Here is a 122681-nt window from a genome sequence, read left to right on the forward strand (position 1 = left end):
CTGTATTTCCATCAGGTTTCAGCATGGTGATTTGTCTGTTACTGTTCTTCAGAGCTTTTTAAAAATTGTTGAAAAGAGGTCACATAACTTTCTTTTTTGTGTTTAACCACAGGGTTATTGTGATATACATAACTCATTATCTAAGTGAGAAATCTTATGCAGTTTTTATTTAAATGTCTTTCTCGTTTTAGAGATTCTGACTCTATATCTGGATCCAAGGCTAGAAAATATTCAAGCTAACCATTTGGGACCTCCATCCCATTAGCAACAGTAATTATTTTATCACTAAATGTATGACCTATATCGGCCCAGAGTTGTTCTCATAATTCTTTACTGAAAGTCCAGGAATAGAAGCATTCTTTAAATGTTGTGAATGAAATAGAAGCATAAAGCTGTTGAAACAATTTTGATATCATAAGAAAAAAAATGACCTATGAATGAAACTCTAGTCCAAGAACAAGAAGACATACTTTAAAAGAAATAGCATTGAAAACCAAATAATATTTTGGTAAAATTTTACTTAAAGTCCATTAAACCATTGATTTTTCAACCATATGAATCAGTCATTTCTCATATTTCAAAAGTTTGTTTGTTTTTCTATATTTTGCAGTAAAAAATATCCTAACTTACATACATGCTGAAATGTCTCCTGAAATTGAAGAAAGAACACAGAGCCTAAGTGCCTGTGAAGGTAAATATTTGACTTCTACAATAGAAAGAAAAGCATCAATCTTTCTAAAATGTTCTAACAGAGATATCCAGAAAAGATCTCTTGATCAGCCTATATTTGGTTAATACTCTTTGAACCAGTCACTGCTTTGTCAGTACTTTCTGAACAGTAACTATGAGCAAATTTTATTTTTATTAGCCTCGTTGAATTTGTGGCTTAGCCTGGGCTCATTTTCCCCACAATTGTCATTATTCACTTCACTTTTCAGATCAGGAAATAGAGATCCAGAGAATTTAAGTAATTTACCCACAGTAACATGAATAACCTAGAATCTAAATTCATATTTACCTTCCTGATTTTTTAAAACCTCTTTTTAATTAAAAACAACTGGAAATAGGAGAACTCAATCAAGAAAGCTTAAATTTTACATTTTTCTCTAAAATCAGACTAGTCTTTGACCATAGGTTTGTTTGCCTTTGAAATTGTTTTCCCCTTTGGTCTAAGTTCTCTATGTTCTCACAATAAGATTTATTTTCAGTACTGTTCATCCCTTGGCTTGGCCTCCTTAAATGCTTACTATATAATGCATTCATATATTTGATTACTTTCTTCAAAGAGCCACCTCAATTGTACATTACTACTTCAGTTCACAGTCTATCTCCTTTTTTCTTTCTTGGGAGAAACCTGGTTTGAACTTTCTGTCTTGGGTCCTCTGTAAATCGGCTTTGGTTTTATCACATATAAGGAAGCATTTTATGAAACACTATTCATCCCAGAAGAAAAAGTATAGTAGATGTGATCAATCTAGATTGCAGCCACCCAAGTGAGAAATTTTAAATTTTTAGCAGCCAAAGGAAAATTCTGTCCTTTTTATTTGTAAATAGGGCTGTTACAATGGTAGCAGTAAAAAGTGTTTTCTAAATGTAAGGAGCTATTCTAATTGCACACGGGATGTGTCCTTATTTTCTGAAACCCAAAGGGATGTGCTATTTATGTCCCTGGTTGGCTGCAAATTGCAAGTCTGAGAATCACGTTTTAGCTTGGTACTGGTCCTTTGGGTTCGCAAAGTGCCTGTTGCCTGGTGGGCTTTGGGGGTAGATGGCTAGGCATCAAATTCGATTTGGCAATTGGAATACAATTGTGAAGAGTAAGCATATGTCAAAATCTCTATATCATACATTGATATCCTGGGTCTTAAGGTTATGAAGTTAGTAACAAGGTTGAAAAAACACAAAAACAAGGAATTAAGACAAACCTGTTTAGCAAAGAAGCAAATGAAACAAGGATTTAAGGGAAAGGTGTAAGGGAAAAGACAGGTAGAATGTTATTCTGACTATACCAAGTGTGGGCTGGTTAGAAATGGCAACAACTTCCAACAAATAAGGGATGAGAATGAGTTTGCTTGTTGCTTTGGAAAACTGACAATATCTAAAAGTTCTAGCTGGAAGACACCATCCTAACTCCTGGTGATAGCAAACATGATAGTTATTTCAGAGAGCCACATAGTCCTGGTTCAATGGTTATTATGAATAAGTGACATTGGAAATCAAAACCATGTATTCTCCATAACATTCCCCAAAAGTTGTGTTAACTCAATTGAAAAGAAAAAGTAAGGCAAACTAATTCTTTTATGTAGAAAAATTTGTTTCTTAACTATTATGACTTAATTTCCATGTCTCAGTGTGCATTCAATATGATTTGGGGCTGCATTCCTTTCAGGATGACATACACAAGTCGTTTTTAAGTTAAATATATACTCTTTGTTGTATTTGGGGAATAGAGTAAAATCCAACTGATCTAATTACGGAGTCAAGGAATTTATTTGACCTAAGATGTGTGTAATCTTTCCCCTATATTTAATAAAATCAGCATTAAATGAAATGACAGTAAAACCAAAATGAACTAGAATTAAAGAATAAGAAATGAATGAGTCCGGCTTATTTTTAAGAACATCAATTGTTTTCTACTCAGCTCCACTGCCTTGCAGAAGAAGACCTGTGCTGAATTTATCCTTTAGGCTCAACTGCTGATTCACTCTCAAAATCACCTTCAATTCAATGAAGAGTCATAATATCATTTCCTTTTATTGATCACATCTACATCTATGCTTTTTGTTTTCCATTATCAATAAATTGATACTCTCCAAGGAGTCTGTCTCTGTTTTACTTTTTTTCTTCTTAAGGAATCATTTTAGATAGCCTAAACAGTTAGTAAGCTATTCAGTGCTGTGTCTGTCCAGCAGCCCCTGGCCCAGTGATGGATGAAAGGCGTACTCAGACACAGGTATGCAGTGTAAGATTGGCTAGGGAACTGCTGAAGAGTGAGCAGCAGTCCGGATAAGCTGGAGCTGCTTGCTTTTATTTAGTATGGACATAATGCCAAAAGCCTGGAGCAAACACAATCTGCAGGTAATTAACATTATTGTTCCTCCTTACAGGGAGCAGTCACACAAATGGATGGTCAAAGGTCAGTTTCTGAACAACATGGTAAACAAGCCTATTTAGATAAACTTCCCTACATTCTCTTGTACCTATTCCTCACCCTTTGCTTCAGGGTAGGAAAACAGCTGCCTTCAGTTTATTCTCCCCTAAAGCTTTGCAAAACCTTCTGATATTTCAAGAAGGTTTGCATATTTCCCTATAGCTTCTCCCACCACCCTAACCAAGCTCCTACAACTCAGATTAACATTTATTTGCCAAGCATTACTACTGCTATAAGGTACGTCTTTTTTTCTCTCCTGAATTGATACTCTGTTTTTCTTTTACTCATTTCCAAAATAAATTATTGTTTGCTATTTTTGTTTTCTAATTTCTAGTCAAAATGAGTGTGTAATACATGAAAACTCTGTTCAAATAGATATGATAAAGAGACCTCACAGGAGGAAACACTCTGAGCAACTATTTGAATGCCACTAGAGCCTCCACATAGAAGCAGGGATGTTGTCCTGGGCAATAATCTGTATCTCATCTTTAATCTGCGAAAGTGCCTCACCTCTATGTAAACACATCACACATGCTAAACTGTGTTGCATTTACTGTAGTCTTTGCAACTCTGAGGGAAAAAGAATTCTGAAAACAGGAGCAGAGAATATGATCTGTCAAGGACAAGGCAGTATTTATTTGGTCCATTTATATTGTAAGAATACAACTATAAAATATGTGAATTTGCTAAATTAGCTCAATGATTTGCTCAGCCTTATTAAAGGAATGACTGGTCTGCAATAAGAGAATTTTTCTGGTGTGGTTTTTAACAGGCTCCAGCTAGTGAGACCTCAGTGAAGAAAATTTCGTACTAGGTGAGTGAAGGAATTGTTCTCAATTTTGAGCTTCACTGGGTGGGGTATGGTAATAGCCAACCCTGGGCTAGCATAACTGACTCCATGTTGGCTGCAAACTCCAACCTGGCTTCCCCCTCCTTACTGCAGCCCCTTTGGGTGCATAACTGGGTCATTCTGCACTTAGAGACATTGAAGCATACTGTTCTTAACACGTGTAACGTTCGTAACCACATCTTGCTTGGCATACCTCCCCCCTCCTACTGTAAGAAAAAAGTGTCCCTTTGATCATTGTGTAGAGGAGCCTGATCCTTACTCCCCTTCTTGGTAATTGTATGGAAACCACCTGTGCCTGCAGCCCCTTCCTCAAACCTACTTTTCTGCCTCTGTAAAATTCTGCTTCAGCTAGGTACTCCTCTCCCCTATCTAAATCAAGTTATAAAAGATAATCAGGCCCCTACCTCGGGGCTGAGAGAATTTTGAGCGGTAGCTGTCTCTTGGTCGCCAGCTAATTAACAAAGGGCTCTAATTTGGAATTCAGAGCATGGCGCATTCCTTCTAACTTGCTCAGTTACAACAGTATAACTTAATGAAAGTAACTGTCTGTCAGCTTCTAAAAACAACCTTAATCTAATTATGGATTTTCCCACCTGATGATTTGGCTGCCAGAGTGAGTGCCTCTGAAATATTTTGAACACTCAAACACAATCCCTAGAATCCAAACTTAAATGTCTGCCCTATATTTGGAAAACAAAGGTTTTTCTGAGTAACAACACAAAATAACTGGTAATTGACTGCAACATGGATGTTACTTTTTATGAGTATGGTATCAGTCACTGCAGTGTTCAGTATGCCATACTCTGCCCATAGCTGGTTCTATATTGCTGGTACTAGATGGCTATTAAATTGCCATATTTTGTATAGCAATTTTATATTTTGATATACAAACAGGTTTTTGCTACAAATGGAAAAAAATTTGTTTGGTTTCTGTTTTGGGGGAAAGAATAATCCTGATTTGCAATACTTCACACAATAACTACATTTCACTACTGTAATTGACATGTTGGATGCCATCTAGCTGTTTACATCTGTCTTCTGGCTTTCATCTTCCTATTGTTTATTTGTAATTCGATCATACCTATGACCTAATAGATTTGAGGTCACTTAATCAGTGGTTTACAATGTGAAATTAAACAGCTTAATGAAAGTTTGTTATATTCATATGTACATATGTATGTAAGTGTATAAATGTGTTTGTGTGTGTGTCTTTGTGTGCAAACATTAATATTCTTAAAATAAAATTGGTTTTCTCTGACTTTATAGGGAAGAGATTTAAATAGAAATATAAATGTGGTGAAAATAATTTAAATAATTAAATGCAATAAGATTGAGGGGAAATTTTTAACCTACTGTCAATATCCACCATTTAATAATTAAGTCAATATTATATTAATCACATAATAAACATACATTGGGTTGCTCTATTTACTTGGTGTAATGGGGCATACAGAGATGATAAAGATCAAAGCCTACAGTGCTAGTCATTCATGAAACCCCCTACTATTTTAATTATACCTGGGTATCACTATGTTTTTAATATGATTACATTCTTCTTTAGAAAGTAAGCTTAAAAACCAGTGTATTAAAAATAAAAGAAATTAGAGATGAAAAAAACTGAAGTCAACAATAGTCAACAAAATAATGCACCAATCATACAAAAAAATAACACACCAATCATCCAAAAAAGCTTGCATTTTTTGTACAGTGTTTTTTAAAGCCTTATCAATTACTTCATCTTATATTTACCGAAGATATTGTGACCTCTTTCAATGCTGGAAGAAAAACTGGCCAAATTAGATTTATTAATGAATGCCGTTCATTCTGGATGACTGAAAAGAATTTTCTAGGCTAATTTTGATATTACTTAATTTAATTCTTATAAACTGAATTTAGAACCTAGCTCCTGGAAAAAACAGACAAACAAAAAGCCCTTGCAGCTTTACTCTTTGGTCAAGTCCTGAACTCAATTCTTACCGGTTGACTCTCAGGCCTTCTATACTTTCATGGCAAACAGGGCCAATGAGACATTGACCAGTGCTGCCAGTGAATGCTGTGTGGCTAAAGGTCAATTATGAATCCACTCTACAGATCTGTTTGTTCAAAAAGAGCATGAAGAGGTCAGACTAGATTATACTTAAAACTCATCAAACTTAGAATTATATTGCATTAAAGTTGGGTACTCAGATACAGACTTCATTCCCGAATTAGAATGCATCTTTTCTATCTTGAAGACATTTTAAACTGACTTGGTAGTAACGTTCACTCCCATTATTCTTAGATTTTTTGATGTAGCCTTGGGCAAAGGATATGCGTATGCTCTGGTCTTCTAAACCTCAAACATCAGGAAAAATGCCATGAGTGAAAATTATGCTTGTTTCCTGTTTTCCAAGCCACATCACCAAACAGGATGACTTAAAACTCTGAAACATGAATGTAGCAGGGTACTCTTGAAAGTTCATTACTAAATTCTTTCATAAAATCTTTATCAGGAGAGTTTCACTCAAGAAAGTCCCCTCAGTTTCATATAATAATAATTATTAAAACATTTTCAAAAGTGCTTGTTGGCTGAGCATAGTGGCTTATATCTGTAAACACAGCACTTTGGGAGGCTAAGGTGGGAGAACTGCTTGAGCTAAAGAGTTTGACACTAGCCTGGGCAACATGACAAAACTCTGTCTTTACAAAAAAATTAACTGGGAGTGGTGGCACACACCTGTGGTCCCAGCTACCCAGGAGGCTGAGGTGGGAGGATTACTTGGGCCCTGGAGGTCAAGGCTGCTATGAACCATGATCATGCCACTGTACTCTATCCTGGGCAACAGAATAAGACCCTATCTCAAAAAAAGAAAAAAAAATTGCTTGATACTATTGGTGAAATGTAGATAATACAGGTTTTTTTTCCCATTATCTGATAGCTTTAGAATGTATGTATATATTCATGTTTCTGTGTATGCATGTGTGTGTGTGTGTATGTGAGTGTGTGTGTGTGTGTGTGTGTATGTGTGTTTTTGCAGTTTATCTTTATAAATGATTGGAATACAGTCAAAACTGATGAAAACATTTGGTTATTCTGGTATTTGGGAGTTTCCTAATACAAAATCTAGCAAGATTTGAATAAATAGGACTGTTTAACTATACTCAAAGATATATTTCAAAAAAGTATTTGAAAGTTTATTGTTGCAAAATTTCTTGACATTTATCCTTGTTTTTAATGTATTAAAATTTGTATAATATATAAAATAGTTGAGTAAATTTAATTATTAATTTAGCTGAGTTAAAGCCAAATTCTAGTATTATATAATTATGAAGTATCCTGTTGGTCCGCATAGAAAATCATTAAAGATTATATGGTTCTTCTCAGTTTTGAAACTCTCTCTGCCAACTGAAATATATATCAATACAAGATAAATTCTAATGATCAATGTTTTAATGCCTCACTATTGTAGGATTAAGTAAAATAATTCCTATTAAATTAGTCACTCATAACCTATTGACAAAGGGGAAAAATGCTCATGTTTATTGTGTTTGATCTTAGATCAATAGTTAAGTAGCTCATTCATGCATTCAGGAAACGTTCATATACATGTAACCTTGAATAAGTTACCTAGGCTCAGAGTATTAACCACGTTCAGAATTTTCAATTTGACCTCACTTTGAGTCTGTAGGCCTGGCCTTAAAATTCATCTGGTAATGTACAAGTGTATCCAGTTTGAGCTGGAGGCTGTTTGCATTCAAGTCTATTATATTCCCTAATTTTGCACTTAGGAGCTTTTGAAAGGATAAGATTTTGTCCTATTTCTCAGTAAAACTGACATAATTTTTCACTTACCGATCGTTTTTCTTCCATTAGCTAATATTACAATTGGCCCAGGACACTCACTAGAAACACCAAATTGTTTTGAAAAGAAAGATAACATTTCATGCAAAATTTTGTTTAAAGAATAAAATGTTGAAAATGATCTTTCTAAGCCTGCTGCCTCTTCCATGAGAAAGTTCTGTTATATCACTTCTCTCCACAATTTATAGGTGTAAAATGAAGCTTAAGGTATGAATACTCGGACTAGAAGTATGTTAGTGGCATCAAAATACTACCATGTTCACCAAAAGGAGGGAGACATGAAGGAAGGTGAAATATGAGATAGCAGGGAAGAGCAAAACAAGAAGCAATGGGAATGTTTAAAAATCACTCATTCTCTCTTCCACTTTAACTGAGTTTTGTGACTGATGAAGCCTGCCCAAACTGATGAATTTACTATCCACTAAAATTTCAACTTTTCTTTCCAATTTTTTTTCTTTTTTTTTAATTGCATTTTAGATTTTGGGGTACATGTGAAGAACATGCAAGATAGTTGCATATGTACACACGTGGCAGTGTGATTTGTTGCCTTCCTCCCCTTCACCTATATCTGGCATTTCTCCCCATGCTTTCTCTCCCCAACTCCCCACCCCCTGCTGTCCCTCCCCTATTCTCCCCAACAGACCACAATGTGTAGTGCTCCCCTCCCTGTGTCCATGTGTTCTCATTGTTCAACAGCCACCTATGAGTGAGAATATGTGGTATTTCATTTTCTGTTCTTGTGTCAATTTGCTGAGAATTTTTGTTGTATATTTTGTTTTATTTATTTTTCTTTAAAGTCCTTTAATATTAGACATTCTAAAACCTAGATTTTTAATTTTTCTGTTCTAGATCCTCTATAACAGTCATACTTAAAACAAATTGCACATGGTAAAATATTCAGGCATTAGTAAAGCAGACTGAAAATTCAAATAATAAGAGCACGTATTAGCTACAGAAAAATAAAACTATCCTTTACTTTAGGTAATGAATATTATATTCTAATAATTAACATGAAAATAATGATTTTTTATGCTTATAAGACAAAATAAATTTACTATCAACTCTTTTTATAATCCTCTGACTACATTTCTCTATTATCTGGGACTGTTCATCAAATTATTTATCAAGAAAATCAACCTTATGCTTTCTGATTTTACCTAGAGACAGTCTTCCCTGGATGGCACATCCTTCTCAGAGTGTTTCCATAAGAAATTAACATATTCCTTTCTCCTATCCTTCCCACTATAATAAATCCAGTGCTATGCAGTTCTGCTTCCACACACCTTCTTCCTTAGAGCTATTTATACCTTCATTTTGATGATTAGTTTCAAAGGTATTGATTTTCAAGAAATTTATAATAAAACTATATAATATTTTATAGTTAAGAAAAAAGTAATTCAGCAGCCTATTAAAATGTAGTTTATAATATCTATTTTACATCATTTTAGCAGATTATTTTCTCTATTTTCACATATGTCTGGATACATCTTTGTGGAGAATATATGGATTGGAAAATGTTCTAAGTATTGCAATAAATATGAGTCAGGAAAAATGTTTTCAGTTCATTTGGCCACTGGATCACTGCTATAATGTGAGTATTTATGTGTCCTTTCCAAAATTCACATTGAAACTAAATTCCCAACTCAACAAAATAAAAAGGTGAGGCCTTTTAGGAGGTAATAAGGCCATGAGGACTTCATCTGCATTGAGATTGATGTCTTATAAAAGGGCTTGAGGGGGTTTCCACTTGTGTCTATTCTTCCACGTAAGGAAGCAGCATTTGTTCCCTTTGGAGGACACAGCTATAGGGTGCTATCTTGGGAGCAGAGGCTAGGTCATCATCAACCTGTCAACCTGCAGTTCCCTTGATCTTGGAATTCCAGCCCCAGAACTGTAAGCAATGAATTTCTGTTGTTTATAAATTACCAAGTCTATAGTATTTTATCATAGCAACATGAAGGGTATAATACAATAATTTATGTTTTATGTCATTTATGTTATGGATTTATATGTGTGTGTATATTTATTTATATAATTACTTATTTACCAAAAGAGCCATATGGATTCAATAATTTTATTTCTAGGCACTTTCTTGAGCCAAGTACTAATATATTTGTTAAGATTTGCTTTTGTTTTAAAAAAAACTTTGTTGTTTTATTTTCTTTACTATTTCCTGTTGAAACAAAAAAAATGTTTGTTTACAGAACCATGAATTACCATTATATTCCTAGATATTTTAAAGACATAATAAATCACATAATAGAAAATTTTCAAAGTTTAAAAAAATTTTTTATTTGTATTTCTTAGCATTGACTATCAGTAAAAATCTAATTCAAATTTTTCTCAGCTTTACAATCTATTGTGGTTGATTGGTCTGCTTTTTCTTTCTTTCTATACTAGGTATTGCTCTGACATTGGCTTCCATTTGGCAGAAGCTAGAAACAAAGTGAAGGGAAGCTATTAAAAGAAAATCTAGATCTGAAATAAAATATCTCTGATGGTGAGAGGGGCACAGTGAAGATCAGAAAGCAGCAGGAATAAGATGCTCAGTTCATGACATCCAAAATAGATAGGTCTTTTTAGAGTACAGATATCTGGTTAAAAATAAAAGACCCTGTAAGACCTAATTCTTTGCTGTCTTGCAAACCTTCACAGCATACTACCTACTAAATATTATGACATTCATTCTCTTCAATTTTAATTGTTGACTATGTTATTGTTACCTTTCCCTGCCACCCAGCATTACCATAAAAGGAATTGGTACAAGAGGATTAGCAATCAGATCTCTAAGTAGTCAGTCTTCATTTATTCATCATTTATTCTTTAAAAGTTCTCTGGAGAGATCTATTTGAATAGTAAGTTTAATTCCAGAAATGGGAATAGAACCCAAAGCAAGTAGAAAGAAGAAAACAGTAAAAATCATAGCAGTAATAAATAAAATGAATATGAGAAAAACAATAAAGAAATTTGCAAACCTAAAAGTTAGTTTTTTTGAAAGTATCAATAAAATTGGTCAATTTTTGTTTTGAATAACCAAGAAGAAAAGGAGATATAACAAATTATTAATTTCTGCCTGCTTTCATAATATAAGAAAAACTAAAAAAGCTATAAATAGATATATCATCAATATGATAGAGGACATTTATGAAAGCCCACAGATTGTATTGTATTTAATAATGAAAGATTGACAGCTTTCTCCCTAAGCTCAGGAATAAGACAAAGATGTTCATTTTTAGAATTTCTATTCAAAATTGCAATGGAGACTTTAGCTAAGGGATTTAGGCAAGAAAAAGAAAGAAAAGCCAGACATGATAGAAAATAACAAGTAAAACGATTTCTCTTCTCAGATAACATGACTATATGTAGAAAATCTTAAGGAATCAACAAAAAATGATTATAGCTACTAAATGATTTCAATAAAGTTGCATGATGTGAAGTTAATATGTTAACTTTAATAAGGGTAAATTAATACTTAGTAAAATCTATTTTCTTTATACTAAAAAGAACACATACAAAGTTATGAAAAAAATCAAATAATAGTAAAGATAATAAAATGCTTATGAATAAATTCAGCAAAAAAAGTTGCAGGATTCCTATACTAAACACTACAAAACATATTGAAAGAAACTAAAGAAAACTTATTTAAAAAGGTTAAGCATCTTCTGAAAGAGAAAACTTAATATTGTTTAGAAGGCAATACTCCTAAAACTTGACTACAGGTTAAAAAACAATCTATTTCAAATTTTCCAGTGTATTTTCTTGCAGAAATAGACAAGTTAATTCTAAAATTCACATAGTATTGCAAAAGACCGAGAATAGCCAATAAACTTTTTAAAAAGGAACAAAATCAAAGTTGCAGGAATCATTCTTCCCAAATCAAAAACTATAAAGCTATAACAGTTAAGTAAGTGTGGTATTAGCAGAAAAACAGACGTATAAATAAATGGAACAGAATTGAGAGTACAGAAATAAACCCACACATTTTTGGCCAATGGACTTCAGAAAACAGTGTCTCATGGTCTTTTTTTTCTTAACTCTTATTTTAGTTTCAGGGCTACAGTTTTCAGGGTTTGTTAATATAGGTAAATTGCATGTAAGAGTGATGTGGTGTACAGATTGTTTTATTATCCAGGAAATAACATACTATGTAATAGTGTATTGATGATCATGCTTCTCCCACGCTCATCTGTCAAGTAGATCTCTGTGTCTATTTTTCCCTTCTCCATGTTCATGTCTAGTCAATGTTTAGCTCCCACTGCATGTGAGAACATGCAGTATTTGATTTTCCGTTCCTGTATTATTTCTCTTAGAATATTGGCCACTGGCTCCACCCATGGTGTTGCACAGGACATAATCTTATTTCTTTTTATTACTGTGTAGTATTTCATGCTATATATGTGCAACATTTTCTTTGTCCAGTGTACTGTTGATGGGCACTTAGATGATTTCATGTCTTTGCTGCTGTGAACAATGCTGTGATGAATATACATATGTATGTGTCTTTTTGGAACAATAATGGGATTGCTGGGTTAAAGGCAATTCTAAGTTATTTGAGAAATGGCGAACCTGCTTTCCATAATTCCTGAAGTAATTTACATTCCTATTTGCAGCATATAAGCATTCTGTTTTCTCTGCAACCTCACCAGCATTTGTTATATTTGTATTTTGACTTTTTTTTTTCTTTTTTTGAGACGGAGTTTCACTCTTGTTACCCAGGCTGGAGTACAATGGCGCGAACTCGGCTCACCGCAGCCTCCGCCTCCTGGGTTCAGGCAATTCTCCTGCCTCAGCCTCTGGAGCAGCGGGATTACAGGCACGTGCCACCGTGCCCCGCTAATTTTTTGCATCTTTAGTAGAGACGGGGTTTCACCATGTTGACCAGGATGGTCTTGATATCTTGACCTCGTGATCCACCCGCCTCGGCCTCCCAAAGGGCTGGGATTACCGGCGTGAGCCACCGCGCCTGGCCTGTATTTTGCCTTTTTAATTATAGCCATTCTGACTGGTATGAGATTGTATCTCATTGTGGTTTTCATTTGCAATTATCTAAAAATCGGTGATGGTGAGCATTTTTTATATGCTTGTTGGCTGCCTGTAAGACACTTTTGAAAAGTGCCTCTTCATGAACTTTGCCCACTTTTTAATTGGGTTGTTTGGTTTTTGCTTGCAAATTTGTTTAAGTTGCTTATAAATTCTAGAGATTAGACCTTTGTTGGATGCATAGTTTGCAAATATTTTCTCCCAAAATACAAAATTGGTGAACTTTTAGGACTTTCTGTAGGTTGCCTGTTTACTCTGTTGATAGTTACTTTTGCTGTGCAGAAGTTCTTTAGTTTAATTGGGTCCTGTTTCTCAACTTTTGTTTTTTGTGGCAGTTGCTTTTGGTGTCATCATCACAAAATCTTTACTAGGCCCTATATCCAGAATAGTATTGTCTAGATTTTCTTTAAGGGTTTTTAGTATAAGGTTTTATTTTTAAGGCCTTAATTCAACTTGAGTTGATTTTTTATATGGTGTCAGGAAGGCATCCAGTTTCAATCTTCTACATTTGGCTACCCTGTTATTCCAGCAATGTTCCTTGAGTAGAGAATTCTTTCTCTATTGCTTGTTTATGTCAACTTTGTCAGACTTGATGGTTACGGTTGTGCAGCTTTATTTCTGGGCTTTTTATTCTGTTTCATTCGTTTATATGTTTTTCTTTTCCCCCAGTATGCTTGTATTGATTACTGTAGTCTTGAGTATACGTTGAAATTAGGTGATGTGATGTCTCTAGCTTTGTTCCTTTTGTTTGGGATTGCTGTGGCTATTTAGGCTCTTTATTGGTTTCATATGAATTTTAGAATAGTTTTTCTAATTCTTTGAAGAATGCTGTTTGTAATTTGATAAGAATAATATTAAATCTGTAATTGTTTTGGGAAATATGGTCATTTTAACAATATCGATTCTTTGTATCCATGAGCATGGAATGTTTTTCCATTTGTTTGTGTCATCTCTGATTTCTTGTAGCATTCTCTTGTAATTATCATTATAGAGGCCTTTCACCTCTTGGTTAACCATATTTCTAGATGTCTTATCTTTCTGTGGCTATTGTGAATAGGATTGCATTCTTGATTTGGTTCTCAGCTTGGATGTGGTTGCTGTATAGAAATGCTACTGACTTTTGTACTTGATTTTGTATCTTGAAACTTTGCTGAAGTTGTTCATCATATCTAGGAGCTTTGGGTCAGAAAATCTGGGGTTTCCTAGGCAAAAATATATACATATATGATCTACAAACAGATAGTTAGACTTCCTCTCTTACTATTTGAATGCATTTTATTTCTCTCTCTTGCCTGATTACTCTGGTGAGGACCTCCAGTACTACATTGTATAGGAGTGGTGAGAGTGAGCATTCTTGCCTTTTTCTGATTTTCAAGGGAAATAGTTCCAGCTTTTGCCCACTCAGTATGATGTTGCCAGTGGGTTTGTCATAGACGGTTCTTATTATTTTGTGAAATGTTTCTTCAATTCCTACTTTGTTGAGAGTTTTTAAGATGAAGGAATGTTGTTTTATTAAAAGTCTTTCTTTACCTATTGAGGTAAATTATATTTTCGGTTTTTAGTTCTGTTTATGTGATGAATAATTTATTAATTTGTATATGTTGAACCAACCTTGCCATGAATAAAGCTACTTGATTGTGGTGGATTAGAGTTTTGATGTGCTGCTGGATTTGCTTTGCTGGCATTTTGTTGAGAAATTTCAAATCTATGTTCATCAAAGATATTGGCCTAAAATTTTATTTTTCTGTTGTGTTTCTGTCAGGTTTTAGTATCAGAATAGGGCTGGCTTCCTAGAATAAGTTAGAGAGGAGTTCCTCCTCCTCAATTTTTTTGATAGTTTCAGTAGGAATGCACTGTCTCTTCTTTTCACATATGGTGGAATTTAGCTGTGAATCCATCAGTCCTGGACTTTTTCAGGTTAGTAGAATTTGTTATGATTATTAATTCAATTTGGGGTCTCATTATTGGTCTAGTTCAGTTTCTTCCTGGCTCAGTCTTGAGAAGTTGTACATTTCTAATAATTTATCAATTTCTTGTAGCTTTTTAGTTTGGATGCATGGAGGTGTTCATAATAGTGTCTGAAGGTTTTTTTTATTTCAGTGGAGTTGGTAGTAATGTCCCCCTTGTCCTTTCTGATTGTTTTTATTTGGATCTTCTCTTTCTTTTATTAGTCTAGCTAGTGGTCTATAAAGCCCACATTTGGTTCTGTTTATTTTTTGCATGCTATTTTTCATCTCAATTTCTCTCAGTTAAGTTCTGATTTGATTGTTTCTTGTCTTTTGCTAGCTTCAGGGTTGATTTGCTCTTGTTTTTCTAGTTCCTCTAGGTGTAGTGTCAGGTTGGTAATTTGAGATTTTTCTAACTTTTCGATGTGGGCATGTAGCACCATAAACTTTCTTTTTTACTTGGCTATAACTGTGTCCCAGATATTCTGTATGTTGTATCTCTAAACATGGTCTTACTAACAAATAATGCTATACAACTAGACAGCCACATGAAAAGGAATGAGGTTATACTCCTCCTTTATATGGCAGACAAAAATTAATTCAAAAAAAATTGTAGACCTAACTGTAAGAGCTAATACTATATGAGTTTTAAAGCAAACATAGGAGTAAATCCTTATGACCTTGATTAAGGCAATGGTTTAGTTCATATGAATGCAAAATCATAGCAACAAAAGAAAAAAATTTACAAATTTGGCCCTATCAAAATTGAAACTTTTGTGTTTCAAAGCACACTGTCAGAAAAACAAATTGAAAAGAACACACAGGATGAGAGAAAACATTTGAAATCGTCTATATTATTATGTTCTATTATCAAGAAAATATAAATAGTTTCTACTACACAATGAGAAGACAAATATACAATTTAAAAAACACAATAATTTGAATAGATATTTCTTCAAAGAAGATAAACAAATGACAATAAGCACATGAAGAGATGCTTAAAATAATTAGTTATTAGGAAATATAAACTAAAACTACAATAAGATCCCACTTCACATCCACTGGAGTGGCTGTAATTAAAAAATGGGGCACTAACAAGTGCCACATGAATGCGGAGAGATTAGAACTCTCATGTTGCTGATGGAAAGTGGTGCAATCTCTTCAGAAAATAGTTTGGCAGCTCCTCAACATACTGAACATATAGTTACTACATTACCCAGCAATTTTTATCCTAAATTGCTACCCTAGAGAAATGAAAATGAATATTCACACAAAAACTTGTATACAAATGTTCATAGCAGCATTATTCATAATAGCCAAAAAGTAAAAACAACCTAAATACCCATCTAATGAATAGCTAAACAAAATGTGCTATTTCTATGCAACAGAGTAATATTCAGTAATAGAAAGGAGTGAAGTGCTATAAGCTACCACATAGATCAACTGAAAACATTAAGCCAAAGGAAAAAGCTAATCACAACAGGCCACATATTATATGATTCTATTTAAGTTAAAAATCCAAAATGGGCAAATAGATAAAGTCAGAAAATAGATTAGTGGTTACTAGAGCTTGGAGGAAAAAGGAAATGGGGAGTGAATACTAATGATTATGATGTTTCTTTTGAGGGTGATGAAAATATTTTAAAATTTCATAATGGTTATCATTGCAGAACACTGTTAATATACTAAAAAACATTAAAATGTAACTTTAAAACAATGAATTTTATGATAGGTAAGTTATATCTCAAAAAAGCTGTTATAAATAGGAAAATAACCCCCTGATTATCATGTAAAATTTAATTTGATAAGAGCAAGGGAATGCCAGGACATGGTTCATTGTAATGAAGATTGTGATTTAGACAAAATTAAATTCTTATTTATCTGAGATCACTGTAGCTTTCAGGAAATACCATATGGACAAAAATTTATTGCAATTATCTAAAGTAAATTCAACGTTGCCAAGGTCTTAAGTACTGGAGTCTACCTGGACTAATTATCTTTAGGGAAACAGAAACTTCTGTTGCCACAGAGTAAGGGCTACTTTAAGATTAGGAAGCAAAAATTCTCAAAGTATAGATGATCCTTAAGTAATGCTCTATGAAAGGATCAGAAGTAAGACATAATTATGTATTTTTAATATAAATGTATTCTCTTATCCTGATTTGTGCATCATTCAAATTGACAAATGTTTTCTTCAGTTTCATGATCATTAGATGTTCTTGCATCAGAAAACAATAGGATATCCTGAGATCATCAGTTCCCTGAACTTTGAGAACCCTTGTACAAGAACTCCAATATGATCATACTTTGGAAAAGGGGGAAAACATTTGCAAGGCCCTCTGAGAACATCTCCTTCATCATACAACTAATCTGAAACCTCTCTGCTGTTTCCCACTATCATGTGTATCTCTTGTCAGCAAGATCTGCAAATTACCCTCTAACCATTTAGTTCATATCTTTAGTGTTTAATGTCTTTTTTGTCTTTTCTGTATGTTAGCTCCTGCCAAATGCTTTCTTTGAAGGGAGAACAAAATAAATTCTGTCCACTAAGAAAGGTCAGACCTAATTCCATCTTCAAAATGTTAAAAGTGATGAAGTTGCATTTTACTCCTTTTGGGTTATACTTACTGGAAAGAAGCAGAAAGTTTTCTAATCCACGTAAACAATGCCATCAACCACACAGGGAAAGCAGCCTGAATAAATGCATTGGTTATGGCATTCTTAGAGCAGAATTACACCTTCCAAAATTCTAGCTGGGAGCAAAATAAGAATTTGTGTGGTGTAGAATGTTTTTATTCTTGGCAACCCTTAAATTTCTAGTTTAAAAAAACGGCTTTGAAGTCTTTTTGGATTCACTATCACCCTCAGCAAACAATGTTTTGAAGAGTACAGAGTCAATGAATTATAAACAGATGGATTAAATTCTAATTAAATAAGAGTTTTAAAACTTAGATAGCAGTATGCTATTTCCTGTTATTTTGAACCTTATGGTTTCAAACTAGCAAAAACTTTGTTGCAAATTATGGGTCTATATTAAATTTCTCCCAGGTCTTGCTATTCTTTAGAAAGCATCTCAAAGTAGAGACCTGAAGTCACTGTTCTACCTTTGGTTGAGGAAGTTTCACATTTTACTTTTTTTTCTTTTTATCAAAAACGCTGCCAGAAGTTTCCTTGAGACAGGAATGGTTTTGTAAATCTGAGTATAGATTTTCAAAGAGAACACCTCTAAGAAGACATCATTATTTTTCAAAGCAGTTACACCAACTATTTTCATGTTGGGGGAAAAAAGAAAGAAAAAATCCTGAAATTATAATACCATTCTTAGAATTCAATAGGGTCAATAGGTCCCATGCTGTGCTCCAGCTATTAACTTTCTGGCTAAGCATTTCAAACTTAGAAGGATTATGACACTCTCTTAGTCAGTCAGTCTGTCTATCTATCTATCTATCTATCTATCTATCAATAAATCATTCATGTGGCAGTCTTTTCTTGGGTGATAAAAATGGAGTTCACATGTTCTGCTTGCTTTATCTTTGGGTGAGAGCAAGAGATAGAAGTAGAGAGAGAGAGAGAGAGAGAGAGAGAGACAAAGGTGTATCATAGGGATAAGAATGAATGGCAAAAGGTGATGTGAGGAGGGGTAGAGTGAGCACATGTAATGAGAGAGGTAAGTCAGTAACTGGAGACGTCAAAGTGAGAAAGAACAGCTGTATAACACAGACTTGCACAAGCACTGCTATCTCATTAGTGTTTATTAGCTGCAAGGAAATAAGGTGTGAGAGAAAGGGTGATTCTGTGGAAGAGAGGAAATCCTCCATTTATTATTTGAGGGATAGGGTTTCAGTGTTCTCAGCCTCCCCTTCCTTTTCCCTCTTCTCCTACCACCTAAGCAATGTTACTTATGCTTGATTTACATACTTCTAAAGACTCAGTGAGTATATTTTATATTATTTGTAGATACGACCAACCTATACCATATATCAGAAAAACATAATAAATATTAATTAAGAAAAAAGTGTATATGGAAAATGCTGCTATAAAGATGTAGCTTAAGAAATTTTCATCCAGATTGAGAATAAATGGATAATGAAGTGAGGACAATAGGATTTGAGAAAGCAAAACACAAGACAGTTAAATCATGTTTGTGTGTGACTGGAGTCAGGAAATGTCAGCTGGCTGCACTCAGAAGGAATTGAAGGGATTTTTGTACTTTGGAACACCAGTATAATGACGGTAGCATCATCATTCTGCCACCTTTGAGAACAGAGGCAGAGTTAGTGGAGTTATCACATTGTACACGTGTGAGGAAAGAAGATAAAGATACATGAAAGGCACATTTGGCTAATACGAAAATTTGTCTAGGACACAAAAAAAGAGAGGTGACAAATCCTTGAAGAAAACTTTACCTGTACCAAGAGTGCACTTTAAGCTGCCTTTTTTATTTTTTAATTTGAGTCTTGCTCTGTAACCCAGGCTGGAGTGCAGTGGTGCCATCTTGGCTCACTGCAACCTCCACCTCCCAAATTCCAGAGATTCTCCTGCCTCAGCCTCCCAAATAGCTGGGACTACAAGCGTACACTACAACGCCCAGCTGATTTTTGCCTTTTTAGTAGAGATCGAGTTTCACCATGTTCGCAAGTTTATTATGTAGATTTTTCTGCTATCATCTTCAGATGATAAATGACTAAAGTTGTCTTCAGTGGTTAATTTTTGTTCTTCTAATTAAAAGAAGGGCAGAATATCTTTCTTCTTTTTAAATCTATTTCCTGCTCTTAGCAAATAGGAGAAGGATGAGGCTTTTTGGTATTTGCTGTTTCTTAAATGCCTTCAGCTCAACAACTGTTTATATTTGGTGGTATATTTTGGTCTCCCATACACTCTTTCTTGCAATTTTCAGGCAGAAGGTACTGAAAATGCAACATTCTAAGTAAGGGAAGAACTGTCTAGAACAGCCTTGTTCTGTACTTATCCCTCCTAAAAAAAAAAAAAAAAAAAGAATGTACTGTGATACCTCAGTGGCCCAAGCATCACCTGAGGTATAAAGCCCAGAGTAGAAGGCCAGGAGCAGTGGCTCACACCTGTAATTCCAGCATTTTGGGAGGCCCAGGTGGGCAGATCACAAGGTCAAAAGATTGAGACCATCCTGGCCAACATGGTGTAATCTACGTCTCTACTAAAAATACAAAAATTAGCTGAGCATAATGGCACATGCCTGTAGTCCCAACTACTCGGGAGGCTGAGGCCTCCCGAGTTCAAGGAGAATCTCTTGAACTCGGGAGGCAGTGGCTGCAGTTAGGTGAAACTATACCACTGCACTCCAGCCTAGCAACAGAGTAAGACTCTGTCTCAAAAAAACAACAAAAAACAAAAAAATACAACAACAACAAAAACAGAATAGAATAATTTCACTCAGCTGTTGAAAGACATTGGGCACAGACAAGACTCTTTCCACACTGGGTTACTTCCTGAGCCTTAGGGGTACCAGTTTGCTATGAATCCTAGTCTTGTGTTGGTTCTTGCTGATTATTTGTAACAATTTCTTTGCCTAACTTTTGTGCAAGTCTCTTCTCTTACTGGGTTCATACTCTGGCAGCTGGGTTTGTGTAAAACCTCCTGTCAGACTTAGACATTTAAGCAGAAACTGGCAAGTTATTTACAATCCTCCCCTGGAATTGGTAACAAATGCAGGATGCTCCCCTCCTAGGAATTGATACTGGTGTGTGGTATTTCTACTTAAAAAAAAGGTAGACTAGATTACAGTTTAAATATTTAACATAGCTATGTAAAGCTCATAAACAGTAGCAATAGCTAAGCTTTTGATGAGAAAGTTATGCAAACACATTGGGCAATAGACAATTGCCTACTGGGTGGCAACAGTGGTAACTCTGCTGTACTTAATAAGGTTTACTAAAACAACAACAACAACAAAACTGAGACTTTGGAACAACACAGCCTGACACAAACCCCAGGCTCACTACTAATAGTGTGATGTGATTGTGCTCAAAGGTAATGTCTCTTATTCCTATGAACTAGAGTCTGCATATAAAGAAAGAATCTAGATATGAAGATAGTAAAAGCATGCTTACCTATCTCATAGAGTTATTGTGACATTCTAATAGCAAATGGGAAAATATTTTCTAGGTGTGAAGTGCCATGCAATTGTAAGCTATAATTTATCACTAATTAAATGCCTCCCTGTCACCCCCTGACAGTTCCAACAGCGTTCTTCCCTATGAAGGGCAACTTCCATGGTACAAATTTGCCACATTGTATCATATGCAATACTTAGTTGTTTAGACCTCTATCCTGGGGATGATTTCCATCCTTATTAAAAGAGGATTTGTTTAATGATGAACTTGTTAATATCTTAATAAATTGTGCTATTTGTTTTGAAGATCTGTCATCAGATATGTCACTGTTAGAATAAAGACACTTAAAAATGAAAGCATTCATAACAAATTAACAAGGTGTGATGGAGAAACACACCACCAACAAAAACAAAATGAACTGTTTTGCTCTTTAATAATCTTGAACTTTTTCAATATGTCAAATACCTACTATTCTTTAAGATTCAAAGGTTGTTGAATTGCCAGTTTATGATTTAAACCAAATGTATTGTTAAATCAGAAAAGTATTGTAAAAACCTACTGTGTATATAGAAAATGACCCTACAGTGGTATAATTGTCTGGTAATATGAGGACAATTATTTGGATAACATTGTTGAAATAATCATTAAAAATAAAATATATTCTGTAATCCCAGCACTTTGGGAGGCCGAGGCGGGTGGATCACGAGGTCAAGAGATCGAGACTATCCTGGTCAACATGGTGAAACCCCGTCTCTACTAAAAATACAAAAAATTAGCTGGGCATAGTGGTGCATGCTTGTAATTCCAGCTACTCAGGAGGCTGAGGCAGGAGAATTGCCTGAACCCAGGAGGCGGAGGTTACGGTGAGCCGAGATTGTGCCATTGCACTCCAGCCTGGGCAACGAGAGCGAAACTCCGTCCCCCCCCCAAAATATATATATTCTTGTTAGTAAGATTCAATACAATTTGTTCTGCATTTCCATCTTAACAACCTTAAAAAGTTACATCAGTGTTTCTGTGCTGAAGTCCTTCAAAAAGCAAATTGTTTTTGAGACTTGTACTTTTCCAGTTCATTGGAAACTAAGGCTATGAAATGGAGACAATTATAATATAACTCTTAATTCTCTGGGCCTGGATGACTGACAAGTCCCAGGTGCTTTCATCTAGAGATGATATTCTCTGGGTGGGAGAGCATGGGTCAGGGTAGATTTCACAGGCTGTTAGGTTGATGGCTCTGCAATTGCTTCCTGGTCTGTCACTTGTCTGCCTGTTGATGGGCTTCGATGGGCTCTCCTGGTCCCCTTAGGTATAATTTTGTCTTGACTTCTTTTTGATCCTGAGGTAATGGAGCATTTTATCAATTTTAGTGAGTAGGTCTTGATCAGAATTTTTTTTTCCCCGGAAGATCAATATTCTCAGATGTTTGGTCAGGGAAAGCAGGAAAGAGGTAGGCAGAGGCCTCTTTGCCTCTCTCCAGTATGCTTGTTGTGTGAACTTTTATAATGCATTCCAGATGCCAGCATCCCTATATTCATCCAAAAGAGGAAGTTTTCAGTAACCCAGCAATATCCAGTTAACTCTACTTAGAATAAAAGGACCCTCATTGGAGGTCTATTGGCAGGGGATTTGGATGTTGAGTTTCTGTAAGCTTACCTATATTATAGTAGTGTGATTTTGGCCATTTCTGGATTTCTTGATGAGCTTTAATATAAATCATCAAACTGGCAAGATGTATCTATCCAACTATTTCCAGGATAAAAGGAGAATAGAATAGTAGGCTCTAGAAAATTCTATAACCTTCATATTGAGTGAAGAGATATTACTTTGCTGACATTAGGTTCATCAAAGAAAGTAAGAAGATGATGAATGATATTTTTTCAAATTAAACACAATTATTAGAATGTTATATTCTAGGCCCAGTGCGGTGGCTCACGCCTGTAATCCCAGCACTTTGGGAGTCCGAGGAGGGAGGTTGGGAGTTCAAGACCAGCCTGACCAACATGAAGAAATCCTGTCTCTACTAAAGATATAAAAATAGCTTGGCATGGTGGTGCATGCCTGTAATGCCAGCTACACAGAAGGCTGAGGCATGCACCAACACACATAAGGCTGAATGTGTGTTGTTTTTAATCAACAGATGTTGAATGACTGGTTAATTACAAGAATCAATTGAACCTGGGAGGTGGAGGTTGCTGGGAGCCGAGATCACATCATTGTACTCTAGCCTGGGCAACCAGAGTGAGATTCCATCTCAGAAATAAAAATAAAAATAAAAATGTTATATTCTAATAACAAAATTGAACAAGATTTGTTCCTGGACCCTCATTAGCATTAGTGGAATTAAAATGATTTTGATATGACTTAGAAGAAGTTAAGAAGAGCAAGGCTCATCTATTAGAAATAAAAATGTCATTCACCCAAAATCACTAGTTATAAGACTCAGGTTAAGACATTACGGTCTTTGAGATGAGATACTTCTTTAAAATCTTATACATAATAAATCTAATGCTCTACAGTTTAATTAATACCATTTTATTAATCTTGTGCCACTTATGCAAATATTCATTTTGTGACAGAAGCAACAATGCTAAAGATGTATAACTGATGTTTTGAGAGAGTTCTGATTACATACTACTTGACTTTCTTTTACAGATTTTTTTACTTTAAAGACATAATAAATGTGATTTAATATGAAGTGTTTCAAATTTTAAAATAATAACATGCTAATTCAATTTGCACTTATTGAGTGCCTACTTGCACTCAACAAATATGATGTTTGGGACTGGGATTACAGAAGTCAATAAAATGGTTGCCCTCATGGGGCAGATCATCCCATGAAAAGAAATCACATAATCATGTTCTCAGTATTGTCTTCACAACTATGGTTACCATGACATCTCTAAGTTTTCTTTCCTCTGGCTGTTTGCTTTTCTGACTGCTAGAAAAATCGAATTAGCAGTTCATCACCAGTTTCTGCTAAGAGCTATATAACATGATTTTATTACTCTTACCAACTGTTTTTGCTTCATTTTTTATCCTCATTTCCTCATTTTCTTAAATCTGTGTTTCTCATAAGCTGCAAATATTACATTTTAAAATGCGTTGTGGTATTAGTAAATGGGGAAAAAATAAACACATTAGTTTTCCCTCTCCCAATGAGCATATATAAGGCTGAATGTGTATTGTTTTTAATAAGTAGATGTTGAATGACTGATTAGTTACAAAGTCACAACCCAGTGTTTTTCACTGTACTAGGTGAGTATTAGGTTAGTATGTTTGTGTCTTGCTTTGTAGGATCAGGAAAGATATAGGACTTTCTTTGAGAAAGAATTGTCCTACTCCTCACATTTCCACAGCTGGGCCTTTTTAAATAAGAACTAGAATGGCACTAAGGAATGGTGCCTAAGAGAACATAAGGAAGAAAATTGTGGAAAGCTTATTTTGGGATCCAGGGTGTTTGTTAGAATAAATAAAATTGGACTGGGGCCAGATTATGAAGGATCTTACATATCAATTTACATTTTATTTCAAAAATACTTATTGTCTGCACCTTTTTTGTAGAGCTCTGTCATAAAGATGTAATGTGGCCAACTGAACCTAGTGCAATTCTGATGCTCAGCCCTTTTCCCACACGGTTTCTTGTGTTTTCTTACCATGACTGACTATACATTAGCAAGTGGAAACATAGTGAGAGGTTGAGATAAGGCTTTATTTTTTAAATAAAGATTTGAATACTGTAGAATAACACTCAATTAAGGTGGTCTTAACAATGATATGACAAGGAGCATTTGGGAATATTTACTTTGAATGTAAAAAGATGAATGACTTAACACTACCTCTGTTTCACCACCATCAATCTCTGCATTAGTCAGTCTTGATAACTCCTATTTTCTGAACCTTTGTGGGCTGAATTCCACAGCACACTCTTGAACTGGTATGTCAGTGGGTTTCTGACTGATGTATCCATGTATACTATTTGCCTCCTCACAAGATTGACTCTCTGCTTCTTTCAAGGGCTTATATCCTGATAGAGAAACTGGCTTCAAATTGTGAACAACAGTTGAATAGAAGAGATAGGAACACCACCCTCAAATGCTTACCTAATTATTTTTCTAGAAGAGTTACAAAGAAATGCAAAGAGTATTGACAGTCAAAGTGTACATAACATTAACTAGGCACCAGAAACATTTTTAAGAATGTACATGAAATACATCATTATTAATATTTAAATCTTATAAAAACTCTTTGAAGTAGGTAATTTTATCAACATCATCTCTATTTTACAAAAGAGAAAAAACAAGGTAAAAGTTTAAATTTATTGCCTAAGGGGACATAAGGGAGAAAATTATGTGAAGATTTTGGGGATTTTTTAATAGAATAAATAAAATTGGTTTGGGGCCAAATAATGAAGGATCTTACACAACAGATCAATCCGCATTTCATTTCAAAAATTTTTATTGTCTTAGATACTGGGAATATAGCAGTGAAATGTGATATTGTGAACACGATTTTCTTCAACTCCTTATTTTACTGACTGGAGTTTCAGAGGACTGAGGCCACATGAAAATCTTGCAGGTAGTAGGAAAGAGTAGCTTCTACATTTGTTTATATCATTATCAGTTAAGTTATCTTACCTCAATGTCACTCTGCCTTTTTCCTATTTTCTAACTTTTTTAGTATCTGGAATTAAACATTTTACTCTAGCTTTATAAAATGCCCTTCCTTTTCTTGAGGTCAGTTGTACAGAATTACAATCTCTTAGGTAGACAGTGAATGATTACGGAGTAAATTAACGAAAGTTAATGAAAGTTAAAGGCAGATTTAGCCTTAGGGATTTTGCACTTAGTTCTCTCTTATCCTGGGACTCAATTCTGCCACATATTTGCTTGGCCAATTTCCTCATATACACTTAAAAAAATTCCTGCTCTGACCATATTATGGAATAATGTCACCTCTCCCTCCTTCACTAGCCCACCACTCTGACATTCTTTACTCTGCTCTACTTTCTCTTTTATCATTAATACTAATTATCCACTTATAACAAAATAATTTACTTATACATCATTTTTAATATTTTTTGTCTGTAAGGCCTCCTTAAGAAAGTAAGTAACATGAAGATAAGAAACTTAATTCTGTTTGCTACCTAGAGCATGACAGGCACTCAACATGTATTTATTGAATAAATGAATAAACAAATAAGCAGAAAGTAAATATCAGTGGGAAAAAAAAGTTGGTCTCTCACATTATTGTTTGTTAGTTAAAATCTCTTATAACTCTGTTTTGGTTCACAAAAAGTCAAAACAGTGAGGATAAATTTAAAACAAACAAACATGCTAATTGCTTGTGAAAGCCTCTTCAAATCTGGCATCTAGATCCGAAGATAAACATCATAGAATGAAAATGCTCATTGTAAATCATATTGCTATGGGCAACAGTTTAAGAGTTGTAATGGGGCAGACATATAATTTAATTAGCTTATATTGTTTTTGAAATTTGTTGATAAATATTGTAAATGTGGAATGACCAGTATTTTCAGTCAGGAGTTTATTCAGGGATCTTTAAAGAGCTAGGTTTGCGATTATTAAAAGATATTTGGTTCATTAATAGGATGTATATGCTTTCCTCCAGAAGTACCCACTCCCAATGGGAAACATTTGAGCTGAGATTCAGGATAAAATCTCGACCAGTCATTTTAGGATGCAATCCTATTCATGTACAGAAACCATTTTGCTTCCTGCTTTCAAAAGATAAGGAGTGACAGGTTGCAAATGTACTATAGAATGCATCCTACCCAACAATTTTCAGCCTAAAGCGTTTCCAATGGGCTTGGCATTTATCAGAAAGAAAACGTCAAGAACATAATATTATTTTTATATATTTTCTATTTAAAATATACACATTTCTTTAAAAAAGGGATGAAAAAATAAGTTGACTAAATTATAAAAGCAAATGAATATTTCCATAGTGAAATGAGTATAATTACCAGCACCTCAAGGGTAGATTTCTATGCATTTCAAAAAATATTTACACTGACAAATTGTATTAACTTACTAATTCAGATATTTACCATTAAGATTAGAGAGTCTAATCATATAACTTGAATAGGTCTGGTTTGGGTTTTTACTTTTTGGCTCTTTATCAAGTATATGGTTGTGTTAGGCCATTCTTGCATTGATATAAAAAAATATCTGAGATGGGGTAATTTATAAAGAGAAGATGGAGTAATTTACTAATTCTGCAGGCTTTATAGGGTGTATGTTGCTGACATTTGCTTGGCTTCTGGGGAGACCTCAGGAAGCTATAATTATGGCAGAAAGCAAAAGAGGAGCAGGCATATTACATGGTACAAGCAGAATCAAGAGCAAGAGAGGGAGGAGGTGCCAGATATTGTTAAACAAACAGATGTTGAATGAACTCTCTCACTATCACAAGAATAGCACTAAAGGGATGGTGCTAAATCATTCATGAGAAATACACTCGCATGATCCAATCACCTCCCACCAGTCCTCACCTCCAACCCTGGGGATTACAATTCAACATGAGATTTCATGAGGATACAGATCCAAACTATATCAATATTCTTTCATTTTTTAAAAGCCAAATGGAAGTGAGAGTATTTGAGTTTATACTTAGAAATATCAAAGTGATATCTTGAATAAATTAAGCAGTTTTCAAATTTTATATCATTTATATATAACATGTTAGTGATTCTTATATTAAGAATTTAATTGTTAGTAAAGAAAACCAGAAGTGATAAATCAAAATATACCAAAAAATCAGAAAGATTATAATAGATGGATAAAAATGCAATTGTTACAAATTTTTGGCACACTATACTATTTTGAAGGCTTTCACTTGTCAATTCACTCTAAGAAGCAATAACAGCACAATATATCCAAATTTAATATGCATTTTTTTTCTTTTCCTTTTTTTATTATACTTTAAGTTCTGGGATACATGTATAGAACATGCAGGTTTGTTACATAGGTATACATGTGCCATGGTGATTTACTGCATCCATCAACACATCATCTACATTAGATATTTATCCTTGCCCCCCAACCTCTGACAGGCCCTGGTGTGTGTTGTTCCCCTCCCTGTGCCCATATATTCTCATTGTTCAATTCCCACTTACGAGTGAGAACATGCCATATTTGGCTTTCTGTTCCTGTTTGCTGAGAATGATTTTTTTGGTTTCCAGCTTCATCTATGTCCCTGCAAAGGACATGAATTCATTCTTTTTTATGTCTGCATAATATTCCATGATGTATATGTGCTATATTTTCCTTTTCCAGTCTAACATTAGTGGGCATTTCGGTTGGTTCCAAGTCTTTGCTATTGTGAACAGTGCTGCAGTAAGCATATATGTGCATGTGTCTTTACAGTAGAATGATTTATAATCCTTTGGGTATATACTCAGTAATGGGATTGCTGGGTCAAATAGTATTTCTAGTTCTAGGTCCTTGAGAAATCACATTATCTTCCAGAATAGTCTAACTAATTTACACTCCCACCAACAGTGTAAAAGCATTACTACTTCTCCACATCATCTCCAGCATCTGTTTCCTGACTTAAAAAAAATTTTTTTTAATTTAAGTTCTGGGGTGTATGTGCAGAATGTATACCAATCAACCCTCCACCTATATTAGGTACTTCTCCTAATGCTATCCCTCCTTTAGCCTCCCACCCCAACACAGGTCCCAGTGTATGATATTGCCCTCCTTTTGTCCATGTGTCCTCATTGTTCAACTCCCGCTTATGAGTGAAAACATATGGTGTTTGGTTTTCTGCTCTTTTGTTAGTTTGCTGTGAATGATGTTTTCCAGCTTCATCCATGCCCCTGCAAAGGACATAAATTCATCCTTTTTTTTTTTTAACAGCTGCATAATAATCCATGGTGTATATGTGCCACATTTTCTTTATCCAGTCTATCATTGATGGCATTTTGGTTGGTTCCAAGTCTTTGCTATTGTAAGTAGTGCCACACTGTGAACAGTGTCATGTGCATGTGTCTTTATAGTAGAATGATTTATAATCTTTTGGGTATATATCTAGTAATAAAATTGTTTTGTTAAATGATATTACTAGTTCTAAATCCTTGAGGAATCATCACACTGTCTTCCACAACAGTTTGAACTAATTTATACTCCTACCAACAGTGTAAAAGTGTTACTATTTCTCCACAACCTCTCCAGCATCTGTTGTTTCCTAACTTTTTAATGAGCATCATTCTAAGTGGTGTGAGATGGTATCTCACTGTGGTTTTGATTTGCATTTCTCTAATGACTGGTGATGATGAGCTTTCTTACATGTTTGTTGACCACATAAATGTCTCCTTTTGTGAAGTGTTTGTTCATATCCTTCACCCACTTTTTGATGGGGTTGTTTTCTTTTTCTTGTACATTTGTTTAAGTTCTTTGTAGACTCTGGATATTAGCCCTTTGTCAGATGGATAGATTGCAAAAATTTTCTCCCATTCTGTAGGTTGCCTGTTCACTCTGTTGTTATTTTTGTCTTTGTTTTTTGCTGTGCAGAAGCTCTTTAGTTTAAATATATCCCATTTGTCTATTTTGGCTTTTGTTGCAATTGCTTTTGGTGTTTTAGTCAGGAAGTCTTTGTCATGCCTATGTCCTGAATAATATTGCCTAGATTTTCTTGTAGGGTTTTTAGGGTTTTAGGTCTTACATTTAAGTCTTTAATTCATCTTGAGTTAACTTTTGTATCAAGTACAAGGAAGGGGTCCAGTTTCAGATTTCTACATATAGCTAGCCAGTTTTCCCAACATCATTTATTAAATAGGGAATTCTTTCCCCATTGCTTGTTTTTGTCAGATTTGTCAAAGATCAGATGGTTGTAGATGTATGACATTATTTATGAGGTCTCTGTTCTGTTCCATTGGTCTATATATCTGTTTTGGTACAGTACCATGCTGTTTTTGTTACTAAAGCCTTGATGTATAGTTTGAAGTCAGGTAGTGTGATGCCTTCAGCTTTGTTTTTTTGCTTAGAATTGCCTTGGCTATGTAGGGTCTTTTTTTTTTTGTTCCATATGAAACTTAAAGTCATATTTTCCAATTCTGTGAAGGAAGTCAATGGTAGCTTGATGGAAATAGCATAGAATCTATAAATAACTTTGGGTAGTATGGCCATTTTCACAATATTGATTCTTCCTATTCATCCACATGGAATGTTTTTCCATTCATTTATTTCCCCTCTCCTTTCCTTGAGCAGTGGTTTGTAGTTCTCCTTTAAGAGGTCCTTTACATCCCTTGTAAATGGTACTCTAGCTATTTTATTCTCTTTGTAGCAATTCTGGTGGGAGTTTACTCATGATTTGACTCTCTGTCTTTTGTTGGTGTATAGGAATGCTTGTGATTTTTGCACATTGATTTTATACCTTGAGACTTTGCTGAAGTTGCTTATCAGCTTAAGGAAATTTTGGACTGAGACGATGGTGTTTTCTAAATATACAATCACATCATCTGCAAAGGGAGACAATTTGACTTCCTCTTTTCTTAATTGAATACCCTTTATTTCCTTGTCTTGCCTGATTGCCCTGGACAAAACTTCCAATACTATGTTGAATAGGAGTGGTGAGAGACAGCATCCTTGTCTTGTGCCAGTTTTCAAAGGGAATGCTTCGAGTGTTTGCCCCTTCAGTATGATATTGACTGTGGGTCTGTCATATAGCTCTTACTATTTTGAGATACATTCCATCAATACCTGGTTTATTGAGAATTTTAGCATGAACAGCTGTTGAATTTTGTTGAAGGCCTACTCTGCAACTATTGAGACAATTGTGTTTTTTGTCATTGATTCTGTTTATGTGATGAATTATGTTTAATTCACATATGTTGAACTAGCCTTGCATCCTTTGATTGTGGTGGATATGCTTTTTGATGTGCTGCTGGATTCAGTTTGCCATTATTTTATTGAGGATTTTCGCATGAATGTTCATCAGGGATATTAGACTGAAATTTTTTTGTTATTGTGTCTCTGTCAGATTTTGATATCAGGATGATGCTGGCCTCATAAAATGAGTTTGGGAGAATTTCTTCTTTATCTATTGTTTGAAATAGTTTCAGAAGGAATGGTACCAACTCCTCTTTGTACCTCTGGTAGAATTCAGCTGTGAATCCATCTGGTCCCAGACTCTTTTTGGTAGGTTATATTAATTTCTGCCTCAATTTCAGAACTTGATATTGGTCTATTTAGGGATTCAACTTTATCTTCGTTTAGTCTTGGGACACCGTATGTGTCCACGAAGTTATCAATTTCTTCTAGATTTTCTAGTGTGTTTATGTAGAGGTGTTTATAGTATTCTCTGCCAGTAGTTTGTTTTTCTGTGGGATTGGTGGTGATACCCCCTTTATCATTTTTTATTGCATCTATTATTTTTTATTGCTAGGGTAGGGAGTTCCCTGACCCCTTGCACTTCCTGGGTGAGGCAATGCCCTACACTGGCCCTCCATAGGCTGTACCCACTGTGTAACCAGTCCCAACGAGATGAACCGGGTTTCTTGGTTGGAAATGCAGAAATCACCCACCTTCTGTGTTGGTCTCACTGGGAGCTGCAGACCAGAGCTACCCCTATTCAGCCATCTTGCCTGGGAATCTGTAATTTCTTTCTGAATTATTAAAGTATTTTTTAAGATGATAACAGAAATGCTGATTTTTTTTTTTTTTTTTTTTGAGACGGAGTTTTGCTCTTGTTACCCAGGCTGGAGTGCAATGGCGCAATCTCAGCTCACCGCAACCTCTGCCTCCTGGGTTCAGGCAATTCTCCTGCCTCAGCCTCCTGAGTAGCTGGGATTACAGGCACACGCCACCATACCCAGCTAATTTTTTGTATTTTTAGTAGAGATGGGATTTCACCATGTTGACTAGGATGGTCTCGATCTCTTGACCTCGTGATCCACCCGCCTTGGCCTCCCATAGTGCTGGGATTACAGGCTTGAGCCACCGCGCCTGGCCCAAAATGCTGAATTTAAAAAAGGACACCAAAGTAAAGGAGCATTTTAAATCTTATAATGCTAAACAAGCACACCTGCACATCAATATAGTTTAATAGGAATAATAATTAATATTTTAAAAGTCTGACTGCTGATCAATTCTAAAGTTCCTACTATGCAAATATATCCATAAATTTTAAAAGTCCAGGGTCTAGGTAATTTTATGAATATGGCCATGTAATAAAACATCATATAACTAAGGTTGTTTTCTTTATGAGGTAAATAATATGCAATGCTCACGTGTCACTAGAAACAGTTGATTTGTTTTTTTCCTAAGTACTTGTCATAATTTTTTTAAATAGAGAATCAGAATAAGTTGAGTAAAGAGTACCTAGTTCCATGGGCTTTATCTAAGTCTACTTCACCCAAGTATTTGCTGGTTGCTGCTTCCTGTAATAGTCTTTATTGGATTTAATGATTTATTTTACTTTAACTTCATATGTTTCATAGATATTCTTTGGATAAAATAGCCCTCCTTTCACATCCCAAAATATACAACAGCAGAATATCCTGTTCTGCTGTTGTTGAAAATACAAAAACATTGCACTGTGATTCCAGACTCAACATCAGTATACTTTGCTCAGCAAGACTCTGACCTTGAAACTAATTTTCACCAATGCAAGAAGAAAGGGAAGAAGAGAGCATGAAGTGCCATGACATGCTGGCCCTTTTACATACATTTTAGATGTCACAACATTACAATAAAGAAATGGAACCGATCCAAGATCCCTTTACTTCCCGGTGGCAACATCTGGCTTGGAAGCCAGAATTATCTGATCCAATGTCCATGCCTTTTACTGTACTGTGGTGCCTCTCTCCATAAGCATGTTCATTCCACTGGGACTCTGATATAATTCCCTGTGACCAAATCCTCCTGTTCCATCTCAGTACTAATGTCTACACCCCTGCTTTGTGCTCCTGCATGGGAGACGTGAATCAGATTGCTACTGTCTTTCCATCTTTTCATAATAAGGAATACTAAACGTCTATGATATAGACTACTTATCATTGGACTTATGGTAGATAGTGTCCTCTGTCAACCATAAAGCAAAGGAAAGACAGACATCAACATCTTCTAACATGTCATGTTAGGTGGGGGAATTATTTGATACCAGGAGTGAAAACCAGGTTTGTGCAATTTAACATGGTGAGACTTCATGTAAGGAGGAAAATGATGAATTTGTTGTGATGCCATATGGCAGGCCAAAATCTACTCACACCATGCCTACAGAAACAAATGATTCTTTTCCAGCTGGTACCCAAAGTTATTTCAGCATCTCTTATTGAAGCCCAAATTTGAAGTCCCTGCAGAACTCGTGAACTTCAGTGTCTGCACAAAGGGACTTTTCAAGTCTCATATCTTTCTTAGACTTTCCTGCACCAGCTGTGAAAATCAATTAGCCCTGGTGAAAACTGAGCTGCTCTATGTTCTCAATAATGAAAATGGCCAACTGCACTCTAGCAATTTTCTCTGTCCTTTACAAAGACAAATGTAGACTTTGAATCTTTTTTCACTGCTCCATGGAATTGCCTTTTTACTTCTATTTTGAAAGTTACCAGACATGCCCGGAGATTAACACAGAAGACTCTTTGGAGCAGCAGGAAAATTATACCATCGCACACCAGTGACATTTGTGACTCCCTCAGGCTGGTATGCAGCCATCAGACAGTCAAAACAAACACCTCCCAAACACATGCCAGAACTCAACTCCCCCTCACGTCTGCTCCCTTGATAAAAACTGAAATGGCTGATGGTACCTCATCAATCGTAAGACCCAGTCAGTAGCTCAGATAATGCTCCAAGGATATAACAATAGAAAAATGCTGGCATAAAGATGAACAAGGAGGACCACTGAGATGATGAGCCAGCATAGGAAGCACAGGGAAACGCCAGAAGGATAGGGGTTCAGGAAGTGCATAGAGATCTGGGTTGCTCTTCACCTTCCCATCCTTTGTGGGAAGGTGGCCACTTCCAAAGAACGGGAAAAGAAAAGGAGCCCCCTCTACATTCTTTGTACTGCTGCCATCATAATTCACATCATTAGCTACCTTCAATAATAAAATAATAACATCTCAGTAAATTCTTTATTCAGTTAAAACAGGCTTTCTCAAACTTGGTTATTGACATATTGGGTTGAATAATTCCTCTTGGGGAAATGGAGAAGCTGTAATGTACATTTTAGAATGTTTAGCTAGCAGCATCTCTGGTCTCTAATCACAAGACACAAGTACACATGCCTTCTGAGTTGTGACAATTAAAAGTATTTCTAGACACTGCCAAACGTACTATGGATGACAAAATCACTGCAGTTGAGAATCATTAAGTTAAAGTGATACTTCTGTTTAAGTCCAAAAATAATAAAAAAAATTCAGAAGACTCAGAGAAATTTATGCTATTAAAATGGCTGAGTGTATACTACCCAAACTGCCTCTGAGTGTACTGGCTTTACATTTTTAATGCGGTTAATCGAAAGGTCATTGTTTTATATTACAATACTATAAAATGCATGCAGAGATAGATAACTAAATAAACAAGGTTTCATTTTAAATGAAAATGAAATTAACAATTAAGTCCAAAGGTATCCTTTGGTTAGTTATTACTAAGATACTTTGTCTCACTTTATAATTGATATTGCATTCTGTCATATGTTGTCTCATTTGACCGGTAGGTAAGAAAATCAGACTAGTTTCCCAATTTTATTGTTGAACCAGATACAGTGAATCTAAATGACTTGCCAGAGAGTAAATTTCAAGTCTATTGAATGAAATTAGTGTTTTCTGTTCCTATATACCCCCAAAATAGAAGATATGTTGTACTTTAAATACAGTTAATTAAAATAAGTATGTTAATTACAAGTGTAAATTCTAAGGGAAGAACTACCTGATGAAATTTAGATTATTTCTCTTTAGTGAAAATTGTTTATTCATCCAGGTATAATTAACAACTATCATGAGCAAGTCACTACATTCGTGGATGACACTAAAGGTAAAGAATAGCAGATTTTAAATGGGATTTAGTGCTAATTTTAGTGGTGAGTAGCTATTAAATAGAATGTGGTAGATTGAAATACTACAATTTCTCCCAATTCCTCCCATCCCTATATGATCCATTGACCTTGCAGCCCCTTTAGCAAGTGGTGAAGTGCATTTTTCCATTTTCTGAATCTAATTGCCCTGCTCTGAAACATGGGGAAAATAGTAATCCCATTACCTAAAGGTATTATGTGGTGGAAGTTTGGCTCAAGGAGTTGTAACTTGTCTAGAATCCCATAGCTGATAATTTACTAAAGTTAGATTTTAAACTCAGGCCTTAATCATTCCACAGGTCATGTTCTCAGTCACCATTTTCATAACTTTGCTTCAATTTATTCTGTGGAATTTTTCCATCCATCCAATCATTAATTCCCTTATGCATGAATGGATGCATTCAAAAATTTCAAATGCGTAAGTTTCATATATTGTTAATGCAGAATTGAAGAAACCATACAAATTTCAAGCTCCTGTGAAGTTGATTCACCTTATTTACTTTCACTTCTCCACCTTCTACCTTGTTTACACTACCTACCTGAACCTTATTTTTGTTTTCTCTATTTTTTAACACATTGATAAAGTTTTCCCTTTATCATCATAACATACTACTTTTTATTTCAATAGTGTTTTGTGGAACAGGTTGTGTTTGTTTATATAAATAAGTTCTTCAGTGGTGATTTCTGAGATTTTGATGCACCCATCATTTGAGCAGTGTACACTGTACCCAGTGGTAGTTTTTACCCATTGGCCCCCTTCCATCTTTTCCCCAAGTCCCCAAAGTCAACTGTATCATTCTTACATCTTTGCATCCTTCTATCTTAGCTCCTGCTTACGAGTGTGAACATGATGTTTCGGTTTTTAATCCTGAGTTACCTCACTTAAAATAATGGCATCCAATGTCATCCAGGTTACTGTAAATGCCATTATTTCATTTCTTTTTAGCTGAGTAGTATTCCATGGTGTGTGTGTGTGTGTGTCTTTATCCACTTCTTGGTTGATGGGCATTTAGGCTGGTTTTATATTTTTGCAATTGCAAATTGTGCTGCTATAAATATGTGTGTACAAGTATCTTTTCCATATAATGACTTCTTTTCCTCTGTGTAGATACCCAGGAGTGGGATTGCTGGTTCAAATGGTAGATCTACTTTTAGTTCTTTAAGGAATGTCCACTCTGTTTCCATGTAGTTGTAATAGTTTACATTCATACTAACAGTTTAAAAGTATTTTCTTTTTACCACACCAACATTATCATCTATTATATTTTTATTTTTTGATTATGGCCATTCTTGCAGGAGTGATGTGTTTTCACATTATGCTTTTGATTTGCATTTTCCTGATAATCAGTGATGTTGAGCATCATTTCATGTTTGTTGGCCATTTGTATATCATCTTTTGATAGTTGTCTGTTCATATTCTTAGCCACATGTTGATAGGATTGGTCATTTTGATCTTGCTGATTTGCAGTTTCTTGTAGATTTTGGGTATTAATCCAATATTGGATGTATAGATTATGAAGATTTTCTCCCATTCTGTGGGTTGTCTGTTTATTCTGCTGATTATTATTCTTTTTCTGCTGTGCAAAAACATTTTAGTTTAATTAAGTTCCATCTATTTATCTTTGTTTTTATCACACTTACTTTTGGTTACTTGGTCATGAAGTCTTTTTCGATGATTAGAAGGCTTTTCCCAGTGTTATTTTCTAGAATTTTTATGGTTTCAGGTGCTAGATTTAAGTCTTTGATCCGTCTTGAGTTGCTTTTTGTATAGCACGAGAGATGAGGCTCCAGTTTCATTCTTCTATATGTGGCTCAACAATTATGTCAGCACCATTTGTTGAATAGGGTGTCCTTTCCCCACTTTATATTTTTGTTTGCTTTGTTGAAGATCAGTTAGTGTTGGTATTTGGGTTTATTTCTGGGTTCTCTATTCTGTTTCAATGGTCTATGTGCCTATTTTTATACCAGCACCATGCCATTTTGGTAACTGTGGCTTTATAGTATAGTTTGAAGTCAGGTAATGTAATGTCTCCAAATTTGTTCTTTTTGCTTAGTCTTTCTTTGGCTATGTGGTTTCCTTTCTGATTCCATATAAATTTTAGGATTGTTTTTTCTAGTTTTTATTTTCAGGATGATAGTGGTATTTTGATGAAAATTGCATTGAATTTATAGATTGCTTTTGGCAGTATGGTCACTTTCACAATTTAGATTCTACCTATCCACGAGCACGGGATGTGTTTCCATTTGTTGCATCATCTATGATTTATTTTAGCAGTGTTTTGAATTATAGGGGTCTTTCACATCCTTAGTTAAGTATATTCCTAAGGTTTTATTTTTCCTGCTCTTGTAAAAGGAGTTGAGTTCTTGATTTGATTCTCAGCTTGGTTGCTGTTGGTGTAGAGAAGAGCTACTTATTTGAGGATACATTAATTTTGTATCCTCAAACTTTGCTGAACCCATTTATAAGTTCTAGAAGCTTTGTGGATGAGTCTTTAGGGTTTTCTAGGTATACAATCATGTCATCAGCAAACAGTGACAGTTTGACTTCCTATTACCTTTTTGGATGGCCTCTATTTCTTATTATTGCCTGATTGCTCTAGCTAGGACTCCAGTACTATGTTGACTATTAGTGGTGAAAGTAAGAATCCTTGCCTTGTTTCTGTTCTCAGGGGAAATACTTTCAACTTTTCCCCATTCGATATAGTGTTGGCTGTGAATTTGGCTTAGATGGCCTTTATTGCCTTATTGTATGCTCCTTCTATGCTGATTCTTCTGATGTTTTAATCATAAAGAGACACTGGATTTTGTGAAATGCTTTTTCTGCATCTATTGAGATAATCATGCGATTTAAAAAAATCTGTTTATGTGGTGTATCACATTTATTGACTTGAGGATGTTACACCATCCCTGCATCCCTGGTATGAAACTGATGTGATTATGATGAAGTATCTTTTTAATATGCTGCTGGATTCAGTTAGCTGATATTTTGTTCAAGATTCTTGCATCTATGTTCATTAGAGATACTAGTCTGCAGTTTTCTTTCCTCATTATATTTTTTTCTGGTTTTAGTATTAGAGTGATAATGGCTTCATAGAATGATTTTGAGAGGATTGCTTCTTTCTCCATCTTGTGGATTAGTATCAATAGGATTGGTATCAGCTCTTTGAATATCTGATAGAATTCAGCTGTGGATCTTTCTGGTCCGGGCCTTTTTTTTTTTATTGTTAACTTTTTTCTTACAATTTTAATCTTGCTGCTTGTTAGTGGTCTGTTCAGAGTTTCCACTTCTTCTGGTTTAACCTAGGAGGGTTGTATATTTTCAGCAATTTATCCATCTTCTCTGGGTTTTCTAGTTTATATGTATAAAGATGTTCATAGTAGCCTGGTATGATTTTTTGTATTTCTGTGGTGTCAGTTGTAATAGTCTCATTTTGTTTCTAATTGTGCTTATTTGGATATTCTCAGATCTTCTTTTCTTGATAAATCTTGCTAATGTTCTTAATGTTCTATCAATTTTATTTATCTTTTTAAAAAATTCAGCTATTTCATTGATCTTTTGAATTTTTGTTGTTGTTGTTGTTGGTTTCAGTTTCCCTTAGTTCTGCTCTGATCTTGGTTATTTCTTTTCTTCTGCTGGGTTTGTGTTTGGTTTGTTCTTGTTTCTCCATTTCCATAAAGTGTGACCTTAGATTGCCTGTCTATTCACGCTCTTTGAGACTTTGATGTTGGCCTTTAATTTTATGAGCTTTCCTCTTAGAGCCACTTTTACTGTATACCAGAGTTTTTGATAGGTTGTATGACTATTATCATTCAGTTCAAAGACATTTTAAATTTTCATCTTGACTTTATTGTTGACCCAAAGATATTAAGGAGCAGGTTATTTAATGTCCATGTTTATTCATTGTTTTGAAGGTTCCTTTTGATTTTCAATTTTATTGCACTGTGATCTGAGAGAGTATTTGATATACTTTTGATTTTCTTAAATTTTCTGAGATTTGTTTTGTAGTTTATCTTGAAGATTATAGTCTATCTTGAAGAATGTTCTATACACTGACAAATAGAATGTATATTCTACAGTTGTTGGGTAGAATGTTTTGTAATATCTGTTAAGTCCATTTGTTGTACAGTTTAGGTTCACTGTTTCTTTGTTGACTTTCTATCTTGATGACCTGTCTAGTGCTATCAGTGTAGTATTAAAGTTTCCACTATTATTGTGTTGCTGTCTATTTCAGTTCTTAGGTCTAGGAGTAATTGTTATATAAATTTGGAAGCTCCAGTGTTAGGTGCATATATATTTAGGATTGTGATATTTTCCTTTGAACTAGTCCTTTTATCATTATATAATGTCCCTCTTTGTCTTTTTTAACCACTTTTGCTTTAAAGTTTGTTTTGTGTTATATAAAAATAGCTACTCCTGCTTGGCTTTTGGTGTCCATTTGAATAGGATATCTTTTTCAGCCCTTTAGTTTAAGTTTATGTGAGTCTTTATGTGTCAAGTGAGTCTCCCAAACGCAGCAGATACTTGGCTGGTAAGTTCTTCTTCATTCTGCCATTCTATGTCTTTTAGGCGAAGGATTTAGGTTATTTACATTCAATGTTAGTATTGAGATGTGAGATACTATTTTATTCAATAGGGTATTTATTTTCTGAATACTTAAAAAAAATTTTTTTCATTGCATTATTCTTTTATAGGGCCTGTGAAATTTATGCTTTAAGGAGATTTATTTTTGTGCATTTTGAGGATTTTTTTTCAAGATTTAGTGTTTCTTTAAGCAGTTCTTGTAGTGCTGGCTTTGAGGTGGTGAATTCTCTCAGCATTTGTCTGAAAAAGACGGTATCTTTCCTTCATTTATGAAGTTTAGTTTTGCTGGATACAAAATTCTTGGCTGATAGTTGTTTTGTTTAAGAAGGCTAAAAGTAGGACCTCAACCCCTTCTAGCTTGTAGGGTTTCTACTGAGAAATCTGCCATTAATCTGTTGGATTTTTCTTTATAGGTTACTTAATACTTTGGCCCACAGCTCTTAAGATATTTCCTTCATCGTGACTTTAAATAACATGATGACTATATGCCTAGGCAATGATGTTTTTGTGATGAATTTTTCAGGTGTTCTTTGAGCTTTGTGTATTTGAATGTCTAGATCACTTACCATGCCATGGAAGTTTTTCTTGATTATTCTCTTAAGTATGTTTTCCAAACTTTTAGATTTCTCTTTTTCCTCAGGAACATCAATTATTCTTAGGTTTGATGGTTTAGTATAATCCCAAACTTCTTGGAGGCTTTCCTCATTTTTTTTAAATTCTTTTTTCTTTGTCTTTGTCAGATTAAGTTAATTCAAAAGCCTTGTCTTTAAGCTCCGAAGTTCTCTCTTCTGTTTGAGTCTATTGCTTAGATTTTCTAGTACCTTTGGCATTTCTCTAAGTATGTCCTTGATTTCCCGAAGTTGCGATTGTTTCTTCATTTATGCCATCTATTTCCCTGGAAAATTTTCCATTCATATCCTGTATCATTTTTGTTTAAGTTTGACTTCAGCATTCTCTGGTGTCTCCTTGATTGGCTTAACAGTCAACCTTCTGATTTCATTTTCTTACAATTCAGAGATTTTGTCTTGGTTTTGATCCATTGCTGGTGAGTTAGTGTAATCTTTTAGTGGTGTTAAAGAACGCTGTTTTATAAGATTACCAGAATGGCTTTTCTGTTTCCTTCTCATTTGTGTAGACCATGCCAGAGAAAAAATCTGGGACTCAAGGGCTGCTGCTCAGATTCTTTTGTCCCACTGGGGCGCTCGCTTGATGTGGTTTTCTCCCCTTTCCCCAAAAGATGGGGCTTCCTGAGAGACAAACTGCAGTGATTTTTTTGTGGGGGTTCTATCCACCCAGCAAAGCTACTAGGCTCCAGGCTGGTACTGGGAAATGATGCAAAGAGACTATCTTCAGGTCTCTCAGCCATGGTTACCAGCACCTGATTCAGTGAAGGTAGCAGGGGAGTAAAGTGGACTCTGGGAAGGTCTTTGGTTGTATTTTTGTTCGATACACTGGTTTTGTGTTTTTTGGCCAGGAAGTGGCATTTTCAAGAGCATATTCACTGTGGTTTTATAGGAGTGATCAGCTCTACTGGCAGGTCCATAGATCTCCCAAAGGATAATGTTCTTTGTCTTTGGGTACTAGGGTGGGTAGAAAAGACCATCAGGTGGGGGCCAGGTTAGGCATATCTGAGATCAGGATCTCCTTGAGCCGTGCTTTCTGCGGCTGCTGTGGGGAATGGAGGTGTGGTTCCCAGGCCAATAGAGTTATATTCCTTGGGGATTATGGTTGTCTATGCTGTGTCACACCTTTTGCCAAGGAAGTGGGGGCAAGTTGGCAGCCATAGGCCTCAACCCAGCTCCCATGCAGCCTACAGCTCAAAGGCTAGTCTCATTCTCGCCTTGCCCCACTGACAGCTTATGAGCAGGGCTGAGAACATGCCCCAGGCTCCAGCCTCCCAGCTGAGAAAGCAAGTGGATTCACACTTCCTCCACTGTCCCATGGAGCCTGCAGCAGTGATCTAGTTTCTTCAAAGAGTCTGTAGATTGTCTAGGCTTTCCTGGTATATTCCTGCAGTAGTTCTTGGAGCAAAAGTTCACAATGTGAGTCTCCACACACTGCTCTGTTTAACTGAGTGGTTGCTGGAAGTTAGTCCTACCTCCTATCCACCATTTTCCCAGCTAGTTTCCATAACAGACTTTTAGAATTATAAGGGCCTTTAGAGACAATGTGGTATAAGTCAACCAGTGATCAGATTAGAAAGCAGAATCATAGAGGCTTTACAATTTAGATGAAATATATCATATAATTTTGTGCACATTTTTCGTGTCTACATACACAAAAATACAGGGAACATTTACTTTACAAAGAGAGAAAGGGAGACAGAGAGGCAGAGGGAGAAAGGCATGTCTTTATTTATGCTTAGTGGCAGGGTGAGAAAACACTGACACCAGACCTTTGTTTAAAAAATGAAAGGGGACCTACTGGTATCATTCCCTCCTCTGCTCCTGATACATATAAAGTATTTTCTATAAATTATTTAATTTATATATTACAACCAATTGTGAGATAGAAGTTCATTAAAGAATGACATCATGGGACACGAGTACAACTCCAAGTCTTATACTATCTACTCTGTATGCTTTAAGTTAAAAACATCTAGAAATGTTATTTGTATTAGTTTTAATTGACATGTAATAATTATACATATTTATAGGGTAGAATGTGATATTTTTAAATGATATTGTGTGATATACAATGCATAATAATCCAATTAAGGTAAGCATATCCATCACCTCCAGTATGTACCATTTTTTTGTTGTTGGGAATAAACAAAACCTTCACTTTTAGCTATTTTAATATACACAGTCAATTATTGTAAACTAGAGTCACTCCATAGTGCTATAGAACACCAGAACTTATTCCTCTGATCTAGTTGTAATATTGTATCTGTTAACCAAGCTCTCTATAATCCCCTTCCCCTATATGTCCCTGCCTCTAGTAACCACTATTTTACTCTCTACTTCTATGAGATCTACTTCTTTAAATTCCACATATGAATGTGAATAAGGGCTATTTATTATTTTCATGCCTGGCATACCCAGTAACAACTATTCTACTCTCTACTTCTATGAGAGCTACCTCTTTATATTCCACATGTGAGTGAGAATAAGAGCTATTTATCATTTCCACACCTGGCATACTTCATTTAGCCTCCAGGCTCAGCCATATGGCTATGAATGACAGGGTGTTTTTTCAGGGCTGAATCATATTCCACTGTGTATTTCTACCACATTTGCTTTATTCATTCATCTGTTGATGGAAATTTTGATTGATTTCATATCTTGGTTAAAATTAATAGTGCTGAAATAAATATGAGAATGAAGATAAATCTTTTGCATACTTACTTCCTTTCTTTTTTGCCCAGTCGTAGGATTACTGTATTATACAGTAGTTCTGTTTTAAAATTTTCTTGTTTGTTTTTCTTGAGAGAGAGTCTCTGTTTTTCAGGCTGGAGTGTGTTGGCAAAATCTCAGCTCACTGGAAAGTTTGCCTGAAGAATTCAAGAGATTCTCATGCCTCAGCCTTCTGAGTAGCTGGGATTACAGGCCTCTGTCACCATACCAATCTAACTTTTGTATTTTTAGTAGAGACAAGGTTTCACCTTGTTGATGAGGCTGGTCTTGAACTCTGTACCTCAAGTGGTCCCCTGCGCTTGACTTCACAAAGTGTTGGGATCAAAGGCATAAGCCACTGTGCCCAGCCTATTCTTATTTTTTGAGCAGGCTTCATATGGTTTTCCATACTGACTACATTAATTTACATTTCCACCAACAATGAATAAGAGTTTCTTTATCTCCTTATCCTCAACAGCATTGATTATTTTTTGTCCTTTTGATAATAGTCATTGCAACTGAAGCTGAATAACATTTCATGGTTTTGAATTGCATTTCTCTTTTTTTAAATTGCATTTTAGGTTTTGGGGTACATGTGAAGAACATGCAAGATAGTTGCATAGGTACACACATGGCAGTGTGATTTGCTGCCTTCCTCCCCTTCATCTATATCTGGCATTCATCCCCATGCTATCTCTCCCCAACTCCCCACACCCTACTATCCCTCCCCTATTCCCCCCAATAGACCCCAGTGTGTCTCCCCTCCCGTGTCCATGTGTTCTCATTGTTGAACACCCACATATGAGTGAGAACATGCAGTATTTCATTTTCTATTCTTGTGTCAGTTTGCTGAGAATGATAGTCTCCAGGTTCATCCATGTCCCTACAAAGGACATGATCTCATCATTTTCGATGGTTGCATAATATTCCATGGTGTATATGTGCCATATTTTCCCTGTCCAGTCTATCATTGATGGGCATTTGGGTTGGTCCCAGGTCTTTGCTATTGTAAACAGTGCTGCAATGAACATTCGTGTGCATGTGTCCTTATAGTAGAACGATTTATAGTCCTTTGGATATATACCCAGTAATGGGATTGCTGGGTCAAATGGAATTTCTATTTCCAGGTCCTTGAGAAATCACCACACTGTCTTCCACAATGGTTCAGGTAATTTACACTCCCACCAGCAGTGTAAAAGTGTTCCTATTTCTTCACATCCTCTCCAGCACCTGTTGTCTCCAGATTTTTAATGATAACCATTCTAACTAGCGTGAGATGGTATCTCAATGTAGTTTTGATTTGCATTTCTCTAATGACCAGTGCATTTCTCTTATAATTAGGGATAGTAAACATACTTTTTTGGATAATTGTTGACATTTGTGCCGTCTTTTGAGACATCTCTATTCAGATCATTTGACTATTATTTAATCAGATTCTTTATTTTTTTATTTTGCTATTGAGTTCTTTCAGTTCCTAATATATTCTAGATATTAACATCCTACTGGATGAATAGTTTGCAAATATTTTTCACCATTCTGCAGGATGTCTCTTTACTCTAAGCTTTTTGTTATGCAGAGGCTTTTTAGTTTCATTTAATCTAATTTGTCTAGTTTTGCTTTTGCTACCTGTGCATTTGAAGCCAATCCTGGCCAGGTGTTTTTCTTACCTCTCTATGCTGAGATTTCAAGGTTCCATGCTTCAGAGGGTTTTCCTGTCTTCTTTGATCAATTCAGTGTTTTCTTGTAGAGTATCTACTCAAAGTGCCATTGTTTTTTTCTTGTTTTGGTCTTTTTTTGTGAAGTAGGTGAACACTGGGTACCTCGAGTTAGTGATCTTGATGATAAGTCAGGTTATCTGTAAAGTCATGATAAGGTATCTGCACAATTGTAAGTCTGACCCTGTGCCCCCCAAAAAGGTATAGAAGATAAGTCACAAAGAAGCATTTAATAATGGCTAATATTTACATGAAAACAATTCACATGATGTATTATCAGTTTAGCACCTAATTGAGAGGTCTAATATAAAGTCACCACATTCATTCTTATTTAAGGCACTGCTTCTGATTTCATGATACTTCATAATTGCTAATGCAGAATTATCGGGTAAATACCTCAATAATTCATAAATTTTATGTTCTGTCAGTTGCTGAGAGTGGTAATACTGCCATACACCAACACCTGTACTTGAGATTAGAGGTTTTATTTAAACCAACAAATTAACATCTTATGCAACAGAAGTGCAACATTAATGATTTGTGAATTTGCAAATTGACCTTCCCTGCTGGGAGCAGTAACTAGTTTTACAGCTTATGCTATAACAAGGCCACACACAAACATGTAAATATAAAATATGGCCTGTTCTTAATGACATAACTAATTTTTCTGACACAAGTTCTTTTATTTTTTATTCTCTCATAAACATTCTATTCTAGTAAATCAAGAAAAATGAATTAAACATTTTATAAACTTCATCTCCTATGGATAGACTGTGTCAAACCCAAGATATATTTCTTTTAAAGCACTTGTCAAGCAAAGATTTCTAAGAATTCTAAATCACACAAATCGTTGATCATTTTAATTAGGACTAAAAACATTTCAGACTGCATGTCACAAGAATTGTTTTCCCACAGTTATTTTCAGAAGGACATGAGAAAATTCTCATGAAACCCAGCAGCTATGACAATTCCATAAAACAGTTACTATTTGGGAACTTTCCAGGTAGACAGAACTTTGGTGAGCATCTTCTGAAATACTTTTCTCAGGGTTGGTGCATCAGGGATGTGAGTATGTGCATATGTGAAAGAGGGAGAAAGAGATGGAAATATACATATTTCTGAGTTTGCTAGGAGTTAATATTACTGCAAGTGTGCTGTGTTGTTTCGCTTTGTTCCTTGCATGTGAACATGTCTGGCAACTTAGAAAGCAACTGTTGTTCTTTTTAATATTTTTTTTCTTTTCAGTTTGAACTTCCTCCCAATATTACAAGTATCATTTTAAAACAATAATGCTATTAATCTCTGACCTCATTATGCCTCCTCTGTGAAAGATTCTGAATAAATTTGTAAAGCAGAAGTCATTGTTTATATTTTAGATGCCATCTTCCATACACATTCCTGTCAGAGAAAGACACTATGCCCTTCAGTATATACAGGAATGCCATGTTAATCATTAATAAATGATCAATCTTGATGCTTTTACCTCATTAGTAAAACATGATTTTTTTCATGCCTCTAATGAGAGACTGGACAAACAGGAATATTTCTGCTTCACCTGTGTTTCTGATTTGACTCCATTTGTACAGATTGTCATGGCCTCATTGCCTTGTGGTGAGTGTTAGCATCTAGCAGAGGACTCCATGAAAGGAATGGTATATTGAAGAAGTAATACATATGTCACTTACCAGGGTTTTCTCCTTATGAAGTGAATAATGACACTTTCCTTCCACCACTCTTATTCTGCAGTTATGCTTTCTGAATCCAACAATAAAAAATCTGTGAATTATTAAGGAAGAAAAGTGCATAACTGGCACCATATAATATGGTATTTTCTCAACCTTGGGTCCAGTTTAAAATATTTTTCCATATCTATGTCTCCTCTATACTACTACTTACAAATTATACTTCTTTAAATTGACATTAAAAATAAACACACTTATTTAAAAACATGTTTTTTTTGCATCTGTATATATGGAAAGCCAGCAATGCCGTAAACCTAGCACAAAATGCAATGAAGACAATGCTACCAAATTTATCAAAAATTTAACATAAAAACTAAAAATAAACCATGAAATGCAAGTATTATATATTAAGCTAAGTTTCACTGTAATAATTATTTTACATGCAAAATTTAATTTAATTGCTATAATAATCCATCAAAATAAATATTAGTCATATTTTAACCAATGGGGGTACAATCCAGAGAAGTAAAATAACTTATCAAAGGCCATTTAGCTTGTATGTCAAACAGCTTGGATAGAAACTTGTGTTCATTTGATAAATCATAGATTTGGCCAGGTGCAGTAGCTCACACCTGTAATCCCAGCACTTTGGGAAGCCCAGGTGGATGGATCGCAAAGTCAGGAATTAGAGACCAGCCTGGCCAACATGGTGAAACCTTTGTCTCTACTAAAAACACATAAATTAGCTGGGTGTGGTGGTGGGCATCTGTAATACCAGCTACTCAAGAGGCTTTATCAGGAGAATCACTTGAAACCTGGGAGGCAGAGGTTGCAGTGAGCAGAGACCACACCATTGCACTGCAGCCTGGGCGACAGAGTGAGACTGTCTCTCACTCTGTTTCCTAGGCTGGAGTGCAGTGGCACAATCTCTGCTCACTGCAACTTCCACTTCCCAGGTTCAAGTGATTATTCTGCCTCAGTCTCCCAGGTATCTGGTACTACAGGTGCGTGCCACTGAGCCCAGCTAGTTTTTTGTATTTTTAGTAGAGATGGAGTTTCACCATGTTATCCAGGATGGTCTTGATCTCCTGACCTTGTGATCTACTTGCCTCGGCTTCCCAAAGTGCTGGGATTACAGGTATAAGCCACTGTGCCCAGCTGAAGATTCTTATATATCCCACAAACCAGTATAGTTATGTACACAATCACCAGCCTAAGCAAATATTTATAATTAATTAAAAATAGAATAATGTTTTTAAAACTCAAAATACAAGCATAACGAATTCCTATATCCAGCTCATGAGACATACTTCAATGCCACAGATCAATGTCTTTAAAAGAGTATTCTAGGGCCGGCCGCAGTGGCTCAAGCCTGTAATCCCAGCACTTTGGGAGGCCAAGGAGGGTGGATCACGAGGTCAAAGATCGAGACCATCTTGGTCAACCTGGTGAAACCCCGCCTCTACTAAAAATACAAAAAATTAGCTGGGCATGGTGGCGCGTGCCTGTAATCCCAGCTACTCAGGAGGCTGAGGCAGGAGAATTGCCTGAACCCAGGAGGCGGAGGTTGCAGTGAGCCGAGATCGCGCCATTGCACTCCAGCCTGGGTAACAAGAGCAAAACTCCGTCTCAAAAAATAAATAAATAATGAAATGTTGTCATACCTTACTATCTGTTTCAATCATTTCTTTTCCAAGATTATGTTAAGGGAATATGAATATTAACAGGCAAACTAGTTCTGGTGCTTTCATATACTTCTCTTTAATCCATCCTTCTCATCACCCTGACCTGAAGGGCAGCAGTGATTTCAATAGATAATAAGCATGTAATGTATCTGAATAGGGATTGGTCATGGCCTTTTAATATCTGCCCATTTCTGCAAGAACCACTTCTGAATCACTTCTCTGCCACTATCCAATGTAAAAATATGTGATAGCAAGGCTTGTAGATAATAGTCTTGGCTCATCAGGTCTCAAAGTAGGACCATGAATAAAAAAACTAAAAGATCCAAGGACTGGTAACTTGTCAAAAATTTGCTTTTTATTAACAAAAACTCTCTACTGAAATCATAAAGAGAGAAGAGCAATTTACATAGGATTCAAAGAGCTGTAACATTCTTGAAGTTACATCTCTGAACTATATCTGATTTTCACGTTTGGGCTTTTTAAAGACGGCATGCTGTTAAGTCATCCTCATATGGTACACACATTTAAAAAATATGTATTTCATTGGCTTTAAATATTTTTGACAGAAAGAAAAATCAAACAATTTTCATTATTTAGCAGTGATATGATCTCAAGACAGCATTTTTTTTTTTTTTTTTTTTAGAAAACTGAATGCTATTTTGCTGTAATTTTCTATTCAACGAGCAGCTTATAGTACACATCAGGGTACAGAGCCACTAGGTAGCTCCTAAACACTAATGACAATGAAATGTAAACTTTTATTTTACAGTGATGAAGAAATTAGAAGTTAGATAATTCAGAATTCATCTGAGTTCTGCTGACATTGAATTCTCCAGGCGCCCAGAGCTTCTTGAGGTTCTAAAAAATCTCTCTTTAGTTCACCAGTTAGAACTTACTCTGACTTTTTGCTAAGCTTCTTGAGATCTGGCAGTTTAAGTTTTTCTGGCTTCTATAACACAGGGATAGTTGAATTTGCATTACTGGTTCTTTGTCATCATCTTTCTTCTCCTCCATCCATTTAGTCAGTGATATTCATTGCTTCAGTAGGTAAGTGAGATGAAGAAAAAAAGAGAGAAAATAGAAGGATCCTTTATGCCTAATGATGATAGAGCAATCACACCAATTTGGCAATACCATGCTGCAGACTTGTTTCATGAGAGAACTCACTTCTCATTCAATGACATTTAATTAGATAGCTCTTTACATGTAGCAAAATCTAATTTTAATTGACACATTCACCACTACTTTATGCAATTAATTACTCACTGCACCCCTTTTCTTAACCCAAGTCATATTTAATGAAAGGTCCTATTTATCTCAAGAAGCATGCCTTAAGTGTAATTCTTAATTTATAAACCTATCTCAGTGATATTCCCGCTTTCATGGCAACATAGCCTCATGTCAAAGGAAATAAGTTGTGTATGTATAATATCAGACATTTAAAAAATATTCAAACACAGCCAAGCATATGGAGAGAAAGAACCTTAAATTTTTATTACTTAACTACATCCAGTTGCTTTACATGAAAATTATAGCTCTTCATGACTCACATTCTCTGAGTCCCGTCCAGTCCTATAGAAGCTTTCAGTAAAGTATATGTGAGTCTTTTTTGATTATGGTGTTTAATTTCTGGAACTCCTAACAGCTTTAAGTAATTTTAGCATTGAAACTGGTTCTTTTTTTTTTATTTATCAAGTTTTCAAATGCCTAGTTAAGAGAAACATCAAAAAGAAAGCATGAAGAACTAAGGTGGGAAATTCTACCACAAAATTTAGTTTAAATTACTTCCTTTCTAATATTCATCCCAATGATTTAATCTCTTAGCTCTAAGGAAATGAAACTTAGCAAACTAAAGAAAATTTATCACTTCTGAAAACTGCTGGAAAACCCCCAAGACAGAACAAGTAACCCCAAAATTGAATTTAAATAAAAGTAATTAGTTTTATCTTGTGTTTTAATTCATTTACCTCTGCATAGAAATCCTCCTGGAGTTTTGAAACTCATCAGTGATTATCCCTGGAGCTGATCCAATAATGTGAGAATAAATATACCATTAACCAATTATACATAATGACTCCAAGACATGCCAATAGTAGAACAGTTCAGGTGATTTATAAGGCTTACTTCAAACAGCCTATTCACAATTCACTTATTTTATAAAAAAATACATTCAAAGTTAAGTAAAACTTTAGATCTGCTTACATTCATCTCCTAAGGATATGAATAAACAGACTAGGTAATTTATTTACATTTGTTTATTTTGTTACATGAAAATTATTGAGTGTAGGACATGAAATAGTTTTTAGAAGTCAGCAAAGTATAATTCAGATAATTAGTTTTTTTGGTTTCATTTAAGTTGGTCTGCTGATCTAGTTCTATGTGCTGACACAACACACAAGCTTCTGAAATAAAAGACAAATTCTGGATTTTATATCTATCAAAATTTGGAGAATATATATATATATATATATACATATATACACACATATATGTATCTGTATATATTTATGTATTTATTTATTTATGTGGTGGAATCTTGCTTTGTTGTTCAGGCTGTAGTGCACTGACACAATCTCGGCTCACTGAGACCTCTGCCCTCACTGGGTTCAAGTGATTCTCCTGCCTCAGCCTCCCAGATTAGATGGGACTACATGTGTGGGCCACCATGCCTGGCTAATTTTTGTATTTTAGTAAATACAGGGTATTGTCACATTGGTCAGGCTGGTCTTGTACTCCTGACCTCAGGTGATCCATCTATCTTGGCCTCCCAGACTGATGGGATAACAGGCGTGAGCCATCATGCCCAGCCAAATGTCATATTTTTAGCACTGCAACATGCTCCTTAAAATAAAATCAAACTATGTACCTTATGGACAATAACAGATAATTTTTGAAGTAATCCCCTACTTGTAAAAATCTAAGAGCATAAAGATAATTTTAAATTGGGAAATTTCAGTTAAAAAATAACAATTGTGAGGGATGACAGAATAGAAACAACTCTGGAGTGCAGTCCCCAGCGAGAACAATGCAGAGGGTGAGTGATCCCCACATTTCTAAATGAGTTATTACTGCCCACAGACCAGGAGATTCCTGGGCTGAAAAGCGTCACAGTTTCCAGCATGGCTGTTTCAGCTGGTGCAGTGGATTTCCACACAAATATTCACACAAATCTGGGTGGCCATTTCAACTGGCACCTGGAACACCTGATAGACGGAGCTGCCCATTCAACTGAAAAAGAGTGGGCTGCAACAGGGAGCCAGGTGATGTGGCTCAGTGGGTCCCACCCCCACAAAGACCAGCAATCGGAAATGCTGTGGATTGAGAGTTTCACAGCAAGCTCAGCTGGACCTGGGACGATCTAGCTCTGTAGGGGGAATAGTGTCCACCATTACTGTGGCAGTCCCCCACTACCGAGGCAGTCCACCATTACTGAGGCAGACTGTCATTACTGAGGCAATTCTAACTATACCTCTATCAACAAAACCACAAGGAAGTTCACATGGCAGCTGAGCAGATCCCATGGCAGCTCAGCAATGCCTCTGCTGGCAGACTGTGATTAGGCGACCTCCTTGCTGGGCAGGGCATCTATGAAAAAAGGCAGCAGCACATCAGGAGCTTATAAATAAAGCCCCACCTTCCCAGGACAGGGAACATGAGAAAAAAGGTGGTTATGAGTTCTGCTGAAGCGGACGTAAACAGATCTGCCCAGCAGCTCTGAATGGAACAATGGAGCTCACAGCTCAGCACTTGAGCTCCTATAAGGGACAGACTGTCTCCTCAAGCACCTCCCCCAACCCCCTTATATCCAAAGAAACACCTCATAAAGGAGAGCTCAGGCTGACATCTGGTGGGTATCTTTCTGGGATGAAGATAACAGAAACAGAAACTGGCATAAACCCTTACTGTTCTGCAGCCACTGTGGGTGATCCCCAGGCAAGCAGGGTCTGGAGAGGACCTCCAGCAGTCCTACAGCAGAGGGGCCTATTACAAGGAGAACCAAAAAACAGAAAGAAATAACTTCAACAGCAACAAAAAGACCTCCACTCAGAGACCTCATCTGAAAGTCACCAACTACAAAGACTACAGGGAGATAAATCCACTAAGATGGGGAAAAAAAGCACAAAAAGGATGAAAATACCCAAAACCAGAAATCCTCTCATCCTCCAAGGGATCACAACTCCTCACCAGCAAGAGAACAAAGCTGGATGGAAAATGAGTCTGATGAATTAACAGAAACAAGCTTCAGAATGTGGATAATAACAAACTTCCCTGAGCTAAAAGAACATGTTCTAACCCAATGCAAATAAACTAAGAACCTTGAAAATAGGCTAGATAAAATGGTAATGAGAATAAACAGCTTAGAGAAGAATATAAATGACCTGATGGAGCTGAAAACACAAGAGAACTTTGCAAAACATACACAAGTTTCAATAGCCAAATTGACAAAGCAGAAGAAAGGATATCAGAGTTTGAAGATCTACTCAATGAAATAAAATGAGAAGGCAAGATTAGAGAAAGAAGAGTAAAAAGAAATGAACAAAGCCTCCAAGAAGTATGGGATTATATGAAAAGACCTAATCTTTGTTTGACAGGTGTACCTGAATATGATGGAGAGAAGGAATCCAAGCTGGAAAACACTCTTCAGGATATTATCCAGGAGAATTTCCCCAACCTAACAAGACAGGCCAATAGTCAAGTCCAGGAAATACAGAGAACACAGCAAAGATATTCCTCAAGAAAAGCAATGCCAAGGCACATAATCATCAGATTCACCAGGGTTGAAATGAAGGAAAAAGGGCAAAGGGCAGCCAGAGAGAAAGGGCGGGTTACCCACAAAGGGAAGCCCATCAGCTTTACAGCAGATCTCTCAGCAGAAATCCTACAAGCCAGAAGAGAGTGGGGGCCAATATTCAACATCCTTAAAGAAAAGAACTTTCAACCTAGAATTTCATATCCAGCCAAACTAAGCTTCATAAGTGAAGGAGAAATAAAATCCTTTACATACAAGCGATTGCTGAGAGATTTCATCACCACCAGGCCTGCCTTACAAGATCTCCTGAAAGAAGCACTAAACATAGAAAGGAATAACCAGTACCAGTCACTCCAAAAATATACCAAATGGTGAAGAGCATTGACACAATGAACAAACTGCATGAACTAACAGCAAGAAAACCAGCTAGCATCAAAATGGAAGAATCAAATTCACACATAACAATAATAACCTTAAATGTAAATGGGCTAACTGCCCCAGTCAAAAGACACAGACTTGAAAATTGGATAAAAAGTCAAAAACCATTGGTGTGTTGTATCCAGGAAATCCATCTCATGTGCAAGGACACACATAAGCTCAAAAGAAATGGAGGAAGATTTATCGAGCAAACAGAGAGCAGAAAAAAAAAAAAAAAAAAAGAAAAAGAAAAAGCAGAAGTTGCAATCCTAGTCTCTGATAAAATAGACTTTAAAGCAACAAAGATCAAAAGAGACAAAGCAGGACATTACATAATGGTAAAAGGATCAATATAACAAGAAGAGCTAACGATCCTAAATATATATGCACCCAATATAGCAGCTAAAGCAAGTTCTTAATGACCTACAAAGAGACTTGGACCCCCCATACAATAACAGTGGGAGACTTTAACACTCCATTGTCAATATTAGACATATCAATGAGACAGAAAATTAAAAAGGATATCTAGGACTTGAACTCAGATCTGGACCAAGCAAAGCTAATAGGCATCTACAGAACTCTCCACCCCGAATCCACAGAATATACATTCTTCTCAGCACCACCACATCACACCTACTCTAAAATTGTCCACATAATTGGAAGTAAATCACTACTCAGCAAATAGAAAAGAAGGGAAATCATAACAAACAGTCTCTCAGACCACAGTGCAATCAAATTAGAACTCAGGAATAAGAAAATAACTCAGAACTGTACAACTTCGGAAATTGAACAACTGGCTCTTGAATGTTGACTGGATAAACAGTGAAATGAAGGTAGACATAAAGATGTTCTTCAAAACCAATGAGAATGAAGACACAATATACCAGAATCTGTGGGTCACATTTAAATCAGTGTCTAGAGGAAAATTTATAGAAATAAATGCCCACATGAGAAGCAAGGAAAAATCAAAATTGACACCATATCATCAAATTTAAAAGAGCTAGAGAAGCAAGATCAAAAAACTTCAAAAGCTAGCAGAAGATAAGAAATAACTAACATCAGAGCAGAAATGAAGGAGATAGAGACACAAAAAGCACTTCAGAAAATCAGTAAATCCAAGAGCTGTTTTTCTGAAAATGTCAACAAAATAGGCCGCTAGCCAGATTAATAAAAAAGAAAAGACAGAAGAATAAAATCACAACCAATTCCACATAAAAACAAACTACCATCAGAGATTTCTACAAACAACTCCATGCACATAAACTAGTAAACCTGGAAGTAACAGACAAATTCCTGGACACTTGCACCCTCCCAAGCCTAAATCAAGAAGAAGTTGAAACCCTGAATAGACCAAAAACAAGGTCTGAAGTTGAGGCAGCAATTAAGAGACTATCACCCAAAAAAAGCACAGGTCCAGATGGATTCACAACTGAATTCTACCAAACATGCAAAGAGAAGCTGGTACTACTCCTTCTGAAACTATCCCAAACAATACAAAAAGATGGAATCCCTCCCAAATCATTCAATGAGACCAACATCATCCTGATATCAAAACCGGGCAGACTCTCAACAAAAAAAGAAAACTTCAGGCAAATATCCATGATGAACATAGATGCAAAAGTATTCAATAAAATACTGGCAAACTGATTGCAAAAAGCTTATCCATCATGATCAAACAGGTTTATTCCCGGGGATGCAAGGCTGGTTCAACATACGCAAGTCTATAAACGTAATCCACCCCGTCAACAGAACCAATGACAAAAACTACATGATCATCTCAATGATGCAGAGAAGGCCTTTGACAAAATTCAACAGGCCTTTATGCTAAAAACTCTCAATATAAACTAGGTATCGATGGAACATATCTCAAAATAATAAAAGCTATTTATGACAAACCTACAGCCAATATCATACTGAATGGGCAAATACTGGAAACATTCCCTTTGAAATCTGGCACTAGACAAGGATGCCCTCTCTCACCACCTATTCAATATAGCATTGGAATGTCTAGCCAGAGCAATCAGGCAAGAAAAAGAAATAAAGGTATTCATTAGGAAAGGAGGAAGTCGAATTGTCTCTATTTGCAGTTGACATGATTGTATATTTAGAAGATCCCATAGTCTCAGCCCAAAATCTCCTTAAAATGATAAGCAACTTTGGCAAAATCTCAGGGTACAAAATCAATGTGCAGAAATCATAAGCATTTCTATACATCAATAACAGACTAGAAGAGAACCAAATTAAGAGCGAATTCTCATTCACAATTGCTACAAAGAGAATAAAATACCTAGGAATACAGCTAACAAAGGATGCAAAGTACCTCTCAAGGAGAACTAGGAACCACTGCTCAAGAAAATAAGAGAGGAAAAACAGATGGAAAAACATTCTGTGCTCATGGTTAGGAAGAATCAATATTGTGAAAATGGCCATACTGCCCAAAGTAATTAACATATTCAATGCTATCCCCATCAAGCTACCTATAATCCTCTTCACAGAGCTGGAAAAAAACCACCTTAAACTTCATATGGAACCCAAAGAGAGCCTGTAGAGCCAAGACAATCCTAAGCAAAAAGAACAAAGTTGGAGGCATCATGCTACCTGACTTCAAACTATACTACAAGGCTATAGCAATCAAAACAGCTTGGTACTGGTACCAAAACAGAGATATAGATCAAGGGAACAGAATAGAGGCCTCAGAGGCAATGCCATACATCTACAACAATCTGATCTTTGACAAAAAACAAAAACAAGCAATGGGGAAAGGATTCCCAGTTTAGTAAATTGTGTTGGCAAAACTGGCTAGGCACATGCAGAAAGCAGTAACTGGACCCCTTATACTAAAATTAACTCCAGATGAATTAAAGACTTAAACATAAGACCTAACACCATAAAAACCCTAGAAGAAAACCTAGGTAAAAACCATTCAGGACATAGGCATAGGCAAGGACTTCATGACTAAAACACCAAAAGCAATGGCAACAAAAGCCAAAATAGACAAATGGGATCCAATTAAACTCCAGAGCCTCTGTGCAGCAAAAGAAACACTCATTAGAGTGAACTGACAACCAACAGATTGGGAGAACATTTTTGCAACCTACCCATATGACAAAGGGCTAATATCCAGAATCTACAAAGAACTAAAGCAGATTTACAACAAAAAAAACAAACCCATTCAAAAGTGGGTGAAGGATATGAACAGACACTTTTCAAAAGAAGACATTTATGAGGTCAACAAACATATGAAAATATGTTCATCATCACCGGTCATTAGAGATATGCAATCAAAACTACATTAAGATAGCATCTCACACTAGTTAGAATGGCGATCATTAAAAAATCTGGAGACAACAGATGCTGGAGAGGATATGGAGAAAGAGAAACACTTTTACACTGTTGGGGGGAGTGTAAATTAGTTCAACCATTGTGAAAGACAGTGTGGCGCTTCCTTAAAGACCTAGAAATAGAAATTCCATTTGAGCCAGCAATCCCATTACTGTATATATACCTAAAGGATTATAAATCATTCTGTTATAAAGACACATGCACACATACATTCACTGTAGTACTGTCTACAATAGCAAAGACCTGGAACCAACCCAAATGCCCACTGATGACAGACTGGACAAGGGAAATGTGGCACATATACACCATGGAATACTATGCAGCCATAAAAAATGATGAGTTTGTGTCCTTTGTAGGGACGTGGATGAATCTGGAAACCATCATTCTCAGCAAACTGACACAAGAACAGAAAATCAAACACCACATGTTCTCACTCATAGGTGGGTGTTGAACAATGAAAACACATGGACACAGGGAAGGGAGCACCATATACTGGAGTCTGTTGAGGGGGCATCAGGGAAGGACAGCAGAGGGCAGGGAAGTTAGGGAGAAATAACAAGGGGAGAAATGCCAGGTATAGGTGACAGGGGAGGGAGGCCGTGGCAGCAAACCACATTGCCATGTATGTACCTATGCAACAATCCTGCATGTTCTGCACATGTACCCCAGAACTTAAAGTGCAATTATGTGTGTGTGTGTGTGTGTGTGTGTGTGTGTATAAACACACACATATATTAAAAAATTGCTAGAGTCTTGAGAGTTTCTGTTACTTTATGGCATTTGACCTATTACATGTTCTTAACACCTCTTATGGCAGAATAGAAAGAGAAATTGTAGATTAGACTGTAGAGTCATAGTGAGTTCATTAAAATCCAGAATCCATCAAACTCCACCACTGATGAGCTGTTGTACTTTGGGCAGGTTTTAAAATTTTCTCAATTTCCAGTTCTACATTTGTATAATGTATAAGACTAAATGACAGCTAATTCACTGGGTTTTTGACAGGTTATAGTAAAAAATAACAATTCACTTATAATAATAACAGAGGGCCAAGCATACAGTTAATCAATTTTATTAATAACTATTATATAATTAGGAAATATTCACAATTTCTGTTTCTATTCTGGGGTCTAAAAATGTTATTACATCAGGCATGAGGCAGCTGTGAGTATTCTTTTGCTTTACCAAAATGAACTAACCTTTTCTGTTACCTTAAAGAAGCATTTATGGAGGAAAATACGAATTATTTTATAACATCGACAACAAAAACAAATGCATATATTACAAAAGGAAAGAAAGCTATCCATCTATACTAAACATTTAATGTATAACAAGTTCCAAAGTGCATTTTTAAAATTGTTATTTAACTGTAAAAGAACAACACGTGAGAGAATTGGAAAGTGATACAATTATTTAAAGTTACTTTGATAGTAGATTGCACAGAGTTGAAACTCAAGTTTCACATTCTTTTGCGGGTTTTCTTTTTATTGTGTTGAGCTATACTTCTTTGATTTGGCAAGAGAGCAGTGAAAAAAAGTTGGATTGGCCATGGATCTGACACTATATAATTGTAGATGTCTGGCAAATGCTAAGCCATAAAAATATAAATTTTAAATGATTTATTGCATGACAAAATGGTTTTACATATTTTTTATTCTACATGCCTTTTCTAGCGGCACAATTTATGAATCATGCAATGTCCTTTTATTATCACTACAGGGAATGTTAGGAAGGCAGGTAGACTCATACAGAGACGCTACAGAGTTGATAAAACAAGTGATATGTGTGATAATAGAGATAAAAAAAAAAAAGAAACTCCACCAAGGTTTTGAAGATAGAATCAGTCAGATAAAATGGTTTATTTACATTAAAAAGAGATTTTTATATGTTTAAAAATATCCTCGGTTCCTTTTTAATATGATAATTTTGACAATCTTTTCAAAAAAGCATATCATATTTGTAGTTTTAGATTAATAAAATCAAATATGTTTATAATTTATAAAACACGAAAAATACTTTTTTTGGAAGAGAACTTGAATCACATAGACGTATACTGAACTGTACAAATCAGAAAGCCAGACTACTGTGGTTTAAACAAATAGTATTTCGTGTCCATAAGTAATCTGAGATTAGGTTTTAGTGGAATTTTTGGGGGCACTCAAGCATTAAATTAGAGAGGTAGGCTACTTCTGTCTTCCCACTTTGTCACTCTAAGTATATTGGTTTTTCTCTTCTTGCCTCTCTCCCTGTGGTTCTATGGGCATGTGACCTGTATGCATATGCCACCTATCGTGAAGGCAAAAAAATGCCCAAATACAGAAAATCTGCCAGGTACTTTGTTACTAGGGAAGCATTTTTTTTTTCCAAACCAGCTCCTCCTCATCTCTGCTTATTATGCAGAGATTGAGATTGGGTTAAACAGCTACTATAATGTAAAAGTTCCCTGGGAAAATAATTATTTGGCTTCCCAGCTCCTTTTATGAAGGGAGTAAAAGAGAGAATGTTGGCAAGTCTTGTGTGTAGTCAATTAAGAGGATCTGCCCTAAATGTGAAAAAAAAAAACAAAAACAGTTTTTCTCTGATTAAGCTAGTGGTTGACAATCTGGGGCTGAAATTTAAGAGTTGGCATGCACTTAGAATTTTTTTCATGGTGTAAATGTCTGTACACAAACATTGACGTTATGTTAAATTAGAAAATGCATGAAGTTTCTTTTTATACGCTTGTCTCTTGTCTCTTTCTGTCGTATATATCTAAACTATTCATGGTGTATCCTTCTAAAAAACTTTTTACTCATGCACTTGCACACATACTTTCCTTATTTATGTCTCAGTCCCTAGACCAGATATGGACACACTGAAAAAAAAAAAGACCTAATTAGCAACCTATCCCTTCTTTACCGCCTATTTCTGTACTTTGGGACCTAACTTCTTAGTTTCTGGATCTAATAAGTCATTGAAAAAATTATTATTAATGCTCATCATTTTATAGAGTTGGGTTAGCTAGACAATGCAAAAGTTTATTGGCTCTCCGTATCTGGAGGGCACTAGAATAAAAACACGCTGATTTGAGTTTGCAATCGATTCAGAAGGAATTTTTACTATTTAGACTGGGTCATGAAGAAAATACAGATCCATTTTCACTGCAGTTCTCTTTACTTTGCATGATACTCTACAATGATTGTATCAGCTCATTTCCCAGTGACTTTCAAAATAAGTATACATATAGATAAAGATTGGGAGGGAATTTCTGCAAACATTTGCAAAACATTTATAAAGATTTATGTTATTATTAATGCCTGGAAACCCATTCTCAATTTGTCCAATGGTCATTATTTTATATATCCTTTCAAGAAAATGTATTAATTGACTCACTGCCATGATTGTAGATGTGATCTCTATTCAGAAAAGAGGATAAAATGTTTAAGAAAACAGACAGATTCATCTTGGCTGTCAAAACAAGAGATCATGGAATTAATGATGCTAACCTTTTTATTAACATGAATACTTTCACATGGAACCAGTTTGTTCTAGAGGTCAATGTCCTATTCTGAAATGTCTTCATTCCTCAGCCTCATGTTTTGTCTCTTCCCTGTTTTGTATCTGCCCAGGGAATAAAAGAATGAGGGTAAATACTATCTGGAATTCCTCCTTTGTTATGCAGCTCATCAAATTTGATTAAATGTAATGCAAGGTTAGACAATGTAGACCATGGGAAAGGAGACTTAGAGGTAATATGGGCTCCCTTGTAAAATAAACAATACCTCAACATTTATTAGGAGACTCCCTTTGTTATTTCATTAACAACCAGTAAGATTTCTTTCCCTCTTTCTTTTATCCCCTATGGGCTTTTAAATAGAGAACACGAATAGAATTCCATATATAGTTTTAATTTTTTTCTTCTTTCTCTCTTTTTTTCCTTTATGTCTTCCTTTTTTTTTTTTTTGCTGCTTCTTTACTTCCCTTAATTCCTTTCCTCCCTCCTTCCTTGCTCTCTGAAATTTTTAAAATTCTTCCTTCAGAGGTAATAATCATTTTAAGAGCCAAAGTCTAAAGGCATAGCATATATTATACCACCACACAGCAACATGGACTCCCATAAATCTTGTAAAGCTCTTTCCCTTTTACCAATCATTAGAACATTTATAATATGATGTTTTACACTACACTGAATTTTTAAAATTTTCGTTTTAGCGGTTTCAGTATTAGGAGGATATAACTTAAAGTAAGTATTAAAACTCTCCTTAGCCTGAGACATTAATGGTAGAAACATTTATTATTTTGTTTAGTTAGCATCATCAACAAAATTGCTAAGTGGATGAGAGTTGTCCCTCATGTCCTCATAATTCTATAATCTTTCTCCACTTTCTAACATTGATCACACACAGCACATGTTGTTTGACTATTATTTTTATTGAAAGATAAGTAAGAGAAGCTATGTTTTATTCTTACAGAAGTCAGTATATTTTGCTCAAAAGCCTAGTACTAATGTTGACATTTCAGATGTCGGGCAAGGAATAATTCCTGAAAAGGACTTCTACTCTTCAGAAACTAAAAACAAAAGCAAAAACAAACAAAAAACATTTAGAATTAGCAACAAAATTTTTAAAAATTAGAAAAATTTCCAGCTACAAGCATGAGAAACATTAGTATCTGAAGTAGTGATAGAGAAAGAGAATCTCATAAGCAAATATCTAAAAGTAGATTAATAGGAAGTTAGGAAGTCAACAAGAGAAGAATATGAAGCTCAGAAAGAAGAAAGCTACAGAAGGAAATACCTAATGGGAAAAATGAAGCATAAAGTCCAAGCATTTAAAAGGCCACTGTAATGACTTTAGCAACACGGATTTAGTTTCTCTGGAGTGGGAATGAAAAAAATATGATAAAAATCATGAATAGAAAATGAAAAGGAAGGCATTTTCAAAGAACTTGGCTATCAAAAGAGATGAACTATATGAAAGAAGCTGAGCGGGGGTGAGGTGTGGAACACAGTATCTCTTTTAGTTATTCCCCAGATGGGATTTGAGCACAGTTTATAAGATGAAGGAACCAGTAGAGAAATAAGTTGAATATATATATATATATATATATATATATGAGAGAGAGAGAAAGAGAGAGAGAGAGAAAGAGAGAGAGAGAGAAAGAGAGAGAGAGAGAAAGAGAGAGAGAGAGAGGAATGACATCAGCAAGATGACAGAATGAGAAATCTCAGGCTCCAATCTCACTGCAGAAAGTTCAACTAGCAACTACCCACAGATTAGAACATCTTTTATAAAACCCCAGCACTTGGAAAAAAGCCTGATATACTCATGTGGTCTGTAGAACTCGATGAAATCTGAATTAAAATGCTCAAAAGAACAATCTTACTCCAACTGCACTGTTCCCCATCCCACAAGTTGGCAGAACATCAGATAGAGAGGATTTTTCTGTACCACAATTTCTAAGAGAATGAGAGGCAGTAATTCAGTGTCCCTAGCATTTCAAAATGCTTCCAAGGAAGCTTTTTCTGATCTCAACTCAACCAGACAGGGAGACTAGACTCCTTCCTCCTATTTATTTCAGAGAAGCAATGAAACTACCCTGGCTTGACCTGGAAAGTCAAGAGGTATCTCCATTATTCAGCCATTAAACTTTCCCAGTGACTGTTCGGGAAGAGAGACTTCTACTCTCATGTATCTTGAAGAAGGATGTGAGCTAGACTGGCTTGACCCAGGAAGTCAAGCAGTAGTTCTACTTAGCCAAAAAACTTGCTCTATAACCCTGACTAGGCCATGATACTCCCACCTCACCAAAGATTTTGGAAAATTATAGAGGCTAACCTTACTCTACCAAAAAAGCTGAACAGTCACTCAACTCAGCCAAAAGCCCACACCATGGCTTCACTTGACAGGGAGGCAATCCTCAGTTGTGCATTTTTAAGGAGCATAGCCTCTATCCTACCTTTCCTAGTAGTAATTTCACCTAACCTTAAAGCCCTGCCTATAGTTCTGCCCAGTTGAAGATCCCAGAGTGGAACTGTCCAACCCTAGAATACATCTTGTGACTGATCTGGCTAGAAGCCCTCATAGTATGCAGCCAGCTGCTCTACCTGATAGTGGAGACCCTCCAGCAGCCTCACCTGACATAAGTGCAAAGGTAGCAGCCTAGAAACTAGAGAATTCACAACAAATTCTGCTGGGCTGGGGTTATCTTCAGCTGGCCCTTTAAGAATTGCGGGCTAAACTAAATAGTGAAGGTCTGTCCTTGCTAGGGAACATGTATAAAGGCCAGGAGAGGCTATCTTCTCAAATGTCCAGAAAACAATGACACAAAGGATGCATTGAATTGTAAAGGATTACAAAGAATTAAGGAATCATCATTAGTTTCTAAAGAAACTAATAAAATTCCAATAATGGAACCCAAAGAAATAGAGATCTATAAAATGACTGACCTAGAATTCAGAATAATTCTTATAAAGTGATGCAGTGAACTATAATATACTTCAGAAAATTTAACAAAATTTGCAAAAGAATACATAAAAAGTTTCATGAATATTGGCAACAAAATAGGAACAATAACAAGAAACAGAAACTCAACTCTTGACACAATGAATTTACTGAAAAAAAAATCAATAAAATGTTCAATAGGAAACTCAATCCAGCAAAAAGAATATTGAGCTGGAAGGCACACACATTTGTAACTGTCCAGTCAAAGGGGCAAAAAGATAAAATACTTTTTAAAAATGAAGAAAGTTTATGGGAATTATGGGATACAATCAAGGGACCAAACATTCAAATAATAGGAGTTCTAGAAGGAGATGACAAAGACAAAAAGCCAGGAAGCACATTTAAATAAAATGACAGAAAAATTTTCTAATTTGAGAATAGATGTCAATTTCCAAGTATGGTAAGCACAAGGATTTCCAATCACATTCAACCGAAAGAGAAGTGTATGTAGGCACATATTCAAACTATCAAAAATCCAAGACAAAGAAACCGTTTTGAGAGCAACAAGAGAAAAAAAACACATTGCATAGAAACAAGTATCAATATGACTATGAGTAGATTACATGGGGAAAAAACACACCGCACACAGCAGGCCAGGAGAGAGTTGTATGATATATTCACAGTGCTTAAAATAAAAAAGGGAAAAGTTTTAATGAGAAATAATTTTTCAATCAATGGTGAGTTTCAGAAATGGATGAGAAATAAAAACTTTCCCAGGCAACAGCAACAACAACAGCAACAACAAAAACACCTATGTGAGTTAATCACCACTAGACCTGCTTTACAAAAATTGATAAAGAGAGTTCTTTTTCCCCCAATATTTATTTTAGATTCAGGCAGGTGCATATGCAAGTTTGTTTCATGGATAAATTGTGTGTCATGCGGGTTTGGTGTACAAATTATTTCATCACCCAGGGAATAAGCATAGTACCTAGTAGGTAGTTTTTAAATCTTCCTCCTTGCTTTACAAAAATTGATAAAGAGAGTTCTTTTTCCCCCAATATTTATTTTAGATTCAGGCAGGTGCATATGCAAGTTTGTTTCATGGATAAATTATGTGTCATGCGGGTTTGGTGTACAAATTATTTCATCACACAGGGAATAAGCATAGTACCTAGTAGGTAGTTTTTAAATCTTCCTCCTCCTCCTACCCTCCAGACTCAAGCCCCAGTATCTATTGTTCTCTTTTTTGTATCCATGTATACTCAAGGTTTCACTCCCAATTATAAGTGAAAGCATGCAGTATTTGGTTTCTGTTCCTGAATTAATATGCTTAGGATAATTGCCTTCTGCTCCATCCATGTTGCTGCAAAGGATATGAGCTCCTTCTGTTTTATAGTTGCAAAATATTTCATGGTATATATGCACAACATCCTCTTTTTTCCAGTCTACTTTTGATGGGAATTTAAGTTTACGTGGATGTCTTTGCTATTGTAAACATTGCTGCAGTGAACATTTGCATACATGTCTTTATGGTAAAATTATTTACATTCCTCTGGGTATATACCCACTAATGGGATTGTTGGGTTAAATGATAATTCTGTTATTAGCTCTTTGAGGAATCACCATAGTGCTTTCCAGAATGGACAAACTAATTTACACTTCCACCAACATTATATAAGTTGTCCCTTTTCTACTCATCCTCACCAGTATCTGTTACTTTTTGGCCTTTTAATAATAGTCATTCTGACTGGTGTGAGATGGTAGCTCACTGTGGTTTTGATTTGTATTTCTCTGGTAATCAGTGATGTTGAGCCTTTTCTTTCATGTTTGTTGGCCACTTATGTTTCTTCTTTAGAAACTGTCTGTTCATGTCTTTTGCCCACATTTTAATTGGGTTGTTCATTTTTTTTTGCTTGTTAATTAATTTAAGTTACTCTAAATTCTAAATATTAGACCTTTGTCAGATATATAGTTTGCAAATATTTTCTCAACATTCTCCAGGTTGTCTGTTTACTATGTTGATAGTTTCTTTTCCTGTGCGGAAGATTTTTAATCAGGTCTCTTTTATCAACTTTCAGTTTTGTTGCAATTGCTTTTGGACACTTTTTCATAAAATCTTTGCCAGAGCATATGTCTAGAATGGTATTTCCTAGGTTCTCTAGGGTCATTATAGTTCTAAGTTTTACAATTATGTCTTTAATTCATCTTGATTTGATTTTTGTATATGGTGAAGAAAGGAGTTTATCTTCAGTCTTCTGCATATAGCTAGCCTATTATCTCAAGAATATTTACTGAATAGAGAGTCCTTTCCTCATTTTTTTTGGTTATGATTTTATACCTAGAAAACTGCATAATCTCTGCCAAGTATCTCCTAGATTTGATAAACAACTTCACTAAAAACTCAAGGATACAAAACCAATGTACAAGAACAATAGCATTTCTATACAGCAACAATGTCCATGCTGAGAGCCAGATTAAGAATGCAATCCTATTCACAACAGCCACACACAAAAATAAAATAATTAGGAATATAGTTAACTAGAGAGGTGAAAGATCTCTACAATAAGAAATACAAAAGTCTACTGAAGGAAATCAGAGATGACACAAGAAAGTGGAATAACATTCCATGCTCATGAATAGGAAGAATCAATATTGTTAAAATAACTACACATTCCAAAGCAATTTACATATTTAATGATGTTGCTATCAAACTGCCAATGACATTCTTCACAGAATCAGAATGACCTATTCTAAAATTCATATGAAACCAAAAAGAGTCAGTTAAAGCAATCCTAAGCAAAACGACAAATCTGGAAGCATCAAACTACCTGCCTTCAACCTATACTTAAGGCTACCATAACCAAAACAGCATGGTATTGCTACAAATATGAACCTGTGAACCAATTGAACAGAATAGAGAGCCCAGAAACAAAGTTACACATCTATAACCACCTGGTCTTCAACAAAGCTGACACACTACCCAACCTCAAATATACTAAAGGGCCACAGTAACCAAAAAAGTATGATAGTGGTACAAAAACAGACATATATACCAATAAAATAGGTTAGAGAACTCAGAAATAAAGCCATACACCTATAACCATCTGATCTTTGACAAAGTAGAGTTCTTAAAACTGAAAAAAAGCTGCTAATCAAATGTGCAAAACTCAATGGTATAAGTAAAATTGAGCCATTTAAGAATGTCCTAGTACTATAATAATGTTGTGTAAGGCAAGCTTATTTATAGTACACAGATTAAAAGATAAAACTATTGGTAATAAATATAGCTAAAATAAATTGTAAAGGAATACAAATTATGATATAATGTAATTATGAAATAAAAACAAAGTATGTGGGAGAAATATTAGTTACTTTTAATATAAATGGATTAAATTATCTAATAAAAAGACATAGAGTGATTAAATGAATAAGAAAATAACTAGAAAAGAAAAAACTAAGCCAAAATATAGCTGAATATAGGAGATAATAAAGATCAAAGAATAAAGAGAAACAATAAAAATAATACAAAACATTAAAAAAGAAAAACTTATTTTTTTGAAAAAGATAAGTAAATAATTTAAGCCTTCTCTCTTTTTTTTAGTTTATCTAAAGGTTTGTAAATTTTGTTTCAGTCAGAAATGAATACGGACATATTACAACTGAATTGGAAGACACAGAAGAAATAAATTTCTCGACCCATACAACCTACTAAAACTGAATCTTGAAGAAATAGCAAATTTGAACCAACCAATAAACAGCAAAGATTTTGATTAAGTAATGAAAAGTCATCCATCAAAGAAGAGTCCACGACCTAATAATTTTATGGCTGAATTTTGCCAACCATTGAAAAAAAACTCATACCAGTTTTTTTTTCAACATCTCAAACAATTGAAAAGGAGGGAATATTTCCAAATTATTTTAAAGAGGGCAGCACAGTAGATAGCCTCCAACTTATGAACGTTTGATTTACAATTTTTTGACTTTATAATGGTGTGAGAACAGTGGACATTCAATAGAAATTATCTCATTTTAAACTGTAAGGAGCTCTTCAACTTACATTTGAGTTATGTCTTGATAAACTCATCATAAAACTGAAAAATTAGACATTGAAGACTGTCTGGACATTACTAGGAGAGTAAATTCCTATGTTCTCACCACAAATAATATTAAGGCTTTGAGATTATGGATATAACTAGCTTGATTTAATGATTTTATATTATATTCATAAATCATAACACTTATATTCCATATATTTATAAAATTCTAAAGCATCTATTATATATGTGTAAGTGAAAAAAAAATCAAAGAGCCAATGATCCAAGATCATCTGGCACTTAAGAGGAGATGGAAGCAAAGTAATTATAGAACAGGCCTTATGCAAAACTAACGAGAGCACACATTAGGGTGATGGAATTTAGTTGAAAGTGTGGTGAGATAAAAAGGTTGAAGAATTCCCCTCTTATGATTTCCAATTACATATGGAAAGTAAGGGAGTGTTTAGCAACAGAATGAAGGGAGGTAGGAGGGAAAATAGTTGTCCTAATAACAATCCTTAGTTCAAGTATATTGCAATGTGATGACTATATTGCTGAATTTCCTATGATTTTAAGATTGTATCAATATTGCTATGCACACTGGATTCCTTGTGTTTGAAAAATATTATAAAATGTGAGAGTACTGCAAACCAGTATCTATTCCAAACAAAATCTATCAAAAAGGGAAACACACATATAAAATAATAGCTATAAAATAGGTTAGCTGAGAATGATTTAATATCAGGCACTAATTGTGCAATTAAGACAATAAATGCAAAATAATCCTAAGAGAAGAGTTTATAGAGCACTGATATGAGTGTTAGCATAAAATGATGCAATGTTATGTCATGGTTGAGAATGACACTTCCGGAGTAATACTACTAGGGTATTGCTTATTCTTTCTACTATTTATAGAATCTTGAGAAAGTTGCTTAATCTTTCTGAAAATTTGCAAATTTTAGAATAATAGGATGCTTTCACAAAGTTGTCAAGAGGATTAATAAGTAAATCCATGCAAAGTACAGTGCAGAAAACAGCATCTGGTATCTAGTAAAAACTCTATAAACATCACTATTATTATAAAGTGATCTAATTTAGTTGAATTTTGAAGAATGGGCAGAGAGGTCTGTACATTGGAAAGACTTTGGCTACAAGTAACAGACCACTAAACACAAATCTTTTAAACAAAAAGGGACTGTTTTGGTAATGGGAAGTCCAGAGGTAGGGAAGACTTCGGGGTTGATTCAGTTTAAGAACTCCATCTCCTTTTTCTGCAGTTTATTTTAACTTCCATTAAGTCTGTTTGGTTCCTTTTTAAGCAAAATGGTTGCAACAATTCTGAAACTCCATCTCTGCACAAAAGTAAGTGAAGAAAAAAAGGTCATCTCATCACGTGGCTTTCTCACATAAAGAAGAAAACATCCCAGGATACTCTTAAATGTCTTAAACTAGGATTAGGTCCAGAACATTTACCATAATTGAAAAATATTATGCCCTACTTGGCTTCAACCTGGCTGCTGAAGTACAGAGTCTGTCTCTTAGAGTTCACCCCTGATGTTGGTATCCATATCGTAATATGGTAACTTTGCAACAATGAGATAGAGGTTAAATGGGTATTGGTGAGATTATCATACAATCCGTCAATGGGGAGGTACTTCAGGCCTAAGTAAAATATGCAGTTAGGTTTGCTAATGACTTGTCTAAGGTCAAAGTTGTGGGCTTGATTGATGCCATGGATTTTAGGGAAGGATAAAGGAATGACATGTGGATAGTTCAGTCAGATACTTTTTCAGTCCTGGGAGAACGCTGAAAGTAGCCCAAGAAGAAGAGCCTAAATTCAGTACAGAAAGGGAAAAACGTAAACACCGTCTTCAATATGATGAACTCCAGTTTATCTTCTTATTCTCTTTGGTCTGTAACCAAAAGAACATTACATTTAACATAGTCTACATTAACTTTAGTCATTCTGGAGCCAAGTGAATATAAGAGAACTGCTCCAATAAATTCATCTCACTAGTTTGCATTTTTTTTTAAACTAAACATCAGCCTGAAAGACCTGACGTTTTTCTTAAGAGTTTGAACATACTGGGAAAAAGATTCTGTAGTACATTCAGAGGAAACTGGTTTTTATGAATAAATTATAAAATGTATCACCATATGATTATTGAAATAATCTTTAAGATAAAGAGTCATCTTATAGAGAACTTTAGGTGTTATATCCCCTTCTGACAGCTCAGTTTTGCATTGGACATAATTTACATGACTCTCTTAATACCCTTAATGATTTTTAAGGAAAAAGTGAGCTAAACTCAGTCTCAACCTCTCAGTGGGACTGACAGTCACCATTTATACTGAAGTTAATATCACTGAAAATAGTAGAAGATGTCAATAACTTTTTTCTATTCATAAATCTTCATCATTACAAAACATGTTATTTGTATATATCAAGTTTTTTTAGCATGTAATCTTTCACAATGTCCTATCTCACAGTATTGATGAAAGATTTTTATAGCAAATATTTTGACACAAGATTAATTCAACATCTCAAATATTATAAAATGTTCTGGCATTTGTATAGTGACTTTTTAGTTTATTTGTTGCATCATGTATCATGTTTTTTCTGCTGATTATCCAAGTGATAACTTGTGCCAATTAAAAAATATAAAAACAGTCACCAATCTTGCATCCTCTTATCTGATCCATATGCAAGGCAAAAGGATTAAGTAGTCATAATGTCAAGGAAAACACGCAAACCATTTATTCTTTGAGACAGTATGTCTTCCAGGGAATCTAGCACTTTTAAAATCAGCAGAAAAGAAATTTTAAGTGGAAACATAGCATCCTTATTCTGCCTTTTATCATGCTTCAGGGTCCATGGCTTTTGTGACCTAGGAGTTGCATGCAATAGCAAACCAAGCAAAATCATTCTGAAGACAAAATATCAACTGACATCAAAATTATACTTAACATTAGCCAGAAAATAGAAGAAATCAGTTTGGGTTGTTTAAAAAAATGAACTGTTAAGTCTCATTGGATCTGAATAAATACTGTTTTATGGGATGGCCAAATGACTTCTCAACCATTTCTACCAACATTGTGAAAAAGTGCGTTCCTTAGATTTCAATATTATATGTTCTTTTAAAATTCAGAATCAATTTTTAATCCATCTACACTTGGAAATCATCTTTAGCAAGTCTGGCTGAATAACAAGAAAATTGTCATTCACAAAGCACTCTTTTTTTAAAAAAGGAAATATAAAATATATAAAAGAAAGACAAAATATATCTAAGTATTGTACTCTAATATTTAAACTACCTTCTGTCTTTTTGAGTTGCTATGAGTGATTAACAGAAAAAATCAGGCATCTTTCATATATAAAATATATACTTTGATTCTTACATCACATTTTTCCTTATTTCTTAGTGATTTTTCCTTAGTAATTTTTAGAAGTGATGAATATTCAGCTTATATATTTATAAATGAATTATTCATTGATATCAGTTTTTATGCTATTATAAGCAAAAAAATGCAATAACATGAAAATAAAATTCATAGATTACTAGGGAAATGTGGGTTAATAATTCTGTTCTGGAATCTAGGAATAATTTTCTATGTATAACATTAAATTCTTTTTTTGAAGATTTATGATCAATAGTTGAGCATGGTTTATCTACTTAACGGTTTTACAGACACTGATCCAGAAAGACTGCCTCAACTGCTAGAACTAATCAACTTGAAATTATATTAGATGAGCTCAACCACAATTTAAGGTGAGGATTTCCATAATGATTCTGCAGCTATGAATGTGAGTGGAGTACTATGATGTTATCCGAAAAGATTCACAGTTCAGATGTTTGACTCATATAAAAGGGGTTGATAAATTTTTAGTTCTCTATGATCAATTGTGTAATAGTAATTGCCATAGAAACCTGAAGAAAATTTCAGTAAATTGATGAGATGCCTAAAACACAATCTATATGCCATTTATGTTGATATAATTTTTATGACAAAATTAAGAAGAATCCTTTGAGATAATTAAGAATAAGAAGGACTTTACATCTTTTAATTGAATTATTAAGACAGTTATAGATTCACACAGAAAGATGCATACAGCTGACATAACCATGATGTTGGCATTGATACAATCCACTGATCCTATTCAGATTTCCCCAGCTTTGCTTGTATTCACTTGTATATGTATATATGTAGTCCTTTCTATACAATTTTATCATATTTGGATGTTTATTAATTCACTACCAAGTCAAGTTATGAACAATTCCAACACCAGGATTCCTCATATAGCATCACTAATGTATCCTTTACTTCTAAAATGTCATTTAAAAAATTTCATATAAATGGAATCTTGCAGCATATATCTTTGGAGAGTAACTGTTTTTCACTCTGTATAACTGTCTAGAATTTAATCTAAATTGTCACCTGTATCAAACTATCAGTAGATTCTCTTTATATTTCTTAGTAGTCTTATCTGGAATGTTTGTACCTGCTGAAGGACATCAAGGCTGTTTCCAGCTTTTGCTTATTACAAATTAAGCTGCTACGGGCATCTTTGTATATGTATTATGTAAACATAGTTTTTGTTTTCATCTGGGACAAACATCAGAGAGTACAGTTACTGAGTCTCATGGTAATTATGTGTTTAATTTTATAAGAAATCGCCAAATTTCCAGAGTGGCTGTACCATTTTAAATTCCCATCAAGAAATTGTGAATGAATCAGTTTTTCCTTATCCTTGCCAGCATTGTGTGGTATCACTATTTTTCTTTAATTACGCCATTTTAAAGGTATGTAATGATGTCATTGTGTTTTTTTAATGTACATATCCCTGGTGGTTAATGATGTCAATATATTTCTGTGAGTGTGCTTTTCATCTGTTTATCATTTTGGTGAAAGGTCTATTCAGTATTCTGTCAATTTTCCAAATAGGTTTTTTATATGTTGAATTCTGAGATTTCTTAAATACTAGTCTTTTTCCTAACATTTTCTCCCAAAGTGTAGCTTGTCTTTTTTTTCTTCTTCACGTGGGCTTTCATGGAGCAAAATATTTTTATTTTGTTGAAGTCAATTTATTAATGATATCAATTTATTAATATTTTGATTCATGGATTATTCCTTTGGTGTTTAGTCTAAGCACTCATGTTAGTTCATTTTAAACTAGCATTTCTTTTAAAAAGCTATTACTTAGACCATTGCTTTCTAGACCTTTGCATGGATAAAAAACATTTCTTGGAAGACTGACTTCTGGAATACACCTCTAGAAATTCTGATTTGGTGGGTCTGAGATTCTAGCTGAAGATAAGCATTGTAATAACCCCACAGGTGATATAATGCTGCTGGTCCTCAAGAAATATTTTGAGTATCCATTTCTTCGATTTCTAGTCATTCAGGTTTCATCAGAGACCAAGAATGGAAAAACTGTTAACAAGTATGATAATACAAAACAAGCAAAACATTCTTAACAGTTCTTAAAATATTTTATCTTTTAAAAAACTTATTATCCAAAGAAGACATTGTTTGGAAATCACTTTATTTGGTAAAGATTACTTAGAAAAAAACTGGTTGTATTTATATTATTGTATATTATTATCTTATCCCCTGATAGAATTGCCTTTGATTCCACAGAGGATTCACCTAAATTGCTATATGATTCACAACCACTGTTCTCCTGTAACTTAAAGCTTGCAAAAAACATTATCTTGATTTGCCTTCTTGCAATATGGAGCAAGGAGAATATCACCTAACATTTTGTAGTGCTTATTATATGTTCTCTGCTAGATGCTTTATAGCCTTTAGGTCAATGAATCCTCACAATTCTAAGTATTGGTTAGTGTGGAGAATACAGAGAGTCAGAATGGGCTAACAGGTGTCTTCAAGGCCACACATCTAATAAGGAATAAAACATGATTTATGCATGTGTGTTACTCTATTCTCCATGCTCTCTTTAATAGATTATGTTACACCACAGTATTTTTAATTTAAAAAAATCACGAGAGAAATTTAATGTTAACATTTTAAAAAATTCATAAAACAACTTTAGAATGAAAAGTATAATGATCTAATTGTATACCTTTCTACGATAGTGAGAAAATATATTCTTTTAAAAAAGTATTGATAAAGGTGAAAGAATGTAGTAGGTATAATTAATTCACATGTTACAACCGTCTACCTTCTTATAATGTCAATGTTGGATAATTCACACATTGTACCTTTCCCTTATTTGTGTTGCCATCAACACTAAGCACTGGATTTTTGCTGGTGCTTAGCTTTTGCTCTGATTTCATGGTGCTGTGTGAACACAATTTTTGGACTTTGGAATCTCAACAGAAATTTAGAATATCAGAAATAAATCTCACAAGAAAAAAATTTAGAAATATTTTAGTCTTGATATTTCAAGACTAAATTGCCTGAAAAGCTTTATTACCACCTTCTCTTTGAGAAATACCAATAGGTGTCCTTAAGAAGATTCTTATTATTGTAGGAAGGACAATGTTCTCAAACATTTTAATCAAAATTAAATTTTTAGAATAAACATAAATTTCAAATTACCCTTTCAGAATTCAAACTTATTATCATCATACTGGCAACACAGGATTTAGTTTTTATGACAAAGCTCTTTTCTAGAGGACATTAAATTCCACATGTTCTTTGATTCTTTGCATTATCTATAATCAAAAACAGTCCCTGTCCATCTTTGTTTAGCTTGTTGAATTAAAAATATAAATTTACAATTTTGAATATGAATAATAGTAGGTAAATTCTATACTAAATTATATAAAATGAAAGAGAAACAAAAATAACATTAAAATTTTCACAAAAAAACATTTTTAATTTCAATAGAAATACAACTTAATTTTCAATTAGTTGTGTTTCTATGATGAGAATAATTTCTAGGAAAATAATGCTATCTATAATATAGCTTCCTCAATTAAATTTACCAAGCAATTAACTGAAGCAAAATGTGTTTTAAATTTTCATGATTTACTACAGATAAAAAAAACCACTATTTTATTTTAATATACAGAACTAAAGAATAAATATTATTTTGTATTACTGATTTGTGATGAAGTGAAGATGCCTGTAAATCTCATGAATTCTTAACCTGGAAACCTCTGGAAAATACTCCACAGTATTCGGAACTCATTTTTAAGAAAGAATGTGGATTAAGGTTTTCATATTTTGTATGTGCCCCCTCCTCTTCCGCCAAGCACTGCACTCAGTCGGTGCTTAATGAAATATTCAACATTGCAGAGAAAAAGTTGGGCTAATATAATCTGGTAACTGGAGATCTTTTCCAGGTAAAGTTAAGGGGACAATGAAGACCATGACATGTTGAAAATATTTCAAGATGAATAAATTTTTCTCAGTAAAAAAATCAGATTATTGCTTCCAAAATGATAATCTCTTTCACAAAGATTTTTTTTTTAATCTTCCTTTGACACTCCCATTCCAAACTCAGTGGAAGTTGTATTTAAATGTTCTTACGAAATGTCCCTTGGTTTTCATCAAAATAAGTTTTTTTCTCATTAAAGTGAACTGTGGTATTCCAAAGAACTAATGGAGAGAAGGTGCCATTTTTATTCTCTACTAAATTCCTTTCCCAGTTTCTTAATTTGAAGCATTGGATCTGAATACATTTGGCAACAACTCACAAAACATGAAATTTGTTGGCTGAGAAGTAATGCTATCTATTCCAGCCTAACTACAAACAGAACAGTTCTTTGTGGGGCTGCTATGGAAAAGATATTTTGAGCAGCTGTAACAAAGATTGCAATAAAAATTCGAGGTCAAATTGTCTTTATTCCATATTAGAGAGCTCAGCATTTTTAATGCTCAGCACTGAGAAACAACACACCATAATAAGCTTTAGGTTTCCTGTTTGCAATTTCCCCCAGTGCCAATTACCATCAGTGCAGTGGTGCACTCAGTGGATTATTTTGGGGCTATTTTAAAGCCAGCCATTAAGAAACTTCTGAATTTCGACTTCTTTACCTAAACCATACTACTACTACCACTACTAATGACACATATTGCTTAATATTAAGAACAGCAGCACATATTTTTGAGCACCTGTTGTATGTCAGATACTGTGTGGAGCATATTGTATATTACATAACTTAAACCCATAAGTTAGTTTAGATTGATATCCCTATTTGAAAGATAGAGAACTTGTGGTTAAAAACAAAGTAAATTCATTTGTCATTAACCAAAATAGTCACACTGATAATATGCAACGTAGTTTATAGTGTAGTCTATGTGTTTTTGGTATTTGTTTTCTCTTTATATTTCCTTCTTACCTGTTTTGATGACCCCCTTCTCTGAACTTCTTTGGTATATATAGGCACACAACCTATGTAGATGCTTAATCATAAATTGTTCTTTTTTTCCCCTCATTCTTTGGGTAAAGAATAAAGCACACCCCACCCACCCCCCCACACACACATTCTCCTTCTCTTTCTCTCTCTCTCACAATTATTGGAGTATAGACTAATAATAATAGGAAGGCAAGGAAAAGCAGAAAACTATGTTTTATGGATCAAGAGTAAATATATCATATTTTTCATTATATTAAGCACTAGTAAAAATGTTATTTCTTTTGCTGTCCAGAACATCACCTTCCTCCTAAGCACCTTGATATCCTTTGGGGAAGTTGCCTTTACTTGGTTGGCATGCCTTCTTGATGGAGAGTGGTAAGAGCAACTAGATCTTATTCCTCCATGCCTTCAGAGGAGTCACAATACCTGGGGTGTTTGTATTGTGAATGCAATGAGACCCTATTCTTCAGAGCTTATTCTTTGCAGCAGCCAGGAAGCTGGAGTCTAGACAGACAGTTCTGCTGCTCTTTCATTTTTCAGAGCTTGATTGGTTTTTATCGATCTCTGAGTTGGCTTCTTCAACCTCCCAGGGACTCTCTGAAACACTGATAACTTTTCAGTAAATGCCCCTAAGCTTATACCAGCCACAGTGAAACCAGAAACCTCACATGCAGCAGGCTTTTCTTCTGCTTGATCAGATCTTGAGTCATATTAATAAAGAGCTTGAACTTTGGGAGGCTGAGGTGAGGGGACCACTTGAGGTCAGTTTAAGACCAGCCTGGCCAACATGGCGAAACCACATTCTACTGAAAATACAAAAATTTGCTGGGCATAGTGGCACATGCCTGTAGTCCCAGCTACTTGGGAGGTTGAGACAGGAGGATCACTTGAACCCAGGAGGCAGAGTTTGAAGTGAGCCGAGATCATGTCACTGTATTCCAGCCTGGGCAACAGAGTGAGACACTGTTTCAAAAAAAAAAAAAAAAAACCACATAATAATAATGATTATAATAAAGAACTAGATTCTCATTAGCAGTTACAAGTGTACTGTTAACTCTGGGGGCAGGGGCAGAGGAACCACGGTATACGGGTTCCTTAACTTTTCTTATGAGCTTGAATATTAAAAGGTATGTACTATTTGACAAAAGACATGTAGTTGAAGGTTAAAGAGATGTTTTAAAGCAGTAAAGAGAGAGTATGTGGTTAGCAAATAGCAGTCTGTGCTCAAGTCAAAGATTTGTCACTTATTTCAGGATAGAACATTGGCAAGTCTTGTTATTGCTAGAGTCTATTTCATAATCCATGTAGCGATGGCAGGGGAGTTAGTTTTTTTTTTTTTAATGTCAGGCCTTAATAGATTTATCATTCATTATTAAATGTTTATTGAAGAAATCAGACTGTGTTTTTACCAGTTGAAAAACATAAATGAAAATTTATAAAGTATATTAGCTATGTTTAAAAAAATATTTATGTTTGACCCTTGAACAACACAGGAGTTAGAAGCATTTACTCCCTAAGAAGTCAAAAATCTACACATAAGTTATCTCACTAAAAACTTAACAACTGATAGACTACTGTTGACCAGAAATAACATAAGCAGTCAATAAACACATATTTTGCATGTTATATGTATTATATACTGTATTCTTAGTAAACTAAAAATATTATTAAGAAAATAATGAGGATGAGAAAACATATTTACAATTTATTAAGTGAACGTGGATTATCATTAAGCTTTTGATAAATTTTGACTTTCTATAACAAATTTGTATGGATTTTAAGGTAGTAAGTGATTAAAAACACTAGTATCTACATATATTTTATGCATTCATGACATAATTTAATATTTTAGTCTTGGTAGTACAAATACTTAGTGAGACAATTTGTAGGGAATTTTGAAGTTAATCATCAGCCTTTAAATTCAAGTCAAAATATACTGTATATACTGAAATTGTTGTAATTTCAAACAGGTTTGTTAAATTCTGGATGCCTGATGCAAGCTCTTAGTGCTCCGTGCAACTGGACATACTTCCATGGGATCATCTCTCTCCATTGAAGACCCCTTTTCAAAGATTTATATTTGAGGCTAAATGATATCTCTTAATTAACAGAGAATACCACTCTTTGCAATCTATTAAGTAAATATCCTACTAAACAAATATCATGCTAAACAAATAAGTGAATGACCTACTAAATAAATATATTTATGTGGAAGGTCTATTATTATCCATGGAAAAATGTAAAAAATCAATTTGATTGTCATATTTAATATGTTAAATATTAAGGCTTATTTTTTGCTGGTTGTAATGGAGAATCAAAGGTGCTAGATTGTATTCTTGTACTCAGTGAACCTATCTTCTATTTGGAGAGGCACCCAGGATCACAAACACCCTAATATGCCCCCTCCACCAGCCAAAAAACAGGAAATCCTTAATGCTAACTCACAGGAAGAGAGAAGGCTTTGTGGATGAAGGACTATTAGAGGTAGTTTTGAGTGGGTAGAAGTGTCATAAGAAGAGACAAAGTGTAAGGGGAAGAGACATTAGAACACAAATACATAAAGATGCATGTTTATCTGGGATGCAACATAGTTCTAAAATGATGAACAGTAGAATTAGAGAAGCAAGTCTTAATAAGATAAGGTTTTTGAACACAAAATAAGTACATCTTACATGTAGTTTAGCTTAGATAAAAAAAGGTGGAGTTGCTGAAGATCCATTAAGACAGATTTTTTTAATCTAATAGAAGAAACGGTGTTAAGAGTATCTGCTAACCCTCAAAATTGTAGGTAAAAATTTTTCTTTGAATTTTTCAACTTGAACTCTTCTATGAGTTGAATGTTTGTGCTCTTCCACATCATTCAACTCGTAGAAGAGTTTTTAAGATGTGGGGCCTTTAAGATGTGAGGACAGTGTTTCATCTCTTTTGACCTTATGTTATCTGAGGACACAAGGAAGCTGCCATCTATGAGGAGCCAGCCCTTACTAGACACTGAATCTGCTGGTGCCCTGAGGTTGGATTTTCAGTTTCCAGAACTGTGAGAAGTAAAATGTCTATTGTTTATAAATTACCCTGTCTGGTATTTTGTTCTAGCAGCCTTTGACCTCTCAAAATTGTAAATAACTGCTCTAAGGTCATCCAGAATCCGCAAATGGGAAAAATCAATCTTAGTATATTAAATGTTTGGTAACTTAGTTGTCAAAATCATACATTTGAGAGTAAATCCTGACTCTCTGTTCTAAATCACTGAATTATCTCCTAATGGTTGTATCTCTTGCCCATTTTCAGTGTACTTTTTAAGGAGATAAATCAGCTCCTAACTTGCTCCTTCTTAAAATTCTTCAATATCATTATTTGATTTACAATGCAATTCAAGATCTGCAACAGGACAACCTATTAATCCTACCTTGCACCACTTTTTCTCTCCCTACTCCACTCCAGTAGTAATCTGAGTTAGCTTTCATTTCCTCAAACACTCATTATAATGTAGGGCATCTGCCTTTTCTGCTTCTACTGCAAGCCTGTTCTAGTTTAAACATTACTTCCTCAGAGGCTCTACTTTAAACTCAAGTCTAAATTACCACTTGTTATGAATCAGAACACTCTGCTATTTATCTTTATACTATACATCATAAAGGTTACTATTGTTATGTTTGTCTTCTTTTAAAAGAAGTCCAGGTAAGACAGGCTATCACCACCCATATTTCATTCATCGTTTGATATCCAACATCTACCGTAATGCCAACTACCCACTAGATGCTCAGTAAATGTGTACACTCGAAATAACTGATAAACTTGCCTTCCTCAAATCTCTCTAATTGCTATATTGGCAATGCACATTAAGAGACAATATCATCCATTTGTAGTACCTTTGAAAAAGGCAAGAATTCCCTAGAAGACATCCATATTCTAATCTTTGAAATCTGTAAATATGCTATATTAGATGGTTAAAGGGACCTTAGAGCTATGACTAAGGGTAGGGACCTTATAATGGGGAGATTATCCTGCATTATTCAGATGTGTCCAATATAGTTACAAAGCTCCTTAGAAACAGAGGCAGAAGAGGACAGTCAGAAGAAATGCAAAGCATGATTAGAGAAAGACAGGCATCATTGCTGGATTTAAGAATTAAGGAAAAAATCATGAGCCAAAGAATGTGGACAACTCCTAAAAGCTGGAAAAGATAAGGAAATGATTTTCCCCTAAAACTTCCTGATATAAATGCAGTCCTGTCAATATCTTAATTTTAGCCCACTGATATCTATATTAGACTTCTACCCTTCAGAACTATATGATAATAAATGTGTTTTTGGAGGCTTTATGTTTGTGTAATTTGTTACCGCAGTAATAGAAAACAGAAATAGCACCTTTAATTAAATGCTTTCTGAGTAGTCCTTCATTACCATATATAGGAACTCCTGAACCTTTTCTCATTCTCTAAGTGTAAAAATACTCAGCAATAAAGCTCTAGTATCATTCAAGTCTCTCAGTCTTGCTTTATATATATTTTTAAGTTCCTGGCACTGGGCACACCTTGGCCCTAATTGTTTACACTCAGGTTATTTCAAGGCAAATAAAACAAGTTACTAGCTCATTAGCTGATTGAAAATTAGATACCTGTTTATTTGCACCTAGTATCCAGGTTAAATTATAACTGTTTAAAAGAGAGGCAGCCAACAGCTGAAATTCTGAGCACCTTTTGCTATTGAGAGAAACTATACCTAATCACTAAGCTACTCTTGTCAAGAATGATCACCAAAATAATCAGCCACAGAGTATCACCTACATTTTAGAAAAGGTGAACCATTTGGGTCAACAGCAGAGGGGAGCTTGGGAATGTATTTGCTCTCTTTTTCCTCCTTATTTTTATTGCTTTCTTTGCAGATTCATTGGAATCTTATTCTGCTTTAACTTGCTGCACTTTACAGAATAAATTTCAAAGAAAAAATAATGATGGAAGTATTTCCATGCCTTCTTCCTTAAAGGAGTCTTCTGAGATCTCTCTGAAGTGCTTCCTCTGTGGGAACAACACACAGTATAGATCTTAATGTATTCAACAGAAAGAGATATTTCATGAAGACTCACTCTCAACTCCTGTTCCTAAGTGCTAAATTCTTTATGGCACCTTTTCTCTTAAGCCTCTGCTGGCCACTCAACACAGTCAAAACTTCTGTAAAATGAAATTTTATGGCCTGAATTAAAAGAGGCCTTAGAGAATACATAGTCAACCCCATAAGGACTTCTAAGGACTTTCCATTTAATTACACTTGATGAGAGAGAAGAGTCTAAACCCAGAGGCCTGCTCGGATATTTCTAGAAAGGCTTATATTTTCCTCAAAAATTTATAAAAACTTTGACATCCTTGACAGTATATATTGGTGTCTGCTTTATTTTAACTTTAGTGCCTCCTCTGTCTCCTTCAAAATTTTAGGTTTAATAGTTTCTAAGATGACACACCACATTTATCTTACATTTTTTGATATATTACTGCATTATTCAATTTGAAAAACATTTCCTTATATTAATATGTGTCATGAACTGACAAAAAGTAGTATGTATGACTGAGGAGGTTGTGTACATCTGATCCATAATATAATTACAGAATAATTGAAACATGTAATGATGTTAAAAAGTCTACCATTCCAAATCTAACAAAAACAAACAATGGGGAAAGAATTCCCTATTTAATAAATGGTGCTGGGAGAACTGGCTAGCCATATGCAGAACTGGACCTCTTCTTTACACCTTATACAAAAATTAACTCAAAATGGATTGAAGATATCACTATGTAACATAAAAACCCTAGAAGAAAATCTGGGCAATACCATTCAGGACATAGTCATGGGCAAGGATTTCATAATGAAAATGCCAAAAACAACCACAACAAAAGCGAACATTGACAAATTGTATCTAATTAAATTAAAGAGCTTCTGCACAGCAAAAGAAACTATCCTTAGAGTGAACAGGCAGCCTACAGAATGAGAGAAAACTTTTGCAATCTGTCAATCTGACAAAGGTCTAATATCCAGAATCTAGAAAGAACTGAAACAAATTTACAAGAAAATAAAAACCATTAAAAAGTGTGTAAAAGACATGAACAGACACTTCTCAAAAGAAGACACACATGTAGCCAACAAATATGCAGAAAAGCTCAGTATCACTGATGATTAGAAAACTGCAAATCAAAACCACAGTAAGATATCATCTCAAGCCAGCAGAATGGCAATTCTTAAAAAGTTAAAAAACAGAGCAGATGAGGTTGCAGTAAAAAAGGAATGCTTTACACTGTTGGTGTGAATGTAAATTAGTTCAGCCAATTAGTAAATTGTGGAGACAATGTGGCAATTCCTCAAAGATCTAGAAGCAGAAATAACATTTGACCCAGTTATCTCATTACTGGATATATACCCAAATAAATAAATAAAAATCATTCTATTATAAAGATACATGCATGTGTATATTCATTGCAGCACTGCTGACAATAAGCAAAGACAGGGAATCAACCCAAATGACTATCACTGATAGATTGGATAAAGAAAATGTGGTACACATACACCATGCAATACTAGTCAGCCATAAAAAGGAATGAGATTATGTCCTTTGCAGGGACATAGATGGAACTGGAAGCCATTATCCTCAGCAGACTAATGCAGGAATAGGAAACCAGACACTGCATGTTCTCACTTATAAGTGGGAGCTGAATGATGAGAACACATGGACACATGAGAGGGAACAACACACACTTGGACCTGTCGGGGTTGGGGAATGTGGGGAAGGACAGCATCAGGAAAAATAGCTAAAGGATGCTGGCTTTAATACGTAGGTGACAGGATGATCTGTGCAGCAAATCACCAAGCCACACATTTACCTACACATACCTGCACATACTGTACATGTACCCCTGAACTTAAAATAAAAGTTGACAAAAAGTCTACCATTCATGGATGAGTACTAAGCACTAAACTATTATGTTTCCATGGGTCTCAGATTTAAATGTGAATAATTTTTACAAGGGTAACATATGAATATAAATGGGCATTAATACAGTAGTATGGTTTCATTTTTCAGAATTAGCTGAAGCAATGAGCAAAAAAAAAATGAACATAATGTTGAAGAAGAAAAGGGGTGTCTAGCGATTTGAGATAGTCACACAATGGCATTGGTAATTCACTTGAAAGTGAAGGAGTCATTTTAGTTTTGACAGTTAAGGACCTGTGATACTGACCTGCAGCAGTGGTTCTCACACTATCAAAATAGATCACACAGCATCAGAATTGCTCAGGGTTCTTGTTCCTGGATTCTATCCTTGGGGTTTCTGATTCAGTAGGTGTCAGGTGGAGATGAAAACTGGCATTTCTAATGAGTTCTTAAGTGGTGCTGACACTGCTTTTCGAGAGATAACACTTTGAGAAATACTAAGCTACAAGAACTGAGCAGACGAATTTGGTCTGGGTCTGGTTTATTTTTAACTATGTAATTAGAATGTCCAAGAAGGAAAAAACAAGGTAGTAGCACTGACAGGTAAAATACAGTATCTGTAATCGAAAGTATAGATTGGTGTCACATTAAATGGAATAAAATAGACCTTCAGTGATACAGATAGATAGATAAATCTATCACTGATAGATATCACTGATATATATCTATATATACACATATCTGTTGCTAATACACACATATATCTATATCACTGATTGTAAATCAGTGATATAGATATTAACAGATATGCAGAGTTAAAATGATAGTAAAGATGCTATTTATCATTTTATTTAATATTTGATGTCTAAGATTTCAAACTACTAAAGGCATGAATAAGGCACTCTATTTCTTTTTCAGAAATAATGTTACCTATTTATTTTCATAACAGTTTTATTTAATTCATTTGTAGTTTCTAATAATATTTACTTATCATAAATTCTTTGGAATAGATTTTTTTCTTACCTGTCTGCTTTTGCAAAGGCTGAACTACATCATGTGGGAGGATTCCAGTTTTATCTTTTCAAAGTTTACTTTCCATAAAATATGTCTTTGACCAAGAGGTGATATATGTTAACTCCTTTCTTGTACAGTACTTTAAGGTTAGTGGAGAAATATATTTCAAAGCCCTGATTCTCATGGTAAACTTCTCTTTAGCTGTATTTACAAAATACCAAGTCCTAACTGTGGTCTTTAATATTGTAATTATCCTCATAGATGAATGAATTTTTACCACTACTCATCCAGGACAGTACATTATTAACAGAAAAGTTTCATCTTCAAGAGTAGTTAGTGATATGTTAATGTTTTTATTATTTTTTAATGCCAATTGTAGAACTACAGTAGCCTCTCATTGTCCTATACCTATAACTGAAGAACTTTAGACATACAGGTGCAGCCCCCATCTTTCTCTAAGTTCCCAAGGGAGGTATGTAATGAAGCCCAGAAGGCAGAACATATCCTAGTTGTCATAACCCACTCACAGCATGGAAGCCAAAGCAATTCCATCTCATATACTAATCCACCATGTTGTCTTCTGAGGGACCCCAGTTCTGAGACAGCATCTAAGACTTCCAGTTTATCTGGTGTTCCTTATGTAACAGCACACATTTACCATAAATCCTGCCTTTGGTCAAACAATCTTGATGTTATTATATTTCAATTGTCCTAACATCCCGTCTGAATCACCCTTTCTCTATCATATATATAAGCCCTGGTTCTGGGGGTGTGGCATGGGGTCCACTATCTTATCTCATTGTAGCCCTAGATACAGACATGGCTTCTGTTTGTAGCCCTAGATACAGACATGGCTTCTGTTTGTAAGTCTCTGTTAAAGGTTTATTTACAAGTAAGTGAATATGTCAGCCTCTTTTTCTGACCCCTCAGCTTCCTTGGACTTTGGGATAGATTTGCAGACCTGCCCCTGTGGAATACACAGGAATCTATCAGATCCAGTGGCCAGCAATAGCTTATTAGCAAAAAATGCAAAAGAACTGATTTATAGTGTACAGTAAATAGAGATATATTGCCTCTACTTTCCACTTTCTCAGTCTTCAATATCCAAAAGTAATCTTGCAATATAGTTATTAGTTATTGCTTTTATTTAGCGCCTAGAAACAAAGTTTTGACCTTAGGTAAGCATAACTTAACTGTTTGAAATCATGTCAGAATATGAAAAATTAATTGATTTTAGATTCTTTTATGTAGATATGTCTACAGTTATGTAGTCACAAATCTATTTTTCAGAACATCTCTGTGGAGTTGAGGCACAAGAGACAATTCTGTAAATCATATTCTCCTATGACTATTTGATATGGTCTTCCTTACATGAATTTTTTTTTTTTGCCTTTGGTCAGTTTTCTTATCTATCTATATTTTATCAGTTGAAAAATTAATTTTCTCTTTTGGGCTATTTTCATACTTATCTCAATGTTAAAGTCACTAACCCTATAAATTTATACATAAAAGATGATACATGCACATATACCAATCTAGTTTTTCTGCTAATGATAATGAACTCATAATGCTGGCATGAGTTTGTCTTCTGGGCACAGAAATTCTTCATATTTGCATTTTAGAGAACATTCTTTTATAATTTGAAAGAGAAAAAAATTTAAACTATTTTTATTCTTAGGGCAGATAAAAATATTTAGAACTGCTGTCACATGACCATGAGGTAAAACCAAGGAATTCTAATAGGAGAAGAAGTATCAGAGCAGAAGTTAAGTAACTATGTATCCAGACATGGCTGTTTTCTTATGCTTAGGCTTTATAAACACATTATAGACAAAATCCAAATATATTCAAAGCCATTTTCGAAACATTGACTTTGTAGTTATTTTTGTTTTTCATTTGAATTGAACCTTATGGAATTCTAAACTATTGAAGATTCAAATATGCCATTTTACATAGAATCTATGGCTGCAAGATTAAAATGAATTGCATATATTCAAAGAGTTTATGTCATTCAATTGTAAGATAAGTACATATACTATTGAAAAAGGTAGAGTCTAACAGAATTAATCAGACACCAATTATCATGTGTGAGCTCCACTGTCTCTCAGAATTATATGAGGAAGGTGGAAGGTGAAAAAGAAACAGAAAGAAAAATCCCCATGTGAATTTTTTTTCAGTAATTCAAATAAACAAAATTAAAATAAAATGGCCTTTATCCAGGTTACTTATATCACCATGCCCTGATGTGTTAAAACTGTAGATATATTATAGCCTAATTATCATTATATCAGTAGCTACTATGTGGGTCTAGAATAAAATTAGCTTTTCAGAATTTTTTTTAATATGCAAGTTAAGTAGAAATCATTTACTGTACTATTTCTTCTACATTTGTATCGAACATTTATACATAGTTAAGTCACATAAACACTGAATTCAGCCCTCTAGAATTTGACCTTTGTGATCTTAAAGCATCCGTGTGACTAGTTCTTTGTGTGGGTTAACATAACATGAATAACAAGTCACACTAAAATATTATTAAAGTTTTGCATGCCTTACTCTCTAACAGTCAATGAATACCACAAAATGAAGAAGAAAAATAAGCCTCTGTTATCCAACAAGCTCCTGTAAAATAGACTCTCCTTTGATAAAGTAAAAAATAGGATTTACAATTTCATCTCTGACCAGTTATTGAATGTCAATTATTGAGTATCCTGTTGTGAAAAAATCTTGTCTATCAGGTTAAATTTCAGTTTGCTGATTGCATAAATAGTGACTATACCTTAGATATATGTAATCAATGATCTAATTTACTCAGGCTATGGAGAATGGACCTGAGAGAAAAAAGAAAAATCTAGGTTTTAACAATAAAGGATATATGATGGTGTTCTGATTTGAATAAGAAAGCTTACCAAAATGCACTTATTTGAGGACTTCCAGATTAACTATTTTGATGGAGATGACTGGTCTATTTTAATGAACTAGATTAATTTATCCAAATATTCAATTTCAATTGTTATTTGCTTAACTTATTGATCAGTAGAGAATGATTCAATTATAAAACATAGCAAAGAAACCATTATAGATGCAAACACATTCTTCACAACAAATTTTTAAAAACACATCTAAAATGAAAAACAACATAAAACTGTTGCCCAGCTTCTCCCACACTTTGAAATCTGTGTTCCTAAATGTTTTCTCATTTTAATGCACATCATTAATGCTAATGTAAGAGTAATCACACTTTTTTAACTTTAGCATTCATCGTATATTGACTGCTTTATAAATTACATATAAATAAAATATTAAAGTTTCACACACTCATTTGCAAATTAGCATGTGTGGGGGGGGCGAGTGTGTGTGTGTTATACTTATGAAACAAACTAACAAAATTCTTGAGGTGGCCACCCTTGTTTACTGAAAAAATTCTAAATGAAAAATTTTCTGTGTTGAAATAATTATCAAGACAAATATAAAAGAGTCATTTCATGTTGGTCAAACCTTTTTGTTATCACAAATCTTTCTTTAAAAAAGATGAGGCTGAAAAAAAAATGGGATTAGCGATTTAATTTTTAGCTTATGCCCATTTTCTCACAATTACCAGTGTACTCATGCAGGAAACTTGGTCTATTCAGAAAAATAGAGTAGACAACAGTTACTGATTTGTTAGTAGGAACACATTGATAATTAGCTGGATAATCAAACAAACACATGCCTAGATTCCCTGAAAAATGGTTCAATAACACTGCCCTTTTATCATACAGATTTAGGCACAAATTTTCTTTAAAATTTCCTGTTCTTTTTTATATATATTTTAACTGACATTGTTACTTGAACTTTCCCACTGCTGCAGGACATCAATAAGTACAGCATCGGCTATTGCTGGGCTCAAGTATTGATAAGATTGAAGCATAACCCTGGTGTAGAGAATCCTCCATTCAGAGATTTCCTTACTCCTCACCATCTCCTTCACCCTAACCTCATAGCCTTACCCAACTTTAGTTCATGTTATTGCAGTTCTTCTGCCTAAACTTCTTCCACAGATAATACCTGACCACCAATTCTAGAAATCTTGACCTAATTTCCATTCCACAGGAATGGACTTCTGAAATGTAGTCCTAGCCATTGGTTGAGACTTAGCTCTCATTTTCTTAGCAATTGCCATCTTAATATATGAGTCCCACAAACCGTACCTGACTTTTAATTACTGTGAAAATCTTGAGAGAGTCTCCTAAATTCAAATAACATATTTTGTTTTCTATATCACTCTCCTTTTAGTTGGTGACTCTTCCTTTGGTTTCTAGATATCTATCATATTTTAGAAAGAGACTCATTTATCCCTTTGAAAAACAGAAGGAATCTAAGGATGATAGATTCGTGAATTTTTCAATGTGGATCTTTAGTAACCTTTTAGCTTCTGCCCTTGGATTTGAAACTGGTGGCACGTCTCTTTTCCTTTAAAGGTTCCATCAACTTACTTTGTGTTGCTACTGCCAGTCATAGACAATGCTTTAAACTTACCTTCTTCATTTCCCCTTTGGAAGAAAATACAGTAGTAGTAACTAATATTTATAGATTATGTTGTAGTTTCTAAATGTGGATATTGCATCTATATTAGTCTGTCTTCACACTGCTATAAAGAACTGCCCGGCCGGGCGTGGTGGCTAATGCCTGTCATCCCAGCACTTTGGGAGGCCGAGGAGGGTGGATCACGAGGTCAAGAGATTGAGACCATCCTGGTCAACATGGTGAAACCCCGTCTCTACTAAAAATACAAAAAAAATTAGCTGGGCATGGTGGTGCATGCCTGTAATCCCAGCTACTCAGGAGGCTGAGGCAGGAGAATTGCCTGAACCCAGGAGGCGGAGGTTGCCGTGAGTCGAGATCGCGCCATTGCACTCCAGCCTGGGTAACAAGAGCGAAACTCCGTCTCAAAAAAAAAAAGAACTGCCCAAGACAGGGTAATTTATAAAGGAAAGAAGTGTAACTGACTCGCAGTTCACCATGGCTAGGGATGCATCAGGAAACTAACAATCATGTCAGAAGGCAAAGGCGAAGCAAGGACCTTCTTCACATGGCAGCAGGAGAGAAAAGAGTGAGTAGTGAAGGGGGAAGAGCCCCTTAGGAAACCATCAGATCTTGTGAGAACTCACATTCATGAGAACAGCCTGGGAAAACTGCTGCCATGATCCTATCACCTCCCTAGACACTGGGGATTGTGGAGATTACAATTCAAGATGATTTGAGTGGCAGCATAACCAAACCACATCAGCATTTCTACTTTTCTATTGAGTATAATTCCTGCACAGATTTACAAGTAAGCATTATTATTATTATTTTAAAGATTAGGTAACAAAAATTCACAAAAATAATATTTTCTCAAGATCTTAATGATAGTAAGAGAAAAATCAAAGATGCATATTTGGTCTTATCTTTGCTGATGTCATGCTCTTTCCATTACACATTCCATTACTAATTATATTAATGTTAATAAATGTTAATGAAAGACAGAATCGTAGAGATGCTGGTTGCCTTATGTTATTAATCTTTTATAGTTCACCTTTCCTCCCAGAAATTCCAATCCATCTCCCTTCCCCACATGTGGGAAATCTCAAACATTTGTAACATGTCGACAGCATCAATTTTATTTTTTTGCATTGGGGGCCATGATGTTTTACTTGGAATACCACATTTAAATTCAACATCAGGCAAAAGATTACATTTTTGAATTTCCAAACCAATTAGATTCTTATCCCACATGACTCCTATTCCAAAGTAACTAGAAATTAAAGAGACAATACTTTACCAGAATAAGTAGAATACACTGAACATTACTGATGAAATAATGGGTGTGGGAAGAGCTAATAAAAAGGCTTGTTTGGACTTTTAATATATTTATAAAAGTGCAGAAGTAGAAATAAAAATGACAGAGTCCTCTGTCCTTAGGCCTTTGTGTATCCCCTGGCAGGGACATTCTATCCATCTGGAAGTACTATTTGGTGGACCTCTCCTTCAATACCTCTTTCTGACTTCATGAGAGTACATTATAAAGAATCTACCAGCAATAAATGATGCATGGGTAAGCCCTGTAATGATGTACTACACATTCCAGGAACCATTCATCTGCTCTTATTGCTTACAAGCTGAACCAATTTGGGGATAAATATTTCAACACTTCTTAACACAGTTTTGCTGAGCTCAACAATTTGCCAACTTAAGCATACCAGAGACTCAAATACTTTTTATATATTGGGTGGAGGGAGCAGAGAGAAAAAAAGAGACAGAGGCAGAGTGGGAAAGGAAGAAGGAGAGGAATGAAAGCAGAAAGAGAAAGAAAGAGAAATATTTCTGGATGAAAATGACCATTTTACTGAAACAAAATACATAATAGTTTCTCCATTGCACTGTACTTTCTAGAATTCTCATGCAGGCTCTTTTTCACTAATTTTCTGAAGCTGAGTGTCCAGGGAACATCTTTCGTTGGTTCACACATTGGCTTGTTCATGCCGCACAAGTTATAGGACTGAAGCTCCATTAATACCTCAATTACTTTTCAGCTCTGGATGGTTATGCAAAATTCAAGAGATAAGAAATGTGGCTCCATGATGGAATGAATATAAGCGTGTATCCGCTAAAAAAATGTGTTCTAAAAATTTCATCTGAAGTTTTCTCCACATTTTGCTTTCCTATTTTTGTGTTAAAAAATTTTTTTTCCTTTCACTGAAAAGCAATTATCTTATCCGGTGCCATGAGACTTAGTACCTGTTTTTTTCTTAAACTTTTTAAATATTATAATATTTTATATAATTTTATTTGTATTAAAAGTATTTGTACAAATAATTTAATGTGGTTAATGATACCTCAAGGCTTGTTCAGAACAGAGTTGGCACTGCTTCTCTTTCTCCACATCTCATTCCTTACAGGCAGCACCTTCTTTTATGATTCTTTTGGTGTATTCTCCTGTATTTGCAAAATATGTACCTATGGGACCTTTCTCTATGTATCTCTCTCTCTGCGTCTCACTATTTCTCTCTCTGTCTCTCTTCCTTTTTCTTTTCAATTCAATTAAATCTGTCCGGTTTCCAGTAAGGAAGTTGAAACCTTCCCAGTTATAACATATGCACTTTCCTCTTCCACGCCTTTCAGTATAATAATCTTAAAATTTTAGGTTAGAAAACATTCATTGTTTTCATTATGAAGACGTAACTATCACTCACCACTGAGACATGGAATATGCACAACACCTGTCTATCCCTATGCACAGTTTTATTATTATTTTCTTGATTGATTTTTGCATGCTTATGCCAAACTCCCCTTCAGTTATCTAGATCTTTTCTTAATACTCTCTACCACACTGGGGTTGCTATTGGTTTCACTTTGAAAAAAAATCCATCCCAATCTTTGACTGACTGCATTGAGACCTTCCCAGGCCCATCTCAAGGGTCACCCTTTTTGCTTTGGCCTTCTTGGTAATCCATGAGACTCTTCAATTCTGTGCTTATTTAAAAATGTTCTATTTCCTCTATTTGATGACTTTATTTTCTTCCTTGATTTATTTCCTCTTTTTGGTTGAGCACATCCCCTAACAGCTTTCTGCAAAAGAATGCACAACAAGTTAATTATTAGAGTCTTTGTCTGCAAGAACAACTTTTCCCTTGGATATTTGAAGGTTTGTTCAATTTCTAGCTTTCGGTGTTGCATATGAACATCAGAATCATTAATATTTCTTATCTTTATGTGTGACTTCCTCAATCTCTGAAAGCCAAGAATTTTATTTTCTTTGAACCAAGTGCTTTAAAATTTCACGATGACTATCTTGACTTATGTTGATATCCATCCATTGGTCTGAGCGTTCATTGATCTCTTTCAGTCAGAAAATTCATGACCTTCAAGTCTTAGATGTTACTTGAATTAATTTTTTGACGACTTTTTCTTTAAAAGAAATTAAATGATAAAATACATATAACATAAAATTTACAATTTTATCATATTTAAATATACAGTTCAGTAGTGCTGAGTATATTTCATATTGTCATGCACTCAATTCCAGAATTTTTTTATCTTACAAAACTGAAACTCTGTATTAAGTAAACAACTCTCCAAGCCTTCCCCCACAGCCCCTGGCAACAACCATTTTATTTTCTGTCACTATGAATGTACTGCATATAGGTGGATTTATGTAGTAGTTGTCTTTTTGTAACTGGCTTATTTCACTTAGCATAAGGTCCTCAGGGTTCATCCATGTTATAGCACGTGTCAGAATTACTTTTAAGAGAGAACAGTATTCATCGGTGTATATACAACACATTTGTTATCCATTCATCTGTTGGTCAACATTTGGGTTGCTTCCACCTTCTGGCTATTGTGAATAATGCTACTACGAAGATGGATGTACAAATAACTCATTGAGATGATGCTTTCAATTCTTTTGGATGTATATTCAGAAGTGAAATTACTGGATCAAATGACAATTCTATTTTTAATTTTTGAGGAACCACCATACTATTTGTTGTAGCAGCTGAACCATTTTAGTTTTCTATGAAGTGTAGTATTGGGGTACAGGGGTTCAGGGTGCCCTCAGCTCCCCTGAGAGGACATTTTTCCAGGATCTTGGTCTCCTGCTCTCTCAAGAACAAGAGAGGGGACCACTGCACAGTGTGCAGTAAATGCTGGACTCAAGTGTTTGTAGAAAGTGATTTATTTAAAGAGAGAGAGAAACAGGAGAAGGAGAAAGAAACAGCTAACTCACACTGAGTGAGATAATCCAGAAAGATGGAATCCAGGAGAGGAAAGCAGCTTCCACACTGAGTGGAAGGGAATAGAGAGAGAGAGATGGAGTTTAGGAGGGGAAGACAGGCTTCCATGAGAGTGTAGAAGGGAACTCCAGAGGGGAAATCCAAGGGAGAGAAAGATGGCTGCCACAAAGGGAGTGTTTGTGGAGGGGGACCCAAACATGGAGTCTGAAGGGGTGTGGAAGAAGGGGAATTCTAACCTGGGAGGAACCCTCACCTTCTCCAAGACCCCTGGCCAATGAAAGGAGTTCCTTAGAACTTCCGCTGGAGTGACTGACTCTTAGTTTCTTCCCGTGCCTGCAAAATTTAAACATAAACCATTAAATCTCCTGGATGGAGAGAGATGGGAGGGGGACATGGTGCTGGGAAATTCTTGCTCTTAAAACTACAGCCTGTTGTGGGCCCTGGAAAGAGAACTCCCTGCCTCTGAACAGGAAAGCCCGACTTCTGTTGGAACACGGGTGTCGATCCTCTTTAACTACTTCCTGCTGAAATGGGCATAGAAGGGGCCCTGCAGTTGAGGTGTCCTCCAGAGGGGAGCTTTTCAGGGGTACAAGTTGATCTAAAGGTCGAGGGGAGCTTTTCAGGGGTACAAGTTGATCTAGAGGTCCATGATGGAGCCCATGAGCCAAAGACATCTGGGGTTCCAGTGGCAGGATTATTTGTGACCTTATGGTTTGGTTTACAAAATAGCAGCAGTTTACCTAGAAAGAGGCAGGTTCCCTTCCCACTATGAAAAGGATACTTGTAGCTCGAGAGATAGCAGAGTTGAGGGTTATAGTCCTATTAACTCCAGGATATAAACTAGACATGAGTGGTTACTTCCCTGAGGATCTTGTTGGAAAAGCATATGTAGATCATCTAATGGCTCACAGGGATAATGAAGGGTTGTCTTTTGGAACTTCAGGCTGTGGAGTGGAGGGTTTATGATTTTCCTTAGGAGGTATCCAAGGCTTTTGTGATGAATTCATGAGTTAATTTCCACTACCTTAACTGCAGTTGGGGTAGACAGAATAATTGAAAGTAGTTCTTCCCAGGTTGGGCATAGAGAGGGACAGTCTGAGGCGAGAGAATTAATAAGCACCAAGTCTCCAGGGCAGAAGAGAAATACTGAGAAGGCCATACAGTGTGCAGAAGATTAACTTCCTGGACTTCTATGGTCAGCTTTACCCGGGGCTCTGTGAGGGTGACGGCTCGTACTGGTACTTGCTCCAGGAACCCTCAGTCCTGCCATTGGGTCATCTGGTCAGACACCTCAGGCCCTGAGAACCTTCATCCCCTGGGGCAGTGTGCTTTCCAGTGATTCCCTTGGCACAGTGGGCATGGATGAGATGATGGTCCATTCCTCTGGGGACAAATTCTTATAAAATGTCCCTTCAGACCACACTGGTAACAAGTTCTGCCAGACTGGCGGCTAAACCAAGGCTTTCCCTCATTTGAACCCCTAGGGTCTGCTTGACTGAAAGCCATGACTAAGGTTGAGCTCTTGTATTTCTTTCAGCCTGTTCCTCCTGGTCTCTAGTATAAAACACCGAGGTTGCCTGGTTCAGTAATGATTCTAGGCTCTGCTCTGCTCCCAAAGCCAGCTTCTGGAGCTTCCTCCTGATATCTGCTGCTGAATAAGTAATAAACTTGTCCTTTAGTATTAACTGACCCTCTATGGAGTCTGGTGATGGGGCGGGGGGTGGGAAGTGAACTTCCTTAAGCCTCCCGCAATCACGCAAGGAAAACTGTTGGGTTTTTTTTTCCTTCCTTTTGGGGGTTAGGTTTTCCATTCAGCAGAGGGTAATCTGGCAGAGAAAAATAAGCCGCTTCTTCTTTAAAGACTGTGCTAAATTGGTCCCAATTTTCCAGTATATATTTTAATGGAGACTTGAGCTTGGGAACAGAAGCACCCATCTGAAATTGAACACAAGGGATGCCTGCACCCCTGGTTAAAGAAATTATAGCCGCTTCGACCTGAGGCACCCCACAGGTAAAATGGGTACTGAAATGAAATGTCTTTCAGTCAGTACCCCGAAATTTGTGTGTCCAAGATGCATGATCCATCTTATCAGAGGGTCTCCCATGTACTGGATTCCAATCACGACCGACCAGCGTCATAGGACCACTCACTGCTGGCATGACCTCCAGTGACTACCATATAGGCATGGAATGAGAGGAGCTATTGGCTTGGGTAGTAACGTACAAACGAGCCCCAACGAGGCCAGTGAGTCTCAGGAAATAGGTACCAATATTTGCCAGCAAAAGTCCAATTTACACACGTCAGATTATAAAACTACCCCAAAAGGGTAAACTTCTGGGGGGGGAGGGCAGTTAGAGCACACAGTCTAAGGAAGGCAGGCCAGGCGTGGCTGAGGCCGGAACAATACCCTCAGGACCGGGGACTCCTCTCCCCTAACCTGTATTCCATTGTAGGAAAATGCTCTTAAGGTTGTGAGACCTGCCATTGACTATTTGGGGCCTGGAACCAGTTCAACTATAATCTTTTAGATGGAAAAGTTCTGCTGTAGAGAGAGCCAATCCTAAGCAAGACAAATTACTCACCAAAGACAAAGTCCCAGAGTCTTCACCTTCTCAAGTTCCCCAAAAGACTTTACTAATTCAGCAACTGTCTCCACCAGGGTTTTGAACCAGCAACCTTACAGTTGCAGGCCCTACACCTTAACCAACTGTGCAAACGGACCACTTGTGTTAAGGGAAGGCAGAAAGTTTTCTTAAACCCTGTTTTAAATGAGAATGCTGCACCCTGAGATGCTGTAGCGCCTAAGAGCCGGGCCGGGCTGACGGCCAGCACCCGCTTCTGCTGCTTCCTTTCCCTCAGAGCCGCACAGACAGAGGAAAAAAGCCGCTTGCCATCAGTTTAAAAGCCGTGTTTGCAGCCGCTCCTGGGCTGCCATGAGTTCCCTCGCCCCCACAGCTTTAGGTCGCCATGTTGACCCCGCCAGAACCACTTGCATACCTGGGCCACTTCGGGAGCTACTGCCCACACGGGGACCTGTGGCTGGCAGCCAAATGCCTGGGGAGCCTTTTTAACCTTGCTGCCTGGGACTGTGGAATGCTGGGGAGGCCTGCCGGACCTGTGCGCCAGGCTGCCACCCTCCAGGTGCCCGCAGGCTCTGCCGGTTGTAGCTCACCCCTCCCTGCTGTTTTCTCCAGCCTGAGGCTGCGCACGAGGTTCCGCCCCTGGGGCTGGGCTGTTCCCAGAGGTCAAGGAGCGAAAGGGGCGGGGCCCGTGCTCGCCTGCTCTGTCCCACAGGCTCCCTCAGGTTTTGGTCCCAGATACTATCTGAAGGATAGAGAAGGAGACGGAAAGCAGAGAGAGAGCTTGAAGGTAAAAAAACTGTGCTTTTAATTCCGACCAACCGCAGAGGCTTAGCAACCTGCTCCAGTTCCCTGCAGCTCGGCCGGGCTGCGGCTGCCTCAGGTGTTCTTAAAGACACAGGACAGATGGGGCCGGTTTTACTCATGATTTTGAAGTTTTCTCCTCTGGCTGTACCCCTTTCCTGGCTGTACCCCTCTTTCTGGTGTACCCCTCTCCTGGCTGGCTCTCTAAAATGTAATATTGGGGTACAGGGGTTCAGGGTGCCCTCAGCTCCCCTGAGAGGATGTTTCTTCAGATTCTTGGTCTCCTGCCCTCTCAAGAACGACAGAGGGGACCACAGCGCAGTGTGCATAAATGCCAGACTCAAAGGTGTTTGTAGAAAGTGATTTATTTAAAGAGAGGGAGAAACAGGAGAAGGAGAGAGAAAGAAACAGCTGACTCACACTGAGTGAGAGAATCCAGCCAGATGGAATCCAGGAGAGGAAAGCAGCTTCCACAGAGTGGAAGGGAATAGAGAGAGAGAGAGAGAGAGAGAGAGAGAGAGATGGAGTTTAGGAGGGGAAGACAGGCTTCCACGAGAGAGCTTGGAAGGGGACTCCGGAGGGAAATCCAAGGGAGAGAATGACAGTTTCCACAAGGGGAGTGTTTGTGGAAGGGGACCCAAACATGGAATCTGAAGGGGTGTGGAAGAAGGGGAATTCTAACCTGGGAGGAACCCTCACCTTTTCCAAGACCCCAGGCCAATGAAAAGAGTTCTTTAGAACTTCCACTGGTGTGATTGACCTTTAGTTTCTTCCCGTACCTGCAAAATTCAAACATAAACCATTAAATCTCCTGGATGGAGAGAGATGGGAGGGGGGCATGGTGCTGGGAAGTTCTTGCCCATAAAACTACACACCCTTGTGGACCCTGGAAAGACAACACCTTCCCTCAAAAGAGTACATAGGTTTTCAATTTCTTCACTCTATTATTTTCTGTTTTTTTGTTTGGTTATTTGTTTTGTCTTTTTGTTTTTAATAACTGCCATTTAAATGAGTGTAAGCTGCTACCTCACTGTGGTTTTGATTTGCATTTTTTTTAATGATTAGTGATTTGGAGCATCTTTGCATTCTCTTATTAGCCATTTGTATATTTTTCAATTCCATTTGCTGATCTTTGTTTTGATGATTTTCTTGCACTCTAAAGTTGGATCTCTTGCAATAGTATACTTGGTAGTTTTTGCTTTTGGGTTTTTAAGTCTAATATTTATCTCTTTTTGTGCATCTACACTCGGCTTTCTAGATTTCTTCAATTTTACCTTCCAAAAATTCTCGAAAGTTTTGTTTCTTCTATTATATTTTGAAATCTCATAGTCTCTTTAAATTTGTTTCGTAATGATCTTCTCTGTACCCTCTTGGCTACTTTTTATAGGTACAATTTGGCAATTTTTTGACCTTTTTTCTCATAAACTGTTTGCCCCTTTGGGTTTCTTTCTTTTGTGTTTACTTAGGCTCTGCCTTTTATATGTAACCTTTTATCTGATGCATCTCGATTCTTGACTGTCTGCTATGTTTATGAAAGATGAGATGATGATGGGAAGTCCAGTAAATAGGGGTAGGCTTGGTGGTTCCCATTCTAGGAAGATAAGTATGTGCTGTTCTGTGCTTAGTTTCTGAAATTAATCTCTTTAGAGTCTTTTTCTAAATATCTGTACTCTATCAAGTCCCTGCCCATTTTGTGCCTGCTTGAATTTTCTCTTATGAATATCATCTTCATAATATTCCTTCTCCCCCTTATCATCTCCAGCTTCTAATCCAATGTGTTTGTTTTCTAATTTGCAAAACAAAAATGTGTATATGTTAAATATATAATATATATATTGCATATTATATATACCAGATGAAAAGAGAGAAAGTAAGATATTTCTTTAACTTTTATTTGACAACAAAATAGGTCAAAATAATTTTAAAGGACTGGGCTATATATTACTCAGTTTATCTTTAAAAGAGTTGGGATATATTTGGTGACAATAACAGGATTCCTGACTATAACAGTGGCTTAGTTACAAATAGCATATTTTTCTCACATCACAAGATAGCTGCGGATAGACTGTTCCAGGCATGTTCATGGTCCCAGTGATGCCAGGGTCTCTTGGATGGCTCTACCTCTATTCATGGTTCCATCCTAGCAGCAGCATTTCATAACCTATTTACAGAAAATTATGTCCAAGTGAAGAAGAAAGCTAAGGAGTGCTGGGGATATCCTTTTGCATCTCTCTCTCTCTCTCTCTCTCTCTCTCTCTCTCTCTCTCTCTATCTCTCATACAGGGGTAGGGGTGGCAGACAGGAGTTTCTTCAGAAGCCCCTTTAGAATTTTTATCATGTCTTATTGTCAGAATAGGATTACATTGCAAATGCCAAGATGTTGAAAATACTAAGAGGATTTTGTACTTTCTGGACAGAGACTTTACAGATATAATGGCTGTTCTTTCTGTCCTTCCACATATATACTCATTGTCTCATTGCATTTGTCCAGGGTCCTTTACTTCCGGCCTCCCTTGTTTGATTAGAGAAATAATCAAAAACATATTACTTTAATGAATACATTAATAAAATAGGTTGCAGGTTTAAAATGCCATTTTGATTGTTGTCATTTAACAACAGGCATGGAATGATGGAAATTCAGCTTGAGTAACAGCCATTCTGGTGCCATGACACTGCCGTACACATAAACTTAACAATCAAGACATACTTGTATGAAGTCTCAGGACATTATTATGAGTAAATCTTATTACATATTTAGACCAAACAATCTTTGACTAACTCATTCAAATAAGAAATATTTAATGAAAAAAATTACTCTCAAAGAAGCAAAAGCATGACTCAACAAATACCATATTTTGGACCTATTAAGTTCAGGAGAATCTTTTTGTGGCAAAGACAAACTTAAAGGAATTTATAAAGGTTGGCTTTTATGACAAAGTCACTAAGTGATAGAAGAGCTGCCCCAGTGGATGATATATTTGTGTGTGTGTATGTGTGTGTGTGTGTGTGTGTGTGTGTAGAAATACTGTATATAAATGTATATATATATATTTACTTTTTTCTTCTTTCTGCTTATTTTCTGGATACTAATTGAAATTTGTGGGCAGAGATTATTAAACTCTTTGCCAGAGGATAATAATGAATATTCCATATATATTCATTGCAGTATTGTTGAGAGGATAAAATGAAAATGCACATGACTCTCTTCATTAATGATATTTTTATAAATAACATCTCTGTGCTAGCTGGATGGTGTTTTCTATTTAATCCCTTTACTTGTAAGAGTAGGTGGACAAAAATGTGAGCATAAGAGATTCCCCCCAAAGACACAAAGGGAGGGTGAGAGAAGAATATTTTCATATAGAGATAGGAGTCAAGAACTGGGAGTACATAAGAGTATCAATGACAATTCAGGGATTTTTAGAGTAAGCAAAATATTCTTAGATGTATTTTACTAGAGTTTTTTAATTTTAAAAGTTTTCTTAGTATGTATTTTACTAGAGTTTTTTAATTTTAAAAGTTTATATACTTTTTTAACTTTCAAAAATTTGGAAAATTCTTATCCAAATTTAAAACTGAAAGTAGAAGAAAAACAAAAAGATCCTGGTTGCCTGCATGTGAGAAATGAATACAAAACTAAGAGCTTCCTGCAACTAGATGGATGAAACTTCAGGGAAGGATGTTGGACAAGATTTGTTCAACTAGACTTCCCATATAGAGTGACTTTCCTTAAAAGGCTGCATCTGCCTTTCTCTCAGATATGATTCATTTTAAGGTATTGATGTTTTGCCTTTTTTTTTTTTTTTTTTTGACTAAAGTGTAGTGGCATGATTTTGGCTCACTGCAGCCTCCACCTGCTGGGTTCAAGAGATTCTCCTGCCTCAGCACCCCAGAGTAACTAAGACCACAAATGCCCACCACTAGGACTGGCTACTTTTTATATTTTTAGTAGAGACTGGGTTTTACCATGTTGTCCGAGCTGGTCTCAAACTCCTGACCTCAGGTTATCCACATGCCTCAGCCTCCCAAAGTGCTGGGATTACAGGCATGAGCCACTGCGCCAGCCTGTTTTGCCTTTTTGAGAGTGTGTCCCCTAAATATCTAATAAGGAATGATATTATCTGAATAAACAAGCAGTGTTCATTTTTCTTTACTGTTTTTAATTATGTAATCTTTTCATCTTTTTTTCTATTAGTTCCATTTTGTTCACAGCTAAATTTAAAAAAATATACAAAAATTACATTCTGGTTAAAAACATAACTTCAAATGAAATTCATGCTTTAGTGATTGATATCCAGTGACATCTGGGTAGTGTTTTCAGCTCACAGTGATTAGGAAAAAATAATGAATATTAAGTGAGCACACTCATCTGAAATAAAATAATTTCCCACCTAGTCTCATTTTTTAAATGATAATTAATGACCTTTCAAGTTTTGTGATACATAAAACACTACCAATGACACATAGGGCACCAAGAAATTGGGAGGAACAAAAGACAGTAAAAAGAGATGTTGACCTCTATGGTTAGTATCACATAAGAAAAATTTATTAATAGGAGATTGGTTGGCAATGATGAAATTATAAGTTAGAAGAGATGAGTATTTGTTATCTGCTAGTTTCCTTAAAGATTTCCATTTGTACAATGTCTTAAAGTATATAAGTTGCTGCTGGATGCTATCTCATATGGTCTAAATTTTTACAAATATCCTGGGAATAAATATGGTGACTAAGTACACAATGTAGACAATATTATCTTCATTTTCAGAGGAGAAGGCTGATGCTTTGAGATATTATGCTGTTTGTTTGGGTGATGTGAATGCTTTGTGCACTTTGAGAAATTGAATGGAAGCTTTGGATTCTGGGCTTTCTTTTCACTGCCTCTGGGTGGAAGGGGTATGGTTATGATTCTCTCTACATTTTCTGAAATTCTATAGCAACTATCATCTGTTTGAGAAACTTTCTGAGAATGTAAACATTGTGAATATTATATCTATCTACTTAGCTTCAATAAAGCAGTTATTTATTGAGAATCTAGACTGTGCAAAGCAATGAATAGTGAATTTTTCCTGCCCTCAACAAGCTGTCAATATACCAGGGAAGATAAAATGTAATATTAAAAAATAGAAAAATGCAATATGTTGAGTAAAAAGTAGAGGAAAAGTCACTTGCTCTACACATAACATGAGGAGGGAACCTCCAAATAATCAAGGAAGAGAAATTTTATTAAATGATAAAGCATCACAACTGATAAAGAAAGAAAAATAAGAAAAATATAAACATGGAATATGATGACCATGTTTGCAGGCTGAAAGAATCGCAATAAAAACCATGGAAGCAGGAATACCTGAGGACAGTTTAACATGAGGATATAATATTTAAAGGCAAATAATAGTAAGTAAACTTAGAAGGAGTGATCAATGCTTCTATGTCTTTGAATATCAGGGTGAGTTCACATTCAAGCAGGCATGGAGAGTTGAGGTTTTCTGTTTTGGGGGGCTTTTCTCAATGAGAAATTACATGATATGGTTTGGCTGTGTCCTCACCAAATCTCAACTTGAATTGTATGTCCTAGAATTCCCTCATCTTGTTGGAGGGACCCAGGGGGAGGAAATTGAATAATGGTGGGCTAGTCTTTCCTGTGCTATTCTCATGATAGTAAATAAGTCTCACTAGAGCTAATGGGTTTATCAGGGGTTTCCGCTTTGGCCTCTTTGTCATTCTCTCTTGCTGCCACCATGTAAGAACTGCCTTTCACCCTCCTCCCTGATTATGAGACCTCTTTGGCCATGTGGAACTGTAAGTCAAATTAAACCACCTTTTCTTCCCAGTCTCAGGTATAACTTTATCAGTAGTGTGAAAACCACCTAATACAGTAAATTGGTACCAGTAGAGTGGGGTGCAGCTGAAAACATACCCCAAATGTGTAAGTGACTTTGGAACTGGGTAATAGGCAGGGGTTGGAATAGTTTGAAGGGCTCTGAAGAAGAAAGAAAATGTGGGAAAGTTTGAAACTTCTAGAGACTTATTGAATAGCTTTACCTGAAATGCTGATAGCAATATGGACAATAAAATCCAGGCTAACATGGTCTCAGATGGAGATGAGGAACTTATTGGGAACTGGAATAAAGATAACTCTTGTTATGTTTTAGCAAAGAGATTGGCATCATTTTGCCCATGCCCTAGAGATTTGTGCAACTTTGAACTTGAGAGAGATGATTTAGGGTATCTAGGGGAAGAAATTTCTATGCAGCAAAACATTCAAAAAGTGATTTGGGTGCTGTTAAAGGCATTCAGTTTTAAAAGGGAAAGAGCATAGAAGTTCAGAAAATTTGCAGTTAGACTATGTGATGGAAAAGAAAAACCCATTTTCTGGGGAGAAATTCAACCTGGCCACAGAAACATGCATAAGCAGCAAAAAGCTTAATATTTATTCCCATACCATGGAGAAAATGTCTCCAAGCCATGTCAGATAACTTCACAGAGTCCCCTTCCATTACAAGCCTGGTGGCCCAGGAGAAGAAAAGCGGTTTTGTTGGCCAGGCCCAGGGTCCCTGGGCTTTGTACAGCTTAGGGACTTGGTGCCCTGTGTCTGAGCCACTCCAGTCATGGCTGAAAGGAGCCAATGTAGAGCTGAGGCTGTGGCTTCAGAGGGTGAAAGCCACGAGTCTTGGTGACTTCCATATGGTGTTGAGCCTGCGGGTCCACAAAGGTCAAGATTTCAGAGGATGTATGGAAATGCCTGGATCCCCAGGCAAAAGTTTACATCAGGTGTGAGGCCCTTATGGAGAACTTCTGCTAGGGCTGTGCAGAAGGGAAATGTGAGATCAGAGCCCACACACAGAGTCCCCACTGAGGCATCACTTAGTGGAGCTGTGAGAAGAGGACCTCTGTCTTTCAGACCCCAGAATAGTAGATCCACTGACAGCTTGAAATGTGGGCCTGGAAAAGCCATAGACACTCAATGCCAGCCCGTGACAGCAGCTGGGAGGGAGGCTGTACCCTGTAGAACCACAGGGGCAGAGCTGCCTAAGACCATGGGAACCCACCTCTTGGATTAGTGTAACCTGGATGTGAGACCTGGAGTCAAAGATCATTTCGGAGCTTTAAAGTTTGACTGCCCTGCTGAATTTCAGACGTATATGGGCTCTGTAACTTCTTTGTTTTGGCCAATGTCTCCCATTTGGAATAGCTGTATTTATCCAATACCTGTACCCCCATTGTATCTAGGAAGTAATTAGTTTGCTTTTGATTTTTACAGGCTCATAGTCAGAAGGGACTTGCCTTATCTCAGATGAGACTTTGGAATGTGGACTTTTGGGTTAATGGTGAATTAAGACTTTGGGGGACTATTGGGATAACATGGTTGGTTTCTAAATGTGAGGACATGAGATTTGGAGGGACCAGGGGAGGAATGATATGGTTTGGGAGTGTTCCAATCAAATCTCAACTTGAATTGTATCTGCTAGAATTCCCATGTCTTGTGGGAGGGACCTAGTGGGAGAAAATTGAATAATTGGGGGCAGGTGCTAGTCTCATGGTAGTGAATAAGTCTCATGGTAGTGAATAAGTGCTAGTCTCATGGTAGTGAATAAGTCTCACAAGATCTGATGGGCTTATCAGGAGTTTCTGCTTTTACTTTTGCTTCTTCCTCATTCTTTTTTGCTGCCACTATGTAAGAAGTGCCTTTAGCCCTCCGCCATGATTATGAGACCTCCCCAGCCATGTGGAACTGTAAGTCTAATTAAACCACCTTTTCTTCCCAGTCTCAGGTATGTCTTTATCAGAAAATTAAAAATAAACTAATATATTACATATTATAACACTTTGTCAAAACAAAGAAATAAAAATGTTCAAACATTGTTTTGGGTTAGAAAATACAAATAGCTTGGAATTGGAGAACCATGTTAGGTAGCAATCAGCACTTGCATTATAATAATCTGGGCCAAAGGTCATCTTTCCATACTAAAAAATGGAAACATTAATGTGAGAATGGAATTGCTACTGCTGTTGAGGTTCAATTGAGGACATTTAAGAACTGATTAGACATCAGTACAAGAAAGATGAAATCATTGATGACTGATTTTTCTTCTCTAGTTGAATGGAATAATTGCTGCTTTTAATAGGAACTAAGGGTTTTTTCTTTTCATTAGTTAGTTTGTTTTTTTCCTGAGGTGGTGGCTTAGAGGCTTTTAGCCTGTCTCAGCCATTTGGAAACAGCAAGAGAGTGCCTGACAGTCTACTTTGTGAACTGTAATTGTAAAAGGAAAAGGAGAATTCACTGTAATTGTGAAGGACATCTCCTGATGCTGGGGAGGAGAATGTAAGCAATGAGCTCTCGTATTGTATCTGGCTAATAAAAGTGAGTGAAATTCTAGTACATGACAGAGACAGAGAACCTCCCTCTGTGACTCACCTTTCCACTGAGGATCTGAGCAACCCCAGTAGAAGGCAAGTTACAAAGGGAGGGAGGTGAGTCACAGGCTGAGGGAGAACACTTTCTTTCCCCCAAACAATGGAACTAACCTGGAGAGAGACTTGGAGTTGCTAGGAAGGGATAAAATAAAGAAAAGCTGCAGACATTTTCCCAGACCTGGGACCAAGACCCAGATGCCATTTTTAATATAGGCACATACAAAATCAGCCATTCTTTCATGACCTGGAAATGGGGCTATGTAGGTAGGTCCAGTCTGGGGCTGGAGATTGAAGTGCCTGCTCTGGAGCAGTGTAGGGGCTTCTGCAGCCAGAACTGTGAAAAATGCCTTAACAATAAGTACTGGGACCGTGATCTCCTGTATCACAGGCTTAGGGCAGGAAGAGAGCTGCTAAGGCTATAGTTTCTCCTAGGTAATGAGACCTGCAGCCAGGGACAGCTTGGTGATCTAGAACTGGGCTGCATGTGTCATTGCTAGGTGCTCCATCCTGCTCCCCAGAGATCATGTTGCAACAAGGCCCTCTCTACTCCCGCCCCAGAGAGAAATCCAAACATCTGGAGCACCTGCTTGCCTGGACCAGCAGCCTGAGCCACCCCACCCTTCATAGACACAGATTGTGGTAGAGTGGGGCCCTCTCTGCTCCACCCCAAGGTGAATCTTTAATTATTCAGAACACCCCTTTACTTAGATAAACAGCCTCACTTGCCCAACCCTTCCTGTGCATACATTATGGTGCAATGTGGCCCTCTCCACACCACACATAGGCATATCTCTAGGCGTTTGGATTATCCACTCACATGGACTAACAGCCTGAGTCACCCAACCTTTCCTAGGCATAGACCATAGTGCGTCTGGGCCCTCTTTGCTCCATGCCCAAGCAGATCTCCAGACGTTTTGAGCACTTGTTCATCTAGATTAGCAGCCTGAACTGCCCCATCCTTCCTTTTTATAGATCATGGTGCATGGCGACCCCCTCCATTTAACACCCTGGCATTAAAAGTACCTGCTTGCCTGAATTGGCAGCCTAAGCTGTCCCACATTCCCTCTGCAGAGATCCTGGTGGCAGGGGCCCCTCTTCATTTGAGGCCCAGTCATATCTCTAGGCATTCAGAGCATCTGCTTTTTTGGTTCAGCAGCCTGAATCAGCCTACCCCTGATGTGCAGAGACTTTAATTCAGGGGCACCCTCTGCACTTCACACCCAAGCCGATCTTCAGACATTTGGAATACCTGCTTACCTAGAACAGCAGTGTGAGCTGCCCATCCCTCCTATGCAGAGATCCTTGTACAGCGGGGTCTTCTCTGTTCCATGCTCAGGCAGATCTCTAGGCATCTAGAGTACCCAGTCTCCTGGATTAGGAGTTTAGACTGCCTGGCATCCCCATGCTGAGAACCTGGGGCCAAGGTGTTCGTTCCATGCCTAGACACACTCTAGGTGCTGGTGGCTACCTTATAGATTCTCCCTCAGTGAAGGTGCTTGTGCCTGCCATTGGGGGACCTGCAGGTGGACCTACCCAGGCCAGCCTTGCCCATCTTTCCCTGTGTTCCTTCATGGGTCTAAGGAGGGAGTTCAGACCATTGTGAACATCATGAACTAAGTCCACTGCCTGAAGCAACAGAAAGTTTCTCCCAGGAAACAAGGATCAAGTGTACTTCCAGGAATGTTAGTCACAATTGGCTTTTACCCATAAGCTCCATCTACTGACCTATAGGTCAAACTGCACAGCCTAATTTAAAACACACACACACACACACACACACACACACCCCTGCCCACAGAAGTGCTTAGAGCTATAGAAGCAAAGCCAAAGAACAAACCAGCATTCTTTAGAGTCACACCTGCTAGGGAATGGGAGAAAGGTAAAAGGAAAATAGAAAAAGACAATAACATTATAGAGAAAGAGAGAAAAAGAAAAAAAAAATACCCACATGAGAATAATTACAAAAACCGGAAGTGCCAATGTTTCCAGAAGAGAAGGAAACAGTTTCAAATATTCCGTCATTATGAAAAATCTGAATGCAGTGATATCACCAAAGGATCACACCAGCTCTCTAGCGATGGTCCCTAACCAAAATGAAAAAATCAGAAATAACAAGTAAGAATTCAAAGCATGTATTGTAAGGAAGCTCAATGATATCCAAGAACAAGGTTGAAAATCAACATAAAGAAACTACTAAAGCAATCCAGGAAATAAAGGATGAGATAAACATCTTCAAAAGAGATCAATCATAGCTTTTGAACCTGAAAACTCACTTAAGGAATTTCAAAATGCAATTGAAAGCTTTATAAGTAGACTTCACCAAGCAGAAGAAAGAATTTCAGAGCTTGAAGACCAATCATTTGAACTAATCTAGTCAGATAAGGGCAAAGACAAAAGCATTTTTAAAAATGAACAGTGTCTTTAAGAAATATGAGACTATGTAAAGTGACCAAACATACTAATGATTGGTATTCCTGCGAAAGACAAAGATAAAGAAAAAACCTAAAAGACATATTTGAGAGAATAATTTAAGAAAATATTCCTAATGTTACTAGAGAGGTAGACATACAGATACAAGAAATCCATAGAACACCTGGAAGATGCTATACAAAATGAAAATCTCCAAGGCATGTAGTCACCAGATGGCCCAAAGTCAATGCTAAAAATTAAAAATATATATATTGAAGGCAGCTAGTGAAAAAGATCAGATCATGTACATAAGGAATCCCATCTGGCTAATAGGAAACTTTTCAGCAGATATCTTACAAGCCAAGAGAGATTGGGGGTCAATTTTCAGCATTCTTAACCGTTTCCCATTTAGAAAAAAGAAAAAAGAAATGTGCAGCTCTCTGCCAGTGATTATTTAATTTTACATAAACATGTTCTTTGGGCTGAAGCAAACTGATTTTCTATGTGATAATAAAATATAAATACTGCTCTTAGAGTTATTTCTAAATAGAATCAACATCAGAATTGTCTGAACCATTAGAATCAACCATGTCAAAAAAATCAGATTTATTAATCGAATCTTTGGCCAACAACTGTTTGAGAACAATGGTAACATCATGTATAGAGAGCCTATGTTTTCTAGGATTTGACATTTTCAGTATTTGAGAATTATTATATTTTGTAAATGAAAATACCACTACTGAATACAGAATGCTATAAATAGAAGATGTATTTTGTTTCTAAAGTCGATATACTAAAGTGATGTGAAAATAATAATAAAAGCAAGACATTTTGTGGCAAATTTTTCTCAGAGTAAATGCTGCAGCTGCAAGCACTGCTGGCAAGAGTTCTTGGGGCAAACAGGAAAAGAGTTAAATAAAAGAAATTCCAGTTGATAATTTTATATCCACCAAATTAAGTTTCATATGAAAAGAAGAAATAAAACCATTTCCAGACAAGCAAGTGCCAGGGAAATTTGTTACTTTAGGCCAACTTTATAAGAAATCCTTAAGGGAGTTCTAAACATGGAAACAAAAAATAATATCTGCTACCACAAAAACACCCTTAAGTACATAGCCCACAGACCCTACAGAATAGAAACTACAAGTAGAATAGAAACTACAAAGCAATGATTTAACAACTTCACAATGGAACTGAAACCTTACATATCAATATTGGCCTTGAATGTAAATTGTCTAAATGCCTTGGTTAAAAGGCACATAGTGGCAAGCTGGATAAAAATAGAAGATCCAACTATATGCTGTCAATTGAGTTATCACATACATAACTATGTCTATAGACTCAAGATAAAGAGATGATGAAAGAAGAACTATCATGGAAATAGAAAACAAAAAAGAACAGGGGCCACTATATTTCTATAAGGTAAAATAGACTTTAAACCAACAACAGTAAAAAAAAAAAAAAATTGGGCATACATGATGATAAGGGGTTCAATTCAACAAGAAGGCTTAACTACACTAAATATATACACAGCCAACCTTGGAGCAGACAGATACATAAAGCATGTACTTCTAGACCTATGAAAAATTAGACATCTAAATGATAATTCTTGGAAACTTCAACACTCCACTGACAGTATTATGCACATCATCAAGGCAGAAAACTAACAAATTCTGAACTAAAATTTGACACTTGGTCAATTATGCCTAATAGACATCTACAGAATACAGCATTCATCAACCAGAGAATATACATTCTTCTCATTTGCACATGGAACACACTCTAAAATCTACCACATACTAAGCCATAAATCAAGTCTCAATAAATTCAGAAAAATTAAAATAATGGCAACCATACTCACAGACCACACTGGAATAAAAATAGAGATCAATACCAAGATCTCTCAAAATCACACAGTTACATGGAGATTAAACAACTTTCCCCCAAATGACTTTTGGGTAAACATTAAAAAAATTAAGATAGAAATCAAAACATGATTTGAATTAAATGAAAACAGAGACACAATATGCCAAAATCGCTGGAATACAGCAAAAGGCAATATTAAGAGAAAAGTTTATAGCACTAAACATCTATCTGAAAAAGTTAAAATGATGTCAAATTTATGATCTAACATCACATCTAGAGGAACTAGAAAACCAAGTGCAAACTAACTGCAAAACTTGCTGCAGAAAAGAAATAACTAAAATCAGAAAAGACATGAACAAGACTGAGACCCAAAAATTTATATGAAGAATCAAGGAAACCAGTGTTGGTTTTTTCAAAGGATAAACAAGATCGATAGACTGTTAGCTAGATTACCAAAGAAAAAAAAAAAAGAGAAGATCTAACAAGCACAATCAGAAATGACAAAGGTGACGTTACCACTGATCCCACAGAAATACAAATGATCTTCAGAAAATGTTATGAACACCTCTATGCACATAAACTACAAAATATAAAAGAAATGAATAAATTCCTGGAAATGAACAATCTCCCAGGATTGAATCAGAAAAACATTGAAATGTTGAATAGAACAATAATCAAGTTCTGAAGTTAAATCAGTAATACAAAACAAACCATGTAAAAAAACAAAAACAAAAACAAAACAAAACAAAACAAAAAAACACCTCTGGACCAGATGGATTCACTGCTGAATTCCACCAGATGAACAAAGAAATGATAGTACCAATCTTACTAAAACTATTCCAAAAAGATCAAGGAAGAAGAACTTCTCCCTAACTTATTCTATTCAGCCAGCACCATCATTGCCCTGATTCAAAAATGTGGCAACAACACAATGAAAAAAAAAAAACCAGGTCAACATCCATGATAAGCATAGATGAAAAATCCTCAACAAAATACTAGCAAACTTAATCCAGAAGTACATCAAAAAGTTAATTCACCATGCTCAAGTAGGCTTTATTCCTGGGATACAAGGTTGCTTTAACACATGAAAATCAATAAATGTGATTTACCACATAAACAGAGTTGAAAGCAAAAGCCATATGAATATCTTAGTAGGTGCAGAAAAAGCTTTCAATAAAATTCAGCATCCCCTCATGATAAAATCCTTTAAGAAACTAGACATCAAAGGAACATACCTCAAAATAATAAGAGCCATCTATGGCAAACCCACAGCCAATATCATACTAAATGGGTAAAAAATGGAAGCATACCCCTTGCAAACTAGAAGAAAAGAACGCTCACTCACCATTTCTATTCAACGTTGTACTGGAAGTCCTTTCTGGAGCAATCAGGAAAGAAAACGAAATAAAAAGGCATTCAAGTAGGAAAAGAAGAACACAAACAATCTCTTTTCACTGATGATGATGATTTTATACTTAGAAAACCCCAAAGACTTCACCAAAAAGCTCCTGAAACTTATAAGCAATGTAAGTAATATTTTAAGATGCATTTGCATTTGGTTGCATTTGTATGCATCTATAACATTAAAGCTGAGAGCAAACTCAAGAATGCAACCCCATTTACAATAGCTGTAAAACAAAACAAAAAACTAAGAATGCATCTAACCAAGGCAATAAAAGATCCCTACAAAGAGAACTACAAAACACTGCTGAAAGAAATAATGCATGACACAAACAAATGGATAAACATTTTATGCTCATTGATTAGGAGAATTAATATTGTTAAAATGGCCAAAGCAATGTATATCTTTAATGGTATTCCTATCAGGCTACCAATGTCATTTTTCACAGAATTAGAGAAAAACTCTTTTAAAATTCATATATGGCCAGTGAAGTTCACATATCCAAAGCAATTCTAAGAAAAAGAGGAAAGCCAGAGAATCACATTACCTAACTTAAAACTATATTATTAGGCTACAGTAAGCAGGACAGCATGATACTGGTATAAAACAGATGCATAGACCAGTGAAACAGAATAGAGAACCAAGAAATAAAGCTGCACACCTACAGTCATTCGATTTTTGACAAACTCAACAAAAGTAATCAATGGAGAAAAGATTTTCCTACTTAATAAATGATTCTGGGATAGCTGGTCAACCATACACAGAATGAAACTGAACTCGTACGTTTTACCAAACACAAAAATTTACTCAAGATGGATCAAAGATTTAAATATAAGACCTCAAACTGTAAGAAGCCTAGAAGAAAACCTAGAAGACACCATTCTGTACATCAGCCTTGGGAAATAATTTATAGCTAACTCCTTATAAGCCATTGTATTAAAAAAAAAATGGACAACTGGGACCTGATTAAACCAAAAAGCTTCTTCACAACAAAGGAAACTAACAACAGAGTGTAAAAACAACTGACAGAATGAGAGAAAATATTCACAAGCTATACATCTGGTAAAAATTGAATATCCAGAGTCTATAAGGAACTTAAACAATTGAACAAGCCTAAAATCAACAACCTTATTAAAAAATGGGCTAAAGACATGAACAGACACTCCTAAAAGACATGAAAGTAGCCAAGAAACATATGAAAAAAATTATCTACATCACTAATCACCAGAAAAATACAAAGGAAAACCACAATGAGATACCATTTCACAGCAGTTAGAATGGCTATCATTAAAATGTCAAGAAAACAGAGATGGTGGCCAGGCTGTGGAGAAAAGAGAACACTTACACATTGTTGGTGGGAAAGTAAATTAGGCCCGCTGCTGTGGAAAGCAGTTTGGAAATTTCTCAAAGAACAAAACTAACATTTAAAACAAATGGTAGTCTTGTTTTAAACTACCATTTGACTCAGCAATTTTATTTTTGGGTATTTACCCAAAGCAAATAAATCATTCTACCAAAAATGCATACCCAGGCTGGGAGTGGTGGCTCATGTCTATAATCCCAGCACTTTAGGAGGCCAAGGCCGGTGGATCACCTGATGTCAGGAATTCAGACCAGCCTGATTCACATGGTGAAACCATGTTTGTACTAAAAATACCAAAATTATCTGGACGTATGGTGCATGCCTGTAATTCCAGCTACTTAGGAGGCTGAGGCAGGAGAATCTCATGAAACTGGGAGGTGGAGGTTGCAGTGAGCCAATATTATGCCATTTCACTCTAGCCTGGACAACAAGAGCAAAACTCCATCTCAAAAAAAAGACATATCCACATGTACATTGCAGCACTTTACAAATAGCAAAGACATGGAATTAACCTGCGTGCCCATCAATATGGTTTGGATAAAGAAAATGTGCTACATATACACCGTGGAATATTATGCAGACATAAAAGAAGTGAAATCATGTCATTTGCAGCAACACGTGAGGCCATTATCAAAAGTGAATTAACACAGGAATAGAAAACCAAATACCACATGTTCTCACTTATAAGTGAGAGCTAAACAATGTGTACTTATGTACATAAAGATGGCAACAATAGACACTTTGGCTTCCTGGGGGGTTAGGGAGGGAGGCAATGTTTTTTTTAACCATTGGGTAACTACTGAGTACTGTGCTTAGTACCTGGATGATGGGAGCAATTGTCAGTATTATGCAATATAACAAGGTAACATACCTGTCCATGTCTCCTGTGATTCCAAGGTAAAATCTGAAATTATTTTAAAAATCTACTACTTCCCTACTATATTAAAATAAGATAATTTAAAATAAAAAAGGAACGAAGTAATAGTAATAAGAATATGTAAATATGAATAGGAATGGAAAATAATGTATTACATTTTTGGCACACTAAAAATAGAAAGAATATGTTTAAATATGACAGGATTCATTCATAATTATTAATTAGTATTTTTCTTAAAATGAAGAGGTTTTAATTAGGCGACAAGTGAGAAAACTGAATTCTAACTAGTTTCAAAGGAAAATCTCATCGAGTTGTATTTCTACAGAGAGGACTTGGTAATGTTAATTGATGTTTTTATTGACAGACCCAAAGTAAATGCAGCATTTATCTAATGGGTGATTGATGAGTTTGCTTTCCAAATCTAAATTAACTACTTCCCACATTCTACTGCATTCCTGTTTTAGATTTAAAGCACAGAAGTGTATTTCATTTTTTTACCATTGTGCCAAATGGGGCTTATTGGAACATGGCATTTGGGATCCCTGCCACAGGCCCATCTTAAAGCTGAAAAAGCTTTATAATGAGGTGCTTCTGCTGCCAGGAATATGTTCTTCAATGAGGACTAAGCAGAAAGGCATAATGCCAAATTTCACACCAATTCAAATAGTATTTGGACTAACCTTTAGGGATGGAATTGATTTTCTGTAACAAAGTTTTACCACCACTGAGAATATTCAAAAGAAAACACTGTAAGCAATTCTAAAAAGAAATTCCTGAGCTGTTTTGTGCACGATGACAACCTGATTGGAATAAGTTTAACACTTCCCGTGGTGACTACTTTAAAAAATCAAATAGTCTCTGGACATAAAATTTCTAATACTTCTGGTAAAGAGTTCATTTTGTGATTTTATTGTAATATGTATGCATGTAAATGCAGGTCTGTCTGTACATACATATGCCCCTGAAAACAAGCTGCTCCATTTGATATTTGACAGATGTCATATTATTTTTTCAAATGTTTTTAAGAATAGCAAACTAAAACATATCTGTTTTAGCATTCATCCCATGTGAATTTTAAGGAGTACAAAGTCTACCTTTGATTCATTTCTACTTTAACTCATCAAAATGTCATGCTAATAAGAGACATTTGATGTACAAAAGACAGCTGGGTATCTCTCTGGTCTTCGGTTTCTTAGACACAGAATAAAAATCTTAGCTAATTATAAGCAAAGCTGCTTCTTGTAGGATTTAGAGCAATTCAAAGCTCAGGAAAAAAAAAAAAAGATTATTTAAATGTGCTCTGTGGTGAGAGACCAAAAAAGGAAAGTAAGTAGAGAATATCAGAACTGAACAATTGCCTAGTCCCTTGCACGCAATTGTTAAATGAAGAAAGCAAGGAAAGAGGCAAAACTGAAGATGGGTGATTTATCCAGGGTAGTATTGTAGCTGTGAGTCAGAGGCAAGCAAGAGCAGAGTTGAGGCCTCTTTTTAACATAGAATTCTCTTCCACCGGATAATAATGACTTTTTAAGGAAATCTTTATATATGTGCACATACATAAGCAACCACACACACACACACACACACACACACACACACACACACAAATATATGTTTGTGCAGGAGATAACTATCATCTCTCTCCCTGTCTCTTCTATATATGAGGGGCAGAGAAAGAGGAGGATATGCATATGTGTGAATGAATAGATAGACTGATTGATAGACTCACCTATGGGGGTGAAATTTCTTTTTTGGAAGAATAGACAGACTGATTGATAGACTCACCTATGGGGGTGAAATTTCTTCTTTGGAAGAAAGTTTCACCACCACTGAGAATATTCAAAAGAAAAGACTCTAGGCCTTGCAAACAATTTAATGTATTTATGTAATTAATGTAGCATTCCCATAATTCATATGATATGCATATAATTCATGTAATGTTAATATAATTTCATGTATGTGAATATAAAATAATTTAAAAGATAGCATTTTAAAAACATCTTCTCAAACCGTTTTACATTCAGACTTTAATGAGATATTCTCTTAGCCAGTTTTTTTGGGGGGGTTAGGGGACAAGTGTATTTGTGAAAATCTTGATAGCACTGCTATAGTCTTTTTTTTTTTTTAATGAAATGTGGTATTTCAGTCAACCTCAGAATACAGTAGAATGCTTGCTTCGGTTTTCATTGTTTGTTTTTACCTCTCCATACTATTACCTACCCTGACACATTACGTGTTTATAGATCAGCTTTAAGATTTTAATTTTAAATATGCTAAAGAAGACCTAAATGTTAGCACCTTTATAATCTAATTTTGTTTCAATTTCAAGCCGAGTGATTTTTCAATTTTGATTGAGGTCTGAGTTTTTTAAAGTTGAGGTCATTACTGCTTATTAGTGGAAATGAACATGCTTTAATTCAAGAGGTAGGTGAGAATGCTGTCTTTCCCCCAGACAAAGCATTAGCACGGCAATAATAGTAGAAAGAATTTTATCAGAACTATGGGGTTTAGCAAATTACAAGATCATAATTGAACCACTATAAACTTATGTAGGTTATCAATGAAATAAATCCCAAAAATTGTATTACAGGCTGAATGTTTATGTCTGCCTCAAATTTACTTGTCGATATTCTCATTCCCAGTGTGAGGATATTAAAAGGTGGGGCCTTGGGAGATAATTAGGTAATAAAGATGGAGCCCTCGTGAATAGGATTAGTGCCCTTATAAGAAGAGACCCAAGAGCTTGCTCTCACTCTCAGCTCTCTTCCATGTGAGGATACAAGGAGGAGACAGCTATCTGCAAATGAGGAAATGTAACCTCACCAAACACCAGATTCCTCAGTCTCTAGAACTGTGAGAAATAGGGTTCTGTTGTTTAAACCACACAGTCTATGGTACTCTGTCACAGCAGCCTGAATTAACTAAGACAGGTTGTTATTTAACCATCTATTAGAAGATTCTCACTCTCCCTCTCATTCCTCTCCAAATACTCATCATAGTGATACTCCTCCCAGTGGTGTCTATGAGAAAGAAAGAGAAAGTTCTTTCTTAAATGTTGTTTCCTGATTGTTAGCATTTATACTTCAGTAAAATCTCATTTGGAAACTTTAACTTGGTCATTTATTTTTGGTTCAGATCACAAGCTTTAGAATGAGATCGGGTTTGGTCTAAATTCTGGCTTGGTATTTATTAGCTGAATGATCAGAGTAAGTTTTATAGCCAGAGACTAGCTATACTCATATGTGGAATGGAGAATGAGAATTCATTACTTCATGCTTTATTCAAATAATAGTTTTTGCTTCTACAGAGTGCTTGACATGAGCTAGGCTCTCAAGATAAAAGGGTGAAACATGAGCACACACTGCAGCCTCCCAGAGATTCCCCTAGGCAGAGTGATGACTACACTCCAGGAGTCATGGGAGTGATTGTAAAGTTGTGATTGGGATGAGTGTGACAAAGGAGAGCTACTCATGATACAGGGAATGGTAATAAGAGAACTGGGTGCTAATTAGGTGTATCAGGCAAGGTATTTCTGTACTATTGTTTTCAACAATGAGCTGAGATCTGGCGGAAAATCAGAAGTTAACCAATAAAAGGGAAGTAAAAATCTTTTGCTTTAGGCAACAACCACAAAGACCCTTACAAATAGTGTTGGCAGATAAGAGGAACAGAAAGTAAACCATCATGCTTGAGAGAAGGTATACATATGTGTGTGCCTGTATATGTGTGTTTATACTTTCATATATGTAAAACATATGCCATTTAAACATAAACTAGAATCATACTTTGCAAATTTTTTTGCAAGTTGCTTTTTAAAAAATTATATATATACACATATATATATCATAGTTATCTTTCCATGTTCATTCATATATATTTTTTCATTTTAATGGTTGCCTTGGATTCCATTGAGTTTAGTACCATAATTTAACTGTCCCACTACTGATAAAAATTTAGGGGCCCGACGCGGTGGCTCACGCCTGTAATCCCAGCACTTTGGGAGGCCAAGGCGGGCGGATCACAAGGTCAAGAGATCGAGACCATCCTGGTCAACATGGTGAAACCCCGTCTCTACTAAAAACACAAAAAAATTAGCTGGGCATGGTGGTGTGTGCCTGTAATCCCAGCTACTCAGGAGGCTGAGGCAGGAGAATTGCCTGAACCCAGGAGGCAGAGGTTGCGGTGAGCCGAGATCGCGCCATTGCCATTGCACTCCAGCCTGGGTAACAAGAGCGAAACTCCGTCTAAAAAAAAAAAAAATTAGATAATTTTCTAATTTATTTTATTACAAAATACATTACTGAATGTTCTTGAGTTTATATATTAGCTTAATATTTTCATATTTTAGTAAGATAGAGTCCAAATCTTACTTGTAAATATGCTCTGAACATAGAAGGCATTGTCTGTGCCCTGTTGGTAATTAAAATATTGAAAGACATTCTGAAGAAACAGAAAAACTCTTTATAAGCCTGCAAAACTTGCTATAACTGGTGCGATGAGCCGAGATGGCCTCTTTTAAGGTGAAGCTTAGAGTAACAGAAAGTCACTGCGTTACTTGGGATTTGTGCAGGATACCTGAAAAAGAGAAAAGGCCCACTTATCTGCAAAGGTGACTGAAGATCAGAGCAGGAGGGTGTTGGTTTAGAGAAACATTTATACTAGGAGTGTGCTGTACCTAATGAGAATGCTGGGAAATGAAGAAGACAGAAGCAGTTCTCAGCCTTGCGAAGTCCTGTAATCACAGTTACTCTGTGTAAAGCAAATACTGGTTCCGTTTTATGCTTTTCTGTCCCATTTTAATCATGGAAGTTGGCTATCTAGACAGCTGTTTTGAATGTGTTCTGTATCATTTCCATGTTTACACTTTATTTTAATTCACCCACTTGCAAAGACCATAAGCTGCACATACAATCACCAGGGGATTAAAGGAAAACACACACACACACACACTCACACTCACTCACAGGAAATATACTGATGCTTTGGCCCACCTTCATAAGTTCTTATCTATTCAGTCAAAGGCAGATGTGGGATTAGAAAAAATTATTTGATGTGATAATTATTTTCATCTGTCAGCCTGACTAGGCCACAGGATGCCCAGATGTCTGATTATTTCTGGGCATGTCATAGGGCAGTTCCTGATAAAATTAGTGTAATGGTTAATTTTAGGTGCCAACCTGACTGGATTAAGGACCACATAGATAGCTGGTAAAGCACTATTAAACAGTGTGTTTCTATGAGTGTTCTGGAGGAGATTTGGTGAACTGAGTGGGAAAGATCTGCCCTCGATATGCACCATCCAACTGGCTGAATGTTCAGATAGAACAAAAAGGCAGAGGAAAGGGGAATCCTCTCTGTTTTCTAAAGCTAGGACACCCTTCTTCTCCAGCCTTTGTGCATATGAACTCCAGGTTCTCCAGGCTTTAGACTTTGGGACTTATTAAAATAAAAATCTTCAGTTGAATTAAATTTAAAGGAGTTTAATCAAAGCAGATTCAGAGGGACTCCAGGGATGCCTCATGGTCAGTACAAATTTATAGAAAAAAAGGGGAGTGACATATAGAAATAAACAGTGAGGTGCAGAAACAGCTGGATTGGTTACAGGTTGACATTTGCCTTATTTGAAAACACTTTGAACACTTAGCACTCTATGAGTGGCTGAAGTATGGCCACTGAGATTGGTCAAGAATCAACTATCTTACATGTGCATAATACTAAATTTTGGGGTTGACTGTTGTTGTGAAGGCACAGTTTCATTCTGTCGCCCAGGCTGGAGTACAGTGGCACTATCTCAGCTCACTACAACCTCCACTCCCAGGTTCAAGTGATTCTCCTGCCTCAGCCTCCCGTGTAGCTGTGATTACAGGTGTCCACTACCATTCCTGGCTATTTTTTTGTATTATTGGTAGAGATGGGGTTTTGCCGTGTTGGCCAGGCTGGTTTCCAACTCCTGACCTCATGTGTTCTGCCTACCTGGGCTTCCCAAAATGCTGGGATTACAGTAAATTATGTTTTTAATCTTGTCTGCCTATTAAGCTAGATTACAGTTTTTCCACAAGTACTCAAATATAGAATTACGGAGTCCTTCTCAGGCCATATTTAGTTTGCTTTAACAGATTTGTACAGTGTCCTGGCTTCCACTCTGAAGCTCCTAGGTTCTCAGGCTTTTGGCCTCAGATTGACAATTACGCCATCGGTTTCCTCAGCTTTCACACTTGGACTGAACCACATAACCAGCATTCTAGATTGCCAGCTTGCAGACAGCCTGTCATAGGATCTTTCAGCCTCCATAATCATATGAATCAATTTCCTTAATAAATATCCTCAAATCTATCTATCTACATCTAGCTATCTTTGTTTGTTCTGTCTCTCTAGAGAACCCTGACTAATGCAATTATCATTTAAGTTGGTGGACTCAGTGAAGTAGATGGCCCTTTCCAATGTGATTGGGTATCATGTAATCTATCCAGGGGCTGAGCAGAATAAAAAGGTGAAGGAAGTTTGAATTCACTCTCTGTCTGACGAATTGAGCTGGGAAGTTGATCTTCTGCTCTCAGCACTCCTGGTCCCAGGCCTGCAGACTCAATATGAAACCTATATAACTTTGTGGCTCTCAAGCCTTAGAACTACACTACCAGCTTTCCTGGGTGTCCAGTTTATAGACTGCAGATCATAAGACTTCTCAGTCTCCATAATTGCATGAGTCAATCCCTTATAATACATCTTTTTTTAAACTCTGACTAATATACTTGAGAAGAGCTAGGTCTGAGAACTAGTGCTCTAAGACAGCACTTCTCAAACTGCAATGTGCCTATATAGATTATCAGGATCTTATAAAGTGGAGACTTTGATTTTGTAGGTTTGGGGTCAGCCTGAGATTATGCTTTCCTAACATCCTCCTTCTTATACTGAAGCTGTTGGAATGAGAATCACATTCTAAATAGCAATGGTCTAATGTACTCAAAATTGAGCTCATCACCTTATGATAAATAGCCCCATTGATCACAGGCAGAGAAGGGGAGAGACAGAAAGAGATGGGACATAGAGTCCCATCATATTGACTTATTTACTTATTAATACATTATAAATAATATTTACTTATTAATCTACATGATATATAATTTTTATTAAATAATCTAAATTATTTTAATCTATAAACTTATAATTTTTGTCTAAGTCATTTTAACTGACTCAATATTTTTAACTTCCTAATCAAAGTTCAAACATCTTAATTTTTTACTTGCAAAATAATAAAAAAATACACATTTCTAAGACCTCTCTGGAAGAAAAAGTGAGATAGAAATATAAGTATATTTATAGTATATTGTTATTACTAGTACAGTGGATAAGGGTAATTCTTATTGTCATTATAGGGATCAATTCCTGAACATCTATTGTGTACCACACACTTTTCCCACATACTGACTTTAACGTTATTATCCCAGATTTTGCTGAGGAATTATCTGCCTGCATAGGTTAATTTCCTTGCAAACTGGTTAAAATATTACAAATTTATTTTATCATTATCATCTTCTTTTCAGATTCATGGATCACTTTGATTTAATTGGCTCCCATATCTTTCTGATTTACAGCTAGGATTCCTTGTGCTTCTATTTTTACAGTCTGGTCAACTATTGCCCTCCAGAAGGGAAAAGTTATCTTTCACCAAGGCTTTCAGGATGAAAGAAGGGATAAAATGTATCGAAGAAAATGATTCTAATAAGAAAAACAAATCTCCTCTGCTTCCCTCCTATTTTCTGTGGTGTGTTTGTGCACACACACATGCAGACATTGAGATTTAGCTCCAATTCTTTCTACTGCTATTAGCCTCACAGTTATGGTCTTTAAACAAAATTCTCTTTCCAGCATTGTCCACAAAAAAGTTACTTAACTCTTTTCTACCACCACGCATGAGTTAAACCATTTGTTTCAAACAACAGTATCAAGAAAGATCAGGACATATACATGATACATACACAAATACTTCTAACATTTATTCTACATTTACTGGCTTTTAATATTAGCTCAGCTGTGGCCTTTTCTAGTCAAACTATGTAGGTTTAAATGATTTTAATATGTCTATATTTTAAAATGTTGCCATTTAAAGGAAGAAACTGATAGTACTTACATAGACTTCACAGCAAAAAGGCGAATGAAGAAAATTCTGACTTTTGGAATTCTTTGTTTCCTTCTTGCCTGGTTTGCAGGTGTTCCATGGCATTTAGATTCTTATGGTCTTGGCATATCTTCAGAGCAGAGAGAATTACTGTTTTGTAAAATTGAAAGCACAAAAATGTAATTAACATTCCTGTTTTACAGTGTTAGTGATAGCAGAGAATTTATTATTTTTTAGGCATAAAATTATATATTAAATTGGTTATAAAACCTGAAAGGAAAAAGAATCCTCTAATTTCTTATAGTTACTAAGTCATGTTTTTAATATTTTACACATTAACCTATTCTTCTATTAAAAGAATGACTTTTTTCTTTGTTTAAAACCCCAAACATAAAAAATCCTATTATTAGCTTGACTCTATGTCAGTTTTTCTCTGCTTCCTCTACCTACTGTTTACATCTTGGCTTGGTTTCACACAGCTTTACAGGCAAGAGAAAAAAAATGTTAAAACTATGAGAGAATTGAGTATATGAGTATGAAGACTTTCAACTTTTTTAAAGAGGAGAATTCCACTTTACTTGATGACAAAACATTCAGAAACTAGATTTTGAAAAACTAACATTTCTATGTTTCTTTGTGTTTTGAAATGTCTAGATAACCATAAATACTTCAAGAAGTAACTTAATTTTCCACTTTTTATTAGGGCATATAACAGCTTAGACAAAATGATGCATTTCCTGTGGGATTTTGTTTTTCAGAAATAAAAAATGTTCTTGAAAGTAGGGTATCTTTAGAAATCCAAAGAATTTTGCATACAGTCTTTACAGAAACACACACACAGACAAAGAGACAAAGAGAGAGAAAGAGAGGTCATATTCATACATTATTCAAGAATTAAGCAAATATTATAGCATAAACTGAAGTGCTGAAAGATTGAAATGCTGTCTAACCTGTAACAGCATTTCACGTCAGCTTCTAACCTAAAAAAGTGATAGGAATTCCATCTTCTTACATATTTTCAGCATGTTTGAGCACGTTTTGAAAATATGATTTTCTTGATCAGGTAAGGAATTATAAATAGAGAACTAAGCTGAAATTATGCCAATTTTCTTTAAGTGATGCTATAAATTTTTGTGCTAATGTGAACAGAATTATTAATAGAGAACTAAGCTGAAATTATGCCAATTTTCTCTCAGTGATGGTACAAATTTTTGTGATAATGTGAACCAATAACATAAATTCATAGGGTGTAAATATGTAACAGTTGTTATTGGTTGACTTCGGGAGATTGGAAGACTGTGTGGCAAATGACAAATTACAAAAACAAACCAACAAACATACAAACAAAAAAGCAACAACAAAAAATAGGGTCTGTTTTTACCAAGCTTTTTACATGTCCCAATGTCAGGAAAAGAGAAATAAACTATTACTGAGAGTTTTGTTCAATGGATTAGATCAGCTAGTCAACAAGTTGACCTCTCAGGGCAAAAGGTATGGCATAACCACAGAGTGAAAGCTCATAGGTCAAGAGCACCTCAGTTGTAGAATTAAGGGGTGAAGAAAGGAGGATTGTTGGACAAAGGTCAGTGTGAATATGAGCAAGAAAACATCAAGAACAGAACATTTCCACCAAGAAATTAGGAATACCTGAAGGGTCTTTCAGGAAAGAAGACAGAACTGATCCATTTGACAGAGATCTCAGATAACTAAACATAGAGTTCTGAGTAACAAATGCATAATGTGGTGGGAAAGAAAAGGGGGGCTTGCAGTAAAATAAATGAGAAAATACAAATTCCAAAAGAAAGGATTTGCTTTTGGCAAGTTACAGCTCTTTTTGCAGCCAGTCCAAAAAGATGATATAGAATAGGTATAATGGTTTATTTCTTCATTCTTTCTTGTCCTTGAGAATTTGAAAATACTTGCAAGTTGTAATTTAGGTGTTGCTATTTTTTAATATTCATCATGATAATCATCAGTATAAGTACATTGAGTCCCTGTTGTGTTTTGCGATATTATCTGAATCATGACTTACCTATAACAAAATGAACTAACTAATCTGGCATTAATTGCATATTTAAGGTTAAGGTAATATTCTTGGTTTACTCCATTGTAATCCACTGACATCTTCAGTTTAGCATATCTTAGAGCAGTTTAGATGTATATTGGGCTGGAAAAAGAGGTGTGGGTCAATTCAGCTTAGGGCCTGGCTTCAAAGCCAGTCCATTCATGGTGTAATGTGTCTAAACTTCCTTCATATTAGAACTGGAATTTGGTAAACAAAACCTACTGAATGAAAGAAGGAGTAGAAGTGGGGATGGGGGTGGGGATTAAGGCATTATATATAATTTGGCTGCCTGTATAACCAGGAGCAAAATGAGAAAGAAAAGTGAGTGCTGGCATATGGAAAGCAAAGTCTGGTAATAATTAATTGATATAAAACAGCTTTACCAAATTGTCAGACATTTCAATATCCTTGTATTCAAAGGGATACTGAATTTTAAAACTATAGCAATTTATTGTGTGTCACATGTCCCACTTGATCACACATTATGTTAATGTTCTAAAATACGGACAATTAAAAAAAAGATTTTTTTAAACATTTCATTTACTTCAAATAATTTTCAAGAGCGAGTTTTTAACCAAAACCAGCTGTATCTTCAAGTTTCAATCATTATTATGGAGTAAATTCTAAGAGTGCTTTGATTGCTTTAATGTGGTTTAATTTTGAACATTCTAGTAACATCTTATATAGCACACAAATGGAAAAGCCTAGTCAGTCTTAGAAAAGCCTTTAGAGCGTTATTTTCATTATTATTTTTTTTTGTATCCTTCCTTCATATTGAAGTTCCTGAATTCATTTAAGGCATTTTCCACCAAATAACTTTCTTCAAGGTCCTTGTGAACAGCGGACAGCCA

At 35.8% G+C, this 122681-nt stretch overlaps 2 long non-coding RNA genes across 2 annotated transcripts; one reads left to right on the forward strand and one right to left on the reverse strand.

The window, feature by feature from the left end:
* Positions 1-3369: 3369 nt before the first annotated feature.
* On the forward strand, positions 3370-70691 carry LOC118145003 (uncharacterized). The gene is made up of 3 exons (XR_004730045.1): positions 3370-3388; positions 3924-3965; positions 70611-70691. It is a non-coding gene; the product is annotated as an uncharacterized LOC118145003 (long non-coding RNA).
* Positions 43655-95134, reverse strand: LOC128928846 (uncharacterized). The gene is made up of 5 exons (XR_008474526.2): positions 94935-95134; positions 92190-92269; positions 48850-48991; positions 46272-46362; positions 43655-44726 (listed from the first exon to the last, which is right to left on the reverse strand). It is a non-coding gene; the product is annotated as an uncharacterized LOC128928846 (long non-coding RNA).
* Between the last annotated feature and the right edge of the window lie 27547 nt (positions 95135-122681).

Source organism: Callithrix jacchus, chromosome 8, assembly GCF_049354715.1.
Source record: "Callithrix jacchus isolate 240 chromosome 8, calJac240_pri, whole genome shotgun sequence".
NCBI classification, from domain to species: Eukaryota; Metazoa; Chordata; class Mammalia; order Primates; family Cebidae; genus Callithrix; species Callithrix jacchus.